Source organism: Nannobrachium achirus (assembly GCF_963921795.1).
Source record: "Nannobrachium achirus genome assembly, chromosome: 12".
Classification (NCBI taxonomy): Eukaryota; Metazoa; Chordata; class Actinopteri; order Myctophiformes; family Myctophidae; genus Nannobrachium; species Nannobrachium achirus.
The window spans coordinates 8,381,868-8,526,046 of NC_137832.1; the positions used below are offsets into that span (position 1 = coordinate 8,381,868).

General features: G+C 40.7%; 4 protein-coding genes and 1 long non-coding RNA gene across 5 annotated transcripts; 2 read left to right on the forward strand and 3 right to left on the reverse strand.

The window, feature by feature from the left end:
- Positions 1-592: 592 nt before the first annotated feature.
- Positions 593-27,242, reverse strand: LOC308295239 (major facilitator superfamily domain-containing protein 6-A-like). The gene is made up of 14 exons (XM_080738250.1): positions 27,029-27,242; positions 24,402-24,721; positions 23,693-23,798; positions 22,877-23,261; positions 20,617-20,828; positions 18,906-19,219; positions 17,768-17,981; positions 16,126-16,240; positions 12,661-12,758; positions 7,057-7,218; positions 5,879-5,977; positions 5,244-5,386; positions 4,418-4,561; positions 593-2,885 (listed from the first exon to the last, which is right to left on the reverse strand). The coding sequence occupies exons 2-14, from the start codon at positions 24,717-24,719 to the stop codon at positions 2,775-2,777; spliced, it is 2,421 nt and encodes an 806-aa protein (XP_080594376.1). The 5' UTR covers positions 24,720-24,721; positions 27,029-27,242; the 3' UTR covers positions 593-2,774.
- A 6,485-nt stretch (positions 27,243-33,727) lies between these two features.
- On the reverse strand, positions 33,728-46,095 carry LOC308295382 (uncharacterized protein; the record flags this gene model as incomplete). The annotated part of the gene is made up of 3 exons (XM_080738437.1): positions 33,728-35,386; positions 36,714-36,891; positions 45,877-46,095. The coding sequence occupies 3 exons, from the start codon at positions 46,093-46,095 to the stop codon at positions 33,981-33,983; spliced, it is 1,803 nt and encodes a 600-aa protein (XP_080594563.1). The 3' UTR covers positions 33,728-33,980.
- Positions 38,447-38,950, reverse strand: LOC308294926 (mid1-interacting protein 1-B-like; the record flags this gene model as incomplete). Its single annotated transcript, XM_080737865.1, has 1 exon — positions 38,447-38,950. The coding sequence occupies one exon, from the start codon at positions 38,948-38,950 to the stop codon at positions 38,447-38,449; it is 504 nt and encodes a 167-aa protein (XP_080593991.1).
- Positions 46,096-50,321: 4,226 nt separating the features above from the next.
- LOC308295309 lies at positions 50,322-57,115 on the forward strand. The gene is made up of 8 exons (XR_013962573.1): positions 50,322-50,733; positions 51,353-51,427; positions 51,553-51,648; positions 53,399-53,474; positions 54,072-54,148; positions 54,436-54,486; positions 56,121-56,196; positions 56,480-57,115. It is a non-coding gene; the product is annotated as an uncharacterized lncRNA (long non-coding RNA).
- Positions 57,116-111,930: 54,815 nt separating this feature from the next.
- LOC308295384 (glucose-6-phosphate isomerase-like) lies at positions 111,931-117,348 on the forward strand (the record flags this gene model as incomplete). The annotated part of the gene is made up of 9 exons (XM_080738439.1): positions 111,931-112,472; positions 113,421-113,556; positions 113,994-114,064; positions 114,287-114,363; positions 115,345-115,425; positions 115,610-115,759; positions 116,530-116,659; positions 116,764-116,834; positions 117,199-117,348. The coding sequence occupies exons 4-9, from the start codon at positions 114,295-114,297 to the stop codon at positions 117,346-117,348; spliced, it is 651 nt and encodes a 216-aa protein (XP_080594565.1). The 5' UTR covers positions 111,931-112,472; positions 113,421-113,556; positions 113,994-114,064; positions 114,287-114,294.
- Between the last annotated feature and the right edge of the window lie 26,831 nt (positions 117,349-144,179).

Below are 144,179 nucleotides of genomic sequence, written 5' to 3' on the forward strand. Positions count from 1 at the left end.
TTTGAGAGCACAGTCACACCGCACTTTTATTCTACCCATGTTGGAGGAAATCTGCAAATTGCAACAAACCACTCTTTTCTCATTGAAAAGCATTGGCATCTGCCCTCATAGGTAGACTTAAAATCGGCAGATCGTGCCCTAACACAAGCTTTCTGATATGGATATGAAAAATATCACTTGAGCCTGTTTAGACTAAAGTACAGCTAAATCGCTGGTTTTCAACATGGGATCGAGGGACCCTCAGAGTGACAGTTCTGTGACCGGTTCCAAATGGTCAACGCAGGTTTGTAATTCAGTAGTACAAGGAGTTTGCTTATTGAAAAATCAGGATTTTTCCACTACACTGCCTTACAAACTAAGCCAAAGTGCAGTAACTGAACAAGAATGACTGAAATGGGTTTGTTTAGGGCAGTAGACACCCGTGCTGAGAGCTTGTAGATCTGTATTTTTGAAATGTATATATGTCACATTTGTTTTGCTGACAATACCTGATCTACAACATTTGTTGTTTTCAGTTACCGAACCCCAGGGCTCAAGTGTTTAAAAGGAAATAATGAACGGGTATGATGCAAAAGGGTTTATTTTGTGTAAAAAGGTTGAGAACCACTGCTATAGGGCAGGGGTCTTCAACGTTTTCAGGTCAAGGACCCCTTAGTTGAGAAAGATGTGTAGCAGGGACCCCCACAACCTTTTTATAGATTCCATATAGTTTCATTGTTTGACAGCATGATCATCAGTGTACACTGAATTGATGCCAATTTGTGTTTTCAGATATTTAACCACTTGAACCGTCAATACTTAATAAACTTGAACTTTCACTCTGTACTTAGCCTGCTCTTTTTCCCCTCTACACCAAACGTCTTTGCCGAAAACAGCCGATCTACAATCTCACGCCTCACACTGTGAGGCATTGTAAGCTTGTAGATCTGCTAAGTTCTCTGAATATGGACACTATGGGTTCAAGCGGTTAATATAAAAAAGCAGAAAAAAAGTTTCTATCACACAACGATCTGGAGGACCCCCTGTAGTAACCGAGGACCCGCTAGGTGTCCCGTGCCCCGTTTTGAAGACCCTTAGCAGTGGCATAGCGGAGGTGGCCACTTTGTGGTGCCACAGATAGAAAATCCATGATTCTTCCCATAGAGATAGACTGCTATGCACTATAGAGCACATTATAGCATCAATATACAATCAATGTAACCTTTTACAGAAGAGAAGCGTCCAGACCATTGAAAATAATTAGTGATATTATTTAAATGCTAGACATTCACAATGTTCAATTTAAGGCAAATATTATCACAATACAGTGTGTTCAGAACATCCCATTTTAAATAATTCCCATATAATTATATGGAATAAAAGAAACTGGTATTTTTGTTTAGATATAGACAAGTGTGTAATTATAAAAAGTTGTCCTTTATCTGCTGCCTTACCTTTAATAACAATAATTTAATAATAAATTAATGTGAGTAAGACAACAAGCGACCTCGTCCTAAAGCGTGAGGTCGTGCCATGACTTGGCCATCTGGCCAGAGATGTATATCGACCAGTTACCCATATATGGAGACCCAGTTTATTGTATATGGAGATATAGACCCCAAACATGCTTATTCTATTTGTGAAAGTCCTATGACATCATACATACAATCCCTTTTATGCCCATATATGGAGATCCATGTCTGTAGAACCAGCCACACAGATACGGGCTGTCTTGGCCATATATGGATTATTTTGTGGTATGTGGCCGAGGTGGCTTCCATATATGGTCATTCCCATATGAAGTCCTTTTAGATATGGGCTTAATATTGATGACATCAGGGATCTCCATATAATAGAATAAAAGTGATTCTGTTAGCGTGGTTCCCCTGACATCTCAGTGATGTCAGAGCGTCAAACCGAGCGTTACACAGAGATGTTACACGGATACAAGATGTGACCGTTTTCATACTAAACTGCGACCTACGGTCCCAACAATAAATGATATTGTTGTTACCGTATTTTCCGGACTATAAGGCGCACTTAAAAGCCTTTAATTTTCTCAAAAAACGACAGTGCGCATTATAGTCCAGTGCGCCTTATATATGGATCATTCATTGACATTCTCTTTATCACAGCTCCATCTGTTGGATGCATAACGCAACATTAGTGTCTATTATGTAGTCCGGTGCGCCTTATATATGAAAACAGTTCGAAAATAGACCATTCATTGACAGTGCGCCTTATAGTCCGTCAGTTCCGTAATATCTCTGAACAATCTTCACGGGTCCAGTTGAGGCTTGTGTCAGTCGTAAAAAACAAAAAACAAAAAAACAAACAAGAAAACCATGAACCCAATCGCATATCAGAACACATTTCTTGGTCCATTAAAGACCAGGTGTGTCATTTTGGACTCGCTAAGAGCTCTACCATAAATGACATGATAACGACTTCTACCGAAGCCAAAAGGTCCCCCGCTGTGTCCTCGAGCAAGACCAACGAACCTCACCCGGTCCGCCCAGGAGTACTCTAGACCACCGTTTCTCAACGTCCGTCCCGTGGGCCTCAAATGAGAACCTTACAGGTCTGTAACTCTGAGAGTGTACAAATGGACCCGCGGGTGGGTCCCATTTGTACACTCTCAGAGTTACATTAACTCTTTAGAATTGTACAGTGTGGATTGGGGTCCCATAGATACAAAAACATGTCTACGCTCTCAGAGTTCACGGACCCATAAGGGTCCATTTTGGATCCCTGGGTTGGCCTTCAGAGGTCAAAGGTCAGCCAGTGTCTTGTCGTTAGCTGGGCGGCGGTTCCGATTGGCCGCCGGCAGACGACTGGTTCTGGGGCGGGTCTTGGGGTTGTCCGTCATCAGGGTAGCCGCCGCTGACATGCCTGCCGTTAGACACCTAGAACCAGAGACAACACACACACATTACACTTTAATACCTTCATACATGAATTATTACTCTCTTAGAAAAGTTGTAACAATGCTCGTCAGACTACTTCTGTGTACTTTAAAGATAACACAGATGTCACAGAGAGAGGGTACCTTCAGATATTTGTCTCAAAAGGCGGCGTATCGATCCTGCCTATAGCAGAATTACTCCATTACCTTTGAACCTTCCCACTTAAGTAGTTAATGTGAGTGTCAACAAAGTGATGTTCCAGTGTTTAGGTCTGTCTGTCTGTCTGTTTATTTCTGTCCCATTGGTCAGTGTTTAGTTCTGTCCCATCGGTTAGTGTTTATTTCTGTCCCATTGGTCAGTGTTTAGGTCTGTCCCATTGGTCAGTGTTTGGGTCTGTCCCATTGGTTAGTGTTTAGGTCTGTCCCATTGGTCAGTGTTTGGGTCTGTCCCATTGGTTAGTGTTTAGGTCTGTCCCATTGGTTAGTGTTTGGGTCTGTCCCATTGGTTAGTGTTTGGGTCTGTCCCATTGGTCAGTGTTTAGGTCTGTCCCATTGGTCAGTGTTTGGGTCTGTCCCATTGGTTAGTGTTTAGGTCTGTCCCATTGGTTAGTGTTTGGGTCTGTCCCATTGGTCAGTGTTTAGGTCTGTCCCATTGGTCAGTGTCTGGCTCTGTCCCATTGGTCAGTGTTTAGCTTTGTCCCATTGGTTAGTGTTTAGGTCTGTCCCATTGGTCAGTGTTTAGGTCTATCCCATTGGTCAGTGAGTGTCTCTACAGGGTGAGAGTACAGCAGTGCTGAACCAACGGCATAACACCTCTTTGATCACAGACCTAACTCCTCTTCCAGGTCATTCCCTTAACATGGGAGTGGATGTGGGTCAATGCATCTTCCTATCGCCAAAAAATAAAAGCCTGGGTTTCCGAGGCTAATGCATCTGTCTCTGCCTGTCTGAACGTACCCAGAGAGAGACAGAAAGAGCAGAGGCAGACTCTCTCTCTCTCTCTCTCTCTCTCTTTCACACACACGCACGCACGCACGCACGCACACACAGTGAAGCGTCTCACCTTTCTTCACGATGTTGAGAAGCAGTGAGACAGACACAGTGCGAGACAGTTAGTCAGGGACATGCTCACACTGACAGCATGTTGACAGTTCATTACCTTATCCATAACCACATCTCACATTCATTGAACAATTAGTGCAAATAAGTGAGTAATTCAAATGTATAATTATTTCCATAACACACACCATGCGTTGTGAGTTTGTAGATCTTTTATATGTAAACATATGGCAGTGAAAGCTTGTGTCATGGCTATTCAAAAAAATAGCAGCTATCTGCTAGTTTTAAACATCTTGAAACAGTAAGAACTACGCGATTTAGAACATATTTTTAGAATAGGCATCCTAATGGGTCAAGTGGTCACTTTTTACATTTTTATGGAATGAGGCCTCTGAGAGACACACGCACGGTCGCACGCACATGCACACACAGACACACAGATACGCACGCACTCACTCACGCACACACACATACCTGCAGGGGTTGTGCTTCAGCGGGCGGCGGGTTTTTCTTGCTCATGACGACGGTCTCTCGGAGCTTGAGCAGCGTGTACGTTAGCGTGACCCAGGGGGCGCCACTGAGCCCCCACGCCGGCCGGCTCCACTCCTCCTGCTCCTCCTAGTGGTGGGGAGGTCAATCAGCATGGCAACGTTACCAGTGGTGGAAAAATGTAGGCCTACTCACATTTCTTACTTAAATAAAAGTATCTATACTGCAATTTAGAAATACTCTGTTACAAGTAAAAGTCCGGAATTCAAAATGTACTTGAGTAAAAGTACCAAAGTATTGGCATCAAAATGTACTTAAAGTACCAAACGTAAAAGTACTCATTATATAGAAATCTTTAACCTTTAAGCGTTTAAATGAAATATCCGAGATTATTAAGATTTAATGAAAGATGCTTCTAAACATAATTCAACCACTTCAAATGCTCTAATTTTACAATAATAACCAGAAATGGCCCATCTACAAGCTCTCAGTGCGTCACAGATGCATTGAGAGAGTTAGATTACGAGATGAATCCACTTTTGTGAATCTCATAATGCTGGCCCCTATGCGCTGGCCTGTATGGAAAACCAGATTTCCTGATCATGTTATCTCCAGTTGCATTCTGGGAATTGGAGTCTTTCTCTCTGCCCCAGACAGTAAATTACAGTTTAATGTTTAATGTTATATGAACAGGTTGGGAATCGCTGGATTAGACAATGATGTAATACTTGTGACGGGCGGGCCATATTTTAAGTACCTGGTAGTGTCATATTACATACAGTACTTGGTAGTATCATATTATATACAGTACCTGGTGTTTGGTTTTCACCGCCGGGACCAGAGGCCCCGCCCCTCCGCCCGCCCGCGCCCCCAAGGGGTTCTGGACCAGGTCAATGGTTGCTATGGGAACCGGACTGGACGGGACCGGAATGTTCTCTGCTAACATCTTGTCCTCTGTGTGTGTGAGAGAGAGAGAGAGAGAGCGCGAGCGCGTTCATATGTGTGCGTGAGTGTGTGTGTGTGTGTGTGTGTGTGTGTGTGTGTGTGTGTGTGTGTGTGTGTGTGTGTGTGTGTGTGCTAGGGCTGTCATAATGACATTTTATATGACGATTAATTGTCACTCAAATAATTGATATTAACTTTTTAATTGTGTTTTTGTTGTTGACACTTACCTAAATATACAAAGAAACTACTGACATATTTGACAACGTTATACTTCAAAAAGAACATTGATAGTGGAAATAGCCGATGAAGATCTGCTATGTCCACTACTTTTGAAAATGTTTGAAAATATATGAACATTTTTCAACATGACAACGATTGAATGAATGACGATTATGACAAAAGAATTGCGATTAGACGATTATGTAATAATTGTGACAGGACTAGCGTGTGTGTGTGTGTGTGTGTGTGTGTGTGTGTGTGTGTGTGTGTGTGCGTGTGTACCTTTGTCCTGGTTCTCTCCAGTCAGACACTGGATCAAGGCAAAGACCAGCAGGATGAGCAGTGAGGTCATCCCAATGCCTCTGAACGTCTCTGCAGCGCCTAGAGGTCACACAGGGGTCACAGGGGTTGTTTGTTTGATTTATGGAAGAATGTATTAGAAGGTTGCATAGGAAAAGGTGCAGTTTCATAACAGTACAAATCATTGGTACAAGGTCAACTTAAAACGAGATCCTAGTAAGCTTTACGGCTTATTTACACTTTATGTATCTCATATAACATTGAAAGACAGACGTATAGAACGCAGTACTTTGCAAAGGATATCATCATTAACAAAAGGGGAAAAAGCATTCAAAAAGAAGAAGAAAAGGACAATAAAATAAAAAATAAAGGGAAGATATTTACAGTGGAAACGGGGAGGTAAGTATGGGCTTAGTCTATTACACGTTTCGAGTAGCAGCCGTCTGTAGGTGACTTTTCAGACCGATTTTTTATTTATAGAGCACCTTTCGTACAACAAGGCAATTCAAAGTGCTTTACAGAATAAAAAAAGAAAAGAGTATATAATTAATAAATCATGGGGTAGAGTAAGCAATATTCAATAAATAGGTTTTTAAATTGGACTTAAAAACAGCTATGGTAGGGGATTGTCTAATGTATGAATGCCCTCATAATGCATCATAAATGTGGGCTTCAAAAAAGGTTTGCCAAGGTAGGCTAACAAGGTAAAGTGATCATGGTTAATAATGTGTGTGTACTGTAGAGAAAGTGCAATACTGGCAAAAGGTCAACAATATCCTCCACTAGATGTCACCGTTGTGTTAGATTTAAGTCTACAAGCTCACAAGCTTGTAGAAAAACATCAAATCTTTGCCCCAGAGTCCTGCATTCAAAACATTATTTTGTCAAAGTTATTGGTATTGGCATCAAAATATGATTATAAGAATGTTTCATTTCACTTTTTTTTCTTCTTCAGAATATTAAAACATTTGGTCATACATAGACAAAGTATACATTGTTGGCTTGTAGATGGGCTATTTCTTCAATAGCCAAAGAATAAAAGCAACTCTGAGATGCAAGGAGTATTAAGTAAGAGTGTCTGCTATTAAGTATTGCAGAATGGATGAGAGTGTCTGCCATTAAATACCTAAATTGTAAAAACGTCATTTGTGAATCCATACCAAAGTAGTTGACGAAGACCCCTCCGACCATGGCTCCACAGCCTCGCCCCAGACCCAGGTGTAATCCCTGCAGAATCCCCTGGGCTGAGGTCCTCAATGCCGGGGGAACCGCCGCGCTGAGGTAGGATATACAGGCTGCCCACACAGACGCATGAGTTATACCTGCAGGACACAGACACATAATGGCTCCTTAATGGATCTTTGACCACTTAAACCCATTAAGAACGGGAACGTGTTATAATGCATTATTACTTTAAAGGTATATTCAGTGATTGTATTTCATCCATCCATCCATCCATCTTCAACCGCTTATCCGGAATCGGGTCGCGGGGGCAACAGTTCCAACTGAGACCTCCAGATTTCCTTATCCCGAGCAACTTCCTCAACTCCCTCAGGGAGTATACCGAGGCGTTCCCAAGCCAGTTTGGAGATATAATCCCTCCATCTGGTCTTTGGTCTGCCACGGGGTCTCCTCCTAGTGGGACGTGCATCGAGGACCTTCCTAGGAAGGCGCTCGGGAGGCATCCGTACTAGATGCTCGAACCACCTAAGCTGACTCCTTTCCAAGTGTAGGAGCAGCAGTTCTACTCCAAGTCTCTCTCGGGTGACTGAGCTTCTCACCCTATTTCTAAGGGAGATACCAGCCACCCGTCTGAGGAAACCCATTTCGGCCGCTTGCACCCGCGACCTTATACTTTCGGTCATGACCCACACTTCATGACCATAGGTGAGAGTAGGAACGAAGATTGCTCGGTAGACAGAGAGCTTTGCCTTCCGGCTCAACTCTTTTTTCTTCACCACAGTGCGATTTAGTGACTGCAAAACCGCTCCTGCTGCTCCGATTCTCCGGCTGATCTCCTTCTCCGTCTTCCCCTTTCTCTCATTCGTGAACAAGACCCCGAGATACTTAAACTCCTTCACCTGGAGTAAAGCCTCATTCCCTACTTGGACTGCACAATCCATCGGTTTCCTGCTGAGAACCATGGCCTCAGATTTAGAGATGCTGATCCTCATTCCGGCCGCTGTACACTCGGCTGCGAACCGATCCAGTGAGAGCTGAAGGTCTCGGACCGATGGTGCCATCAGGACCACGTCATCCGCAAAAAGCAATTGGTACATTTTCCATTCATTCTCCTCACTAGAATATGTGCTGACCATATAAGGACTTCCACCATGGCCCGTATTACGAGCATAACTAGATTCGGTTTTCAGAGGTGGCCAGCCAGTCCTCGACCAATCAGAGTAGAGTATGGCCATAGTTATGTTATGATGTTTAGTTATGATGGTCAAAATAAAAGTTTTGAGAACTACAGTCGCTCTGAATTAAGAACGTCTGCTAAATGCCTAGATTGTAAACTACTGAACTCATAAAATGCCACAGTCTCGTAGTAAATCAGTATCATACATATCCTGGAGCTGGAGACGTAGGCCTACCGATATTCAGTGATTGGGTCTAATGATCAAAACGAGAACATTACTGTATAATGGTGTAAAAATCAAACCTCGGTTCGAATTGAAGCGGTGGACAGATAAAACTTCTATTCTGAATGTATTTGGAGAGCTGGTATGACAGTTGGTATAATAGGTTTAAAAAATAAAATAGATTAAAACACATACATTAAAATAAGAATGTATAATTAAATAAATACATAAATAAATATAAAGTGTTTAAATAAGACAGATAAACCCTGAAGGCCAAATTATCATGTGAAGCTTGACCAATCCTCAAAGTATCCATTCATCTGACCGGGAGGGACACCGCACACATATTCTAGATGTACAGGACGTATAAAGCCTATTCATTCTGAACTGAAATGACCATATATGGACATGGGACACACATTTTGCTTTTTGAAAAAGCCTATTCATTCTGGACTGATATTTTACACGTACGGGACAGGAAAAACCTGTTCATTCAGTCCAGAATGAACAGGCTTTTTCAAAAACAGAATGTCCGTTTAATTACCATATATGGTGATCTCAGTCCAGAATGAACAGGGTTTTTCAAAAACAGAATGTCCGTTACCTTATGTCCATATATGGGCGTGATACACACAAAGCCATTCATTGGAAGCGGTTTCCACCGCTTCAAAAAATCTATAAAAAACTAAACATGGCCAGTAAGGGACAAGATGACCCCCGGCCACTTTCATTATCACTGAATACACCTTTAACCATTAATTTATGCTTTAAAGGTGATACACCATGAAATTTCACTTTTCCTATTTTAAAACCTTTTTTTGGGAAAGTCCCATTTCTGACCGTTGTGTCTTTCTCTGGTTTTGAGAAGGCGAAGGTTAAAAGTATCCCACGGGTTCTCAAAACAGGCTATCCAGATTTGCTGCCGATGATGACGTCATCATCGGACGTTTTTTTTTAAAAATGTTTTTTTTTTTTTTCAAAAATATTTTTTTTGGGGGGGGTGGCGCAGTTCAGGCCAAAGGTGGTACTGCAGCTGAAAATGCTCTGAGAGCCATTCAAAAATGAGAGAGGCTCTCTATTCAGGAGTGGTAATTTAGCCTCAAACCTTTTGAAAAACGTTTTTGGGACATAAACAATATGACATAAATACTTTTTAAATGCATGGTGTATCACCTTTAACTATTAAAAGAATAGCAGATATACAAGCTCACAGCGCAGCACCAAGTGCCGCGAAGAGGTTAATGTACGTTTTGTAATAATAATCAACATCTAAAGTAACTTGTAACTAAAGTTCTCAAATACTTGTCTTGTAGTGGAGTAAAGCCTCTATCATAGTCCAAGGTGAAGCGCTATCACCTCACCGTGGTGTAGTTTTCTAGCTATAAAAAACTACACCGTGGTGAGGTGATAGCTCTTCACCTTGGCCTACGATAGAGGCTTAAAAGCACAATATTTGGATCCGAGATGTAGTGGGGTAGAGGTAAAAGAACAAATAATTCAAAATTGTACTTAAGTACTGTATTTAAGTAAATGTACTTCAATCAATGGATTGTGTTCCAGCTTAGATCAATAAACTCAACTCAACATAATATGCTTCAAGTTCCTATTATAGCACTTACTCCTATGCGCAATGCCCAAAGACAGGTAGTGTATGCCAGTGGTTCTCAACATTTTCAGGCTGTGACCCCCGAAATAATCATATTTTGAACTGGGGACCCCGGCACCATGACGAGCACTAAGAGTTGAGGAATTTTGTATAACAGGGTTTTATTGTGACAATAGCCGATCTACGTTGTGAGCATGTAGATCTGCTATTTTCACAATTTCTGCCTCTAATATTTGACAATTTGGCCAATGTTTAATTTGTCATTTCAGAGGCATTAACAAAATCAATAACCAAAGACAATGCATAGCTATTTTTTCCAGTACCTTCCAGGACCCTTGATCAATTCCAAAACCTTTCCAGTACTGGAAAAATATTATATTTTTCTAATTTCAAAATATTTCCAGGAATTTCATGACCGTGGGAACCCTGATCTATATGCAATTTACAGCAGCATCACTCATGGGCCACTTGCATTATGCGAGAACCACTGATCTGTACATCATCATGTTAATCATTAACAGAACAAAGAGATATTAAACCAACATCCTGTTCTGCATCACAGAGAGAGGAAAAGGAGCGTTTGGTTGGGCGATAAGAGAGTTTCTAAACAAACACACCCATTCTCCTACGTCCTCAGCTGCCCTTTATACCGGCTCAAAGCCAACACACACACGCAGGTGCCATACACGCACGAATGTGCGCCCACACACACACACCCTAAGCACACACGCTGGGCTTAGGGTGTGTTATGATGATTGTGTCCCGCAAATAGCAGATCTACAAGCCAGATCTGCTATTTTTTGGATTCAGAATTAAGTTTGATGGCAAATCACCATCGTAGAATGTACAGTAAGTAAGTATAGTAATATACAAGTGTGTGTGTGTGTGTGTGTGTGTGTGTGTGTGTGTGTGTGTGTGTGTGTGTGTGTGTGTGTGTGTGTGTGTGTGTGTGTGTGTGTGTGTGTGTGTGTGTGTGTGTGTGTGCGTGCATCCATCCATCCATCCATCCATCTTCAATCACTTATACAGGATCGGGTCGTGGGGGTAACAGTTCCAACTGATATTTCCAGTGTTCCCTTCCAGTGGAGATATAATCCTTCCATCTGGTCTTTGGTCTGCCACGGGGTCTCCTCCCAGTGGGACGCGCATCGAGGACCTTCCTAGGAAGGCGCTCGGGGGGCATCCGTACTAGATGCCCGAACCACCTAAGCTGACTCCTTTCCAAGTGTAGGAGCAGCGGTCTCTCTCGGGTGACTGAACTTTTACCATATACCAGCAAGAGATACCAGCAACGCGTCTGAGAAAACTAATTCAGAAAACTCTGTTTTCGCCTTTCCCGCGCATAGCGGGAGTGCGTGTTATAAAACATATTTACAGCCGAGAGAGAAAGAAAATATTAAATATAATAGTCAAAAACATTTAACAGTCTGCTTGATTTATTTATCTTTCACAAAGCTGCAACTCAAATAAAAAAAAGTGCACAAATTGATATGGTCCATTGTGTTTTGAGCTTGTGAATCGGCTATTTTTAACTGTAATGAGTAATGGCCGGACTACACCACAAAATGTGCACGCACACATGCTGGCTACACCAAGGAGGGAGTATTTGTGCTGGTCTCCTGAGTGTCTGTGTCCAAAACACATACGCGCGTACAAAATAGAACCAATCCTATTTTTACAGCATGCATATCCGGGGCTTGCACTATCCATGAGTCATCAATAGTCAATTATACACACAGACGCGCGTGAAAAGCTTTGGTGTAGTCTGGCCGTACTGCCATGCCCAAAACAGGTTTGCCAGGTTGCCAGTGGTTAAGTGTATGTGTGGGGGGTTTATAAATATTGATCCAATGAAAGGTATCTACAGGAAAGAAGAAAGAAAATCGACAAGCTCGACATGTCGTGAGAATGTAGAGCTGCTACTTATACTACTGTATATATATATTATCTTTTTTAAGTGAAAGTGGTGTCTGTGGATTTTATGAATTGAACCAATGAAAAGGATTAATAAAAGCTTGTGACCAGTGGTGTCAGTTCAGCAAAAGCTAAGGTATGGCAACATGACTGGTGCCTTGCCATACCTTAGCAACAGGCATGATGATGATTATTATCAGTGGATATTATTATTTTAATAAGTAAACAACTGAATGCCACACTTGCAGCTGCTGCTGCTAATTAAGAATAATACCTGTACATTAACCTGTGCTGAGCTACTGAACTGGGCAATATACCGTTTGTCAAGGTAGGGGGATACAAGTGTTGCGGAGAATATAATACCTGGGGAAAGCAACAATTTTGTTATAATTTGCATTGTAATTAGTTTAAAGTTATTCTCTGCTTGTGACTCAATAACTACATTGGTTCCATCGGAACACAGGTTCTTCAGCCAACAGGGACGAGAGAGAGAGAGAGAGAGAGAGAGAGAGAGAGAGAGAGAGAGAGAGAGAGAGAGAGAGAGAGAGAGAAACTAACCTTCTAAATTGTCATAGTAGGCCCTGCTAAGGCCTACTCTCACAAGTATAGAGATATACAAAAGTGTGTGTGCGCGTGCATGCATGCGTGCGTGCGTGCATTACCTTGCAGTATTTCCATGGGCAGGACAATCCATGCGTTGGTCAGATAGGAGATGTACAGATATCGAGCCGTGTTACACGCCAGGCCAATATACAGCACCCTACACACACACACAGACACGCACACACGCACACACACACACACACACACACACACACACACACACACACACACACACACACACACACACACACACACACACACACACACACACACACACACACACACACACACACAATACATCAATACATCAATGTATTAGAGTAAAAATATGTGATATTCTACATAATGCATTTTTCGGTTTGTGACAACTAAGTATAAAGGGAAAACTCCAAACCCTAACCCTAATCTCTAAATGCTAACCCTAACCTGGATCATTTCCTATTTGTGAACCCAAATCTAAACATACATTTTCACCATAAAAAAGCCATTTTCTTCCGAGGACAAGGTTTAATCGTCCTTACAAAATACTACACTTTTGGGACACGTGGACACACACAAAATCTGATAACTGGATGGACTTTAACCTGCTGCTTCAACGACACTGTGTAGGGACATTCACAGTGAGCACTATTCCAAAGATAAATGGTAAATGGTGCATTTGTAGAGCGCTTTTATCCAAGGCGCTTTACATAGATTGTGGAATACGTTCAGCCATTCACGCACACATTCATACACCGATGGCAGAGGAAACCATGCAAGGCACCAACCTGCTCACCGGGAGCAACTAGGGGTTCATAGTTTTGCACAAGGACTCTTCCACACTAACTCTGGGGGAGCCCGGGATCGAACTGGGAACCTTTCAGGAACCCTCTGTGTTCTAATGACGGTTTCTCTACCCCTGAGCCACTGCAGCCCCAGGATAAATAAATAAAATGCTGTCGGGAGACACCTTATGTCCATATTTCTACTTTTAATGATTTTTTCTCATAGCCAAAGTATGTGTGTATTTGCTTAAAACAAAAAACAAAAAACATTTTTTGTTAAAAGGTCAAAGTTGGTTTGTTCTCAAAGTGAGCCTTTGTGTGCTTTTAGATCACAAATTATATTATTTGACAATTTGGCCAATGTTTGACCAGTTTTTATAGTATATTTAGATTGTTGATTACTTTTGATGGAGTAATGGTCTTTTTCTCATCTTTATTTGTTCATTATTTTTTGATAATAAAAAGGTCCTTGAATTTACAATTTAAGTCTTTAGATAAATTATCACTTCACAGTCCTCTGGGGACCCCCCCAAAATCATGTGGGGACCCCCCTGTGGACTCCCGACCCACAGGTTGAGAACCACAGCACTAGAGTACACACAGCGAGCTGCTGGGTTTGTCCTGCAGTCTGCTGAAAGAGCTGCTTTGTTTTCACTGCACGTTAGACAGCCCAGCCCGTAAGCTGACACTGTGTGTGTGTGTGTGTTTGTGTGTGTGTGTGTGTGTGTGTGTGTGTGTGTGTGTGTGTGTGTGTGTGTGTGTGTGTGTGTGTGTGTGTGTGTGTGTGTGCGTGCGCACACTTGTATTACTACACTTGCGAGAGACAAATGTCCCCGCAAGTATAGTATAATTTGAGAAATAGACACAATGGTTATACATTTGCATTATTGATACTTAGTTGTGTGGCAATGTCACACACAGAGAAATTGCAGATCTACAAGATCACAACGCATCACGACAAGTTGTGAGCTTGTAGATCTTGGCTTCGTTTCAGCTATTTTCGATTTTTTTTATATTTTTCATCCCACGACTTTTATAACCCATTTCTTTTCACCCAATTGCTAATTATCTAATTTAATCCTGGGCGCTATACTCCCTCTGCCAACCTGGGGAGACAACAGACTGACCTCATGCTTCCTTCTATGCATGAGGAGTCCATGTTGCTTCTTATCACCTGACAAGTGGGGGAGTTTCCCCAGCTAGACGTAGCACGTGGAAGGATCACGTTATTCCAACCATCAGGCGCCCCGGCTGGCCAGGGGAAGGCAGTATAGAGACCAGGATTACTGCATTACTTTGTTTTAGGCTACCTACCCTAGGAGACACGGGGAGAACGTGCAAACTCCACACAGAAAGGCACTTTTGCCAACCCCACCTAGGGTGTTGGCACTGATGACGCGGAGGGGGGAACACGCCCACAGCGTCCACAGTGGGAATCAAACCGAGGGAATGGGCCACCGTGCCCCCACTTGTTTTTTTTTCCAGCTACGGTATTGTCAACATTTTATTCTTATGCTTATTAATTCGATGTTGCCCTAAAACGTTGATGTCCTCACTAGTACAGTCATACACGTGTGTGTGTGTGTGTGTGTGTGTGTGTGTGTGTGTGTGTGTGTGTGTGTGTGTGTGTGTGTGTGTGTGTGTGTAAGCCAACACTGTGGTGTCAGATATCACTGCTCCCTGCCACAGCCCACAAGAAGCCCTCTGTTCCCTCAACAGAATACACTGCATTGGATAGAAAGCATTGGAAACAGCAGAAGCAGAGTCCTGAGGGGTTGTGGATATTGTAGTCTATCTGTGTCTTGTATATAATAAGCAGATGTCAACCTTGTGTAAAAGGAGATTCTTGTTTTCTTTAAGAAAATAAAGGTATGTTTCCACAGCAGTGGTTCTCAAACTATTTCATGACAAGGACCCCCAAAATGATATGTATTTGGCCACCAACCCCATCTTAAAATGTGTTGTTCCAGCAGGGACCCCCAAGAAAATGTTTGCTTTAAAAGATATACACATATATAATTTAACAAAATAGTAGATCTACAAACTCATAGCGTGGCACAAAGTGATGCGCTATGGGCTTGTATATCTGCTATCTTTTTTTTTATAGCCAACCAATGTGCTATTAGTGCTATATACTGTATACCGGTAGCTAAAATCGAAAATAATATGAGATACATACATAGAATACACAAATACATTAAAAACAACATAAACTGCATCCCATAACATAGCAGCAGTGATCAAGGGCTGTAGGGAACTATTTAAACATTTTCTTATTTAAAATGTCTACTGCAGTTGGCACAAAATATCGTTGTCTTGTTGTAACCCTTCTTTTTTGCCAGAGGTACTTTAAACCTCCTGCCTGTTGGTAACAGCTCAAATGAGGGGCGAAGAGGGTTAGAGTCATTGTAAATCTGAATTGCCCTTTTGGTTATGGTGCTACACATCCTGAAGTCGCAACTGAGAGGTTCCCATACCAGGAAACGATATTAAAAGTAATAACGCTCTCAGTAAGTGACCTATAGACCATGGTCAGGGTGTGTTTGCTAGCATTAAAACTTCTCAGTTGCCTAAGAAGATACAGCGGCTGCCTTGCCTCGAGATGCTATAGATGCTTTCCCGGATTGAATGGGTTGTAATGTAAATTTACTATACATAAAAAAAGCATAGTTTTTAGGCGGCCACTTGCAGTATCCTCACGGCCCCACCAGCGTGTGCACACCAGGTTGAGAATGGCTGCAGTAAACATGGCTCTCCTACCTGATGTGTCCGACCAGCTCGATGAACTTGTGGCTGGTGAAGTAGGCGGCCAGCTCTGAGGCGTGACTGAGCACTGAACACACGCCAAACAGCGTGGTGGTCCCCTTCAGGTCCTCTGATCAAACACAAGAGAAGATTTACAATAAACAGTGGGCCATGGACCCATTTTTGTGGGTTGCGAATTTTCCTTTTTACCTGTTTCCCATATTTAATGTATATCTCTTATTTCAAAATAATAATAATATTTTTTAGTATGATAAAATAAAATAATTTCCATCCCACTAAGCACGCCGTCTAAAAGTGGTCCAATAGTGGTATAGATTTGAACGTTTTTTTGTCGTCTAAACTTAGACTAGACGACTAATAGACATCTAATAGTCGTCTAAATATAGACGGTCTGCATTTAGACGACTATTAGACGTCTATTAGTCGTCTAGTTTAAGTTTAGACAACAAAAAAACTTTCAAATCTATACCACTATTAGACCACTTTTAGACGGCGTGCTTAGTGGGATAAACATTAAAAAAAAAAAAAAAAAAACGTTTAAGAAGTAGTGAAAATAGCAGATCTACAAGCTCACAAAGCAGCATATTTTGAGGTTGTTTGGCGGCGGAACTCCATCTGAAAATATTTTGTGCCAAGATTCGTTCAAACATTTTCCTTTTTAAATAGCTGATCTACAAGCTAGCAACATGTCACATTACGCCACGCTGTGAGCTTGTAGTCCATAGGGTTAAAGTGGTTAAAAAGGTGGATCTGCGGCTCCCCATTGAAGAGTCCTTGAACCCTTAACTGCTCCTGATGAGCAGGTAATTGCATGTGCTTGAATATGTGTGCGGCTATTTTCAGAGTAAAGATTTTCTGAGATAGTCGGGGGCGTTAAGGAGATAACATGGCCTTTTCACGCTATATTAGTCTAAAAGCGTCAAAGTTGGGCTCCCATCGACTTTCTATAAAGGAGGAAAATACCATTTTTTCTGGGTATTTAAGTAGGATGTGAGGGGTCTAACTAGGGGTTTGTCATGATGCTGAATCCATTGCAAGCATTTGTTTTGCACAAAAATATTCCTCGGGCTATAAATGGCCCCAGAAAACGATGGTTTAGTGATGAAAAGTGATGAGTCATCACTTTTCACCGTTTTGTGGGCGTTTTCTTGGGCCATTTTTAGCCCAAGGAATGTTTTTTTGTGCAAAACAAATGCTTACAATGGATTCAGCATCATGACAAACCCCTAGTTAGACCTCTCAAATCCTACTTAAAGCAGATTTTCTCCTGTATAGAAAGTCGATGGGAGCCCAACTTCATTTGGCCGCTGTGACGACCCTGAAGGTCGCAAACTCGGGCGCCCAAGCTAAATCATTAGAGCATGTCCTGGGCTACATCTGTGAAACATTTGGCGCTTTTAGTCTAACATAGCACGAAATATCCCTAACGCCCCCGACTAAGAGTTAAATATTGAGGGTTTGAAAGGTTAACGGTCTGAAAATACACATTTGTGCAAATATAGGTATGAAAAAGTTTAATCTGCAACAATATGTAGTGGGGGGTTCTGCTTCATCTCTCTCTCTCCCAGTAAATGGATCGGAAAAACTTTAAAGACCCCTGCATTAAATGTATAAATATGTATATTTCTTTTCTTACCAAGATGCCAGTACAGGAAGGTGAACACGTATCCGTATCCAAAGCCCATGAACCAGGCCACGCACAGCACAGAGCTGTAGCGCACGCTGCACAGCAGCCTGAGGAGGTCACTGTAGTGGAACTCCTGCTCCGACGCGTCCGCAGAGAAAGAAGCGCCCGATTCTGGAGACCCCTCCCCTTCCTCCTCCCTGGCTCCGCCCTCCTGTAGCTCCTCCTGCAGACAGGGATGTTAACCGTTAAGGCAACTAAATTAACTTGGTTCAACTCATTGCCACCATTAATCCTCGACTTTGGTAGTTCCTTGCCACGGTCATTTATGTTTTTCTTACCTTTTAACGGTGTAATTGCAATAGCGCCTAGTTCGGGATATTGGTTTATATTACACAACACTAGCGTACGGTCAATGGGACTCGCTGGTGAAAGAAAACTCACTGTGCAGTGATCCATTGGGCGATGACGTAATCAGGAAGCGTGTAATCTCCATAGGCGGTGCCGAATTTTAATTTCTGTGTGACAGTAAACATCTACTGTAGATCCACGTCACAAGACAGTGAATTTCCACAACATGGACACCATTGTGGCTCTTCAAAATAAAGCGCAGTGAATGGTGGCACACTGTGTTTGGATGATTACAAAAATAAAGGCACTATAAGTGTTAAAGTGGTCGTGGTTCGTGGGCGATGACAAAAGACGGCACTCAAATCCATCATACTGTACAAGCTAACTAGTTAGCATTGTTTACAATGGAGACGGCAGGCAGGACCAGGAAACGTTTTCCAGGTCAAAACAAGATGCGCTACTTTTTGAGCAGATAAACTCCAGCGTAATGTTGGATTAAAAAATACATCAGGAATACCTCTGGAATCTCGGGTTGTGGCAGTAAATGAGTTAAGTGAAAAGGACCTTTTCTTTGACGATGGCTGGCCAAATTGCTGACACAGAAACATAGGTTTTTCAAAAAACCTTAGAAGGACTCGGTGCCGCGCTGTGAGCTTGTATATCTGCTATTTTTCAATAGTTAAGGTATAAAATAATGATACACAATAATGTGTACCCGTTCTAAATGGGTTTTAACTTCACAAAAAAAATGTGTAAGTAATTGACAGAACAATCAATATATTTGCGAGGCCATACAAACCTGCCGGTATTCCCCGTCCCCTTTGTCGAAGTAGAACTGCGTGGCCACCACCAGGGCGACGCCCATCAGCACCCCGAACGCGATGAAGGCGATCTGGTAGTTGTGCAGGCGGTACTCGGGCAGCACGCAGCCCACGCCGTCGATGGTGACCGTGACGTGGGTGTGGTCGATCCAGATGCCCACCAGCAGCATGGCCACGCCCCATCCCAGCGAGCCCCACATGCGCTGCAGGCCGTAGCGGTCGCGGTGCGCGCCCAGGTTCTGCAGCGTCACCGTGTCCACGATGGTGACCGCCGGCGCGCTGAAGAACTCCCCTGTTGGTTTAGAGAGAAATTGACCCATTCAGAACGGGTACACAGTACTGTGTATTATTATTTTATGCTTTAACTATTGAAAAATAGCAGATGTACAAGCTCGCTGCGAGCTTGTAGATCTGCTATTTTTTGAAAAGTCATGAAAATTTGAATTTTGACCCGATTCTATAAGTGTCTTTTGAATCCTATGTTTGAAGGACCCCCAAAATGACATGTATTTGGCCACGGACCCCCCATCTCAAAATATTTAGTTCCAGGGACCCCCCAGAAGCAAAATTTTAGTTACAAACGTTCGCTTAAAAAATACATATATTCAAAGATTTTCACACATTTTCACAACTTTTCAAAAATAGCAGATCTACAAGCTCGCAGCAAGCTTGTATATCTGCTATGTTTCAATAGTTAAAGCATAAAATAAAAATTTAGGAACACCCTGAACAGTTTTTAATTTGCTTGATTCAATATTTAGATATTGGATGTAAATGTTATCAGTCCTCCTCCTCCAGGAGGAGGGCCCCATACACACCCATTGTAACCCATCTGGAGACTCATACTACCCTCCTAATATGTCAGCAGGCTGTGGTTTTTCTTTTTTTTTCATAACTTTTTCATTTATTTTTAATAATTCTTTGGGAAAATAATAAATAAAATAAAGATAAATACAATAAGAAAGGTTCTTTTGAAAGTGAAAGAGACAGGCATAATGACAGAGAATTATATATTCTGTCATTATGAAGAAACGTGTGTCTACAGTACAGCATCTTGCAATGGACCTGGTGTACAAGATACACTACACCTCCAAGATACCCATGTACCAAACTACTTTCTAAAGGTCAAGGGTGTCCACTATGACAACGCCAGAGGCTCCACTAATCATGTTCAACGTAGAATTAACACTAAACTGCTATACCATCAACATGTGGAACGCCCTCCCGCAGGCCTTAAAGGAGTGCAAATCCCTAGCCTCCTTCAAGATTGGTATAAAAAGTCACCTTCAGACGGCTGCTACTAGTGACTTGTAAATAGACTAAGGCCCCATCTGTTGTTTTTATCTGCTTGTTTTTTTTATTATTTTTCTTTTCTGCTTTTGTAATTGATATGTTATTGTTATCCTATGCAAAGTACCGTACTCTATTCTATCCGTCTGTCTTTCAATGTTATATGAGATACATAAAGTGGTTCCTGTGTAAATAAGCCGAAAAGCTTAATATAATCTCCTTTTTAGTTGACCTTCTACCAGTGGTTTGTGCTGTCATGAAACTGTACTTTTTTTTTCTATTGCAAACTGCTAATAAACTCTTCAATCAATCAAAAAGTCCGACAGACCACCAGACAGACCATCAGCATTCACCCATAAGGATGCTGGGGTTCAGGTGGTTGTTAATGCGCCTCCTCACCTACGATGATGACCAGCAGAATGAGCAGGAAGATGTTCTCCACCTGGCTCTGGTTGTAGATGATCTGGGGATCCTTGGGTCTGGTTGGAGCAGGAGAGGTGGTGCTGAGGGTGGTGCTGCTGGGCGGAGGCCCGTGGGTGGTGCTGTTGATGGAGGAGGAGTTGGTGGAGTTGGAGCTGAACATCTCTGCAGGGTGGGTGCTGTTGGATGGTCTAGAGATAGATAGATAGATAGATACCTTTATTATCCCAAGGGGGAAAAACAGTTGTCCAGTTGTAGCACAGCAGTATACAGTTATTTACAAAGTTACAGAGAAGTAAGAAAAAAGATAGATAAGAGGAAAAAACAAGAGCAGTACAGTACCAATAAAGAGAAGGTGCATCAATAGAGGGGGCGAATAATATATAAGTATACTATATATACATAAAGTGTCTTACAAAAAGAGACCATAGCAGTCAATGCTAGTTAGTGCAACAAGTATCTCACTGTCATTGTTAAACAAAGCAAAATACTCAGAAACTACAACACAACCTAATAGTGTAATGTCAAAAATCAGTGCAAAAAAACAGCTCAGAGAGCTTAGAGACAGACAGACAGACTGAGTATACATTGCATGTAGGGCAGGCGATTATGACATTTTACATGACGATTAATTGTCACTCAAATAATTGCGATTTACAATTTAATTGGGATTTTATCGTTGACAATTACATTTCTGTTTGGCTTTTAGGCTTTGAAGTTGCACATGGCAGATATGACACATAACCTAAATGTACAAAGAAATTACTGAATTATTTGACTTTATACTTAAAAAATAACATTGATATTGGAAATAGCCGATCTACAAGCTCACAAAGTGTCACACGTGTCTACTGTCTGACAATGACACATTGTGAGCTTGTAGATCTGCTATTTCCACTATTTTTGAAAATGTTATTATGTGAACATTTTTCAACATGGAAACGATTATGACAAAATAATTGAGATTAGGTCAAATAATTGCGATTAGACGATTATGTAATAATTGTGACAAGCCTAGTTGCATGAACAAAATACAAGTACACACTTGAAGCTCAAAAGGCGCTTTTCTATCATGGTCATTTTACATAAAAAAGGGGAGGGGGTTGTAGCTCGGCAATCATCCACTAGAAAAACAAACAATGAAAAAAAGACACGTTAAAATAAGAAAACCAAACCCATGAAATAAGTGTTTTCTTGCAAAAACATGAGGAGTACCTAACACTTGTTGAAGCCATAATCATTTGTTCTAAATATCTGTTTCAATATGTTTTCTTGTGTGCCCTGCCCAGGGCAATGTTAATGACAGAATGTGACATACTGTAACCAAAGGCCGATTTTCAGAAAGTTGAGCATGAACAAACAGAGAATGAACCGCTGAGCGGGAAGCTCCATGCAGCCTGAAAACAAAGTTTAATTTCTCAGTAGGTCTGTATTGTAGGGATGGGACGATAATCGTTATTATCGTTTATTGTGATAAAAAAGAAGCTCACAATAATCTTAAGTACTGTACTTAAAACTTTTAGGTATTTGTACTTTACTTGACTATTTCCAATTTCCAATACTTTAAAAACATATCTTGGAGGGAAAAGAGACAATGAGAGAGATTTAAAACAGAAAGCCAACTATTAGGAGGATATTAGCCTCGGAAACCCAGGCTTATTTTGGCGATCGGAAGAAAAATAAGCCTGGGCGATCGCGTTAAAATCACTGTTGGAGGAAGTGTAGAATTTCGCTAACCAATCAGAGTGCAGAGGGTCGTCGCACCGAATGTGTTGACGTCATGACGCAGCAGTGTGCTCTGAGCCCTGTGCTGTGTCCGCTCCTCAAAATGTGTCCGAACGGCAACTACAACCAGGTTGTTTTTTGGAAGGCTAACTAGCAAGAATTACAACTATTTGGAGACATGGCTGAACCCACCACTCCATCAAAATCCATGTGGGGAGACGTTTAGTGACCCCAGAAGCAAAGACAATTTATTCATTCATGACAAGCAGGACTATGTTTTCAGTCGGCGACAAAAACCCTCTGGACAAGCCGTTGAGGGAGGGGGAGGAGGAGAGGAGCAGAGCTGGGTGGGGGGAGGAAAACACATGCTATTGGCCGGAGACTCCTGGAGAGCAACTAGGTTGCTCATGGTTGCAACATTTCACTGCCATTGATGTATGAATGTGTGTGTGTGAATGTAAAGCGCTTTGGATAAAGTCGCTATATAAATGCACCAAAATGACCATTTACTAACCTTGGAAAAGCTGTTGAATAAACGCTACTGTTGGATGTTGTGATGGTGGCGTTTGCCGCCTCGGTGTCGTTAACGCTCCTCGCCATCCTCCGGCGATCGCGCTTCCAATCCCAGAACCCCGCCGCCAGGACCAGAGGCGGGTGCCGAAGAAAACCCTCCGCGCTGCGTACGCGTCGGCTGTGGTTGGTGGAGCTGTCGCTAGGCAACGTGTCGTTGCCGGGGGGACGCGGGGTGGCGGTGGTGGTGGGCGGGGGCGGGGCGGCCGTGGTGAGAGAAGAAGCTCCGCCTCCTTTCTCCATGCAGCTCATCTCGGCCGGTTTGACGAATCCGATGCCGCAGTTGAACACCAGCCAGCACAGCACGGAGAAGAGCAGGACCGCCTTGCCTTGAGGGGTGGAACACTCCATTTAAGCCATTATAGCAAACCATAGATTTTGATTAGTCGACTAGTCGTGAAACAGTTCATCTAAACCAGTGGTTCTCAACCAGTGGGCCAGGGAGCCACAAGGGTATTGCAAGTGGGCCCCCAAATAATTGGCAAAAAGCAGTAATATTTTAGACACAATATAATGCTGTACATTATATAGGCTACCCTGAAGGCGGCTGTTGGTTATCCCATTTGTAATTAATTATTCAAACATGAATTAGCCCTCACCAAATAAAGGCTTTTTAATTTTTAAGTAAGAATGCCATGGTTTCTTTTTTCTTTAATATAATGCTTCTCCTGTTATAAATATATATATATATATATATTAAAATAATGTAAAATAATGTACATACTGTAATAATGTAAAAATCCTTGAAACATATACTTGCCTTTCTTGAAGCGGTCGGCCACCACTCCCCAGAAGGGGGCGCTACAGAACTCGATGAAGTATCGGATCCCTACCAGGAGCCCGCTGCGGCTGGGAGACATGCCCAGCTGTTTGGAAGGCAAGGAACATTATTTAGTGAAGCACATCTCAACCAGGTTTACATAAAACAACAAACATCAAAGACATCAAAGAGTTTGGCGTGTGCACGCGTCGTCAGCACCCAGTGTGTTAATGTGTTAACTCTTTTACTGCTTCGGACGTTCCCATTCGCCCCAATTTTGACCCAAGCGAGCTGCCAATACGGCTCGTTCTTTTTACCTTGTCTGATGTAAGCTGATGAGGGGTCGCGCCGCCGTGTACAGTAAAAACATCTCCCGTAACGCTGCTCTCAAGAATCCACCGCACGTAAGCAATAATGGAGTCCCAAATCACTTCCTGGCTGTTTTCTGTGGATCTGTTCTAGAAAATGCATTTCTATGCTCTGAATGGATGGCAAGCAGAGCGGCCCAATTCACATTCATTCTTTGCATAAGGCTGCCCGCTGCCGCCAGCTCGGCTAAAGTACAAATATAATACATCCAATGAAAAAAAAATGTTTGGAAATAATTAATAGATCATTTTCATCACAAAGGTAAGCTGCTTTTTGCTGGCACCAGCCCCAATAAATGAATAATAAATCTGGCAGTAGAACTGTTAATTGTAAATTATACCTGTTTGTAGTAAACGGCCAGCAGGGGGTGCAGTGAGCCGTACGCCGCGTAGAAGAACAGGTAGAACACCTTGGACACCAGCAGGCGACTGTTGACGCGCAAACACACCCGCTCACAGCAGCCCATATCTGGGGAGGACGGGCTAGAGGTGGGGGGAGGGGCATCATCTGGAGGGGGCGTGGCCGAAGGGGGCGGCGGCTCTGACGTGTGTGGGCGGAGCTCCAGGGACAGGCTGTTGAAGGGCTCAGACAGGATGTACTTCCTCTTCACTTCCTCCTCGTCATCGGTCAGGATGCACACCTTGTCGTCAGACGTCATGTCTGGAAGGAGTCAAAATAATACCATTTAGTCGAATATGAAAAGAAAATCGATGATATTGAGAGAGATCTTTTGAAATGTTGATTAGTTATCATTACTAGTCCTGTGCCCTGGGGTCTGCACAGTTAGGGACTGAATGTTGTAGGAGTCTCAGAAGTAATGTTGGAGAACCCAGACCGGTGCCCCTTGGGCCCGTTGTATCACTCTGTGATGTCAATACTATGACGTCAGAGTATGACGTCAGCAGCATGCAGACAGACAGCCAAGGTGGCAACACTGTATATTATCAGTGATGTCAGCATGCTCATCTCCAAATTTGAGCATTGTTTCAGCATGTGGCTCTTACCATGGTGGCGACACTGTTTAGTATCAGTGATGTCAGCATGCAGACAGGCGGTCAGACAGCGGATGGAGAGACATTTGCTAAATAAATAGTTAGATTTATTATTATTATTATTTCATTTATTGATTCAAAATGTAGCAAACCCCTGGAAAAGATTCCTACATTTACACACAACTCCTAACAACAACAAAAAGACCTACAAGCTCAAAAGACCTACGTCTGCTAGTTTTGAATAGCTAAAGTATAGGGTTAAAGTGGTTAAACTGATTCTGAGGCTACAGTATTAACCAACTTTTGTTGGGGACCCCCTGAAATCCCCCCCAATTACAATTACCCCACTTAATTGAGAACCAATGTTTTCAGGACCTGCACAACTCGCCACGAGGTTGTGCTTGTAGATCAGAGCTTGTAGACTGTCTGGGTTATATTTTCAAATGTGTGAATATTTTCAAAACGCCTATAACCTACTTAAATATATGTTCTGAAAACAGCAGAACTGCTATTTTCTGCAAATGTTTCCCCCAGAATATGGATGCTGGGTTGCTTTTAAGTTCAATTTGGGAACTCCCTGGTCCTGGATTGGAACCTCCTCGAGGGGGTTTCACTTTGTCAGACCCACTTTGAGAGCCAGTGTGCTAAAAGCAGACTTTTATCAGCATGAGGAATCTAAATGACCTACATTACATATTTACTCTACAACCTTTGTAGGCCTACGAATGACAGAAACTATGCATGAAAAGATAGTATAGTCCTAAACCAGATACATGATTTAAATATGTAAATGACCTATAGTCATTACAAAGGGCACTTTCTCCTGTGAAGGCAACCTGACAGAGGTGTGTGTGTGTGTGTGTGTGTGTGTGTGTGTGTGTGTGTGTGTGTGTGTGTGTGTGTGTGTGTGTGTGTGTGCTATGTCAAAATGTGACATAGCTCTGTTTACACAATGCTGTACCCCCTCCAACTGTATGTAGCCTATACGTTCCTCATTTTCAACAGTTTTTATTATGTTTTGACACTTGCTTTGGCAATGTAAATGTATGTTTTCTCATGCCAATGAAGCTGCTTTGAATTGAATTGAAGTGTGTGTGTGTGTGTGTGTGTGTGTGTGAGTGTGTGTGTGTGTGTGTGTGTGTGTGTGTGTGTGTGTGTGTGTGTGTGTGTGTGTGTGTGTGTGTGTGTGTGTGTGTGTGTGACTGTGTGCGTGTGTGTGTGTGTGTGTGTGTGTGTGTGTGTGTGTGTGTGTGTGTGTGTGTGTTCAGACAGACAGACAGACAGACAGACAGACAGACAGACATACAAAGACAAACCGGTTCTTCAAGCTTTCCAATGAAACAGACACGTTTCACTCATAGATTCGGCCTGTGGCTAAAACTAAATAAATAATCAACTAGTCAATGAATCAACAATCAAATAAAGAACTAGATTATGCTGTTCTTCGGCATGCAGACAACAACGGCACATCAGGGATCATCATGTCACGTCATCACGAGATGAATCCAGACTTAAACTTCATAAAGACATCTATCCCATAGAGATCCACATGACAGAACTCATCTGACACACCATGGTTGACATTTACATTGTTCTGATATGCGGAAGTATAACGTTGTAACGCTGGGAGCCATGGCAGCCCCAAGCAGGGCGAAAACAACACGAAACTATGAATTAAAAACTCACATAACTTATTTATTAATTATGTAAATCTAAATAAACTAATATGGAACTAAAACGCAGGCACGTTACGTATACTCCTTCATAGCGAATAAACAAAGCCGCTTTGAATTCTTCTTGCCACAGACAACGATGCTTTGACGCGACGCACGCGCTCACACGCACACGCGCTGCCTAGAATAAACACCATAATGGAAAGCACCAACACAGGAATAACAAACACACACACACACACACACATCCCAAAGGAACAACAGAACAGACAGCGTGCAATGTGGTCGCATTATGTTCTCACCTGCTCAGTTTTCTCCACTCCTTTTCTTTTTCAAATTACATTAAACGCAGTGACGTCGCACTTATAAATCATCCCATAATGTCATCGATAACGTTCCCATCAATACGTGTCCAATAAACAGGAATCAGATCGATAGATCCATGATCAATGTGTGGACGTGTTTGCGGTTCAGCAGCACAGTGTGAAACAGGACATTCCACCTGCGTGCTGTCTGTGCTGCCTGCCTGCATATGGAAATGAAGGATGAGACAGACACGTAACAAGGAGGATCTAGCCTAGGAAACAAAAAATATAACGAAGGATGAGACAGTGACGTAACGACGATAGCACGGAACCCAAACGTCACGTGACACCCACTTGGTTTGGTGTTTCCCAAACAATGGTTTGGGGGAGTGAGTGGACCATTCAATACAAGTTGCTGGCTAGTACAGTATGTGTCTGCATTGATTCACTTAATGATCTCCTTTCAGGTACAGTGTTCTTCTAGTATGATGACAGATGACAGATGTGTTGTGTTTGCTATGTTGTGGTGAGAACTGCATGGCTTTCTTTTCATGAATACTAGTAGCTGTGAGAGTATATAAACATTGAACTGCACTGTGGTATGCTGCTGGGATAATGAGTTCTAACTAGAACTAGATGCTTAACGTCAGTGGTGAAAACTAAGAACACGCGTATGCCAATGGAAGCAAATGGACCACTATGCTGAAGCTAGTTTGAGTCAGTTGAAGGAAGATGGTGCGAGGAGAGGTGATCTGTTGATGCTGTATTGCTGTTGCATTTGAATTGAGCTTTTAATAGGTGTTTGCTGTTGACTACAAGAATGTGGCAAATTCATGTTGGGCAAATTATATATTAGCCTAGCAGGTATATTTGCAACTTTCTGGGTTTTTGGTTGTGTTATTTTTGTATTGTATTTATTGTATTATTATTTGTTAAAGCCCAATCTGCAAAGTTATACTCAGTGTTAATTTAATTCTAATAGTGTACAACTAATAGTGTACAACCATAACCCTTTAGGGTTGAATTGGTTAAAGGACCACTTCACCTCTGGGACAACCAGATCTTATTGTATTGTTGTTTGGGACACGACAGGATTGTGTTGATCGTGTCCCAAACAACAATAAAATAAGATCTGGTTGTCCCGGAGGTAAAGTGGTCCTTTAAGGTTGTACCATCTCAGACTTAGATTAACACTGATTATGGCTGTAAAAGTCTTAACTCCAATACTGTGCAATATTAACCTAATGGTCGACTTGGTAAAAAATTTACACAATTAAATTTGGCACATCTACAAACTACATCTGTCTGCTACGATGTGTTTTCATGGGGTGTCGCTCTCCTTTCCGACATGTCGCCACTCCGAAATTGACTTCTTATTGTCGGAGTGACGACACTTAGGGTTAGAGATGGGGTTAGTGTTGGAATGGAGACATGTCGGAAAGGAGACATGTCGGAGTGGCGGGGTGTAACCGTTTTCATGTAGTACTGTTCTACTGTTGTTTCAGATCATGGATAAAGACAAGAGAAAAAAGGACGGCCAGCCAAAAAAACATGGTCCAAAGAAGGACGGGCCGAGTGAGGAGATGCCAAAAAAAAAGAAGCCATTAACACCGGTTCCGTGTTGCATGCCCGACTGCAACGCTGTCATCTCCCTTGTGCCGCGACACATGGAGAAAATGCACTCCATTAAAAACGATAAAGAAAAACTCCTTTTCACAAAACTAACAAGGAGGCGAATATTCGTAGAGAGGAGTCCTTGCCCGGTCAGGAACTGCCGCTTCGAGTCCGTGGCGGGGAAGAAACTGAAACGCCACATCATCGGTGTCCATTCGAAGGACGTGAAACCCCCTGTAAAGAAGAGGCAACTAGTTAACGGCCTGCTGCTCGTGGCCCAGTGGAGGGAGGTCAAAGATCAACTGGCACGGTTGCGTGCGTCGCGGCCCAGTGTCCCTCTTGTAACCACCTTTGACCTTCCGGACCCAAACGACCCAGATGAGGGGCTCGCACCGCTTCCGCACCCAATGGATGAGGACCCGGATGACGGTAGGGGTGGGCAATATGGTGATAAATATCGTTGAGACGATACAATGTCTCCACGATATGCCTTTTCAGAGATATCGTATACACCGTGATACACTGAGGGAGCCTTATACAAAATCCAGTTGAATTGTTAATACAGCGATTCATTGCATAATTCATTTAAACCTGCACTTTTGTCTAAATCAGTAGCTCTGAAACTTTAAAATGCCAAGATCTCCCCTTAACTTGACAGTATACAAATGAAACCAATGAAACCAAATGGTTTCATTTGTATACTGTCAGTTACATACTTGTAAGGATCAATTTAGACCTCCCAAATGGAACCCAGAGAGTCCCTGGACCCCACATTGAGGACCACTAGTTTAACTCTTTGAGCGCCAGCGCCCTCTAGGGGCCAAAGAATGCCAGCGCATCTCTCATAGGCGAGCGCTTTAGCTTCCAGGACTTCAGCTTCCAGGACCTGACGTGCTCACGTTCGAGCACGGCATGGAAATGTCCCGGATGAAGATGCTAACAGAATGGCTATTCCCATTTTGTCATCTAAAAGATCATTTTTGGGCGATTTCGCCGTAAATAAACCTCGCGCCGCTTTCCTAAAACACAAAAAAGAGATATTAGCCTTTAAAGATGCGGTCATTCATTGGATTAGGCGGAGATTGGCGATTGCGTTCGCAAATTACGGCCGGCCGGGACGTTGTTAGCTTTCGGCTAGTAGCTACAAAAATCAAGCCAGGCTTCAGAAGGCCTCTTATCATTTTATTCATTTAATTAAATAAAGCCGAACTACTTCGGGATCGGCACACTCGTGTACTCATCGGAAGCGGCGCCGAACATCGGGTGAACATTGGGGAGCTCAAAAATGTATTTTAAACCATTTTTAATGGAATATATCGTCGGACAGAGTAGAACGGCTAGCTGGCTAGCGGCTAGCGAGCCAGGACCACCCACGACTCTACAAGCAGCTCGGGGTAAGTGAATTAATAAAAAAAAGATTGTATTGGATTGAAATAAAGCCGAACTAGTTCGGGATCGGCACCAGATGAGTTAAATGGTCTGTTACTCCTTTTTCTTTTAGTTTGTGTTGAACTGTACTGTAGGTGGCGACTTGAAAAATAATCTTGATAAGATTGTTTATCTTGATACAGCTTGGGAAAATATTGTGATGTTGTATTTTTCCATATCGTCCACGCCTAGATGACGGGCCGGCACTGCTTCTGGACCCAATAGATGAGGACTCGAATGACGGGCCAGCAAAGGATGAGGATCAGGATGAGGGGCTGGCACTACTTCTGCACCCAATGGATGAGGACCTGAATGACTGGCCAGCAGCACTGCTAACAGTCCCAATGGACGAGGACCCGGATGTGGCACTGCTTCCGCACCCAAAGGAAGAGGACCTGGATGTGGGGCTCACACTGCTTCCGCATCCAAAGGAGGAGGACCTGGATGTGGGGCTGGCACTGATTCCGCGCCCAAAGGACGAGGACCCGGATATGGGGCTGGCACTACTTCCCTGCCCAAAGGAAGAGGACCCAGATGAGGGTCTGGCACTGCTTCCTCGCCCAAAGGACGAGGACCCGGATGTGGGGCTGGCAGCGCCAATTCCGGAGCAGGAGTCCACGGAGGAGGGCACGGCAACCCAACCTTCCCACAGGTAGGCCTGGCACAGTCTTGCAGTCAATCCCTGGTAATGTCCGCATCTCAATACTGAGGGACAAAGTCGCGTTCATATTTCCATATCTTTCGGGTCATGTACTGTACACTCCAAATAAACACGATATGCCACGTTATAGGCTTGAAATGACTATTTAAAGGGGAGCACACACCGGCTGCGCAGCGTCGCAGTATTGGCGTGCGTGAAGTGCCGCAAACGTAAACACCAACTGGATGTAGCGTGCTCCCATGCGGTCGCATCCATTTGTTTTTTTTATGAAGCCTAAAATGCTAACAAAATAAAAATTATATTCATATGTTCCAATGTTCAATGCCAAAATGACAATAAAATCGTTAATCACAATTATTGGTATGACAATTAATCTGCAACTTAAATGTTGTAATTGTGACAGCCCTTCCCACAGGCTGAGTGCCCCTGCCTGTCCACAGTGTCCAGGATGCCAGAAATGGAAGAAAATGTATCGGGATATCAAAAACAAGCTCCTGTCTCTCGTGGAGGGCTTGTGTGAAGAGGTCAGTATGTCTTATTGCCTGTCTGTCTGAATTAAATTTAGGAGAACAATCCCAGATATGACATGGTACCAGATAAGACGGCAACAATATGATATTGACTTTTCTGGGTCTTGTCCATGTCTGCTGTGTGTCTTGTATCAGTCTACAGATAATGAGGAGGAGCAGGCTGAGAGTGAACTCAGGATTCAGAAGGTGGAGGGGGCTGCAGGGATGCATTGGAAGGCCAGGAGGCCTTCACAGGAGGAGGAGTAAGATATTGGCTCCCCCCAGGGACATGCTGGGCCCCTGATTCAGCCCGGGAAAAAGAGTTGGAGAGGCCCTCATTGCGCGCTATAGAGAGAGATCTCTCTCTATAACGCTGCTGCTACTCAAAGATTTGCCATTTCAGATCATGACAAGTGACAAGCCAGTGGGCCAATTACTGCACATGACTTATATTTCGTCGTTGTCGGGTGGAAACCTTGTATGTCCAAAACCGTTTGTTTTGTATTTATCATTTTAAAAATGATTTAAACTAGTGAAAACAGCCGATCTACAAGCACACAACGCCGTTGTGTGCTTGTAGATCGGCTGTTTTCACTACTTTTGTGCAACGGCCTTGTATGATGAAGCAGGGCTTTGCTTTGCGAAAAGATTTATAAATTTGAAACTTGGAGATACAAGGTTTCTGCCCGATTTACTTTGTTGGCCGCTCAGCCCCCAAAATGTAACGAAGGCCGACATTTTATTTTAAATTTTTTCGTAATGGCCGGCCTGCACCAGGCCGGGAATGAACCGGCCGTTCGGGAGCTGTCCCGCTTTTCCCAATGGCCAGCACGTCCCTGGCTCCCCCCCCCCACCCCACCGGAGGAGTAAGACTCCTGCTCCTGCTCCCACAGTGACAGTAAAGTGGCTGCTCATAGAGACACACGTGAGGAGTGGAATTAGGGCTGTCACGATATGACATTTTACATGACGATTAATTGTCACTCAAATAATTGGCGGTTAACGATTTAATTGTGTTTTTGTTGTTGATAATTACATTTCTGTTTGGCTTTTAGGCTTTGAAGTTGCACATGGTAGATATGACACATAACCTAAATATACAAAGAAATTACTGACATATTTGACAACTTTACTACTTAAAAAATAACTTTGATAGTGGAAATAGCCGATCTACAAGCTCACAACGCGTCGCATAATTTTTCAACATTCACGATTATGACAAAAATAATTGCGATAATGTCAAATAATCACGATTAGACGATTATGTAATAATTGTGACAGCCCTAAGTGGAATGCCTGCGACCAAAGTTGGCACCCCCCCCCCAGTCACTACGTTAGACCCAGGCTAGGCTCGTGATGCAGAAGGGAGGCGAAGGGAGACCTCTCGTGTCAAGCGCATCTCTGCAGACAGCACAGTAGTAGCGGGCGACGTGTAAATAAAAGAATAACAAACACAAATAACAAAGCTTATCCTTACCAAATATCATTATTTTTGTAGTTGAAAATGTCAGGATCTTTGAAGTCTGTGCTTAAATACATAGCAGTAAAGACAGTATTGTCACTGAAAAGTGTCAGGTGTTCTGCTTAACACAGTGTTGCATTGGTGATTCAATGTTTGGGGGGGACAGGGTTTTAATGACGTCACATGCATTCCGCTTAACACCTACATTACAGGAGTTAACAGGTTCAGACAATGGTCTATTGATTTGCATATGTGCATGTAATTTGGCTCTGTTATAGCTAGATAGAAAGCCACACACGTATGTGTCAGTTTGAGATATTTTGTGTTGCTCGAATTGATATAAATGAAGAACCAGAAAGACACGTTGGCTCTCCAACTCAAAACTCTCTTTTCTTTTTTATAATGCTTTCATGTAGACGGCATATTGTACAGTAATACAATGCGGCTCAAAAGACAACACAAAAAAAATCCCAGTAACAATAAATCAACAAAGCAAAAAGTAAACACAATAGTACATGGCATCAACAAATAACACAATTATGTATCTATTTTAATTTGCAATTATCTACTATATCGTTTGCAAAAGCAAAATGTCGTACCTTTTTGGCTTTGTATCGTATCGTTTTAAAATGCGGTAATCGGTATCGAATCGTTTTGCAATGAAAATAATTGATTGTATGGAAAGTAAGTATTTGTGCCTTGTATTTAGCCATTTTAAAGGAGTAGTTCACCCTCAAAATGACTTTTTCTATTGATTATTCATGCCATGGAGACTTGAGTTCAATGATATTTCTTTGTATTTGTCACATTCCTAAGACACAAATTGGATTTTAGTAAATGTATCCACATTGATTCCGGATAGGGACCCAAATGCATTCGGGTCCCCATCCGCAATCAATGGGCGTACATTTATTGTAATCAAATTATTGTCTTAGGAATGTGACAAAAAACCTAAAAATATTATTGAACTCAAGTCTCCATGGGGTGAGTAATCAATAGAAAAAAAGCCATTTTAGGGGTGAACTACTCCTTTAAGAGGGGAAATGAAAAAGAGGGGTCTAATTACCTTTCCATTCCATATAGCTATACGCTTGGTCTATCGATAAATTAGTGTAATCTCTGTCTTTTACACAGATTTAATTTCTTTGCAAAATAGTTACAATATCGATTTTAAATCGTTGAATCGAATCGTATCGCCATGAATGAACCAATATCGTCCACGTATCGTGATGCGTATCGTATCGCAGTTAAAATGTATCGTTACACCACTAGTTTTTACCCTGTATGTATCCTCAGGTGTCTTTTCAGATGGCTGTTCAGAGTGAATTGTTTGCTACAAACTGTACAAACAAAGGGCTTCTCCCCCGAATGAATCCTCATGTGTATTCTCAGGTCTCCGTTAAGAGTAAAGCCTTTGTTGCAAACCGTACAAGTAAACGGCTTTTCCCCCGTATGAATATTCAGGTGTCTTTTCAGATGTTGACTCTGGTAGAAGCTTTTGCTACAAAATGAACAGCTAAAGGGGTGTTCCCCTTCATGGATCCGCATGTGCTTTTTCAAATGATGAGTGTGTTTAAAGCTTTTGCTGCAAATTGAACAGTCGAAGGGTTTCTCCTCTGAATGAATGATCATGTGATATTTCAGATGTCCTTTGAGACTGAAGCTTTTGCCACACACCGTACAACTAAAGGGTTTTTCTCCAGTGTGAATGCTCAAGTGTTTTTTCAGAACTTCGTTACGGGTAAATTCTTTGCTACAAACCGTACAAGCAAAAGGCGTTTCCCCTGTATGAATCCTCATGTGTATTTTCAGATGGTAATTAAGGGTAAAGTTTTTCCCACAAACTGTACAAGCAAAGGGCTTTTCTCCTGTATGAATGGCCATGTGTTTTTTCAGATCTTCATTACGAGTAAATCTTTTGCTACAAACCTTACAAGTGAAGGGCTTTTCTCCTGTGTGAATCGCCATGTGATGTTGAAGCCCTGCTTTGCGAGTAAAGCTTTTGCCACAAACTGTACACACAAAGTGTTTTTCCCCTCTATGACTCATCATGTGTCTTCTCAAAACACTCTTGTGACCGCAGTCTTTTCCACACTCTGTACACGTAAAGCTTTCCTTTTCTGTTTGACTACTACTCATGGATGGCTTTTGTTTTGATGATTTAAGGCTGGGTAACAGCTTAGTGCTCAACGACAAACTTTGTCCTTCCACGTGTTGTGTCGTATGTGATTTCAGTGTGTTTAAAACTGACTCGTCATCATTTCTGGTCTCCCACTCATCACTGTCTTCAGTGTAAGATTCAGAACCTTGTGAGGAAAGGAGCTGGTCATCACTAGTTGGTTGTGATGGAACCCAGTACTCTATGTAAGCTTCCGTTTTCACATGTTCAGTTGAGGTGCCGGCAGGAGGCTCTTTATCTCGGTTTTCATCACCCTCTTCTTCACTTTTCACTGCTCGTAATGTCAGCGTTGACCCACCAGCCTCCTCTGGTCTTAGAGGCATTTCCTCCTGTTCCTCTTTGATCTCTGGAGGTTCTGGTTTCACCAGGACCAGACTGGAACTCATCTCCTCCGGTTCTTCTTTAATTTGTGGAGGTTCTGGTTTCATCTGGACCAGACTGGGACTCCTCTCCTGTTGTTCAGGGGAAAACTCCTCTTTACATGCAGGAAGGAATTGGAGAGCTAGAAGGAGAGAGAAGGTAACTTCAGAGAGAGCAACTCAATGTGTTTTCTGGATGGATAAAATAGATTCTCAAACTTAATGATTTACTTTGTAATGATATTTTTATAATCATTTCCTTTTTAATTCTCAAACATTTTAATTTCAAGGACCCCAGTTTGGTATGCAGTATGCCATGTAAACCCATAACTCAGAGTGTACCAATGGAACCAAAAGTCAGAGTTACATACCTAAAGTAGCTGGGGACCGCCTAGAACACACATAATGACCCGTGTGTTCAATGCCAAATTCAATGTCAAATAGTGACTTCATTGTTAATCATTATTTTCATTCATCTGAGTTCAGTTGTCAAGAGTTTCCAAAGACCCCAAGGGCCAATTGTGTAACCCACATCCACACATATACTCCAGGTCATAACATGTATTATAAATCACAAAACAAAAAGAGCAAACCAAATGTTAAATCTCAATGCACTATTTTGACCCCATACCACCCCATATACGGTACCCTCACCTGAACTGCGACGTAATCACATACTTTTGACTCTCTTCCTACATCAGTTCCATAAAGACATGTATGATGAAATACAAATTAGTCTACCCAAATTCATGGTTCAAGTTCAGAGCTCTTTGCCGATCAAACTGTATGCGAAACAGAGAGATAGCAGCAGTGCCACAATGTACGGTCTCCTCCGTACAGTGTCAGGCCGCAGGAGCCGCCACACAGAAGAGCATTTCTGTTTAGAAATGGGCAGCATGTTTCCCTGCCTACTAGTTATTTTGGAAACTACATTATATATGCTTGGCCTTCGATTATCCACCATTTGTTAATAAAATAAACACTTTTGCATACCCTCCGTGTGGTTTCCCCCTTTTTGTTATGGGCTTGGAGCCAGACCATAACAGTGTTACCCACAGCCTGAGTGCGTGTGCGTGGGGCGAGTTTAGAGACTCTAGGCTTGCTAAGGGAAACCACGCCCCGCACTCATTTTTGAAGCTTGTGATTGGCTGAACCGGAGGTTGGGAGCGCTCCGTTGTAGTCACTTGGACCGCGCGAGGTGCACCAAAACCCAATTATCATTGCGTTTATCGTGCGCTTGCCCAGGCCTTACGGCCTGGGCATAAATAGAACGATTGCATTCACCACGGCTTCGTAACTCGCGCGGCCGGCCCTGGCCCGCTCTTCGCGGGCGCTCGGGCGCGAAGAGCAGGACCAAGGTCCACTGGCCTTCGCGCCGCTTGCAATGTCGTGGACAATAACTGAAAACGAGCGCTCCTTCCCTTAGCAAGCCTAGAGTTTCTAAACTCGCGTGCGTGGGTGGTTACTCACAGCCTGTCTCAGTGTCAGTGCAGTAGTTGTTGTCCTCAAGTTTGGAGATGGGTGAAGTGCAGGCAGCAGTCCTCCAGGGGGCAGCAGAGCTCAGGTCTGCTGAGTCATAGGAATGCATGTGGTGCTGAGGACACATGCTGAGACTGGCTAGACCACCATCACTGGTAGACGTCTGATTCTGATTAAAACAACACACACACACACACACACACACACACACACACACACACACACACACACACACACACACACACACACACACACACACACACACACACACACACACACACACACACACACACACACACACACACACACACGTTATGATTACATTCAAACCAGAGCTATAAAATCTCACAACTGAAACATGTTGTTCTAATGTGTGATTTGTGACTTTCGAATGCTCCAATCTTAAAATAATAAAAGAGCTCTCAATGTTTCGCAGACACATTGAGAGCAAATGTGTAGGCTATTTTTGTTGTCAGTTGGCAAGCTGCGGCTGTCTGGATTTTATATATATATATATATTATATACACTAAGGCCTGTATCTGATCCAGTGCATATTTCTGTATCTCTATGCTGATATCAGGCAAGCAGCATACATTTTATCTTTTTTATAACTTATTTTGTAGTCTGGACTGGAATGTTAGGCTTGATCAAGTGGTAGGCCTATTACTCAAACTTACCCAGAATCAGAATTCTGGTAAAAAAAATAAAAATAATAATAATAATTGGAAGGCATTGTGTATCAGCACAAGACATCTTTGACATTTCTGTAGTGATCAACAATAACATGAACTAGAAAAGATGTGGTTGCTTATGTATTGTAGCCAAGAATGTTTTTGCAACTTGACTAATCCTGGAATTACTACCACTCCCCAGTGAACTCAATAAAGATGCAAGATGGACTGAAATCACACAATCAACTCACTATCTATAGTGTAGCACAGCTCCTTCAATGAAATTAACAAGAAATGCATAACAAAGATGAAGTTTGTTTAAAAACGTATTTAATATATTTACAACATTTCAGTAAAAAAAAAGAAAATCTGAAACCATATACAGTACAAAAAAGGTTAGACATCTAAAGTAATGCCTTGTAAAAAAGAGAAAACACCAGAACATCTCACATCTCATGCAAACCTCCATTGTTCTCCTTAATGAAATATCAGTTGACTCCAGTTCATTGGCCATACAGAAAAGGGAGGTCATAAGCTTTGAGAAAGCATCTGCCTCCCTCCATGCAAACATCATTATAGAACATTGTCATCATTAGCATCACCTGCAGGGCTAATGGTTGAAGTTAGGGCAACCTACTTTAAAAATAAAAATACATTTTGCAAGGTAATAAGTTAGGCATCTTTAAAATAAACGTATAAATAAGTTATGCATCTTTAAATAAATGTATAAATAGGTGTATCGTACAGGCTAAAAGCACAGTGTTTGACAGGCTGCGTAAATACATTAGAGTACAAAAAATATTGCAAGAAATTAAATGGATGGGGAACCCAGAAAAATCTCTACTAGAGCCTTGTATTCAGAGAGAGTCGCGTCACTCCCGTTCATTTCATGAGGGCCGGGTCTTCTACATGTGACAAAGCGCGAACCGGAAGTTTACAGAATGCATTGGAGTCTATGAGGGTAAAGTGACATTTCAAGTGTACATGAACCAGGTGACCGGCGCTGTTTCTGACCCCGCATTGGCAGAACTCTCTATCCAAGGCTCTGATCACTACCAGTTCGGCGTCGTCTTGCCCCATTCTCCGATACCAAGCTCCTGTTTGTAGCGGTTGGTTAGACAGTTGGCCTGTTGTGTCAGCTTGGAGAGGACGCCCTGGAGTCCTGTCAGGTGGTACCGGAACTGCTTCTCCAAGTCTTCGTCCTCCTCGTCCGACTCTTCGGACGTCAGCGACGATGCAGATGACAAGGACGACAAGGACGCTGATGAATTGTAACGAGTGATCATCCTTACGCTCTCCTTGGGCCTCCCCTCGGCTGCGGTGCGCCCGACGCCCCATTCCATGTCTTGGCGGATGGACTTCAGCAGTTGGTAGTAGCTGTACATGTCCCCGTCGTCCATGTTGGATTTGGGAGCGCCCGTTTCGCTGTCCTCGTCCATAGGCAGGTCCCTCAGCATGCTGGGCAGCATGACGGTCTGGTCCATGTTGTTGACGGCGCCCATGAAGCGGTCCATGGCATTGAAGAGGTTGTTCTTGTGGACGCGGTTCTTTGCCATTTGCATCATAGTGAGGCTGCTGACAGAAACCAAGTATTTTTTAGAAGTGAATGAAAGAGATACGACTTGCTTTTCAAATGTGCTCTTCACAGTTTGTTTCCCGCTCTAATTCTCGTCTCATAATCGCCTAGCAGGTTTGTTTATTTTGTGAAGCTGCAGCAGGGATTCCTTGCTTGTCAATTTGTAAGCTAGAAGGCGAACTGAGTTGACCGTTCAGCAGTTATTTAGTTGTCAATGTCCCTTGAGCAGTCCTTCTTGCCTTTCTGTTTGTGTTCTGAATGAGGTTCTTATAGAGCAGGTGGTTTCTACTGAAGGGCGGACCCACCTGAGCCCAAAACAGGTTTCAGCTCATGTCAACAAGAAACTTGCTCACTTAATGCATACTCCCCCCCGGAGTATCTCTCTCCTTCCAGGTGTGGCCCCATGCGCATAGTGTTCTTTATACATACTACAGTAGCCTAAGTACTCAACCCCAATACTTGAGGCTAACAGGTCAGGTGGGCACTAGGGAAATCTGGACATCTCGATGTAAAATTGTATATTTTGTCTAAAATGTAAAACCTTCATTATATATATATATATATATATATATATATATATATATATATATATATATATATATATAAATAGTCTAACGTAAAGTAAATTATGCATGATTAGAACATGCTTAAACATTCGACAATCAAGGTGCAAAACCTGTATAGGCTATATTTGGGGCATAAGCTAGAAGTTGAAATTAAGTCTGATAATGATGTACCGTGCATGTTCACATCATGTATACTTTACAACTTAAGTTATTTTTCACATCATGTATACTTTACGTTAGTTTATGTTTTTTTCTTTTTTTTACATTTTGAACCAAAAAAGCCTTTTTTACATTGAGGTAAAAGATGTCCCTATAGCAGAGTTTCCCTAAGTGGGTGCCGGGGCACCCTAGGGTGCCGTGATGCCAGTCCAGGGGTGCCGCAGAATGATTTGATAATATTTGGAATTCATCAACATCACTACATCAATATCACTTCACTATGCTTAGTAAAACAGACCTGATTTGAAATGTACTTGAAGTTATTTTTTTCTATCTACAGCCAACTCTCTTCACCAAAAATAGACGATCTACAAGCTCACACCGTGTCACAACGTGACACGGTGTGAGCTTGTAGATCGGCTATTTTTGGTGAACCTTCCCCCCAGAATAGGGATGCTGGGGTTCAAGTGGTTAAACATCAAACCAAAGTTATTTTCAGTCAGTTCTGATGGAAATGGATATTTCTCCATGACATAGCCCTCTACTGTATCTCAGGTGGAAAGAAAGATGTGCATGTTTACGTCGCATAATATGATATAAGATTCTAAAAATGAACAGTGCAATTCAGGGGTGCCGTTGATGAACAACTTATTTACGGAGGTGCCCTGAGTCAAAAACGTTTGAAAACCCCTGCCCATCCGAGTCAAAGTATAGATACACCTGGTTAAATATTACTCAACTACAAGTGAAAGTTGCTCAGTCAAATTTATACTTGTGTTAAAGTTGCTTTTAAAAAATACTTATGTGTTCAAAAGAACATGCTTTTAAAAGTATTTAACTGCTTAAACCTCTAGTCTTATTAGAGAAGGTGTCTATAAAAGGCCCCTACACCATTTCCCACTATACCAAATGTTTCTGCTGAAAAAAGACGATCTACAGGGCGTTGTGTGGGCTTGTACATCAGCTATACTGAATATTTGCCCCAAAGTAAGTATCGTGTTCAAGTGGTTTACATTTGGTTTACTGTATCTGCATGTGCGTGTGTGTGTGTGTGCGTGCGTGCGTGCGTGTGTGTGTGTGTGTGTGTGTGTGTGTGTGTGTGTGTGTGTGTGTGTGTGTGTGTGTGTGTGTGTGTGTGTGTGTGTGTGTGTGTGTGCGTGCGTGCGTGTGTGTGTATGGAAGTGAGAGTCAGTGGAGGAAAAAAGTATTCACACTTTTTACATAGTAAAAGTATCAATACTGCAATATAGAAATAATCTGTTTAGTAAATGTCTGGAAATCAAGAGTGAAAGTACGAAAAATATACTTATAGCCCCAAAAGTTAAAGTACAAAATGAAATGTTTGAAAATAGCCAATCTACAGATTTGGAGATTGGCTATTTTCAAATGGCCTAGGTATAAAATCTGGCTAAAGTGGTTAATGTATGTTTTATAATATTACAATTTATATCTGCAAAGTAAATAGTAACTAAAGTTTTCAAATAATTGTAGTGGAGTAAAAGTACAATATTTGGAAATACTCAAGTCAGGTAAAATTGTACTTAAGTACAGTACTTGAGTAAATGACTCATGGTGAGAGTGACATGACATGGTCTAACTCAATTCGATTGATTGATTGATTGATTGATTGATTGATTGATTGATTGAAGAGTTTATTAGCAGTTTGCAATAGAAAAAAGTACAGTTTCATGACAAAACAAATCACTGATACAAGGCCAACTAAAAGGAGATCCTAGAAAGCCTGACAGCTTATTTACACAGGAACCACACTTCATTGTTGTGGGTGACAACTGTGATACCGAAAGCAATGGGTACAGCTGTTATGTTAACTAGAAAAAAGACCCCTTTGGGGGTTGTATCACCTACCCTCCTGTACCCCCAGACGGATACAGGTGGGCAAAGAGTGAAAACAAAGGTAAATGTGGGGAATTACCGGTATGTGAGCATGCATGGTACAATATTAGTGTCCAGCGTGTCTTGTGTATTAGTGTCTTGCCTTCTCAAATGCACGGCCGCGGGATCTGCGTTTAAACAGTCTGTTGCAACGGTTGTTAAATATCAAAAGCCGTTCCACAAACCACTGTTGACTCATTTAGTCCAACTCCATGTGTCATTGTGTCTGTGTCTATCCATTGAGTGATACTGCTTACCCCAGGGCTCCACAGGCGGCGTCGCGCTGCTCTGCGTCTTGGCGGCGTCATTGACGCCGTCACTTTGACGTCCGACCGGCTCCACCGCAGCGCAGCGGCTGTGACTGTGAGGTATTCATTCTATGGCCAATATAGCCCATTTCCAAAACAACATGAAAATCACTTTCAAACAGGAATATAACTATTTGTGACCTGAATGTGAACGTATAGAGCACACTATGTTCACAGCAGAGAGCAGCAATGCACCACTGACCACTTTGTTTTGTCATGATTATAGCCTGTTGTGTTTATACATAATTGTATCAAAGTAGACCGCTGTAATTACATAATTACATTTGTGACATCTAGTCACCCTTGTGAATGGATAGTCAACAGCAGAAACGCACGTATATAGCCTACATGTAATACACAAAGCATTTATTCATATTTTATACATGACTGGACGTTGTGGACGCCGTCAAAAAATTGAACCGGGGCGATTTTTGAGTTTGGACGCCGTCAAGGGAGCGTCCGACGCGGACGTCGACGTCAGCAGTGGAGCCACCCTTCATTGATTAAAACGGGAGCATTCCCAACGTTGACGTTGACGCGACGCTCGACGCGCCCGGTGGAGCCGGGGGGTTAACTGGTAGTTGTACCTACTGCACGAGCATAATTAATAGTTAAAAAAAGATAAGTCTATAGGCTACTGGAATTTTCTCCGCCACCTAAATAATAACGACACAACCTCCTCAAGTCCCATGCGATGCGTGCCCGCGTGGAATGGAGAAGCTAAGTTACCGCGGCCCCTCCTCCCCGCCCGGTCTGGACTGTCTGACAGTGAGTTAGTCTTCTTTAACACCAATATAATAGGACAAATCAAATGGCGAAAGTAGTTGTTAATATTTGGGTTTTTTGATGTTGGAACATACATAAATGCCTCGCTCCCCATTGCAGTAGCGTCCCTCCGTCCCACCATACAATGTTACATGCGTAGGCTATTTACACCATAGGATTTACACGCTCGCGATTGTGTCACCGTGTGCGTTCGGCGTGCGTGCTCTATTAACGCATTAACACTGTCTGATAAGTGATGAACAGGGTTGTAAAATCACACGCACACGCACACGCACACACACACACACACACACACACACACACACACACACACACACGGTCTCTCTCTCTCTCTCTCTCTCACAGTAGCCTATGTGAGCCACGACGCACAGACACACACACACTCTCCATCTCTCTCACTCTCTCTCTGAGTTTATTCTCCTCCAATCATTAAGGACGATGATACACGAAAGAAGAAGAAAGAAATGACAGACAGTACAAAGGCAGGGCCCTTAGCCAATGAGGAGCAGCGTTCTGAGTGACATCACCACCAACAGGTGCGATCCGATATAAATAACAACAACGCGTGGGCTCGAGACCAGTATGTTATATCAGTATGTTATACCAAAACTTTATAGACCAAGGTTATTTACCTCAAATAAATTACCAACAGTACAAAGGCTGGGCCCTTAACCAATGAGGAGCAGCCAAAGGGTGGATCATACATGGTGTTCCTTGCAAGCCCACCCTGTTTCATAGGAACAGTATTTCTAGTTTTGACTGACAATACAGCCATATTTTATAGTAGTATGTGTGCTGGATTATTACCTCAGTAATACAATGCAACATGTGCTTGGTCTTTCGGATAACAGTACTTCACTGGGGAACTCCATATTTGGGTAAGAGTGATGTCATATGTTTGATGAGGTGAGAGCAGGAGAGCGTCTTAAAAGCTGATTCTACAGAGTGCGAGGGGCATTATTTACAGTTGTTTGAGGAATCGGCTTTAGAGAAAAGACACACTCAGCCAAGAGATGGAGAAGCTGTGCGATGCCGAGTTGAGGAGGATGCAGCAATATGAGGTGGATGTGACTCTGGACCCTGACACAGCACATGCCAGGCTCGTCCTGTCAGAGGATGGAAAACAAGTGAGTCATGGAAACGTAAGGAAGAATCTCCCAGAGAACAAAGAGAGATTCTCTCTACGTGTCAGTGTCTTAGGAAAACAAAGCTTCTCCTCAGGAAGGTTTTACTATGAGGTTCAGGTTAAAGGGAAGACTGCCTGGAGTTTAGGAGTGGCCAGAGAGTCCATCAACAGGAAGGGATCTATCCATCTGAGTCCCAACAATGGTCACTGGTCTATATGGTTGAGGAATGGAAATGAGTACATGGCTCTTGCTGACCCATGTGTCCTCCTCTGTGTAAGAGAGGAGGTTCAGAAAGTGGGAGTGTATGTGGATTATGAGGAGGGTCTGGTCTCCTTTTATGATGTGGAGGCCAGAGTCTGTCTCTACTCTTTCACTGGCTGCACTTTCACTGACAAACTCTATCCATACTTCTGTCCATATCTTTATAACCATGGTGTAAACTCTGCTCCGCTGATCATCTCTCCTGTCAATCACACTGATGGCATTTAGACAGGGATAAAAACATTCCACGCCTCATGGCCGTTCCGGCCAGGCGGAGCTAAAGATTAACCGGTTCAGTCAAAGGTCTGACAGAGATCCCACAAGATTGCCATGAAGTGGATCTGGCAGTGTAGTAGGGGGATTAAAGAAAATTGCCAAATCATTACGCAGCGTATAAGATAATGACATTTTATACAGATGTCCCTTGGGTCATCCTAAAACATCCTTGAAGGGGTGCCCACATAAAGCTTAAAGGTGATACACCATGCATTTAAAAAGTATTTATGTCATATTGTTTATGTCCCAAAAACGTTTTTCAAAAGGTTTGAGGCTAAATTACCACTCCTGAATAGAGAGCCTCTCTCATTTTGAATGGCTCTCAGAGCATTTTCAGCTGCAGTACCACCTTTGGCCTGAACTGAAAATAATAATAATAATAATAATCTTCAAAAACGGCCGTCGATGACGTCAGCGACGGCAGCAAATCTAGACAGCCTGTTTTGATAACCAGTGGGATGCTTTTAACCTCCGCCTTCCCAAAACCAGAGAAAGACACAACGGTCAGAAATGGGACTTTGTGAGGATAGAAGGTGCTAGTGGGACCCCAAAAAAAGGTTTTAAAATAGGAAAAGTGAAATTTCATGGTGTATCACCTTTAAACAGGAAGGGAGTTATGGACAAAATCCAAAATGTCCGCCTAAACTGTTGACAGTCAACTCAAAAGACAACAAAAGAATCTCCTAAAAGCATCAAATTTGGCACATGTCCCGACCCTTGGGTCATCCTAAGACATCCTAGAAGGGGTGCCCCCAAAAAAATCTTAAACAGGTAGTGAGTTATTGAGTTATTTAAAATGGCCACGATTGACGAAAAGAACAATTAAAGAATCATCAAGACATCCTAGAAGGATTGCCAAAAAAACAAAAAAAAACAGGAAGTGAGTTGGCTAAATTTAAAATGACCGTCTAAGCAGTTGATACAAAAGAAAACACAAAGGGAAGACATAGAAGCGTATAATCTGATACATTGAGTGCTCCCTTTTACTGTATATCCTAGAAGGGGTCATTTATTTGTTTGTTTGTTTGTTTGTTTGCTTGTGACTTAAACATTTTAGAAAGGACCATGTTGAAGAAACAATAAATGATCTTATTTTGCAGTCTGCCTTCTGTTAACATTTACACTCTACATCATCTTATTTATTTTACTTTCTACATTCAAAGCTTCCCGCAAGTTATCTGAGTTCCTAAAAAAAGAAGAGAAAAAAAGGATAGGCCTATGCGACTAAAGGTAAGACATGTGCTTTCATCAAGTGTTCTATAGCCACAATGCCAGTGGGCAGCAGTAGCTCAGGGGTAGAGTTGCTGTCTTAGAACACAGAGGGTTCTCGAAGGGTTCCCAGTTCGATCCCGGGCTCCCCCAGAGTGTCGAAGAGTCCTTGCGCAAGACTCTGAACCCCTAGTTGCTCCCGATGAGCAGTTTGGTGCCTTGCATGGTTTCCTCCACCATCAGTGTATGAATGTGGGTGCGTAGCACTTGTAGGTGAATCATTTACAGATGTAAGTAGATAACATTGAATCCTCCACTAACCTCTGTTTCACTGGCATGAGCAGCCTCTATATGGTCACTGTGATCCTCCAGGCCACAGGGGGAGGCGGTATCTTCTCCTCCTCCTGTGAAGGCCTCCCGGTCAGTCTCTCTGCTCTCCACAGCCCCACAATGCATCCCTGCAGCCCCCTCCACCTGAACAATCAGGAGTTCACTCTCACCCTGGTCCTCTGCCTCTGCGGACTGACAAGAGAGAGACATTAGACGTGGAAATGGACCCAGAACATTCAATATCATACTGTTGCCGTGTTACCTGCATGGACACTGTCTATTAACAAATTTAGGCCTAGAATTATTGAATGCTTTAACCAGTGAAAAATAGCAGATATACAAGCTCACAGCGCGGCACCGAGTGCCGCGCTGCGAGCTTGTAGATCTGCTATTTTTGAAAAAGTCATGAAAATGTGCGCAAGTCTTTGAATATATGTATTTTCAAAGCGAACGTTTGTAACTCAAATTTTGCTTCTGGGTGGTGCCTGGAACTAAATATTTTGAGATGGGGGTCTGTGGCCAAATAAATATCAGTTTGGGGGTCCTTCACATGAAAAGGTTTGAGAACCACTGACATAGTAGTCTCTCAGGAACAGACTAACTGAGCTCCAGTTAAGTGAAAAGGACCTTTTCTTTGACGATGGCAAGCCAGATTGCTGACATAGAAACACAGGTTTTTCAAAAAACCTTAGAAGGATTCAAAAGACACTTATAGAATCGGGTCAAAATTCTAATGTTCACGATTTTTCAAAAATAGCAGATCTACAAGCTCGCATATATCTGCTATTTTTCAATAGTTAAAGCATAAAATGATGATACACAATAATGTGTACCCGTTATATAAAGGCCTAATTCTACTAATAAAGGCTCATTCCCCCAGATTTGGCACAAATGTGGTCATGACTCATGGATGAATTCATTCTACAATTATGCCTCCAAAATGTGGAATTTTGGTAGCATAATGCCCTACCACCACCAGCCATCAAAAAGTGAGTCCCTTCCCTCCTTCAAAACCGCCATAAAGAAAGCACCTGTCTGCAATTTGCAGCTGGACCTAGAAAGGTCTTCTAGCTTTTTGCAAACTGTTAAAAGTATTCAATCAATGATCAAACTGGTCCATTCTTTTTCTTCTGTGTGCTCCACTTGCCGGGTTTCCGGAGGGGAAATCCATTAATTCAAACTATGCTTCTTTTTGTTTCTTCCCCCCAAATAGTCTTAAATATGGTAGTTTCTGAGTATGTGTCTTGTTTAACAATGACAGTGAGATACTTGTTGCACTAACTAGCATTGACTGCTTTGGTCTCTTTTTGTAAGACACTTTATGTATATATACTTATATTTAATTCGCCCCCTCTATTTGATGCACCTTCTCTTTTTTGGTACTGTACTGCTCTTGTTTTTACTCTTATCTATTTTTTCCTACTTCTCTGTAACTTTGTAAATAACTGTATACTGCTGTGCTACAACTGGACAACTAAATTTCCCCCTTGGGATAATAAAGGTATCTATCTATCTATCTAAATAATGTTTTGTTGTGTGAAAATAAGCATGGTGCCAAGTTCTGCCAACATTGGCACAGGGGAGGGTGATCATTGGCACACTGGCAGAAGTGTGTGAGAGAGGATTTATATTTTAAAATCAAATATTGTTTTAAATGTGGTCAATTAAATTAAGTCACCTAATTTGCATCAAAGTACATCCTGCACATAATTCTACATTCATTCCTATTACAATTCTGAACTCTGACTGAGGGAGTCGGGGAGATAGGTGGGTTATTGTTCTAATGATTAGTCTAAGGATTGTTGTAAAAAAAAATCTTAATATTTCAGAATTTTGACGGGGTGTCATTACATTTTATGTTGACATAGCACACAGACTAGCCTATCTAGAAACTAAAAACATGGCACTTCATTTCAAAAATGTGGGATCCGGGGACTATAGGGATTCAAAAATCAAAAGTAAACACAATTAGAGCTCTGCAACTGTAAGAGTACACATGGAACCAAATGGACCAGTAAGGGTACGTTTGGTTCAATTTCTCCGCTCCCTGAGCTAAAATAATACCGAGGATTTTACATTGCATGGTCCATCGTGCATCCGTGGTCCATAGCGTTAGTGGAGTTATGGACCAGAGATAGGTCCATCGGGGTATCATCAAGTTTATCAATGTAGAGAATATAGATGAGTAAATAGCAATTTAGCATTGAATACGACAGCTTCCTTTTGAGACGCAGGACATATAAGTATTTAAAAAGCAAGAAAGCCCATGGCTTGTTTCCTTTTTGGTCGGTTGTACTCAATTCATAGAAGATTGTACACAATACTGTACCTGAAAGGAGGGAATAAAGTGAATCAATGCAGACAGCAGATGTAAACCATGATGTAAACACAGAGCTATCATTACCCACCATGCAATACAACCAAGACCTCACCAATCAACGGATCGCTAGACTCAACCAAACGAGAACAGATCACTGGTTCCCAAACAGTGGGTCGGGACCATGGTCGGGACCCATTTGTGGGTCGCAGACACATTTTTATGGGTCCCTTAATTGTTGGTATCCTACATTTCTTTTGATAAAACATTTAAAATTGTCATTAATAAATAAAGGAAAAACATAATAAATTCCATAAATTAAAAACAAATATCTGAGAAGTAGTGATATCCCAGCAAACAATCGACGTACTGGTGACGTCACATGAAAGTCTAGATCGGGTCGGTCAGTCATCTCCCATATTTCGACGTACATGTTACGTCTAAATATAGTGAGGAATTGTGACGTCATACTCCGACCCCGATATCGACCGATATCGACGTCAATATCAGTCGATATCAAGTCATTTTTTTGACGGTCTAGATTGGTCATTTTTTTCTACGTCGACTGCACGTCTTAAACAGGTCCAGAAAAGACGTGATTACATATTTGTCATTTGTGATTTGAAAAATAATTAACATCATATTATATTTTTTATATTTGTATTAAATATTTGTATTCAATAATTAACATATGTGGCGCAAGAGAGTGTAATAACATCAGCCATTAAATTAGGATATACTATTTTCTCATTTTCCATTAGAAAAATAATGAGCAACACATTCTATAAAGTTTATATTTTTTAAATAATATATTTATTTGTGTGGCACTAAGATCAGTCACTAACCAGTGAAGACCAGTCTGATTGGCTGACAAAATAATGAACACCACTTGTCATTGGCTGAGGGCGGCTTTACCCATGATTCCACGCGGGCAGCCCGGGAAGAACCAAGAGCACACCAAAAGCTGTGTGCTACGCTCGGCTCGGAGAGTTATATTATATTATCATTATATTTCATGCTGGAAAGTGCCTTTGTACACTACACTGTGGATTACATCTCTGCCTCCGGTTCCTGCATCATCACGATATTGTCTGATTAATTCATGTGGCAACGGAACGCAGAGTTCCGCCTAGCGCGTGCATTTTTAAATTGTAATCGATGAGGAAGACCCTATGGGAAGACCCCGCCCCTCTCTCTCTCACGTCGTTCACTACAGTACAGTACACAGCAGCACAACGTCCAGCAGATCGGAGCCTTTGAAGTGTATGCAGGAGGCAGACACGCAGTAAGTGTAAAATATAGAAGTTATTGCTATTGTTTTGTAATGCTGATACTGAATAGCTTGGTTAACGTCCTGCGAGTTCATTTGGACTGGGTTAGCTGACTGGGTTTGGCTAGTGCGTTAGCATTTAGCATAACAACAGGCTGGCTGGCTAGCTAGCAGCTGGCTAGCCGTGCTCGACAGAACAAACTGGCGTTGTTGTTATATGTAGAAATACAGCCTTAGCACAGCTACGTGCTAGAACTGCATACATTCATTTGTATTAACTGTAAGTGGATATGTATTATACCCATGGCCAGCTCAGGTCTATTTTGTCCCAACAAAAACACAGGCTGGTGGTTTTGACTGTGGCTACAGCTTTCAAAGCGGGGTCCGTGAGGGAGTTCCAGGGGGTCCACAGCTAAATGATAGATAGTTAGGAACCAAGGGGACCTTTTTCATGTCTGAAATGGAACCAAATGGACCCTAACTGGTCCATTTGATTCCATTTCTACATTCTCTGAGTTGATTTTACATGGAGTCCCAGCTAGAAAGAAATGCCATTAACAGCTGGGGTCTGTAGCCTAATGCATGTGCCAAACTGGGGGCCACAACACAAGCTTGTAGATTGGCTATTTTATTTTCCAGTTGCTAAATAGGGACAAGTACAATGCATGCTGTAAAAAAAATCAAAGCTCACAAGCGTGCGTGCGTGTGTGTGTGTGTGCTCATTTGTAATGTATTTTGTAGTCTTTAAACTTTTGTTTTTCTTCTGTCAACAGAACATTCCAACGTCGAAAAGAAAACCAGTCTATGCAATATGGTAAATTAAGTCTCCTCTTACCACCCTTAGCAAAATCCTTTTTAATCCAGGAAATCCGGTAGTAATCCACAATAGGAAAATAAAAGGTAGCTTCGTCCTGTGGTATAATATCCAAGATCCAATATAGAATTACAGCAAAACATGAGACTTCTCCTTCTCTTCTTACCCTGCACTGCCAAAGCTGCACTTCACAGGTGTTACAAACACGTCTGAATGCCAATCTACTGCAGCCAATCACTGCAGGAACTAGTCAAGTACTAAATAGCCAATATACTGTACATGCTCATATTATGCAATGTGTTCTTGTAGATAATTTTGTGTCTAATGCAACATTGTTTGATGGAGTATGATAAAATCTAACCTATTCATTTCCTTTTTCTCTCTCTCTCTGTTACATGAGGTGTCTCTGTGGTGGTATGAGGTGATCCTGGGAGCTAAGCCAACCCGGTAATTTACTTAATTAATAATGATTTATTTGAACTGAGAATCCATTCTACAGCCTCAAATTGTGTGTGCTTGTAGATCAGCTGTTTTTGTGTCAAACACCTCTGAAAGGAAACTTGACTTCGGTCCATTATATCTCCCCTTTAATGATTGAATGATTGCACTCTCCCACAGTAATAAGGAAAAGAAAAAAACAACACATGTTAACTATTTTAACACTTTGTTAATTTTAAGCTCAGTGTCAGGGAATCCCATAAATGAGAGTAAATGCCAATGGAACATTATTGCAAGGCAAGCCATTTTGGCAAAACCTTGATCGGCGCTACCCACACTTTAGGTTGTGTTGCTCATGCCTCAAATGCCCGATGCTTACAAACTGTACTTTGTTGTAAAGGTGACGAATCAATAAAAGAATACAAATAGGTATTATTAAAGGGGAGATATAATGGACCGAAGTCAAGTTTCCTTTGTTTTTGTGCCGTCTCTCAGGTGCCGTTCGTTGGGTGGCTGCTTGTTCTTGTGACGCAGTGTCCAGTCCTGTCTTATGTGGAAGCAAACATGTATGAACTAGTCACTAGTCTGTTTTCACTTCTCCCTCTCTCTCTCTCTCTCTCTCTCTCAGGTGTCTGCTGTGCTTTGTCCTGCCTTTCCTTTGGGATAGACATGGTGGTTTCTACTCTTGGGAGATACCAACCAGGTAGTCTGATCATTGTTTTGTACTAAATAGCCAATCTACAAACTGTTGTGCGATGGAAAATTATAACGCTTCGATTGGGTGTCTAACCTATTTATTTATATATTTTTATTTTCTTTCTCTCTCAGGTGGCGTGACGTGTCTGATAGTCCTTTCGGACCTGGTGCCAGTCGTAGCGGATAGAGAGAGGAGAATGGAGAGATGACCAAGCTTTTAAGACCTTGGTAGGCTTTACATGAGTCACAGTATAAAGTGCATGTTTCAACATGGAAGAAGGAGGTTCGCACACTGTTCCAGAGTTCCAGTAAATAGTTTATTAGGACACATTATTGTATCCTAATAAACTATTTACTGGAGCTCTGGAACAGTGTGCGAACCTCCTTCTTCCATGGTGTGTATATTATATATTCTTTGGTTCGGAACCTGTAAATCTTTGGAGATGTGCGTGCTTTCCTCTCTGCATGTTTCAACATACAATATGAATTAACCCTTGTGTGATGTGGTTTTCAGTGTATGCATAATTATTTGTTTAATTATTCTAGGCCAGGGCTACTCAACTTGAGATGGCTCAGGGGCCACTCAGCAAAATACCAAAAGTCCAAAGGGCCGCAAGCTAAAAATGACGGTCCTATTTTGGACGTTTACATTGATTTTGTACAGTACACAGTCTAATAATTAAGGAAACGCACAGAAAACAGCCACATTTCCATAAGCCAGGCCAAACCTCATTGAACCAAAAGATTGTCATGGATGGAATGATGAAATTGATGACATTTGAATTTTTTATCAAATTAGGCTTTATTCACAAAATGTGAAGTGAAAATGAACAGTTCTGGTTCAACCTTTTTGTAACCTCCCCTGTGTCTGGGTATGCAAAGCTAGTGAACTTTGGCAATGTAAAGGTATGTTTTCTCATGCCACTAACACTCCTTTTCATTAATAGGACAGATTTAAAATAAATAAACGTTTATACTTATTATTCAATCACTCAAACCCCAGCATCCCTATTCTTGGGGGACATAGCCGATCTACAAGCTCACCACAAGATGCATTGTGAGCTTGTAGATCGGCTATTTTTGGTGAAGAGAGTTATTGTATGGAAAAATAACTCAAGTACAGTTCAACTCCCCCTCAGATGCACTGTACTTGTAAAACAGTTTGATGCTTTGAGCTTTGTAAAACACAACAGCTCGTTGGAGGAGATTTGTGTTAATAAGCATAGTTCCTTGGCTGCAGCACGATCTGTTGGAATGCTTGCACTGTCGGTGCCATAGAGTTATAGTCGGAGCTGACTGGCGGAGTCGCGGAGGGAGAGACAAGCAGCGGAGACAAGGGCTAGGTCTTCATTAGACTGAAACATGACGATCGCGGGATTCGCGGCCGTTCATATCGCACGACCGTCATGCGTCTCCGCTCCAGTGAGCCCGACTGTGGTTGTCTGCTGCAAAATCTCCGCATATTTGTCTGTCTGACTGTCTCGTTGTACTGTAGCTCTAGTGTAGTCGCCTGCATCTCTGCACTGCTACTGCATTCGCTTCCTGACTCTTATCCCTAACTACGGAGTGCACCGAGGGTCAAACATCACCGCGTTTTGCGTTTCGCGTTAACTTTGACAGGCTTAGAAAAATCATATTTTTTTTGGCATGATCATGACGGGCCGCACAGACATGCGGAAAGGGCCGCATGCGGCCCGCGGGCCGCGGGTTGAGTAGCACTGTTCTAGGCGATGGCCTGTTTGAATGTTCTCATTTTTTCGCAGCTTAACCACCAGAACCCCCTCTTATGTCAATGTCATGATATGTGAACATTATGTGAAAATAAATAATAAAAGTTTGCATGAATGTAGCTTGTGGACCTGCTGTTGCTGAGCAGATTTGGCGTAGAGGATTTAAAAAAGCAGACTGGGCCACCTGATCAACAAGGGATCAAGAGATTACTATATTGCTCACAAAAATGTAATATGTTTTTCTTCAGGCTCTTCAGTAACCACATGAAGGGGGAAAAGGAAGGTGGCTTTGGAGAAGACTGATGTATTTTAGAGCAATACAAGGTAACTTCATGTTGACCAAGGACAGACAATTGGCACACACCAATCTGTAAATAATGTAATTGGGCAAAACATGTCCTTCCCTTTGATACAATGGCAAGTGTCTTTGATTGGGTGTCTAACCCAGGGGGTTTCAAACATTTTTGACTCGGGTCACCCCTGTAAATAACATTTTAATCCACGGCACCCTTGAAGTACACTGTAAATGTTTTGAATCTTGCATCATTGGAGAAATATCAGTTTCCATTAGAACTGACTGAAAATAACTTTATAATTGATGTTTAACCACCCCAGCATCCCTATTTCTGAGGAAGGTTCACCAAAAATAGCCGATCTACAAGCTCACAACGCGTCGTGACGTGTTGTAGCTTGTAGATCTGCTATTTTTGCAGAAGAGATTTGGCCGTAGATGGAAAAATAATTCCTCACAATTAAGGTCGGTTTTACTTAGTGAACTGATATTGATGTAGTGATAATGATGATCAGATTATTCTGAGGCACCCCTGGACTGGCATGAAGGCAACCTAGGGTGCCAGAGCACCCAGTTTGGGAAACCCTGGTCTAACCTATTTCCTTCCTTCTTCTCTCTCTCTCTCTCAGCTGGCGTGATGTGTCTGCTTGGGTCCAGTCGTTGAGAGGATGGAGAGAAGAAGCACCTCTGTGACCAAGCTTTTTAAGTAAGTAAAAAGTAATGCACAGCATAACACAGTATAAGGTTTGTGTGATGTTTGGGTGTTCTGTGGTCTTCAGTGTCTTACAATTTAATTCTTCTAGGTGAGGGCCTGCTTAACCAACTGAACTCTTGTTATGTTAAGGTTATGAGGGTGAACATGATGTGAAGTTTACAAGTTTGTATGCATTGTGACCTTGTAGACACACCTGTAAATAATTTAATTGGCAAAACATGACAATTTGGTGGTGTAAGGTTATGACAGCATGTTACTTTTATTCCCTTTTTCTACAGATGCCGTCATGACGTTCAACCCAGAAGCAGAGTCTTTTAGAGCAATACAAGGTAACTTCATGTTGACCAAGGACAGACAATTTGGCACACACCGATCTGTAAATAATGTAACTGGGCAAAACATGTCCTTCCCTTTGATACAATGGCAAGTGTCTTTGATTGGGTGTCTAACCCAGGGGGTTTCAAACATTTTTGACTCGGGTCGCCCCTGTAAATAACATTTGAATCCACGGCACCCTTGAAGTACACTGTAAATGTTTTGAATCTTGCATCATTGGAAAAATATCAGTTTCCATTAGAACTGACTGAAAATAACTTATACTTGATGCTTAACCACTTGAACCCCAGCATCTCTATTCTGGGAGGAAGGTTCACCAAAAATAGCTGATCTACAAGCTCACAACACGTTGTGACTAGGGGTGTCTTCTAAAAATCGACGAATCGACGCGTCGTTTTAAGCCCCGGGAATCGACGCCAATTGTTTGAGTCGAAGCGAAAATATATATTTTTTTATATCACCAGTTATAGCCTACTACTGCCAGTACTGCGGTGCACTGCTGGGCTGGTGTGGTGTCATGTACTTCCAATGAGAAGTAGCAATTGGCGAACAGTTATTTATTGTCTCGCACCAGCGTCGGGTTGAAAGTGAGACGGAACGGCCAGAACGGTTCAGAACCGCCGCTTCGTTAAAACATTCAGAGCCGGGACAGTGTTCCGTTAAGAGGAGGAAGCACGCTGTCAAAATCACATATTAAATAACCTGCCACAGCACAAACGCGCGCCCACGAAGTAGTAAACAATCTTCTAAAGTCAAATTAACATACACAAGTGTAGGCTACAAGTTACATTTTCTAATTAAAGTGCTTCTGAATTGTTCCAGTGTTGTAATCCATGATGAATGATTGTGTTTCGCTGTGTTTGCGTCCATGACATGTCCTCACTGCTGGCTCAAGCGGGAGCTGCGCCTCCACCTGTTTATGATCAGTTTCTGAAATGAATCCGTTCTCGACACTGACTCATTACTCTGTCAGCGCTCTGTGTCCCGTGACTGCGGACTGGATCCCATCGTTCATTTAAAAGAGCCGTTCAAGAGAGCGCAATCGTTCGCGAATGTCTCATCTCTACTGCACGCTGCAGACAGTGCAGAGAGACGGGGCAGAGTTGAAACAGCGGAGATGTTTTATTTGTTTTAACGGTGTGTTATAACTCTATGGTTGTACACTGCTATGCAGATAACATTTGTGCTTGCGCACCGATATCACCGAAAACACTGTGTATTCAATTCATCTCTTAATGTATTATTCTATTATGTTGACGTGGTTTAAAGCAACACTTTTTTTTCTTTTTTTTACACAAAGTAGACTATAAAACGATTCGTCGACGCGTCGGATTAACCCCCGCGACTCGAATCGACTTCATAAATCCTGTGTCGAAGACAGCCCTAGTTGTGACGTGTTGTGAGCTTGTAGATCTGCTATTTTTGCAGAAGAGATTTGGCCGTAGATGGAAAAATAACACAAATCAGGTCAGTTCTACTTAGTGAACTGATATTGATGTAGTGATATTGATGATCAGATTATTCTGAGACACCCCTGGACTGGCATCAAGGCACCCTAGGGTGCCACAGCACCCACTTTGGGAAACCCTGGTCTAACCTATTTCCTTCTTTCTTCTCTCTCTCTCAGCTGGCGTGATGTGTCTGCTTGGGTCCAGTCGTTGAGAGGATGGAGAGAAGAAGCACCTCTGTGACCAAGCTTTTAAGTAAGTAATGCACAGCATAACACAGTATAGGTTTGTGTGATGTTTGGGTGTTCTGTAGTTTTCAGTGTCTTACAATTTAATTCTTCTAGGTGAGGGCCTGCTTAACCAACTGAACTCTTGTTATGTTAAGGTTATGAGGGTGAACATGATGTGAAATCTACAAGTTTGTATGCCTTGTGACCTTGTAGACACACCTGTAAATAATTTAATTTGCAAAACATGACAATGTGGTGGTGTAAGGTTATGACAGCATGTTACATATTTTTATTCTCTTTTTCTACAGATGCCGTCATGACGTTCAACCCATGAGCAGAGGACATCCTAAAGCAGTAGATGTGGGAGACACATCGGAACTGTCCATTTCAAGAGAGACACTATGGACTGATATAACTTGAATTAGTTCTGGTTGGACCTAAAACCTGGTAGCTCACTGGACATGCAGGCAAAAGGAGGCAGCGGGGGACACAAATGTGTGCACTCAGAACTGATTGAACTGCCACTGTGAATTCTGGGGGATCTTGGTAGTTCTGTTTGGACCTACAGTATAACCTGGCAACTCACCGGAATACTTTTTTTTAATTACTTTTTTGTTGTGAACTCACCGGAATATTTTATTTATTAAATTTTGTTGTTGTGGGACATAAGCAAGCAAAAAGGAAAGTTCTCTCTAAGGTAGGCTGTGCTATTATTTCATGTATTTCTTTATTTGTCCAGTGTTTAGGTAAAAAAATGTGAACCGTTATGTTCGTTTCTGGATTTCTGAAGCTTAATCAGAGCTAGTGGCTGCTGTGTGAGCTACCCTCTATTCACTATTCAATACTTGACACAATTTGGTGTCATACTGTCATATGTCTGACACAGAAGTAATGAAAACAATTCCAAGTTGTCTTGCTGATAATGCTTTTAGTTTTGAATTTTGGTGGAGGAAAAAATGTGTTTCTATTGTGGTCCTAAGCAGACCATTGCCTTTAAAATATGTAATGTTTGTCTGACAGAACAGGAAAATAAAGAGATGGAAATGAGTGTGTATTGAATTGTGATTTTATTTGTAATGTGTGCATAATTGTACTCATTTTCAGACAGCAGCCCATTTCCTAATTATTTAAATATCCTTTAGCTTTGTTTTAATCACTCAGCACAGCAGCATGTTAACTAATGTGTTTCTGTTGAGCCTATAAAACAAAGCTATGTGAATATGAAAACAAAATGGGCTACTTGTCTGAAAATGAGGAATACAGTTTATGCACAGAGCCTGGAAACGGTATTAAACATGTCTAGAATTGGTTTAAATTGCACGTCTTTTAGACGTCCACAATGACCACATTTAGACTAGATTTAGACCTTATTTAGCGGTCCTAGAAACGTCATTTCCGGACGTCATCTGGACGTCCGAAAAATGACGTCATCTGCACTCACGTTTTCGACCTTCCACGGACCAATATTAGACTTAGAAAAATGACTTGGATATGACGTCGATTAGACGTCTCGATGCGCAGTGGGATGTAGCCTATGAATAATTGATGAATCCTAATAAATGGCCAGGGAGCAAAAGAGAAGTCTAAACTGAGCCATGTGTTCTGTTTTCTGTGTTTTCTCCTGGGTGTCAGGCATAATCGCCTATAACATTTTCGCCAGGTCTTTTCGCGGGGCACTTTTGCCGTGGAGGAGAGTCTTTTCACCTACCTGTCTGAGCCATTTCGCCTACCCTCAATTCTGCTGTCAGACTGTCCATGTTTTCATATTATCTCTTTGTCATTTAAATATTATAGTGACTGTGACAGTGGTGTAATGTCAAACCTACACACGGCTATCCTATGCACTCCATAGTAGGCCTAATCACATAAATACAGAGCTATTGGAATCAGGTGCGCCGAAATAATTAATTAATCCATGTCCCGATACTATACATTCTTTCTTTGGTGCAGTATTGAACAGTATTGTAAAATGAACAGTATTGTAGGCCTATATTGTTTTAACATTAGGCTATACAAAATATATGTAGGCTATTAGCCTATATAGGTCTAGGCCTATATAAGATATGCTACACCTAAATAGCCTATAGAATCAACCTTGCCTGTCAACAGGCATAAAAAAACTATTTTGCAATTTTTTAGGAATAAAATGTGATGTAAATAATAAATGTCAAGTAAACTGTTAGATTCACTTGACACCACTGTCACAGTCACTATAATATTTAAATGACAAAGAGATAATTTGCAAACATGGACAGTCTGACAGCAGAATTGACTGAGGGTAGGCGAAATGGCTCAGACAGGTAGGTGAAAAGACTCTCCTCCAAGGCGAAAATGCCAGGCGAAAGGACCAAATGCGTGTAGGCGAATATGTTATAGGCGAAAGTGCTGGTGACCTTCTCCTGTATGATGGTGCCTCCTAGTGGGCTGTTTTCATTCCTGCATAGATGATCATCCATCCATACCTCAATGCTTTAGTGAAACTCTCTTCACTGCAGGTGTTTATTACACACACACACACACACACACACACACACACACACACACACACACACACACACACACACAGAGAGAGAGAGAGAGAGAGCGCGCGCGAGAGAGGGGGGGGGGTGACAATGTAAAGGCAGCTACACACTGTAAAACCTCAACATTGTACTTATATTACTGTAAGTAAATTACTGCATCCACGAAAGAAGTGTGGGAAGTAGCACCAACCAAGTCCAGCGAAAATACACTACATGATAGGTCTACATGACTATTGTTCCAAAACTTTATTAAAAGAATACTGCATTGTGCCACGACAGGTAGGCTATAGGCCTATGCATTTTAATATGTTGTATGAGTATTGTTGTGTTTATATAGCTTTCTATGTGTTGATGGATTATTGGAACTCTATGACAGGGGTCTTCAACAGGGGGTCAGGTATAATAACTCAGTATAGTCAAGCCTGTATCATAAGCCGACATCATAGTCGCCTGGGCGGTGGAAGGCTTTACACCGCGGTGTAGTCTTTTCGAGTCTTTTTGAGTCATGAAACTACAACGTTACGTCATTCCTCGCGGTGGAGAGCTTTACACCGCGAGTCCCAACACTCTCTGTTTTTACTATCAGACAGACAGGCTCTACACCTCGTTCACTGATTGGTCGACCTGAACGGAGTTTGCGTCTGAACCAGAGGGAGGCGGGGGAGGACTTCACCGTGGGCCCCGTGACTATGATGTCCTGCACTTATTTTCTGACTTGCGGTGGAAAGCTCTCCACCGGTGGATAGCTCCCTGCTGAAAAAAACAGCTAAAACCAGCTTATGATGGTAGCTGGTTTTAGCTGGTTATAAACTGGTATTAACTGGTCTTAGGATGGTCTGAGGCTGGTTTAGATGGTGTACCAGGGTGGACAAGCTGGTCAGGCTGGTCCAGCTGGTTTGCCAGTGTAGTTGGTTATAGCTGTTCTAAGCTGGATTCAGCTGGTCTTTGATTCAGTCACTACTGAATTACTATACTGCAGTGACTTTCGGGGGTTTTGGGGGTAAACAAAGGAAGTGGGGCTGTGTGCGTGTTGTGTGTTGTGAGTATGATTGAAGATTGTGCAATAAAGACATGTCATTGTGCACGTTAAATGAAAAATAGCAATTTGTCATTCTTTGCTTTGCTATTTCCTACAATACATTAATTCTGGTTTGACATTATGACAAACATGTCAGATTTGTGTTTAGATTTGTAAGCTTAAAAAATATAATTTCTGTGCTTAGTATAAGAATAATGTGTAATGTATAACTTAAATGTGCCTGCAGTGCAATTCGATTTTGACCAATAAAATGTACAATCTTTGACTCGATTGAGCTACCTCTAAATATGCTTGAAATTCAACCAAATTTTAACCAAAGCAGTTTTTTGTACATTGGAACTCAAGAAAATCTAAAAAAGGTAATTTAAGATCCACCCTATGCAGCAGCCATACCCTGGGTATGCCAGGGGGGAAAATAAAAGTTACTTTTAAATATAAATCCATGAATGTCTCTTTTTCTATCTGTGCTGGTTATTAAATTACAGTGAAACAAATGCAAAATTAAAGGTATTTAACAAAAAGTGTACAGAAAGAGTTAAAATTAGGTTTTTATGTGGCCACACTGATGGAATGATTATTATTATATTCCATATAGACAGTTTCCCCCAAAATGATTGAATTCACTCCCACACAATAAATGAGACCACACAGTGTAAGTCCGGTTTTTCTCTTACTGTATATTAAATCAATGAGCATACAAAATAGATGTCCAGTACAGTACAATAAACATGTGTCTCTTTTCGTTCTCAATCTGAATCTGAATACAATGTAACATCAGTTCACAAATATACTTCAGTAGGTACAGGGAAAATAGATTTGTCAAGCATTCATTGGACAGTTAAACATAACAAGATATCAGATGTTTTCCTTGTCCTGGGCCCAGTAGCAGAAGGACAAGGCCAGATATGGCATTATCCAATTCGTTATCCTGTCCTGGGCAATATGACCTGATTGACATCCTGCAGTGGAGACATTCTCATCTCGTGCATTATTATCAGATCACAACAAAATAACCTTGTCACTTGTAACACTGAAGTTGGTGTTTTAAATATAATAGATATTAAAATGTTTTTAACCCAACAATTCCCCCCTAAAACAACAGCTGAAGGAGTTAAAGTGTCGACCCTAGAACACCAAACAAATGCTGCCAAAGGGACAGAGAACTTATGGTTCACTATCAGCCAAATATTGAATTAAACTCTTTTCGATAGCAGAGTCAAAGAACTGTATATTTCCAAAGGTATTTAAATCAGAACATCTAATAATTGAATCACAATAGGTACAAATATTTCCATAACTTTTAAAAGTAGAGCTAAAAGAAAAATATAGCTGTATTTTCTTAATTATTAATTATTATTATTACCCCTATCGTTAAATCGGTCCACGAAGCCGAGGTCCTAGGGCTGGTGTACACGACAAATTTCCAAACCCCGCTGTGTGTTCCCTGGGGGCGTGAAAAATAAGGGGGTGGGCTCTACATGTCCTCTGGGACCCCATCTACGTATGGACACCACTTGTTCGCCCATCCGTCTTACGGATGCTTTTTTATTCCATTTTATTTGTTTTAGGGTCCTATCTTGCAGTTCAAGCCTATTTCCACAGGGTGGCAGGCTACTTTCCCAACCTACTGGAGGTGAACATGCAGGGGCGTCAATTGGGTATGGCAAGCTATGGCAGCTGCCATACCTTGGCTACAGGGGGGAAATAATTAAATGTACTTTTCATCGTGCCTGTTGCTAAGGTATGGCAACATGATTGGTGTCTTGCAAGACACCAGTCATGTTGCCATACCTTAGCCTTTCCTGAACTGACGCCGCTGTGAACATGTGTACACAGCCAGCATATTACTCAATGCCAAACTTTGCACACACACTCCTTGCCTGCCAATCCACAACCTCCACCCCTCCAGGGACCCCCAGGGCTTATCTCCCGATTAGGACACTTTCCAGCATAGTGACATGCAGAACAAACTGTCCATATAGTATGGTTTACATAAAAGTCAGTTGTCTTTCACACACACACACACACACACACACACACACACACACACACACACACACATATATATATATATATATACACATATATATATATATATATATATATATATATATATATATATATTTCATTTATTTATTTCATAAATATTTTTCATCACAATTGGGTTTGTGGGGAGCCATCCCTGCTTCAAGCTGTCACAGCACGGCACCAACACTTCAAACTAGTTAAAAAACCCAATACAGCAGATCTACAAGCACCTCACAGATCTACAAGCACCTCGCACATGCCAGGGACAGAGTAGGTTGGCCTGCATAAGCCTTGCTGTCAACACACTATACTACACCACTCAGGCCACCAAGCCAGGTGTGGTCAATTAGTGCCTTCTTCTGATCAGTGGCTTCTGCTTGATGAGTGGCACCAGTCTGTCTTTGTTCCCTGGTCAGTCAAGTTCACTGGGAGAGAATGTTTCAGATCAGTGCAAGTGTATTTGTTTTCCATTTGGACTTACTGTGTTTTGTTGGTACAGTATGCGTGCGACTAACTAATATTTCTGATAATTCCAATTTGTTTGTTGTTTAATTAGCCGGATTGTGAATGCCCTGCATTTTTCTTTCATCTTTAGAACCACACGTGTGTAACAAAACAGAGTGGTGATCATTTGGTGTGGGTGAAGAGAAGAAAAACATTTCATTAAAGGAGTAGTTCACCCCCAAAGTGACTTTTTTTCTATTGAACTCAAGTCTCCATGGCGTGAGTAATACATTGAAAAAATAAGTCATTTTGGGGGTGAACTACTCCTTGAATGTCAGTTTTGTGGTGTTTTGACTGGACACCCTGAACATATTGCCAGATAGACAGACAGACAGACAGACAGACAGACAGAGAATTGTAGGCCTTGCATTTATTTGACTTGGTTCCAACAGATGGCGAAAATAGCTAATCTTCAAGCTCACAATGCCTCACTGTTTGGACAAAGAGTTGAGGCGTTACATTTTGTAAAACACGGCCTTGTGAAAATAGCAGATCTACATGCTCACAACACCTCACAACGCAGGGCGGCGTGAGCATGTAGATCTGATATTTTCACAATTTCTGCCCCTAATATTTAATTTATCATTTTAAAAGTATTAAAAAGTCCTTAAATTGTCTCTTTAGAAATGTGCAGATAGCCTCTGTATACTGTTGAGTGGAAAAACAATGTTTCACATTAAGCTAAACATTTGGGACCACCCAAGATCATTTGGAGACCCCTCTAGGGGTCCCATAGTTGAACCACTGACTTATAAGGGGAGTATGGAGACCCCTCTAGGGGTCCCATAGTTGAACCACTGACTTATAAGGGGAGTATATGAGGCTGGATCCGTCTGGAACACTGCACTAGGCTCTCGCCAGCTCTGTAGCTCTCCACACTTGAACAGTTGTGTCCTTAAATTCAATTATAATAATTAACCCCTGTATATACGGGCAATAGTTTTACATGACTTTGTGTACACAGCCAATAGTTTTACATGAACATGTCTAGGCTTTAGTACTGTACTGCCTCGTATAGCCCAACAGAGCCCAGCACAGAACAGCACAGCCCACCAGAGCCCAATACAGCCCCCCAGAGCCCAACAGAGTCCAGCAAACCTAAGTCCAGCCCAGCCGAGTAGGAGTATAGACCGGGGAAAGGGGGTAGTTAGATGACTCCACCAGGCCATTACTGTCCAGATCTGGCTTGAATAGGCCAGACTAGGGTAGACAGGACTGCACCAGACAACACCAGGCTGCTCCAGCCTGGTGGGACACTCAGAGACTTTGTAAACGCCTGTGTACATTTCCCATAGATTCTATGGGACTTGAACACTTGCTCCTGCCCTTCGTGTACACAATCTGTGCCGTGTCCCCTCAGAGGGACATTGTGGGCCCCCCGACCTCACTTTGAGAACTGGCCATGGACCACTTGATAAGCCCACAGTGTCCCTCTGAGGGTCCCCCGACCTCACTTTGAGAACCGACCATGGACCACTTGATAAGCCCACAGTGTCCCTCTGAGGGTTCATGTAAAACTACTGGTGACTTTGTACACGCCTGTGTACATTTCCCATAGATTCTATGGGACTTGAACACTTGCTCCTGCCCTATGTGTACACGGTCTGTGCCGTGTCCCCTCAGAGGGACACTGTGGGCCCCCGACCTCACTTTGAGAACCGACCATGGACAACTTGATAAGCCCACAGTGTCCCTCTGAGGGTCCCCCGACCTCACTTTGAGGACCGACCATGGACCACTTGATAAGCCCACAGTGTCCCTCTGAGGGGACACGCATACAGTGTCCCTCTGAGGGTCCCCGACCTCACTTTGAGAACCGACCATGGACCACTTGATAAGCCCACAGTGTCCCTCTGAGGGTTCATGTAAAACTACTGGTGACTTTGTACATGCCTGTGTACATTTCCCATACATTCTATGGGACTTGAACACTTGCTCCTGCCCTTCGTGTACACGGTCTGTGCCGTGTCCCCTCAGAGGGACACTGTGGGCCCCCCGACCTCACTTTGAGAACCGGCCATGGACCACTTGATAAGCCCACAGTGTCCCTCTGAGGGTTCATGTAAAACTTAAAACTAATGCCCGTGTACACAGTGGTTAATCGCATGTGCAAGGATCTACAGAGCTGGCTGGAGCAGCCTGGTGGAGTCTGGTGCAGTCCTGTCTACCCTGGTCTGGCCTATTCAAGCCAGATCTGGACAGTAATGGCCTGGTGGAGTCATCTAACTACCCCCTTTCCCCGGTCTATACTCCTACTCGGCAGGACTGGGCTGGACTTAGGTTTGCTGGACTCTGTTGGGCTCTGGGGGGCTGTATTGGGCTCTGGTGGGCTGTGCTGTTCTGTGCTGGGCTCTGTTGGGCTATACGAGGCAGTACAGTACTAAAGCCTAGACATGTTCATGTAAAACTATTGGCCGTGTACACAAAGTCATGTAAAACTATTGCCTGTGTACACAGTGGCTTTTTCCTTGACCTTTCGAGTTAGGAGTGTCGTAGAGACACGAGACCGGGTTTGTTGGATTCAGCGTCAAAAAGTAAGTCAGAATAAGTGTCTTTTATCCGAAAGAATGTGTAATCGTGTTGGTGGCGTGCAAATTTCGTGTCTTTTTCGCAATCATAAAGGGTTCAAAGTGTCGGAGAGACACGAAACCCATTCCATCGGATCAGGCATCCTTCAAATATGAAAAGTGTTTCCTGCGTAAAACAAACAGATTTTTTTAGATTTTTGTATTGATTTTAAGGACAAAAATCCGGGTTTCGGTGTCTTTTTCGCAATCGTAAAGGGTCATGAGAACCTAAGTCCAGCCCAGCCGAGTAGGAGTATAGACCGGGGAAAGGGGGTAGTTAGATGACTCCACCAGGCCATTACTGTCCAGATCTGGCTTGAATAGGCCAGACTAGGGTAGACAGGACTGCACCAGACAACACCAGGCTGCTCCAGCCTGGTGGGACACTCAGAGACTTTGTAAACGCCTGAGCTACAGAGCTGGCGAGAGCCTAGTGCAGTGTTCCAGACGGATCCAGCCTCATATACTCCCCTTATAAGTCAGTGGTTCAACTATGGGACCCCTAGAGGGGTCTCCATACTCCCCTTATAAGTCAGTGGTTCAACTATGGGACCCCTAGAGGGGTCTCCAAATGATCTTGGGTGGTCCCAAATGTTTAGCTTAATGTGAAACATTGTTTTTCCACTCAACAGTATACAGAGGCTATCTGCACATTTCTAAAGAGACAATTTAAGGACTTTTTAATACTTTTAAAATGATAAATTAAATATTAGGGGCAGAAATTGTGAAAATATCAGATCTACATGCTCACGCCGCCCTGCGTTGTGAGGTGTTGTGAGCATGTAGATCTGCTATTTTCACAAGGCCGTGTTTTACAAAATGTAACGCCTCAACTCTTTGTCCAAACAGTGAGGCATTGTGAGCTTGAAGATTAGCTATTTTCGCCATCTGTTGGAACCAAGTCAAATAAATGCAAGGCCTACAATTCTCTGTCTGTCTGTCTGTCTGTCTGTCTGTCTGTCTGTCTGTCTGTCTATCTGGCAATATCCTCAGGGTGTCCAGTCAAAACACCACAAAACTGACATTCAAGGAGTAGTTCACCCCCAAAATGACTTATTTTTTCAATGTATTTACTCACGCCATGGAGACTTGAGTTCAATAGAAAAAAAGTCACTTTGGGGGTGAACTACTCCTTTAATGAAATGTTTTTCTTCTCTTCACCCACACCAAATGATCACCACTCTGTTTTGTTACACACGTGTGGTTCTAAAGATGAAAGAAAAATGCAGGGCATTCACAATCCGGCTAATTAAACAACAAACAAATTGGAATTATCAGAAATATTAGTTAGTCGCACGCATACTGTACCAACAAAACACAGTAAGTCCAAATGGAAAACAAATACACTTGCACTGATCTGAAACATTCTCTCCCAGTGAACTTGACTGACCAGGGAACAAAGACAGACTGGTGCCACTCATCAAGCAGAAGCCACTGATCAAAAGAAGGCACTAATTGACCACACCTGGCTTGGTGGCCTGAGTGGTGTAGTATAGTGTGTTGACAGCAAGGCTTATACAGGCCAACCTACTCTGTCCCTGGCATGTGCGAGGTGCTTGTAGATCTGTGAGGTGCTTGTAGATCTGCTGTATTGGGTTTTTTAACTAGTTTGAAGTGTTGGTGCCATGCTGTGACAGCTTGAAGCAGGGATGGCTCCCCACAAACCCAATTGTGATGAAAAATATTTATGAAATAAATAAATGAAATATATATATATATATATATATGTATATATATATATATATATGTGTGTGTGTGTGTGTGTGTGTGTGTGTGTGTGTGTGTGTGTGTGTGTGTGTGTGTGTGTGTGTGTGTGAAAGACAACTGACTTTTATGTAAACCATACTATATGGACAGTTTGTTCTGCATGTCACTATGCTGGAAAGTGTCCTAATCGGGAGATAAGCCCTGGGGGTCCCTGGAGGGGTGGAGGTTGTGGATTGGCAGGCAAGGAGTGTGTGTGCAAAGTTTGGCATTGAGTAATATGCTGGCTGTGTACACATGTTCACAGCTGCGTCAGTTCAGGAAAGGCTAAGGTATGGCAACATGACTGGTGTCTTGCAAGACACCAATCATGTTGCCATACCTTAGCAACAGGCACGATGAAAAGTACATTTAATTATTTCCCCCCTGTAGCCAAGGTATGGATAAGCCCACAGTGTCCCTCTGAGGGTCCCCCGACCTCACTTTGAGAACCGACCACGGACCACTTGATAAGCCCACAGTGTCCCTCTGAGGGTCCCCCGACCTCACTTTGAGAACCGACCATGGACCACTCACTTGATAAGCCCACAGTGTCCCTCTGAGGGTCCCCCGACCTCACTTTGAGAACCACCACGGACCACTTGTTAAGCCCACAGTGTCCCTCTGAGGGTTCATGTAAAACTACTGGTCGTGGACACCACCTAGGGCCTGTGTACATATGGCTCTCTGCTGCCCCCCATTAAGAAACTATAGACGGCACAGACCGTGTACACGAAGGGCAGGAGCAAGTGGTCAAGTCCCATAGAATCTATGGGAAATGTACGAAGTCGTGTACAAAGTCACCGGTTGGTCCACGAGCCATAGTTTTTTCCATTGTAGCTCCCTACAGTGTACACGAATATGATTATTACCCATTATTATTATTATTGTTTTTTTTTTTTTACAAAGGTTCAATGTCCCAAGGTTTGTTGAAAAATTCCCCATGCCATCAGGCGAGTCAAAACACATCAACACGTTCCCAAGTCATAATTATAATTTAGGGCCGATTACAGTCAAAACAAGACGAACTTGACTCTTCATCATTTGTTTACTTTAACAAGACAAAAGAATTTGGGTTAAAGGAGACAGCACCCTGTTTCACCCAGGGCCAGCTGTGGGGGCCATAATTCCCATCCATCCCCGATTACCTTATGTAAGGTGTACGTACCGGTAGGTTGTCCCTCTAGACATTTTGGGGGTGTCAGAAACCGGAACCTCCTTAAGCCAAGTGTTCCTTCCTTTTTACCCTTAAGGTCAGTTATTGGCTGCTTTTGTCCGAGTCAATTTCTGTAAGAAAACACTTTACAGCGGGAAAAACGTGTGTAATGTCTTTTGATACTCACGAAATACCATATAGAATTTCAACCTCCTTTTGACATTTCTCCTTTGGACAGACAATGGCGGGTGTCTGTCAAATCATTCTCAATTATCATCAAAATCTGTAAGACAAAGGAAAAGAAAAGACAGGAAACAATCAATCAATACTGTAAGTAGTAGGTTGTGGGTAATATATATATATATTTTTTAAATGTTTAACATCATAATGATTCCCAGAACAGAAATTAAACAAAATACTTTACAAAATACTTTAGACCGTATCAAACATTAAACAAGGGAATGTTGTTATTAACTGGAAGAGAGCAGGTCTAAATAATCTCTCACACACAGACCATCTGTCCTTGAAGGCTACAAATGTCTTCTAGCCACACATACGCACACGTACGCACACACCTCAACAGGCATGAATCAGTCACACGCACGTTCACGCAAGCAGAGACAAGAGTGGGAGAGAAAGTGAAAAGTTGATAAGGTAGTTAAAATCAATTAATGTTATAGAAAATCAAGTTAAATTCAAAATCAATGTGAAATCACGTTAAAATCAGACAAACAGATAATAGGCAATCAGATAAACTCCCCCCTTGAACACACAATGTCCATTGTGTGTGAAAACATTAAAGCATAAATGAACTTTTAAATGAAATGATTTTTTTTTTCTTTTTAATAATCAATAATCATACAATGAATTAATAATCTTTAATAATGATTTTTTTTTTTTTTTTTTTTAATAATGAATCCAACTACTGTACTGTATAATCCTAACATGGCCTAAGATGGGCTGGCTAAAACAATCAAAAGTGGGCTGTCTACTATAGCGGGGCAGGTAAATGCATTTTTGCACTAAAATACTTCACAAGTGGAAAGAAACCTAAAACTTTTCACAAGTACTCCTTAGGGGTTGTTCCTATGATAAAACACGTTAGACACTGAAAAATCAAAATGGCTGCCATGTTTCCAAGATGGCTGCCTCTGAACAGTACGCCAGCCAGTTAATGTCCGATTTTCATAATATTAGAGTTGTTTTGTAGGTTTTAAAACATCGTGAGTTCATTTATTACTCTTTTAAAGCAGCCAGAATAACTTTTCTGACTTTTGGTTGGGGTCTTTCCTCACCTGGGACCCCCCAAACAGACCCCTGAGCTTATCTGAGTAGTCGCTTTGCTCCTGCTCCAGAGCAATGTTAAATTAGATCATAACTGAAGCATTAAAGTTGTTGTAACTGGGCTCTGAAAGCAAAAATGAGTAGTAGCAAATACCCAGGGGTCTTCCACAGGGGTCCCGGACCCCTAGGGGGTCCTCAGAGTTACTACAGGAGGCCTGCCGAATCTTGATGGGGAAGTTCCTTTTTTTTATATGTATATATATTTTTACATTTGAAACTGTTTTTATTAGTATTCTCAGTATTATTTATAACATGTGTGTGTTAGACAGACAGGTTCACAGGTATTGCAAGAATTAAGGTATTGCAACTTCTCACTTTGGGCGCACAGTCTAACATGTCCATTTATTGCATTGCACTAACACTGACAACACAACACACACACCTCTTTGTTATCGTCACCCCAAAACCCGCACCCTATCCTCTTAAAGAGCTCACGGTCAATTGTACCCAAATAAATTAACTACTATACATGTCCTCCCTAATAATGTTGACAGTTTCCACTATATCATTTGCAGGGAGGAGAGTGCAAGGCAGGTTATTGTTTGAGCAGCTGCACCGTCCCTTGTAACCTGCTTTGCAAACACATTTGATGAGCTTTGCCTTTGCAGCAGGGATGGCAAGAAACCTGACTGGAACATACCCTCCACTCTCTGAATTCCATCTATTTTTTCAATTGATGGAAGCTCAGGGCAATTTGTCAGGTATGACGAAGTAGGCATCATAATACGATACCTTCATCAAGGGACATGATTTTGAGGAAGTGCAAACACATGAAGAGGCTGATACCCCGATTCCTTATCAAGTCCTTGCCTCCGGTACAAAAAAAGGAAATTGATATATTCGAGTGAGTTCAAGTTGATGTTACAAATGTCAAGGGTTCCTTTGCGTTTTTCAGGTGTTGACTGGGGAAGAACATTTGTTGGAATCACCAAAAAGACATGGGTCAATGCCTACTTGATGATGATGATGATGATGATGATGATGACCAAGCCACTAACCGCTTCAAGGACCTTGGCAAGGTCATTGGCCATTCCTCCTGAGCTTATAAATTGTGAGCTTCCATCAACATTGCAGTCCGAACATTTTGCATGCCATGTTTACAGTTCAAAAGGTCCAACAACCCTGGGATTACTCAGATGGGAACTATTTCTGTCAAATAACTTGGAGGGTGAGATGCTACCTCCAACTCGTGCTGCACTGCTACACCATTACCTCCGTGCCAACTCCGTCACAATGCAGGATAAATCATACCTGACAAATTTCCCTGTGCTTCCACCAATCGAAGAAAATAGATGGAATTCAGAGAGTGGAGGGTATATTCCAGGTTTCAGTTTTCTTGCTCTCCCTGCTCCAAAGGCAGTACTTGAGCCCATCAAATGTGTCTGCAAAGCAGGTTGTAAGGGACGGTGCAGCTGCTCAAATAACCTGCCTTTCACTCTATGCTATGGTGGAGACTGTGTCAACACTATTAGGTTGGACATTGAAGATGATGATGATGAAGACGAATATATCCTGCATGTCTGAAATTACTGTAGTGTAGTGAATCTCTTTGGGCGTAATTAACCATGGGCTCTATAAGAGGATAAGGTGAGGGTTTTGGGGTGACAATAACAAAGAGGTGTGTGTGTGTGTGTGTGTGTGTGTGTGTGTGTGTGTGTGTGTGTGTGTGTGTGTGTGTGTGTGTGTGTGTGTACAAACATTCCCGTGTCATTCCATCCATGTTTCATCTCTGTGATAACTTGGAAATGTTTGCATCTTTGACAGCTAATACACCAGATGTTGTTGTGGTTGATGAAGAGTCCAGGGAAGTGTCTGTATTGGAGATGGCCTGCACCTTTGACCCTAGCCTAGAGGAAGCTTTCATGACCAAGGTCATTAAATACCAACCTCTCCTAAATACGATCTCAGAGCTGGGGTACAGGTGCAGACTATTTGTTTTCATATTTGGCAGCCTAGGACATACCCACAGGCTGGTTGTTAGAGGGTTTCAACAACTTGGAGTGCCTAAAAAAGAGGCAAAAAGGCTGGCAAAGTATTGTTCCGTCTCCGCTATAATCGGCAGCCGCCACATATGGCGGAGACGCTGTTACTTATACCCGTAGAGTACCAAGTGCCTTGCTATTGTATCATGAAGACATAATGCCATGATTTTGTAAATGTTACTCTACTGCACCTATACTATTTGTGTCCTTGTATGCATCTCCTTTGTGTGGACATAAATAAATGGTTAAAATGTGTGTGTGTGTGTGTGTGTGTGTGTGTGTGTGTGTGTGTGTGTGTGTGTGTGTGTGTGTGTGTGTGTGTGTGTGTGTGTGTATGTGTTGTCAGTGTGAGTGCAGTGCAATAAATGGAAATGTTGTTCTGCACCCAAAGTGAAAAGTTGCAATACCTTCATTATTGCAATCCCTGCAGTAACAGCTGTCAACCATAACTGTTTTAACACAAAAAACATTATAAATAATACTGAGAATACTAATAAACCATCAAAGTACAATACATAAAACCAGGATACATAAAAACATTCAAAGTTTCAAATGTAAAAAAAAAAAGAAAAAAAAAAAGATCTCATCGAGATTTGGCAGGCCCCCTGTAATAGCTCTGAGGACCCCCCCAGGGGTCCCGGACCCCCCGTGGAAGACCTCTGTTATTTGCTACTAGTCATTTTTTATTTCAGAGCATATTTCAGATCTAATTTAACATTGTTCTGAGCAGAGCGATTACTGAAATAGGCTCAGGGGTCTGTCTGGGGGGTCCCAGGTGAGGAAAGAACCCAACCAAAAGTCAGAAAGGTTATTCTGGCTGCTTTAAAAGTGTAATAAATGAACTCAGGATGTTTTAAAACCTACAAAACAACTCTAATATTATGAAAATTCGATATTAACTGGCTGGCGTACTGTAAAACATATCCGAAAAGGCGGCCATCTTTAAAACTGGCGGACATTTTGAAAATTAAGTGTCTAATGTGATTTTTCTAAAGAATGACCCAAGAGGTACACTCTGTAAAATTGTGGTGCTTCTTTCCAGAACTGAAGTATTGTTCTCCTTAACAGCCCCGCTACTAGGGCCAAACACTATGTGCCCGTCGTCCCTACAGACAGCATACCCTACCAAAATAAATCAAAGAAGGTAAACTGACAAATTAAACGCCAAAACTATACTAAACCAGCCCATTTATTTTTATTTTATTAACAATAATTAATACTATTCAAAGAGAGTAGTCAATATAATACTATTAGAATGAAGGTTACCGCCCTTAGAAACTTTGTGGCTGCGGCGATGTGGTCTGGTTGCAGCAGGCGTGTCACACCATAGAGTTCATCAGGGTCAGAAAGGCCAGGGAAAGGCAGCCATGGTTCTGCTCCGCCCTGGACTCCAACAACTGCAGGCTCTATGAGTGGAGAACTGACAACAATACTAAATTAGGCACGAAATACAACTACTAGGGTTGGCACCGTGATCAGCCGATCAATGGGGTGCCACACATCTGAAGTGTAGAGTAGTCATTATCATAATCATCAACAATAGCCAAGTCTAGCATGGGTGGCATACGTGGGTGGCCCAATGGGCCTTTATCTAGTCATGATTGTACTTGTACCTGACCTGACTCAGTTGGGGGACCCTGTGTAGCAGGGTTCTGCTGCTGTTGGGCCTGCCACTTCTTTCCACAGCTGAAACAGGTGATTGTGTGTGTATTGTTCTGGGCCCTGTTAGTGTTTGTGTTGATGTTGTTACCTTGACTCTGTCCTTCAGGTCCATTCCCGGCTGGGGGATCCCGCTGATCACCACTGGGACCCCTCTTCGGGTTATGTGTTCGGTGGAGTGTCACTTGTCCATCATCCAACATTACGGCTCGCAACTTAACTAGTGGCTTGGGCTCTGGAACGATGTCGTTGTAATACCTGGCTAGTATTGTGATCTCATCTGTCGTTCTCACTCTCCATAGCGGGTCATGCATAATGATCGCTTGTCTCAAATGGGGGCGTAAAGCGTCAATCAAAAGCTGATTACGCACACTAGCATATCCTGGCAGCCCTTTTGTGAAACCCGAGTGGCGGTCAAACTGAGTGGTGAAGTGATGGACGAAATCAGAGACGTCCTCACCCTGCCTCATCTTAATGTTAGTGATTAAGGAAAAGTCCACGTTACCCCTAACAAGGTCCTTAGCCTGATTAATCATAACCTGTACTGCGGCTTCATGTGGGGCGTTCCTGACCTCACCTGCAGGGTTACTACCTTGGGCCGGCACGGGCCGCATACACTGGTATGGGTGACCGTCTGCCTGTAGCCAATCTAATCCCACAGAAATCTGATAAGGAAAAGCGTTAGGTGTGCAACACATAGTAATTAGTTTTCTAACTTCCCAGGTGTCTAGTCTTAGCTCCACAATTTCTGCCTTTACAGATTTTTCCCACTCATCAGGGTTGCTGTGGATATCGGGTAAACGTTCAGCCGTGTCTCGAGCATCCACTGGGTACCAATTACGGTACACAAATGTAATTTTGCCATCCTCTGGGTACGCCAAAAGAGAATCGTTAATTTGACTAGGTGTGGGTGTGTGAACCTGTTCCCGACGCTCACCTGTGTAAACCTTTTCCTTAGTGAGTGTATGGCCATTCTTAGTGGGTGTTGGTTTTGGTGGTTTGCGTGGAACGCCGGGGAGGGGCGGATTCGTGTGGTCAGCGGGATCTCCCAGCTCGACCTGATTACAAGGAGGAGAAAAAACAACTGAGTTATTTAAATCATTGTCACATCTTTCTCCTTCATGTTGCCTCCCCCCTCTCTCTACCCCCTTCCTATCAGATAGAAGTGTAGGTAATGAGGTTTGCATGTCAATGTGATGTAGTGTATTGATACCCCCCTGGCGTGGAGGCCCGTGAGTCACAGCCACAGGTGGGGGAGGTTGTGGTGATGGTGTTCGTCCAGCCGGGCCGAGCTCACTGTTGTCCTTCACCTCTGGTGTGGCACGGTGTCGTCCAGCCGGGCCGACCTCACTGTTGTCCTTCACCTCTGGTGTGGCATGGTGTGAGGAAGGCAGAGGCTGGCTGTCCGATTCTGAAGGCCTCTCCTTTTCTTTTCTCTCCCTCGCTGCCTCTCTTTCTGCAGCCGCCCAGCGCAGCTGCGCCAGAGCGAGAATCCCAAGCCTGGCGACCTCATTTTCGGCTTTCTTCAGACTTTTCCGTTGTGAGATTTTATCGATATGTTGATACAGTCACTTAAGTCCTTCGGACCTCCCATAAGGCGCAGTCCCGGGCAGACCCCTTTCCACTCGAGGTCTGCGCCCAGGCGACCCTGGACAGAGAGTTCAAGTTCTCCTGCTTCCCAGTGTCTTCTTTTCAAAGCCCACCGATCACAGGAGACACAGCTCGCCTACTGACGCATTCGCTTTTGGCTTACTGTGGCTAGACTCTACATTAAGCCCCACACGACGGCCGCTAGGGTCTTACTGTCATCTGTGATGGGACCGACCGGTGACCGAGTCGTTAGCGACCCCTGACCCCGTAATGATGATTGGTCACCCAGGGAGGAAGCCGACGGTCTGATCCCGACCCCACTTGGCTATGGGAATCGGAACTTTAACCGTTTTCACCAGTCTTGCCTGTTCACAGAGGTCGTCCCAAAAACCGCACCCTCTGCTAGGTGTGGACTGTCGTCCACGTACCACGTGTTGCCTGCCACACTGCCAAGGGTCTTACGCTGTGCGACAATCACGCCGACTAGACGGTACCACGGCAGGATGTTAACTCACCCTTCACTAGACACGGGGGCCTTCAGTCACTCCCCAGCACTATAGAAAGTATTTATCGTGCCCTCGGAACCTTGCGATTCCGCCGCCGCCTGTTTGGAGCTAGGTTCGGGGTGCCCAATCCCCTCCCTAACTCCAGAAAATCTCGTCAAGTCCTCAGTCGTGAGAGAGTCATCATATCCGAATTCCTTTCTCCATATGGGCAAAAATGGTGCAATTGTGGGGCACCTAGAAACAACCTGTTTCATTTCCTCATTGTCTATCTTAGCCGTTAAAGCTGTTATCAGTTCATTCTCCAAGCTTTGGAGAGAGGCTTCAAACTCAAAGGTGTTGTTCAGTTTGTAAAAAGGTTGTTTAGATTTCGGCAGGTGTTCTCTGCCTCCCTGTGCATTTCCCATTTTTGAAGCTGGTCGGGTAGGAGGAGGATGAAATAAAAGCTAGTTTGCTTGTCACCTCAGCTGGCGGAATAGACGGAATAAAAAAAATAATAAGACTAAAAAAACGAAACACACCAGATAAGACACGACATGTAGACTAAGCGTAAAGCAATTATTTATAAAAATAACCACCGAAAATCTCCTAACATTGCAAATTCATGCAAACTTCAGTTATCCCAGGGGATCAACCGGGAGAATTGTTGCGTTATATCACTTGACCAAAAATCTCCTACCATAACATTGCAAATTCCCCAAAATCTCCTAACATTGCAAATTCATGCAAACTGCTAACTTACGGTTATCCCAGGGGATCAACCGGGAGGGATTTGTGGTGCAAACTGTTTTTACGGTTACCCCTGCATGTGGGTCAATCGGGAGGGATTTGTGCATATAACGCCAACTAGTTACGTTTCAGCGCCTAGGCATCAGTCCAACACGAGGACTGAGAGGATGAATCTTATTGCGCAATGAAACGTCAACAGGGAACGCAGTTATCCGTGGCCAAACGGCTGCTAATTCCAAACGTGTAACAAAAAGCGACAAAACAATAGACTAAAAAAAACATTAAACATTAAACAATCAAAACGCAGCTTGGGCTAGAGGTAGCAATTCTCTAACTTAGCCGGTACAAATCTTTAAGTACTTGACCCATCTGTGATTTACAGTCCAAAAAGGCATGAATAAAATCAAAACTTACACTGTGTGCTTTATACACACTTCTCAAGTCCCATGGTAATTTCTCCGCGCGCAGGAGGAAAAACGAGTGGGAGAGAATCCTTTCAGTGATAATCCGTGGGAGTCAGGGGAAACGTCTGATAATATCCTCGGCTGGTTGTTGTTAACTAGCAGAGATGAACGAAGTGGGATTCCAAAACAAACTGTCCAGCAGCTGTATCGAATCCATAAACGTCAACTCAGTAGAAATCCGCAAGAAGTGACCAATTGATGGAATGATTATTATTATATTCCATATAGACAGTTTCCCCCAAAATGATTGAATTCACTCCCACACAATAAATGAGACCACACAGTGTAAGTCCGGTTTTTCTCTTACTGTATATTAAATCAATGAGCATACAAAATAGATGTCCAGTACAGTACAATAAACATGTGTCTCTTTTCGTTCTCAATCTGAATCTGAATACAATGTAACATCAGTTCACAAATATACTTCAGTAGGTACAGGGAAAATAGATTTGTCAAGCATTCATTGGACAGTTAAACATAACAAGATATCAGATGTTTTCCTTGTCCTGGGCCCAGTAGCAGAAGGACAAGGCCAGATATGGCATTATCCAATTCGTTATCCTGCCCTGGGCAATATGACCTGATTGACATCCTGCAGTGGAGACATTCTCATCTCGTGCATTATTATCAGATCACAACAAAATAACCTTGTCACTTGTAACACTGAAGTTGGTGTTTTAAATATAATAGATATTAAAATGTTTTTAACCCAACACACACCCCCCAGTTCATTAAGTATGCATGTTGTCATGGTGGGTGGTGACCCAGCTGAAGTTAGCCACACCCACAGTGTTGGTTGCATGGTAAAAGGGGAGTGGATGATTATATGATGTCATTTAATCTGTTTTTCGACTGGACTGGACTAAGAGGCTTAAACTATGGCACCACCTCTTTAACATAGACGCTCTTAAAGGGATATTTCACTTAAAAAATAAAAAATAAAATCATCTAATTGTCTAATCAGGCTTTTGTGAACACCCTGGACAGACTTTACTTTGCTTGATTCAATATTTAGATATTTGATATTTATTCTTATCAAACCAGGTCCCCTTCCTATAAAAACTTCAAACTCCTTTTTAACCATGATAGATTCATCAAACACACCCGTCTTTTTTTACTGGTGACTCATCCTAATACATGTTTTTTCGATAACTTTTTACATTTATTTTGTATTTATTTTTTTATTTTATTTTTTTATTGTATTAATTTCTTTACAATTTATCCAATTTCCCACTGGGATTTCTTAGGACTTTTGATATGTTGTTCCAAACATATTTATGAAACAAAAATAAAAGTTGAAAGAGCCTCTGTTGCAATTTGTCCTATCCACGAGTTTCCAACGCCCCATAGTGCATTGCGCAGACGCTGTACCGAGCTTCCGGCGCCGCAGCCGAGTGTGATTTACAAGCTCACAACAGGCTGCATCTGCGACGCGACGTGAGCTTGTATGTCTGCTGTTAAACCGGAAGTGTGGTCCAAATAATCTCCAGTCGCAAACTCCCGCGGAAAGAGGTGGATAGGTTTTACCTTAGAATGCCTGCACTACAGTGGCGACAACAGTGCTATGGTATGGCAACATGACTGGTGTCTTGCACGTGAGCGAAGGCGCGCGTGCAAGACACCAGTCATGTTGTACATTTCCTTTTTTTTCCCCGTTTCTAAGCTTTCTTGGGCTGGATATGGCAGCCTGGAACGGTTGTTCAAGTGCAGCTAAACTTGGCATGTTAGTAAACGTGCCACAATTCTGCAATTGTGCAAGCACAAACTGGCCATGCATGATCGCATCACCTTGTGAATGTAGGACGTCAATCAACGTAAAAACAAAAAGAAGCTTTCTATCACAACTTCACGAGTTCAGAATGGTAATTCCTTAACTATCTGACGAACATTAAACTGCAAACTGAATGTTGTTGTTTGGCACTGTATGTCTACTTATCTAAAGTATGGCAATAATAATAATCAAATATCCTATTTTATACTTTAGTGTTGTGATTATTACATGTAAAAATATTAGTGCTGTCCAAGGATTAAATATTTTAATCACGATTAATCACCTGATTTATCTGATAAATCGCAAATAAGTCACCAGTTTTTATCTCTTCACCATGTACCTATACCCCATTAACAAAAAAATATTTTAGAGGTATTAATACAATAATTAAAAGTCAATAAATTGTCACTTTAGAAACGTGCAGATATCCTGTATAGGCCTATACTTAGCCTATATATAGGCCTATGTTGGTTTGTTTACTGTTGAGTGATCATCTGGGGACCTCCCACAATAATTGTTGAAATAAAAATTATGTTGAGAACCACTGTCCTAAACCACGGGTAGGCCAAATGGCTAAAATAAATAATGATGTGATTAGCATGTCGTGAGTTAATTTGCGATTAAATGAGTTAACTCGGACAGCCCTAAAAAATATCAATCTACAAGTCCTTGTATTTTTTCTAAAACCAGGGCACCAGGGTTAAAGTGTTATGCGTGTTTCCCCACATGCATGGCTTAAAGTACATTTATAACAATCTGTAGGCAATCTAGCCATCACAATATTATTGTTTCAGTCAAAGGGTTATTGTTTACTGAACTCTCAAGATGTTCACAGGGTCATACGTAGTTATTAAAAACACTGAATGACTTTGCTGTTACAGTAAAAACAACCTAACGACCTATTTGCATACACACATTACAGCCTTCACTATGTACAGTATATACCATACATGGGCAACTGGTGGCCCCGGGGCCACGTGCGGCCCCCACCTTCACTTAAAGGTGATACACCATGCATTTAAAAAGTATTTATGTCATATTGTTTATGTCCCAAAAACGTTTTTCAAAAGGTTTGAGGCTAAATTACCACTCCTGAATAGAGAGCCTCTCTCATTTTTGAATGGCTCTCAGAGCATTTCAGCTGCAGTACCACCTTTGGCCTGAACTGATTTTTTTTGAAAAAAGATTTTTTTTTTTTAAACATTTTTCTTTTTATATATTTTTTTTATGATGACGTCACAATCGGCAGATGACGTCACAATCGGTAGCAAATCTGGATAGCCTGTTTTGAGAACCCGTGGGATACTTTTAACCTTCGCCTTCTCAAAACCAGAGAAAGACACAACGGTCAGAAATGGGACTTTGTGAGGATAGAAGGTGCTGCTAGTGGGACCCCAAAAAAAGGTTTTAAAATAGGAAAAGTGACATTTCATGGTGTATCACCTTTAATGCGGCCCGCAGGTTAATATCAGAATACTGATATGTATTATTGATTTTAGCTGTTATAATTCAAAACATGCAAACATGACCCGCTTTAATTACTTCAGTCTATATATTAGTAGCTTAATGACTAGTACTAGTCTTTTTTTTATGTCCAGTGCATTTGTATTTAAGTTAACTGAAGAACATATATTTTTGAACATATACATTTGAAATTATTATTATTTTTTTACTTTTCAGGATTCCAATTTATATATATAAAAAAAAATCAGGATTCCAATAAAAAAATCTGATCTACAAGCTCAAAACGTGTTGCAGCGCGTCTCAGAGACAGTGCAGCTCGACGTGTTTTGAGCTTGTAGATCGGCTATTTTTGACTGTATATGTATTGTGGCCCTCTGGAGTGAGTGTGAAAATATAGTGGCTCTCTCCATCATCAAAGTTGCCCATCCCTGGTCTATACGTTAAGAATGTCCTGTTATGCCATCCTCATACAGCCCATACCCATAGATCTAGCCTATAACCAGTGCTGTGTTCTACCTGTAACGCACGTATACGGCGTCTGCTGTCGGAAATAAAAATATGAATAGCGTCTGCCCTCGGGAACCTTTCAAAGCAGCGTATTTGATAGGCATTGTGCACTGGCGTCTGCCCTGGACACACAAGCCGCGGAGCGTATGCCCTCAAAATAAATCTAGAATACACCACTGCCTAAAACATACAGTATACAGTAAAGGCTCTGATGAAGGCTCTGAAAGGTGTAAGTGTTCTTTGTTGGTGTGTGCCAATAGAAGAAAAGTGGATTTGAGTACTTGACATTTTGGATGCGCAACCTTTTTTTTAAATTCCTACTTTTTATGTAAACTAGACATAAAAATGATGTTAAGTTGGGTGTCTTTAACTAGGCAACGATGACACAGTGCAGCGCACTGGCTGGGCTGCCACGTTGTGGGCAGACAGACAGACAGACAGACAGACAGACAGAATTTGGCACAGAGCAAAGTTTATGCTCGCGGGAGGATCTGCGTGCCTCTCCCACCAGAACAATTTAGCTGTCTTTAATATATTTCCTGACTCCTGAGTTTATATTTTGTTCATTATTGTTAAATTCAGTGTTCATGTGTGTGAGGCAGATGTGTATGGGGCACTGAGGACACCCTCGAAAACAAGTTGTTGCAACTCAATGGTTGATCCTCTACTGAAATTTCAAATAAAATAAATACATTTAGAAAAATACGGGATGACATTTAAATGACAAAGGGATAATATGCAAACATGGACAGTCTGACAGCACAATTGAGGGTAGGCGAAATGTCTCTTCCACGGCCAGGCGTCGTAGGTGAATCGAACAGATACTGTAGGCGAAAAGACTCTTCACTACGGCAAAAGTGCCGGGCAAAAGGACCAAATGCATTTTGGCGAATATGTTTTCGGCGAGTCTGCCTGACACCGTCTATACTTTAGCAAACTATAGCCAAAGCTCTGATTGCAAGCAAACTCATCGTATTTTCATGTAATCATTTATAATTGTCCTATGCTTCTTTTTTTAAATTTCCTATTCTAATAAATATTCCATGTACATTAAGCTTAACTCCTCTTGCACATTGGACTGAGCACTGCTGCTATTGATTAGTGATTGTATATTCTGCACATTACCTGCAGGTTTTTGAAGCTGCTACGAAATTATGAGCTATTGTACCTGTCTTGAAACCTAACTCTTCTTTTCATTACCGTACAGTATTGTATCATTTGTATTGTATATTTCTATTATAAATAAAAAGTAAAAGTATACTATTATAAATTTTAAAAAATATACCACTCATTAGTTAGTATTTAGGAGTTCGCCGCACATCCGGAGGAAAAAATAAAATCTTCCACTTCCATGAATATATAATAATATGTAATGTTTGTGTAATAACACGTTTCATCTCTCTTTATTTGTCTCACCTGTCTTCTTCATGCTCTCCACCACCTCAGCCAACATGGTGCTTTTGTTCAGAACAGGTCTTGGGGTGAAGGTTTGTCTGCACTGTGGACAGCTGAACCTCCCTCTCTGATCATCCTGCTCCCAGAAGCCCTCGATACACCTCCTGCAGTAGCTGTGTCCACAGGGAACAGTCACTGGATCCTTCAGGAGATCCAGACAGATAGAACAACACAACTGTTCCTGATCCACTTCTACTCCCTGCTGAGCCATTTTAGTACGACTATCAGTCAGTCAGGCAGCAGGCAGGCAGGCAGGCAGGCAGGCAGGCAGGCAGGCAGCCTGTACTCCACGGAGATACAGTGAAGTTTCCTGCACGGCCTGGTAGGCAGTGGGTAGAGAATGAGGCTGAGATTTGGCAAACAAAGAAGGGTTTTGATGCTGTTGTACAGCACAACGTTTCAAATGGATTACAAAGGGTTTTTTATAGACATAACATTCATATCACTGGTTCATTCAGGCATCCAATCAGATCACTCTGCGTCTCAAGAGGAGTAGGAGATAGCATCAAACACGGGCCACTGCTGACAAAAAAAATTATAATACACTTTTATACCGAGGTAAATTACTTCAAGGGTTATAACAATGTTACACAAATCAAAAGTTCACACACAAAACAAAGTAAAATAATGAAAGGCTATGGTACCACCAGTGGTACTTGTACCACAGGTTGATAACCACTGATATAGACAGATGGCTTTTCAGATGACAGGGTTACTTGAGGACACGAGGAGATTCACTTCTACCAGCTAAACTAGTTTGTCAACTTTAATAGTTGTGGTTTCCAAGGTGAACACGTGCTGTAGTCTGTTGTCTGTTGATGAGAACGGTGTGCCAACAAATGCTGGTGTCAAAACAGATAATTATCTCCATGATGAGTGATTGATGATCGAAGGGCATGGCAGGATTGAAAGAAGAATGCAGTGTGACGAGTTCTCGCGTGGCATGCTATGTACCTACGAACAGATTGCAAGATATCTTGATGAGAATAATTTGATTTACGAGTTCCAATCTGGAACACACACACACACACACACACACACACACACACACACACACACACACACACACACACACACACACACACACACACACACACACACACACACACAGAGAGAGAGAGAGAGAGAGAGAGAGAGAGAGAGAGAGAGAGAGAGAGAGAGAGAGAGAGAGAGAGAGAGAGAGAGGGAGAGAGAGGGTGACAATGTAAAGGCAGCTACACACACACTGTAAAACCTCAACATTCAACATTGCACTTAGGCCTACTGTAAGTAAAGTACTGCATCCAAACGCTATGAAAGAAGTGTGGGAAGTAGCACCAACCAAGTCCAGCGAAAATACACTACATGATAGGTCTACATGACTATTGTTCCAAAACCTTATTAAAAGAATACTGCATTGTGCCACGACAGGTAGGCTATAATGCATTTTAACGTGTTGTATGAGTATTGTTGTGTTTATATAGCTTTCTATGTGTTGATGGATTATTGGAACTATATGAGAGGGGTCTTCAACAGGGGGTCAGGTATAGCAACTCAGTAGGCCTAAGAGTTAATAATTTGCATAAAACTGCAATATTCATTGAATTATTAAAAAAGAATGTTTCAATAAATAAAAAATCCGATCAGACAGATCTTTAGATATCGGTCCAAAGTTCATGTAAAAGAAATTCTGTGCACGTTACGCGAAAATTCCAGAATAAGAGCATTTTAGAAACTGCACAAAATGGCGGAAAATCTAAGGGCGGAGTGTACATAACACAGATGGCTTCCGCTTGAGTCAAGGCACGTGTGTAAACAACTTGCATGTCTTTAAACGAAACGAGGCATGACTTATGCCCGTTTAAAGTTTGAATTTTCAAATGCTTCGTATAGCGCCCCCCTTAGGCCAATTGAAATAAGATTGGTTTCAGTGATATTTGGACTAACCCTCTACATCTTTGCCAAATGCCATGAACGTATCACTTTGCATGTATGATTTAGAGGCAGAAGAATAATTTGCATAAAACCGCAATATTCATTGAATTATTAAAAAATAATTATTTAACGTACAAACTTCTCACCACATAGCATGAGCTATACCTGTTCAAAGTTTGCACTTTCGAAGGCTTCCTACAGCCTTTAAAAAGTAATAGCACACGTCGCCACAGTAAGCTGAACACATTGATGTTTTTATTTTAATTTTCTGTCCAAGTATGTAGGAGTAGGAAAGGTGCCAAAGTTTTGAGGAGAACTGTCTGACTGATAGATAAATAAATATTGACCATATCTGTGCCCACAATAATACCCACATGTCATTATTCAATTTATGTATTGGATTCTATTAAAATCTGATAGGAAGTCTGAGCCAATTCCATGCTGAGAAAATGCTGAGAAACCTCCTGTCTATACAGCATTGATACAGCACTGCCCCCTAGTGGGCATGTCGAGACAAGAAGAACTTCTGGGACTCAGATTATGGAGGCATGTAGAACAGGTTTTCCCAAAGTGGGTGCTGTGATCTAAGTCCAGGGGTGCCACAGAATAATATTATAATATTTTTAATTCATCAATATCACTTCAATATCACTTCAGTAAGTGATAGGTCGCTTAGACCCTCATATGCCTCAGGGGTAGAGAAACCGTTATTAGAGCACGAAGGGTTCCCGAAGGGTTCCCAGTTCGAATCTGGGCTCCCCCTGAGTTCATGTCGAAGGGTCCTTGGGCAAGACTCTGAACCCCTAATTGCTCCCGGTGAGTATAGGTTGGTGCCTTGCATGGTTTCCTCCGCCACCGGTGGAGGAAACCACCATAGGAGAGATATAAGAGGTGAACATTTAAAACAATTCTTCTACACATTCTCTAAGTGTGTTGACATCTTGTAAATTAATTAATGCAGATGTTTAACAATAATTTGGACCCATATATGGGTCCATTTGGTTTCAATTTACACTCAAGAATTAAAGATCTACATGGGTCCATTTGGTCACCAACTCCCCACCATTTAGCTGGGGACCACCTGGAACCCCCTCAAGGACCATTGGTTGAGAACCACTGGAATAGATGATGCCATGAGGAACATACAGTATTATCCTCTTCAATGAATGACAGACCAGAGGTTTGGGGTCACATCCAGGGGTCAACAGGTTTACAACAGAAGTGGGGTTTTGACCTGACTGTCACTGTCAGCCAGAAACCTCTGTCTTCTATAGTATGTTGTATACAGTCAACATCTATGATAACACCATAAAGAAACCATACACAATGTGTGTTTGGCAGGTGTATTCACTCAGTTGTTTATTTGTCTGTCATTCAATGTTATATGAGATACTTTAATGGTTTCCAGTGGAAATAAGCTTAGTCTTTTCATGGATCTCCTTTTAGTAGACCGTGTACCAGTGAACTGTGCTGTCATGAAACTGTACCTTTTCCTATGCAATCTTCTAATAAAGTCTTCAATCAATCAATATACAGGGGAAACCTGGGAAAAACCTAGGCTTGCATCTTGCATCGCCCTCTAGTGTCTTAATACAAACTAGCTCAGACAAAAGATTTGACACCTGTATTTTAACTTTTTAACTTAAAGGAGTAGTTCACCCCCAAAATGACCTTTTTCTATTGATTAGTCACACATGCATGGAGACTTGAGACCTTATATACAGGCTTATTTATATATGTCTGATCAAATGACATCTCTAAATATTGAATTTAGAAGTAACTGGGGTGAAAAGAGAGCAGAGGGAGAGGGGGAGAGTCGAGAGAGACAAACAAATGAGTTGTTTTGTATATGATAAACACATTGTTGTGAAGGGTGAATATACGGTATGCATGCAGCCTCCAAGTTTACTTTTTTATAATTAGTCAATATTTCTTGTTTTAAAAAGTAATAAATGTGTTGGATGAACTTCCTAGTTCATGTTGGGGTCACAGGCAGGGGTCGCACCAAATTCTGGGCCCTGGGTACAAGGGGGGGGGGAATGCTACATTGGGAATGCATTATTACGCATTATTTTGTGCTTTAACTATTGAAAAATAGCAGATATACTCACTGCAAGCTTGTAGATTCTATAAATGTCTTCTAAATCTAAAAGGTTTTTTGAAAGCTTGCAGCGCGGCACTCTGTGCCACGCTGTGAGCTTATATGTCTGCTATTTTTCAATAGCTAAAGTATAAAATAATTAAGGACCCTCCACCTTGGGCCCTAGTAACTCAGTCCCACTTTACTTTCCCCCCCTTGTGACGCCCATGGTCACAGGTCAAAGAGGTTGAGCATAATGCACACACAGATATATACATTCTCATTTTTAAAATAAAGACTAGATTTTCTATACTATGATTTTCTATACTATGAATCAACAAACTGTAAGCTTATGATCCAGCTTACAATAAATCATTTGCACATCAAAGGAATCTATCATGTTCCGTTCACACAGTATAGGAACAGTTTTGGTAGAGAAGGCAGCAGCGCCATCATGTGATGAAAACGTGCACTTCAAAGACGTTGAGAAATGTGTGCTGTTGCTGATCAAGTAAAATAATACTGCAATGTAGTAATACTCTGTTACAAGTAAATTGACTAGAGTAAAAGTACAAAAGTATTGGCATGGAAATATACTTCAAGAGCCAAAAGTAAAAGTACTTTGATTGATTGAATACTTTATTAAAAAGAAATGCAAACAACACAAGTACAGTCAAAGGACTGTACTTGTGACGATGAACTGCTGGGGGGGGGGGGGGGGGGGATCTGGACCACAGGCTGTTGATATATCGCACACTGGGGTGTCATGATGGGTGCGGGATGAATTTTAGGTGTAGGCCCTACATGTATGTATGTAGTTATGTTGGTATGTATGCATGTCTTAAGTATGTGTTTTTTGTACCTTTTTGTATTTTTGTACGCTGTACCTCCATTGCCCAAGACAAATTTCTCCTCGGAGACAATAAAGGCTAATTCAATTCAATATAGGCCTACTCCAGGGGTCATCAATATGTCTGTACGCGGACAAATGTGTCCATAGTAAGAATTGGGCCGGTCCGTGGCAAAGTTCAGATGTAATGTTCATATTGTTTGATCATACGACCCAATTACTGAAAGTCAAGTCTCTAGGTTTTCTTCAGAATATGTATGACACTAATTTACTATGTCACTATGGCACTTTATGAATTCACTAGTAGGCCTATCTAGTGGTTCTCAAATTTTTTATTTGCAAGTAACTGAGAGTGTTCAAATGGACCTACAAGGGTTCATTTGGTTTCTCAGTGTTACATACCTTATGGTCATTCAGGTCTTTCTCTTTAAATGTGTTTCTGGTAATATTATTGTGGGCTCGCCTATAAGGCGAGCACACTCTAGATATTGTCATTATTGTGGGCTCGCCTATAAGGCGAGCACACTTTAGATATTGTCATTATTTACTAGGCAGGCAGTCAGTGCAAGTATCAAAAAACTTCGGTTCCTTTCTACTCCTACATACTTAGTGAGAAAATGAAAATAGAAACATCAATGTGTTCAGCTTACAGTGGCGAAGTGTGCTATTATTTTATACAGCAATCGGCCAAATGGTGGCGCTGTAGGAAGCCTTCGAAAGTGCGAACTTTGAACAGGTATAGCTCATGCTGTGTTTTAGGTACAGCCATGAAACCTGTATACACGTATGCGTCTCCTCATGCCGAACAACTTTTACGCTCTGACTTTTGACCTCTGACCTTTAGATCCCCCAGAATTTTGAATTATATGAAAAACAGTAAAAATCTATCTCCTCCTGGGATTTTTGCATAACGCGTACAAAACTTTTTTCACATGAACTTTGGACCAATACGGTCAAACTAGTCTCGGCGGATTTCTTTTAAAGTGAAATATAATTTTTTAATAATTCAATCAATATTGCGGTTTTATGCAAATTATTCTTCGACCTCTAAATCATATATGCAAAGTTACACGTTCATGGCATTTGGCAAAGATGTGGAGGGTTAGTCAAAGTATCACTGAAACCAATTTTATTCCAATCGGCCAAAGGGGGGCGCTATACGAAGCGTTTGAAAATTCAAACTTCAAACGGGCATAAGTCATGACTCGTTTTGTTTGAAGACATGCAACTTGTTACACGCGTGCTTTGACTCAAGCGGAAGACATCTGTGTCGTTGTTAAGTAAGCTCCGCCCTTCGATTTTCCGCCATTTTGAGCAGTTTGTAAAACGCGTAAACCCGCTTTTATTCTAGAATTTTCGCTCCACGTGCACAAAACTTTTTTTACGTGAACTTTGGACCGATATCTAAAGATCTGTCAGATCGGATTTCTTTAAAATTGAAACATGCTTTTTTAAATAAATTCAATGAATATTGCAGTTTTATGCAAATTATTCTTCTGCCTCTAAATCATACATGCAAAGTAACATGTTCATGGCATTTGGCAAAGATGTAGAGTGTTAGTCCAAATATCACTAAAACCAATCTTATCCCAATTGGCCAAAGGGGGGCGCTATATCATTTTGAGCAGTTTGTGAAACGCTTAAACCCGTTAGGATTTTTTTTTTTGCAATTTGCATGAAACATTCTACACACAATCTAAGGACCTTTATCTAATATGCCTATGAAGTGCACACACACACACACACAAAAAAAAATAATGAATATAGCTGCAAGCAGCGATAAAGTGGCCAAAGCCAAAAACACCTCAAATCATGAACACAGCCTGCAATGTGCGTGAAATCTTGCAAGCACATTCCCAATAGGTCAAGGAACAGATACCACCCTTCTTACATTGGCCTGTTATAGCGCCACCAGCGGGTCAACTTTTGCACAACACATTTTTGGAACAAAATGGACCAATCTTTGACGTCAGTAACGTCAAAGAGAGCACTGCCTGCGATCTTGACATTTTGTACTTAGCCATTGTTTTCCGGCTTGAAGCGAGCCCACAATTGTTTCGAAGGAACAATATTTTTCTAGTTGTGGGCTCGCCTATAAGGCGAGCACACTTTAGATATTGTCATTATTTATCTATCAGTCAGTCAGTCAGTCAGACAGTAGACGGGAACTTCGGTTCCTTTCTACTCCTACATACTTAGTGAGAAAATGAAAATAAAAACATCAATGTGTTCAGTTTACAGTGGCGAAGTGCGCTATTATTTTTTATAGCAATCGGCCAAATGGTGGCGCTGCACGAAGCCTTCGAAAGTGCGAACTTTGAGCAGGTATAGCTCATGCTGTGTTTGAGGTACAGGCATGAAACCTGTATACAAGTATGCGTCTCCTCATGCCGAACAACTTTTACCCTCTAACTTTTGACCTCTGACCTTTAGGTCTCCCACAATTCGGAATTATATGAAAAACAGTAAAAATCTATCTCCTCCTGGGATTTTCGCGTCAAGTGCACAAAACTTTTTTCACATGAACTTTGGACCAATACGGTCAGATTGATCAACCAGATTTTTTTTAAAGTGAAATATAATTTTTTAATAATTCCCCCAATATTGCGGTTTTATGCAAATTATTCTTCGGCCTCTAAATCATACATGCAAAGTTACACGTTCATGGCATTTGGCAAAGATGTGGAGGGTTAGTCAAAGTATCACTGAAACCAATTTTATTCCAATCGGCCAAAGGGGGGCGCTATACAAAGCGTCTGAAAATTCAAACTTCAAACGGGCATAAGTCATGACTCGTTTCGTTTGAAGACATGCAACTTGTTACACGCGTGCTTTGACTCAAGCGGAAGACATCTGTGTCGTTGTTAAGTAAGCTCCGCCCTTCAATTTTCCGCCATTTTGAGCAGTTTGTAAAACGCGTAAACCCGCTTTTATTCTGGAATTTTCGCGTCACGTGCACAAAACTTTTTTTACGTGAACTTTGGACCGATATCTAAAGATCTGTCAGATCGGATTTCTTTAACATTGAAACATGCTTTTTTAAATAATTCAAACAATATTGCATTTTTATGCAAATTATTCTTCTGCCTCTAAAACATACATGCAAAGTCACATTTTCATGACAAAATAGTGTAGAGGGTTAGTTCAAATATCACTGAAACCAATCTTACCCCAAATGGCCAAAGGGGGGCGCTATATAATTTTGAGCAGTTTGTAAAACGCTTAAACCCGTTTTTATTCTAGGATTTCTTTTGCAATTTGCATGAAACATTCTACACGCAATCTAAGGACCTTTATCTAACATGCCTATGAAGTGCACACAAAAAAATTATAAAATAATAATAATAAATATAGCTGCAAGCAGCGATTAAGTGGCCAAAGCCAAAAACACCTCAAATCATGAACACAGCCTGGGATGTGCGTGAAATCTTGCAAGCACATTCCCAATAGGTCAAGGAACAGATACCAACCTTCTCACATTGGCCTGTTATAGCGCCACCAGCGGGTCAACTTTTGCATAACAATTTTTTGGAACAAAATGGACCAATCTTTGACGTCAGTAACGTCAAAGTGAGCACTGCCTGCGATCTTGACATTTTGTACTTTTATAGCCATTGTTTTCTGGCTTGAAGCGAGCCCACAATTGTTTCGAAGGAACAATATTTTTCTAGTGACAATATCTAACCGTCATATCAAGTTCTCCTCAAAACTTCGGTTCCTTTCTACTCCTACATACTTAGACAGAAAATGAAAATAAAAACATCAATGTGTTCAGCTTACAGTGGCGAAGTGTGCTATTATTTTTTACAGCAATCGGCCAAATGGTGGCGCTGTAGGAAGCCTTCGAAAGTGCGAACTTTGAACAGATAGAGCTCATGCTCTGTTATACGTACAGTCATGAAACCTGTATACACGTATGCGTCTCCTCATGCTGAACAACTTTTACGCTCTGACTTTTGACCTCTGACCTTTAGATCCCCCAGAATTTTGAATTATATAAAAAACAGTAAAAATCGATCTCCTCCTGGGATTTTTGCGTTACGTGCACAAAACTTTTTTCACATGAACTTTGGACCAATACGGTCAAACTAGTCTGGTCGGATTTCTTTTAAAGTGAAATATAATTTTTTAATGATTCAATCAATATTGCGGTTTTATGCAAATTATTCTTCGGCCTCTAAATCATACATGCAAAGCTACACTTTCATGGCATTTGGCAAAGATGTGGAGGGTTAGTCAAAGTATCACTGAAACCAATTTTATTCCAATCGGCCAAAGGGGGGCGCTATACAAAGCGTCTGAAAATGCAAACTTCAAACGGCCATAAGTCATGACTCGTTTCGTTTGAAGACATGCAACTTGTTACACGCGTGCTTTGACTCAAGCGGAAGACATCTGTGTCGTTGTTAAGTAAGCTCCGCCCTTCAATTTTCCGCCATTTTGAGCAGTTTGTAAAACGCGTAAACCCGCTTTTATTCTGGAATTTTCGCGTCACGTGCACAAAACTTTTTTTACGTGAACTTTGGACCGATATCTAAAGATCTGTCAGATCGGATTTCTTTAACATTGAAACATGCTTTTTTAAATAATTCAAACAATATTGCATTTTTATGCAAATTATTCTTCTGCCTCTAAAACATACATGCAAAGTCACATTTTCATGACAAAATAGTGTAGAGGGTTAGTTCAAATATCACTGAAACCAATCTTACCCCAAATGGCCAAAGGGGGGCGCTATATAATTTTGAGCAGTTTGTAAAACGCTTAAACCCGTTTTTATTCTAGGATTTTTTTTGCAATTTGCATGAAACATTCTACACGCAATCTAAGGACCTTTATCTAACATGCCTATGAAGTGCACACAAAAAAATTATAAAATAATAATAATAAATATAGCTGCAAGCAGCGATAAAGTGTCCAAAGCCAAAAACACCTCAAATCATGAACACAGCCTGGGATGTGCGTGAAATCTTGCAAGCACATTCCCAATAGGTCAAGGAACAGATACCAACCTTCTCACATTGGCCTGTTATAGCGCCACCAGCGGGTCAACTTTTGCACAACACATTTTTGGAACAAAATGGACCAATCTTTGACGTCAGTAACGTCAAAGAGAGCACTGCTTGCGATCTTGACATTTTGTGCTTTTATAGCCATTGCTTTCTGCCTTGAAGCGAGCCCACAATTGTTTCGAAGGAACAATATTTTTCTAGTTGTGGGCTCGCCTATAAGGCGAGCACACTTTAGATATTGTCATTATTTATCTATCAGTCAGTCAGTCAGTCAGACAGTAGACGGGAACTTCGGTTCCTTTCTACTCCTACATACTTAGTGAGAAAATGAAAATAAAAACATCAATGTGTTCAGTTTACAGTGGCGAAGTGCGCTATTATTTTTTATAGCAATCGGCCAAATGGTGGCGCTGTAGGAAGCCTTCGAAAGTGCGAACTTTGAACAGGTATAGCTCATGCTGTGTTTTAGGTACAGCCATGAAACCTGTATACACGTATGCGTCTCCTCATGCCGAACAACTTTTACCCTCTAACTTTTGACCTCTGACCTTTAGGTCTCCCACAATTCGGAATTATATGAAAAACAGTAAAAATCTATCTCCTCCTGGGATTTTCGCGTCAAGTGCACAAAACTTTTTTCACATGAACTTTGGACCAATACGGTCAGATTGATCAACCAGATTTTTTTTAAAGTGAAATATAATTTTTTAATAATTTTATCAATATTGCGGTTTTATGCAAATTATTCTTCGGCCTCTAAATCATACATGCAAAGTTACACGTTCATGGCATTTGGCAAAGATGTGGAGGGTTAGTCAAAGTATCACTGAAACCAATTTTATTCCAATTGGCCAAAGGGGGGCGCTATACGAAGCGTCTGAAAATTCAAACTTCAAACGGGCATAAGTCATGACTTGTTTCGTTTGAAGACATGCAACTTGTTACACGCGTGCTTTGACTCAAGCGGAAGACATCTGTGTTGTTGTTAAGTAAGCTCCGCCCTTCAATTTTCCGCCATTTTGAGCAGTTTGTAAAACGCGTAAACCCGCTTTTATTCTGGAATTTTCGCGTCACGTGCACAAAACTTTTTTTACGTGAACTTTGGACCGATATCTAAAGATCTGTCAGATCGGATTTCTTTAACATTGAAACATGCTTTTTTAAATAATTCAAACAATATTGCATTTTTATGCAAATTATTCTTCTGCCTCTAAAACATACATGCAAAGTCACATTTTCATGACAAAATAGTGTAGAGGGTTAGTTCAAATATCACTGAAACCAATCTTACCCCAAATGGCCAAAGGGGGGCGCTATATAATTTTGAGCAGTTTGTAAAACGCTTAAACCCGTTTTTATTCTAGGATTTTTTTTGCAATTTGCATGAAACATTCTACACGCAATCTAAGGACCTTTATCTAACATGCCTATGAAGTGCACACAAAAAAATTATAAAATTATAATAATAAATATAGCTGCAAGCAGCGATAAAGTGGCCAAAGCCAAAAACACCTCAAATCATGAACACAGCCTGGGATGTGCGTGAAATCTTGCAAGCACATTCCCAATAGGTCAAGGAACAGATACCAACCTTCTCACATTGGCCTGTTATAGCGCCACCAGCGGGTCAACTTTTGCACAACACATTTTTGGAACAAAATGGACCAATCTTTGACGTCAGTAACGTCAAAGAGAGCACTGCCTGCGATCTTGACATTTTGTGCTTTTATAGCCATTGTTTTCTGGCTTGAAGCGAGCCCACAATTGTTTCGAAGGAACAATATTTTTCTAGTTGTGGGCTCGCCTATAAGGCGAGCACACTTTAGATATTGTCATTATTTATCTATCAGTCAGTCAGACAGTAGACGGGAACTTCGGTTCCTTTCTACTCCTACATACTTAGTGAGAAAATGAAAATAAAAACATCAATGTGTTCAGTTTACAGTGGCGAAGTGCGCTATTATTTTTTATAGCAATCGGCCAAATGGTGGCGCTGTAGGAAGCCTTCGAAAGTGCGAACTTTGAACAGGTATAGCTCATGCTGTGTTTTAGGTACAGCCATGAAACCTGTATACACGTATGCGTCTCCTCATGCCGAACAACTTTTACCCTCTAACTTTTGACCTCTGACCTTTAGGTCTCCCACAATTCGGAATTATATGAAAAACAGTAAAAATCTATCTCCTCCTGGGATTTTCGCGTCAAGTGCACAAAACTTTTTTCACATGAACTTTGGACCAATACGGTCAAACTAATCTCGGCGGATTTCTTTTAAAGTGAAATATAATTTTTTAATAATTCTATCAATATTGCGGTTTTATGCAAATTATTCTTCTGCCTCTAAATCATACATGCAAAGTTACACGTTCATGGCATTTGGCAAAGATGTGGAGGGTTAGTCAAAGTATCACTGAAACCAATTTTATTCCAATCGGCCAAAGGGGGGCGCTATACGAAGCGTTTGAAAATTCAAACTTCAAACGGGCATAAGTCATGACTCGTTTCGTTTGAAGACATGCAACTTGTTACACGCGTGCTTTGACTCAAGCGGAAGACATCTCTGTCGTTGTTAAGTAAGCTCCGCCCTTCGATTTTCCGCCACTTTGAGCAGTTTGTAAAACGCGTAAACCCGCTTTTATTCTGGAATTTTCGCGTCATGTGCACAAAACTTTTTTTACGTGAACTTTGGACCGATATCTAAAGATCTGTCAGATCGGATTTCTTTAACATTGAAACATGCTTTTTTAAATAATTCAAACAATATTGCATTTTTATGCAAATTATTCTTCTGCCTCTAAAACATACATGCAAAGTCACATTTTCATGACAAAATAGTGTAGAGGGTTAGTTCAAATATCACTGAAACCAATCTTACCCCAAATGGCCAAAGGGGGGCGCTATATAATTTTGAGCAGTTTGTAAAACGCTTAAACCCGTTTTTATTCTAGGATTTTTTTTGCAATTTGCATGAAACATTCTACACGCAATCTAAGGACCTTTGTCTAACATGCCTATGAAGTGCACACAAAAAAATTATAAAATAATAATAATAAATATAGCTGCAAGCAGCGATAAAGTGTCCAAAGCCAAAAACACCTCAAATCATGAACACAGCCTGGGATGTGCGTGAAATCTTGCAAGCACATTCCCAATAGGTCAAGGAACAGATACCAACCTTCTCACATTGGCCTGTTATAGCGCCACCAGCGGGTCAACTTTTGCACAACACATTTTTGGAACAAAATGGACCAATCTTTGACGTCAGTAACGTCAAAGAGAGCACTGCCTGCGATCTTGACATTTTGTGCTTTTATAGCCATTGTTTTCTGGCTTGAAGCGAGCCCACAATTGTTTCGAAGGAACAATATTTTTCTAGTTGTGGGCTCGCCTATAAGGCGAGCACACTTTAGATATTGTCATTATTTATTTATTTATTTATTTATAAGTAGACGGGATCTTCGGTTCCTTTCTACTCCTACATACTTAGTGAGAAAATGAAAATAAAAACATCAATGTGTTCAGCTTACTGTGGCGAAGTGTGCTATTACTTTTTACAGCAATCGGCCAAATGGTGGCGCTGTAGGAAGCCTTCGAAAGTGCGATCTTTGAACAGGTATAGCTCATGCTGTGTTATACATACAGCCATGAAACCTGTATACACGTATGCGTCTCCTCATGCCGAACAACTTTTACCCTCTAACTTTTGACCTCTGACCTTTAGGTCTCCCACAATTCGGAATTATATGAAAAACAGTAAAAATCTATCTCCTCCTGGGTTTTTTTTGTTACGCGTACAAAACTTTTTTCACATGAACTTTGGACCAATACGGTCAGATTTATCTCGGTGGATTTCTTTTAAAGTGAAATATCATTTTTTAATAATTCAATCAATATTGCGGTTTTATGCAAATTATTCTTCGGCCTCTAAATCATACATGCAAAGTTACACGTTCATGGCATTTGGCAAAGATGTGGAGGGTTAGTCAAAGTATCACTGAAACCAATTTTATTCCAATCGGCCAAAGGGGGGCGCTATACGAAGCGTTTGAAAATTCAAACTTCAAACGGGCATAAGTCATGACTCGTTTCATTTGAAGACATGCAACTTGTTACACGCGTGCTTTGACTCAAGCGGAAGACATCTGTGTTGTTGTTAAGTAAGCTCCGCCCTTCGATTTTCCGCCATTTTGAGCAGTTTGTAAAACACGTAAACCCGCTTTTATTCTGGAATTTTCGCTCCACGTGCACAAAACTTTTTTTACGTGAACTTTGGACCGATATCTAAAGATCTGTCAGATCGGATTTCTTTAAAATTGAAACATGCTTTTTTAAATAAATTCAATGAATATTGCAGTTTTATGCAAATTATTCTTCTGCCTCTAAAACATACATGCAAAGTCAAATTTTCATGATGAAATACTGTAGAGGGTTAGTCCAAGTTTCACTAAAACCAATCTTACCCCAATTGGCCAAAGGGGGCACTATATCATTTTGAGCAGTTTGTGATATGCTTAAACCCGCTTTGATTCTGGAATTTTCGCATCACATTGTAAGCGCTTTGAGTTCGCAACTTGCTTAGAAAAGCGCTATAAAAATGCTTTTTTGAGAGTAGTTATTATGTATGGCATAATTTGTTGTGAATAAAGCCAATAAACAATCTCCCAAGTTTTCTGATAGCAATGCGTTGAGACCAAACTCTCTATTTCTGCTAGTTTGGGCCCCACTAGATATTGGTATCTCAAATCTATGTTGTTTAACATGCAAAAGGACGTGCATGGATTGTGTGGGGGGAGGATGTAATGTAAATGTAATGAAGTCACACCAATCAGTCACATGGGGTGGGGGTCTGGGGTTGAATAAAAAGTCTATTGTATACAGCCATTTCCTACATGTCTTTCTAAACATATGGCAGGAGTGTTTTCATCTTACCTGTACTTGTATACTTGAGTCTGCATAGAATGTTTTATATTTTAATAAACATCACTCTGATTAAAGAGATATGGCCACCATAGTGTACTAGTGGTTATAGCAAATACCTTTCATGCTGAAGGTTAGGAGTTATGAAAATAGCAGATCTACAAGCTCACAATGCCTTGCGTTGTGAGCTTGCAATTTGAAAGAGTGAGGTCACACAGGACGGAATTCATTTGCAAGTGTGATTCGAGTTGCGGTTTAAGTTGGACAAAATATTTCCCCAAATATGAATATGACTGACGTCTGACATCATAGATTTCTTATGTTATAGACCACATGAGACTCACACAATATGTCCATATATGGGCATTCCAAGCTACAGGCTTAATATTGATGATATCGAGGATCTCCAAGGACAGAATTAATTTGCAAGTGTGACTTGTGTCGTTGCAGCTACACTGCTTCGACTGACACAATATGTATATACTGTATATATATATATATATATTGGAATTCCCAGATATGGGCTTAATATTGATGACATAAGGGATCTCCATATATGGGGATTAAAGGGATTCTGTTCATGTGAGTGTCGTTCCCCTAACAGGACGTCATCTGGGAATGACCATATATGGACAGGTGATGTCACAACAGGAGTACATGGGCTATTACATGGGCTATTGATCACAATGTGAGCATTGTCAGTTTTAGATATCGATGGCCAAAGCGCAAAACCTCCTATCTGCTAAAATCACTTTATTGGGAAAAACCTATCAACTATTTCTAGTCACATGACATTTTTGGCAAAATGAGGGGCAGAACGATCTTGCAGACAGACTGACCATGTGCAGCATAGCCAATAGTACCCATTTCAAGTGAAATTCAAAAATCATAAAATTTGCAGATAGGAGGTTTTGCGCTTTGGCCCTCGATATGCTATTTTAAAATACATTCTTGAAAAAAAAAATCAAATGTTGAATATTTTGGAAACATTTTCAAAACACAAATCTGGTATGGGGGTCCATAGGTCCATGGTACAAACTAGATAGGGGTCCTTGGACAAATACAATTTGGATGGTCCTTGCAACAAAAATGGTCGAAATACTGGTTTAAACAACATTAGGTTGCCAAATAAGCAACTATACTTTAGAAACAGGCCTAAAAAAACACAACCTGCTACTACAGTACCAATATTTACTAATTGTAATCTACTTTACAGAAAAACAAGACCAAAGTCGCTTATAATAAAAGAACATGGCAACCCTGGTTGTGCTCCAACTTCTATTCAGGCTTTGCTAATGGCAGCCAAATTGCGTTGCATTGTGGGTCATCTGGGTCCTTCACCATTGTTTCATCAAACAAATATAGCCATTTTCAATGTTTACACCATTGGAAGAGCATTGAAGCATTAAGGTGAGTTTGTTCAAGTATGAAGCATTTCCTGTTTCTTGTTTAATCATGATCCTGAACTATTTCATTGTTTGTTCTGCTGATTTTGTTCTTGATTTAAATACTGGAGTAATTGCTTTTAAAATTACTTAAATATTCAATAGTAGGCCTACTTGCTTTAAAAAAAACTTGGAAGCAATAATATCAGTAGTGAAATTTGCACATATACAAGCTCACAACAACATAAACGTCCAAGGTATATATAATGTGAAAAGTTAATTGTTAATTAATCAGTCAGGACAGTAATCATGATTACACCTATTGGTTTATAGACTCATGTTTTGAAAGCCATGGTGGATTTGGCCATCTTTTTGATTAAAGGGTGGTTCAAACTTGGTCAGAACAAAGTGTCATGTACAAAGTTGTTTAAGTTGCAAAAATGCTATATTAGTTGGTTCAATTATATTTTTATTCCCCTCTATTTTCTTTAACAGTAGGCTACTATTTTCTTTTATATAACCTATATATTTTTAAAAGGTAGCTCTCGACCAAACAAACTACTTCCAACTGCTTGAAACATGTTAGTCTGTTGTCTGCTGGCATTAGTTGGACAGCGTTGCCAGTTTTGCTTATTATAGGCGTATTTGGTTTTGATGCCCAGGTGCCCACATGTCTCCAGAACCCAGATGGTTTTGGTTCCCTGACATCTGTAGTGCCCAGTTGGTTTGGTGCACACCAGATCTGTTACAGTATACTGTAGATCAGTGTTGTAAAAAGTACTCACATTTTATACTTAAGTAAAAGTATCAATACAGAAATGTAGAAATACTCCGTTAGGGTGCCCTCAGACCAAAATACCTATGAGAGTGGAATCCGCGTTCCACCAATGCATTTCAATGAGAGTGAAGCGGTTTCATGCCAGCAGAGGATTTCTGCAAAAAACGCTCCCTTCTCATTGAAATGCATTGGCGGAACGCGGATTCCACTCTCATAGGTATTTTGGTGTGTGGGCACCCTGAGAGGCATGAAACCGCTTCACTCTCATTGAAATGCATTGGTGGAACATGGATTCCACTCTCATAGGTATTTTGGTCTGAGGGCACCCTTACAAGTAAAAGTCCAAAATTCAAAATGTACTTGAGTAAAAGTATTGGCATCAAAATATACTTAACTCTCAAATACCTGGAACGTGCCTGAGTCGCATTAGATTTTAACCACTTTAACCATTATTTTATGCTTTAACTTTAGAAAAATAGCAGATATACAAGCTCACAGCACGGCACCGAGTGCCGCGCTGCGAGCTTGTAGATCTGCTATTTTTGAAAAATCTTGAAAATGAGTGCAAATCTTTGAATATCTTTGACTCGATCTTTGACCCGACTTCTAAATCCCTCCTCTAAATCAGTGGTTCTCAAACTTTTCCATGTCAAGGACCCACACAATTACAGGTATTTGGCCACGGACCCCCATCTCAAAATATGTTGTTCCAGGGACCCCCCGGAAGCAAATATTTGAGTTACAAATGTTCGCTTTTAAATAGATATATTCAAAGACTTGCCAAGAAAAATCATGATTTAAAAAAAATAGCAGATCTACAAGCTCGCAGCACGGCACTCGGTGCTGCGCTGTGAGCTTGTATATCTGCTATTTTTCAATAGTTAAAGCAGTCAATAATTGTAGGCCTAAATGGGTTAAAGTACGAAAAGTAAAAGTACTTTGCAGTTATACAGTAATGGTAACATCACAGGTTGTTGATCTCAAGCTGTTAACATTAAAGTGGTATGACTCATCTGTTACTAGTTGCATTGTATGTACAGTAGGTAGGTAAGTTCATGGTCAAGGCAGAAACAAAACAAGCATAACAGCATCTTTTAAAACAACAAGGTACCACTACTCAACAACCACAATGCCATTACCATGGCATTTGCACAGGCAAACATAGACACATTTCAACATCAACATGTTAATATGTAACATTATTGTTGTCCTTTGGCTTTTGCATTTAACATCTTTATTGGAATGGTATTGCCTTTTAACTAATGTATTTTCATGTCTCATATTCCGCCTTAATGTTTCTATTCTGCCTTCATTGTGACTTTAAATATCAGGTAAGAACATACAGTACACTTATGTGATGAATTACTTTTTGTGTGTATCAAGTAGACGGTGAAATCGATACTGCTATTTAAACTTCAATAAACCAATTGAGTTTGTGCTTGATTACTAATGTTTTGATATAGTAGTTATTTTATTTAGTAAATGTTAGGTATTTTATTGATGATAAATATACATGAAGGCTTTTTTATTGATGATGAATATACATGAAGGCTTCATTAAAATATATTACATTTTGTTGAAGAATAATGGTATATCCATAAGTGTTTATTACATTGACCTTGCTTGACAGTGTGTAACTTTATTTTTGTCCTGTGGCTTTTGTATTTATAATTGTTATTGTAATGGTAACGAATGTAATTGTATTCCTTTCCCCCCATGTTTCTATTCTGCCTTCATGTTTCTATTCTTCCTTCATTGTGACTTTAAATATCAGGTAAGAACATATAGTGCACTAAGTGATGAATTACTTTCTTTATTTTACTTATCAGTCAAGTAGAGTGTGAAATGGATACTACCTTTGAAACCTTTGGAATCATTAAATAGCGTCAATAAGCAAATTCATCCATTTATGCTTGATTAAAAATATTTTGCTTTTGTTGTAAAAAAAAAAGTAAAGTAATATCAGTCATCAGAACCAGTGTGTTTTAATGGAGTTAAACTTGATTTAGGAAGGGTTCATGCCTGACACAATTTGTATCAAATATTTATATATAGAATCAATTAACTTGATTTTTTTTTCAGATGCCTCGTCCGAAAGGATCGCAAAAGCGAGAAACAATGAAGAGGAATAGGGTCAGCCTCCCTCTTCCTCTTCCACCTGAAGAGGAAGAGGGCGAGTCCTCTGCCAACATGGTAAGTAAAGCTTCTGGAGAGGAGCTGGAATTTCTTTGTGGAGAGGAGCTGGAATTTCCTCATGGAGAGAGTGTTACTTTCAGCGCTCTAAGTACCAGAAATACTCGAAGTGAAATAGAGAAGAACTTGACACAGAGACATCAGCTTCCTGCTGGAACTCAGTCACACACATAACTGAGGCTTGGTTTATTCACACCCATTATATACAAAACCGGCAGTGATGTTTTAACAAGCATTTCCTGTTTCCTGTTAGTAGTCCTTTCAGGCTTTCAGAGTAAGAGTTCAACAAAATTGAGATCATATCTTAACACCTCCACTTGATCTCACATTGATTTGATTCATATATACATTTTTTTTCTCCACTTTTTTCTTTTTACAATTTAATAAAACTTAGACAGTTTCTCCAACAGAGTATCTTTCAAAAAAAAAAACACCAACACCACATTCACATTTCGGCTGCAATAAGCACACTTAAATACACATTGCTTTCAATCAGATCATCTCAAATCACATGAACGCCCTTTTTTTCTTTTCTTCTTTTGTTTAGCTAGGTTTAGCATGGACAGATTCTCAGGCACATAATTGTTCATCATATCCCCCACTGCTTTCTTTCCCCCAGCAGTCTGTAGCAGTAGTTTACATTCATCTGAACTTTATCACACACAGTTACATCATTCGATGAGGCTGGTTTCATCCTCATACTAGGTGAACGTTTAGTATGACTTTTAGCCTCTGACTGATGCCTTCTCTGAGATGTTACTACTACAGCCTCGGGAACCTGTGGTAGGAGTGAATGCTTTCGCCTAGACCTAGTCTGCCTCGGCAGCTCAAAACTGGCAACTGGTCTGGATCTGTTGGTCCACACACTTAACCTTGTGCTTCTGCATCTGTCTGTAGACATTACACTGATCAACATCAATAGTGTTCACTGTGTTCAAGTAATACATTCAGATGTTGAACATTGTACCATCTCTACATTTGAGAACATTTTTACCTTTCGTGAAAACAACAGTAGCACCTCTGGTAGTTGCGGTTTGCACGGAAAAAACGTCCTGTGGGTATGTAGGGAAGTAAAATCCTTGCACTAGTAGATGGGCCAAAAACATACCCTCCCAAAGTTCATACCTCTGCTTGTCTCCATCAAAACATAGCCTTGACACCAAGTATGGTGGCGGTCCTCCTTCTCTGTGTGCAATATGTTCATTTTGATGTTTCCCCCAGTATGTGTAGGCCTCCAACATTGGGCTTCAATTGATAGCTTCAGTTTAATTCTGACTGGCGTCTACGCCGCCGTGGACAGTGCAACTGTGTGCGCTGTCCAAGTAAAAGCAATAGGTTGTGCATCTCTCTGTTCCTATTTCTGTGAACTGTAATATTGTATAATTTATATGCTAAAACACGGCCACTTGTTGTCTTGCATTTCAGGGCCATGGCAAATACTGTTTTGCTGACCTGTCACTCATTGTGAATTATTCTACAACTCCTATAGTCTATAGGTGGAGGGATACTTGCTAATAACCAGTAAGGGATTAGCAACGAGCTTCAGTGTGCCAAAATAACTTGTGCAAAATAAATGTCAATTATTTGACAATTCAACTGTTTTCACATTTGAAATGTTGTCTTATATAATGGAGTACAAGTTGTATATTGTTGTATAACTTTTTGTATATTTTTTTATATTCAAAATTGAAAGATGAAATAGTGAACAAACTTTAGCACATTGAAGCAAGTTGTCAGTCACTTGTCTGGGGTGCAGACAAAGACAAACATTTATTATACAATGGCCTATTATGTCAGGTGTTCAAACCTATTTTTCTTTAGTATACTTGTGTAATAAAAATGTATAAACATGTTAATGTTTGTTTTTCAGATGCCCTGTCAACGCGAGTTGACAAAAAGGAAGAGGGATGGTTGCCCTCATCTTGATGAGGGTCCACCCTCAGCCAACATGGTTGGCAATCCCTCTGCAGAGGAAGGAAAATACTCTGCAGAGGAGGGGGAATTCCCTCTCGGATTCTCCTTTGTTGGAGAGAGGGAATTCCAGGGCCTTAATATGCCAACAGCAGATGGCGGCAAATCCTCTGCTGTGGAGGGGGAATTCCCTCTCGGATTCTCCTTTGTTGGAGAGAGGGAATTTCAGAGCTTTAATATGCCAACAGCAGATGGTGGCAAATCCTCTGCTGTGGAGGGGGAATTCCCTCTCGGATTCTCCTTTGTTGGAGAGAGGGAATTTCAGAGCTATAAAAACCATGAAAACCTTGTTGAAAACTATGCTATAAACTATGCTGAAACCTATGCTGAAACCTATGCTGAAACCTATGCTGAAAAAAACTCTGGCAAAAACTCTGACTCTGGCAAAAACTCTGGCAAAAACTCTGGCTATACTTCTGATCATGAGTCTTTGGATTCAACTTTGATACAAGGCATTACTACTGATTGCCCTCAAGTATCTTTTGTTCATGGTTCATTCCATCAAGGTCATGAACAATTTGGTTCATATGCTGGAAAGCAATGTGTCCCAAATAGTCTGACGGCAATAATCATGAGTGCAGTTAGAAATGTCTTTACCTGGGGGTCAAAGGACCTAGATGAGATCCTACACCATGGGAATGTGTTGTATGCTTCTTTGAGTCAAGCAGGTAAAATTGGTCATAGAAGTGGATATGTTGAAGTTAATGAATTGCCCAGCAGACATGTACTGTGTAATATTCCTGTATCAGTGATATATGGGGAGACCTTTTGTGGTGAAGTTGGTGTTTTTGAATATGATGAAGGATTGCAGGACATGGCATTGCCATTGGATGAGGCGATACAAAGGGTTTTTGTAGACTTTGATGCATGTTTGTTCACCTTGAAAGGAACTACCTGTGCAGTTGTTAGAGAGAACGACTGGTATGCTGTAATTGATTCCCATGCACGTAATTGTGAAGGGCTTGTTGATGGAAATGGAAAAAGTGTTTTGGTATATCATGCTGGCATTGCAGAATTATACACAAATATCTGTAATCTTGCACAGTCTTTGCGTGCAGTTGGTGAGCAATTTGATGTGACTGGAGTCAAAGTAACTGTGATAAATGACACAGAGCAACGATACTATGCACATAAGCCATCTATGATGAGTACAACTTCATATACTAGTCGATCACTCTACAGTGATGTGTTGAAAAGTACACATTCAACAGTTCATGCCCCAAAGCCTTGTTTGATGGTTGACTCATCTACTACAGTAAATGATATTGAAATACAAGATGTCATCATTACTGATGTTATAACACCAAAATTGTCTTTCAAGCCACTTAGATCTGTGGATCAGGACATCTTGTGTTCTCAATTAAATGTTAGTAATGAAAGTGCCCAAACTGTAGAGCAAAGCAAAGACTTTGCACCAATGGGTGATCCTTGTGAGCATAAACTAATCAAAGGTGATGGCAACTGCTTCTTCAGAGCATTGGCTTTTGCAATCTGTGGTAATGAGAATAACCATTTAAAAATCCGTCGTGCTATATTTAAACATCTTAGTCAAAATACATCAGCATTTCAACAGTATTTGAGAGGAGGCTATGAATCTATGCAGCAATACTTGACTAAATCCCAAATGTATTATTCAGGAACATGGGCTACTGAGGTTGAAATCTTTGCAGCTGCTGACTTGTTGCAAACAACTATTATGACATTTAATAATGGTATATGGATTGGATGGAATGGTATTTTCTCTAGTTGTCGTGTAACTACAGGTATACAGAGATGTCAAGCAATATATTTAAATAACACTAATGGAAATCATTATGATGTTGTAACATGTGTTAAGAGAAAGGATGACCCACTTTGTTGTGCAGGGATGTGTAAAAATACAGCAGGAGAAAAAATGACAACGCAATCAAGAAAAATACAGAAAAATGAAATATTCAAGGATTGTCAAATGACACAAAATGACAAAGAATGTGACGGATATAAAATGGATCAAGTATTTCATCAGGATCACTTGGATAATTACCGATACCACAATGATGAATCAATCAATCAATCTGGTGTGATAAGTGTTACCGCATCATACAGTCAAAATGCAGTGAAATACCATACACGTTCCAGGAATAAGCAATGTCTCTGTAATTCTTTAATTTTCCTGGCATTTCTTCATGAGAAAGGAGACCTCACAAGTGCAGACCTTAATCGTGTATTGGATAGAGGCGATGCAATGTATAATGACATCTATAATGAGAGCCTGAGAAAGTTTGCTGAAAAGGATTGGGAAGGAAAGAAAGTTGAGAAACCACCTGCTCCTAGTCATTTGGCAACTGATGAGCTCCCCGACAGAGTTTGTGCAGATAAACATCAATACCACATGACCAAGAATTCAAGGTATGGCACATTAGGAGAACCTGAATCTGGTGCCATAAATGAATACCTGGATCTACAATCAGGACTCAGCTGTTTGTTATCAGAGGTGAAATATGCTTTGCTGGTAATGAGCGGTTTAGCGATTGCCATTTTCAAGAACAGATCAGGTAAATTTGGTTTATTTGACCCGCACTCAAGACAACCTAATGGACTACCCCATTTCATAGGTGGACATGGAACAGCTGTAATGCGTATTTTCCCACAGTTGTCTGATATGTATAATCATATCATTGAAATTCACAGACTCTTTGAAACACCACAGTCATGCCATTATGAGCTGATGCCTGTAGAATTTCACAGTGAGGACATACCTTACCTGGAGGACATAGTAATGCCACAACAACATAATGTTGACATTGATGTTGAACCAATGTGTGAGCAGGAGGTTGCCATCAAAGCTAAAACCGATGTACCCAGTTTGTCAAACATAATCTTGTTATCCACACATGACACTACTTGCAATGGATCAAACATGAACATGATGGAAACAAATGCACAATTGGATACGTCAGAGATGCAAAACCTCAACAAAGAAATGTTGAACACATCTAGATATTCCAAAGAGCAAAGGAGAAAACTAAAGAGAAGAGCAATGTTTTCTGAAAATGAAGCTATGAAATCACACAATGACATCAAACGAAAAGCTAAATCACAAATGGAAGCAGACAAAAGACAAGAACAGAAAAGGTCCTACATAACCAGGAGGCGCAGACAAGATGCTGACTTCAAAGAAACAGAAAAGTCCTACCTGAAGACTTATATTGCTAGGCGTTTGGCAAATTACCCTGTATTCAGACTGAAACATAATCAAAACATGAAGACTTATGTTGCTAGGCATTTGGCAAATGACCCTGTATTCAGACTGAAACACAATCAAAACATGAAGACTTATTTTGCTAGGCGTTTGGCAAATGACCCTGTATTCAGACTGAAACACAATCAAAACATGAAGACTTATTTTGCTAGGCGTTTGGCAAATGACCCTGTATTCAGACTGAAACACAATCAAAACATGAAGACTTATGTTGCTAGGCGTTTGGCAAATGACCCTGTATTCAGACTGAAACACAATCGAATCATGGCAAGACTCATGAAAAACAACTACAGACATGACCGTGCATTTAGAATGATTCATAAAATTAGGTGTGCAATGAAAATCAAAATTGGATACAGAAGGAACAATATACAACGTAAACAAACTATTCAGCCAGAAGAGCCTTCAACAGAACCATTGACTCAACAGACAGAAACAGAAGAGAGAAATTCAGAAATTAAAAAAGCTATAGATTACTTTCGATTACAGATAAAAAAGGGCCCCACTCATGTTTGCACTGTCTGCCTTAGAGCACTGTTTCCAAATCAAGTACGAAAATGCATTAGGACAAAATACGTAAAAAATCCACATGTAGTGTCTGCTTGCTTGACAGGAAAGTATGTTCATGTTTGTAATGATAAATGCAGAGATCCACAACAGTGCAAAGTACCTAATGAGAGGAGGAAGGAATGGATTTGTCCCACATGCCATCGATATCTTGAAAGAGGAAGTATGCCCCCACTTGCTGAGGCTAATAATTTGGAGCTAGCACCAATTCCTCCTGAATTGTTTGATCTTAACATATTGGAGCGGCACCTCATATCAAAGCACATAGCGTTTGCTAAAATCATTGCGCTTCCCAAAGGCCAACAGAGAGCAATATGTGGTAATGTAGTTTGTGTGCCATCTGAAGTAGAAGCAACAGTAAATATCTTACCCAGACTTAGAAGTGAATCTCAAGTCCTGAGAGTCAAGTTGAAGAGACGATTGTGTTTCAAAGGACATCAACTGTTCCAGACTGTCAGTTGGACAAAACTCGTGCGGGCCTTACGCACTCTTAAAAACATAAATCCCATATATGAGGTCGTCACTATCAGAGATGAGGCTGAATTATGCGACCCAACAATTAATGAGGAAGAAGACAACCAAGTTGATGAAATCATGGAAGATGACTATGATGAAGATGACTGGATGGACATTGACCAGTGTGAGCTCAATGCACTGAATCAGACACAAAATGGCCTTGCAGATGAGGAACGACTTATTCTGACACGTGATGACAACCACAAACAGGACCAGTCAGAAGATGCAGAACAAGGCGGTGATCAGCCAACTGGTGGCATTGTCCTAGAATCATGTCTACAACCATCTGACATTGCAGATGAGTTATTAACTTATAGTGAAGGAATTTATAGTGTTGCACCTGCTGAAGGTAATAAACCAGTCAGCTTTTTCAAAACACCTAAGCTCGAATGTTCTGCATTCCCTGTTCAATTCCCCACTGGTCAAAACGCATTTGACGATGAAAGACCCAAAAGGTTATCACCCAGCAGTTATTTCAAGTCAAGACTTATGAATGTAGATGCACGTTTTGCCAGAGACACAAATTACTTGTTCTTTGCACAAATGGTAACGGAAATACACTTAGCCACTTCCAGTATGACAATACAACTGCGTAAAGGAAAACCTGTCACACGAGATGGACGCAAAATAACCTCCAGAATGCTGCGAGACAAACTTGAGGTTCAGAGACTAGTGCGGTACAAAGACGCTATCAGATTCATGCAGCCACTGAGAGGGACCCCAGCATATTGGGAGAAAACTACCAAAGATCTGTTTGCTATGATCAGACAATTAGGGAAGCCAACCTTTTTTGGTACATTTTCTGCTGCTGAGATGCGATGGCCTGAGGTGATTAAAGCAATTAAGAGACAAGAAGGTGAAGAGGTTAATTTTGAAGAACTTGATTGGACTACAAAGTGTGCAATATTAAGAAGCAATCCGGTCACAACAATGCGCATGTTTGATAAACGTGTTGATGAATTATACAGACTGATGCATTGTGATGCACAGCCAATTGGCCCTGTTGTTGATCACTTTTATAGATTAGAATATCAAAATCGTGGTTCACCTCACATACACTCTATATTATGGATAGATGGAGCACCTGTGTATGATGAGGACTCTTATGAGAAGGTCTGTGAGTTTATTGACAAGTACATAACGGCTCAATTGCCTGACCCAAATACCGAACCAGAACTGTACAGAAAGGTTACACAGCTTCAGACCCACAGCAGAAATCACTCCAAGTCGTGTCGCAAAAACAACAAACCCGGCTGCCGATTTGGATTTCCTAAACCCCCTGCCAGTAAAACCACGATAACGAGACCTTCACTGACTGATAATCTGGAAATATTGAATACTGCTAAGAAGAAGCTTAAACCGATGATCGAGTTGCTTAACGACCCTCAAATTGCATCTATGGATTTATCACAGATACTGGATAAATGCAATTTAAGCTGGCAAGAGTATACAGAATCCCTTGAGGTACTGAGCAACTCCAACCAGGTTATACTGAAACGTGATCCAAAGGACTGCATGATAAACGCATACAATCGTGATCTACTTGATGCTTGGGATGCCAATATGGATCTTCAGTACATTCTTAACGGTTACTCTGTGGTTATGTACATCACAGCCTACATCACCAAGGCTGAGCATGGAATGAGCGAATATCTCAAAGCAATGATTGAAAACTCACACCAAGATGACATCAACATGAGCGAACTTGGAGAAATGAGACAAGTCATGCAGGCCTATACAAAAAAGAGAGAAGTTAGTGCACAGGAGTGTGTAACCCGTGTATGCGGCATAAAAATGAAAAATTGTTCACGCAAAGTCTTATTCATACCAACTGATGACAATAGACTGAAAATGAGTTATCCTCTTTCACGCTTGGAGAGCAAAACACCAGACTCAGAAGATGTGTGGATGACTGGGTTGACAGAAAAATACTATGCTAGACCTGAAAGACCAGACTTTGAGGAGATGTGCTTGGCTGATTTTGCTTCTACTTGCAGGGTTGTCTATGGTTCTCAGAAAAAGGGTGAAGGTGTTCTACCCCTACTTAATAAGATGGGATTCATTCAGAAGAGATCAAAAGGAAAACCTGCAATCATTAGATATTACAGTGTCTCACAGAAAAAGAATCCTGAGGAATTTTGTGGCACACTACTTAAACTGTATCTCCCACACCGTGGAAAGTCACAATTGAAAAGTCAACACTTCCCAACATACCAGTCCTTCTTGACTAGTGCCAGTGTTCAGCTACCAGGTTCAGACTGTGTCCAGTTTGTGTCTGAGATTGTCAGTCAAAACAAATCCAAATATGAGAAGTACAGTCAAGAGATTGAGAGTGCCATTGAGGAATTTGAGAAGAACGGGCCCATGAGAGATGAATGGTGTAATCTGGCTCCTGAATCTGAACTGGTTAGGTTGGAATGCATTGCAGAACGTGAAGCCGAACATTTGGATGACGGACATGAACAAGATGATATCCCAGAGTATAGTAATCAAACTGTAACAGGAACCGCACCAATGGAGGCACTTCAGATAGATCCTGTAGTGTTACGCCAAATGTATCAAAGTCTGAACCAAAAGCAGGTGTCCATATTCTACACCATTAGAGACTGGTGCATAAAGCGTGTTTGTGGCCTAGAAGCAAAGCAGTTTCTTTTGTATATAAACGGTGGTGCTGGAACAGGGAAGTCACATCTCATCAAGTGTATCTACTCGGAGGCATCCAAGATACTACGCAAACTCCCGAGAAATTTTGAGGAAACTGATATATCGAAGCCTACTGTGCTGTTAACCGCTTTTACTGGTACTGCAGCTTTCAATATTTCAGGAAAAACTCTGCATTCCATCCTTAAGCTACCGAGAATTCTAGTGATTCCATACATTGGCCTTGGCAACAAACTGGATGAAGTGAGAGCAGAGCTCTCAAATGCTGAAATTATTGTCATCGATGAAATATCCATGATTTCAAAGAATCTTTTTGCCTACGTAGATGAAAGACTAAGACAAGTCAAAGGAATTCGAAAGCCTTTTGGAGGAATGTCAGTACTTGCTGTTGGAGATTTTTATCAGCTACCACCAGTTAGACAAAAACTTCTCTGTGTATACGAACCATGTGAGATTGACCGTTGGCGCGACCATTTTAGGATGATCACATTGACAGAGATAATGCGTCAAAAGGATGATCTCGCTTATGCAGAGACATTGAACAGGATCCGTGTCAAACAAAAGTCAGAAGCCTTGACTGAAGCAGACCATGCTTTGCTTTCACAGGCCATCACTGAACCAGCACTTTGCCCAAAGGATGTACTTCACATTTTTGGTACCAATCCGGAGGTAGAAAAGCACAACAAAGATATTTTAAAGCTGATTCATTCTGACATCACAAACATTGATGCAGATGACTATAAAAAGCAACAAGGAAGAATGGTCAGACAAGCTAAACCATGTGAAGGAAAAAGACCAGACCTACCAGACACACTACAAGTTGCTCTAGGTGCTCCTGCTATGCTCACCAGAAACATTGATGTGGAAGATGGACTCGTGAATGGTGCATTTGGTAAAATTGCCAGAATTGTAACTTGTGAAAAAGATGGTGCTATGTATACACAAATGATTGGTCTTCAGTTGGACAACAAAAACGCAGGACAGAGGCACCGTGGTAAAGCTTCTGGAGGACTCGATGATATTGTGTACATAGAGAGAGTAGAAGATCATTTGAAGCAAGGAGTGATACGCAGACAGTTTCCCATGAGGCTTGCATTTGCATGTACAATACACAAGGTTCAGGGCAGGACAACCCCAACTGCTGTAGTGTCACTAAAAAAGATTTTTGAAGCTGGTATGGCTTACGTAGCCCTCAGTAGAGTAAACTCTCTCAGTGGATTGCACATAATTGATATGGATGAGAGTAAAATCTACTCCAAACCTGAAATCACTGCAGCCCTCGAGAGCATGACACAAGTCAGCTTTGATGACATAATGCCACTTGCTCACAGCACACAAACTCTGAACAGGCCTGACACACTCAGCATCATCCATCACAACACCGAAGGACTTGCACCTCATATCAATGATATAAAGTGTCATCATGAGCTGTGTCTAGCAGACGTGTTATGTCTTACAGAAACTCACCTGCAAGGATCATTTGTTGCTGACAGTCTCCATTTAGAAGGATACAGTATGTTCAAACGTAACCGACACGTTTCCTACACCAACAATTCTTGCATGGCCAATCTAAACGGTGGTGGAGTTGCTATTTATGTAAAAACACACATTCAAGCCTGTGAAAAGCAGTACATACATAACGTAACTGACTTGGAGTTCATGGTTGTCAAAGTTGAAGCCCCACTCAATGCACTGATTGCGGCTGTGTACAGACCTCCAACCTACAATGTTGACTCATTCATCTCAAATCTGAAAAACCTTTTGGGGTCTTTAGAAATCATGGATCATCACTCAATCATTGTGTGTGGAGACTTTAATGAAAACCTTTTGTCCAGCACACCACATCCAATATTTGATGTTTTTGAATCCAAAGGATATGTACAAGTAATCACAAGTGCAACCACTGAAAAGAACACACTGTTGGACCACATTTTCATCTCTCAACCACAGAATTGTATCCAGTCAGGAATATTACAAACATACTATAGTTACCACAATCCTGTGTACTGTGTAATAACTTCTAATGTGTCTGTTGAAAGCACCCTGGTTCAACATCATGAAGCAAATAAGACCAAGAGAAAGCCACTAGGATCCGACACCAAAACTCCTCAAACTGCCACTATCAAGACAACTGCTCACATATGTCCCCATTGTAACAAAACATGTAAATCAAAGGCCGGCCTCATCAGCCACCTTAGGACACACAAATGACCAAACCCACAGACAAACAATCATACTAGTTTGAAGTTGAAGATTGACAAAAATGATGACATATGGAACATCACTGTGTAAAATTGCTGTAGAGTAACAGGGAAAAAAGAAGCTCTAACAGTATTTCTGTCACCTAAAAAAGAAAAATGATGAAGCCCTGAAGAATATCGATGAATAACCAGGAATGCCACACACTAACAGTCAAACAAGCCCAACAATACATCAAAGAAACTTTCAATATACCACTCACCCAAACTATTTTAATGTATTTTAATGTATTTTAAACCATGTTTGTAAGCACCTAATTTCAGGCACTGCTTGACCGAGCAACTTGAAAAACCTTCCAATGTCAAGTTATCCAGTCAGGAATATTACAAACATACTATAGTTACCACAATCCTGTGTACTGTGTAATAACTTCTAAAGTGTCTGTTGAAAGCACCCTGGTTCAACATCATGAAGCAAATAAGACCAAGAGAAGGCCACTAGGATCCGACACCAAAACTCCTCAAACTGCCACTATCAGGACACCAAAACTCCTCAAACTGCCACTATCAGGACAACTGCTCACATATGTCCCCATTGCAACAAAACATGTAAATCAAGGGCCGGCCTCACCAGCCACCTGAGGACACACAAATGACCAAACCCACAGACAGACAATCATACTAGTTTCAAGTTGAAGATAGGCAACAATGATGACATGTGGAACATCACTGTGGAACATCACTGTGGAACATCGCTGTAAGTTAACAGGAAAAAAGGACCTTACGAATAACCAGGAATGCCACACACTAACAGTCAAATGAGCCCAAAAATACATCAAAGAAACTTTCAATGTAACAAATATACCAATGATACGACTCACCCAAACCATTTTAATGTATTTTAATGTATTTTAAACCTAATTTCAGGCACTGCTTGACTGAGCAACCTGAAAGACCTTCCTGTGCAAAGTTCGCCTGCAACTCTTGAACTGTAAGTATCCTTCTGGATTCACTAAATCATGAAGCATCTGACCATATAGGCCCTACCCAATTGTGATTGTGTTTTTATAATTGTAGTTGATTTCACTGAGTGTGTGTTGCATTAAAGGACAACTTTGGTTTTTTACAACAAGGGTTCATATTTTAGATTGTAATTAGAGAAAAGAAAAAGTTAATGTTAAAATGTTTTCATTTGCTTTGTTCTATTGTTTTATCACGTTTACCGGGCTGAAATGTGGGGCATGCGTACGCATGGGGGCATGCGTACAAGTGGCTAAATATGTATTTTTAGACACAATAAGCCAGCAGTATCTTTATTGCTATTTACAGTAACACTTCTAGCCCCCATAAGTCACATCCAACCATGAAAGGTTGTGTTGTATCTTGGGAATGGGCTTATTCTGTGTAAAATGACATATTTACTCCAACACGTCCATGCCCCAAACACTGAAATAAGAATCTCTAAAACAATAGAACGAAGCAAATGAAAACATTTTAACATTCACTTTTTCTTTTCTCTAATTACAATCTAAAATATGAACCCTTGTTGTAAAAAAACAAAGTTGTCCTTTAACAACTGGTGAAGTCAACTCGACTCTGTAAAAAGTTGAGTTGATGTCGATTTTATCGTTTGATGACATCATCACATCACACACGACCCCCCATTATTTGGGGGGGGGTCACATAGATTCATAAAAAAATCTTATGAATCTATGTGAAACATTGTTTTCCCACTCAACATTTCTAAACTGCAAATTGAAGGACTTTTTAATACCTCTAAAATGACAAATTTAACATTGTCCAAATTGTCAAATATATAGAGGCAGAAATTGTGAAAATTGCCAATCTTACATGCTCACAACGCCTCATGTGTGTGTGTGTGTGTGTGTGTGTGTGTGTGTGTGTGTGTGTGTGTGTGTGTGTGTGTGTGTGTGTGTAGTATGTATGTTCGTCTTTTATAGGCTCAATCCTGTTGAAGTGGGCCTTTTCAATAAATATATTGCCATAATGAAGTCTGTTGCCATGGCCGTTCCGAGATAAATCATCAGTGTATGGACTGCCTGCTGCCAACACTGGTAAATATACTTGAACTGTATCAGTTCAAATGTGAACCAATAGACATGTTATATTGTAAAACTATGTAATGTTCTAAAGTCAGCATTTTAACAGTCTATACAGTAGAAAATTAAGAACAATATGCAAACCTAATTATTGTGAAAACAATGCACTTTGCCATATGCCTACAATCCCTACATACATCAAAAGTATAAATGATCTGGTCTTGGATGATGATGCCAGTCTGACAAAGAAGTTGTGTTGACATGCACATATAGTAAACGGCTTATGGGTGGTAAATGGTAAATTTATATAGCACTTTAATCCAAGGCACTTTACATAGATTGCATTACATTCACCCATTCACACACACATTCATACACCGGAGGTGGAGGAAACCATGCAAGGCACCAACCTACTCACCGGGCATTAATATCAGTTTATCAACCTTTTTTAGACATCATCACCCAAGAGACCATCATCAACGCTGAGTCTGCGTGGGATTGGTTCCTCCAGGTGGCTAAAGACGTGAGTCAATTGTTGTAGCAATATAGTTGTATATAAGATGGTTTGTTCTAGTTCCTAAATTAGCCATTGATTGTGTGCCATCTAATTAATGGCTTAGAAAATAATTGGCCTGAGGTGAGATTTACTAGCTGACCTCTGTTGTTAATTCCTGAGGACCTTCATGAATGTCACTTTTCCTTTGTGTTATCTTTGACCAATTCAACTTCTGTGTTACCCAACCAGACACCAGAATGATTCCTGCCGACTTCCTCATTCCTGCCCAGTCACAGAACCCCATCAGGGACAACCTTCATCACAAGGTACTCTCCCCAGTGACCCAATAACGGTTCTCATAGTTTTTAATCATTATTTGCAGAAGATATCTGATCATTTTGAATGTGAAAACATGTACTGTACTTCAGTCTGCTTTATTCATCTGTTGTAATCCAGTGCCTGTGGGCAACTGAACAAACTGTAAGCGTCTCTTTCTAAATGGTTCAAATTAATAGTCTCTCCTGACATTTTAGTTGTTTTGAAAGTAAAATATCCCTTTAAGCTTGCCAGACTCAACTCTTAAATTTTACAGAGGTTAATATCCCAATGGACATTAACTTGTCTGCTTATTTAAACCTCACTGTAGATTGCTGTTTTGTTCAATACCAATTTTGAATTATGTTATGTTCTTTTCATCCCTGTCCAACATTAGGTCTTCCAAGGGAACAAACCAAGCAACTCAATTATTTTCAAGAAACTGAGTCCCTTTATGCTTGGAGTTCTGGTTGGTAAGTAGTGGATCTTTTAACAGATTGTTCCCTTGCCCTGTTGGCATATTTGGTCTGGAGGAAGAACTTTGAGCAGATAGTTTATGATGTTTCTGCAGTAGAAAAGAACTGGCCTGAGGTCAGATTTACTTGCTGGCCACTGCTGTAAATTCCTGAGGACCTTTGTAAATGTCACTTTTCCTATCTTTGACCAGTTCAACTCATGTGTTATCCAACTAGGCACCAGAATGATTCCTGCCAACTTCCTCATTCCTGCCCAGTCACAGAACCCAATCAGGGGCAACCTTCATCACAATTAAGGTACCCTCCCCAGTGACCCAATAACGGTTCTCATAGTTTTTAATCATTATTTGCAGAAGATATCTGACCATTTTGAATGTGAGAACATGTACTGTACCTCTGTCTCCTTTATTCATCTGTTGTAATCCAGTGCCCGTGGGCAACTAAACAAACTGTAAGCATCTCTTTCTAAATGGTTCAAATTAATAGTCTGTCCTGACTCTTTCTTTGGTTGTTCAGATCCTGGTGGCCAACTTTCTGGCCCAGACAGAATCGCTGATGAAGGGGAAGACCTCAGACAAGGCCCGCAAAGAGCTGGAGGTTAGTGTTTCTGCTGTTGGGAAGTCATTCCTAACAGGGTCCTATTTGCATTAGAGTAGGGTTAGGGTGGGCCTTGGGAACATAGATATGCTCTGTGTCATCTCCTCACTCTGTACCTTCTGCCCATTGTGTCACCACTGTAAAAATAAGTTGTATGTTTTTTCTTTCCCTAATTCCACCTCAGGATCATTTCCGTAACACGCCTCTGGAAAAGAATCTTCCGGTGCTTCTGGCTGTGCTGGGAGTCTGGTACATCAACTTCTTCCAGGCTGAGACCCACACCATGCTGCCCTACGACCAGTATATGCACCGCTTTGCTGCCGACTTCCAGCAGGTCAGTCACACAGAGACTGAAACGCTGAACAAAAGGGTTGAGAGGCAGAGGGACTGAAAGATGGAAGACAGGAGCTGGGGAATAACATCTGTTGGTACAACAGGTTATATGTACTGAGTTGTAAGTACAGGCCAGTCTATGACAACAGTACTATGACATCATATTGATGATCATGGGAAGACAGGAGCTGGGGAATAACATCTGTTGGTACAACAGGTTATATGTACTGAGTTGTAAGTACAGGCCAGTCTATGACAACAGTACTATGACATCATATTGATGATCATGTTATTCCATAGGGATTTGAGGCTTTCTTTTTGTCTGCTGATCCGACTGACTTTCTTGGTTCCATATAGGCTAACTCATTTTCTGCCAGTCAACTGCCTGATCAACAATTCAACTTTTTTTATAAAAAGTAATTTTTTAGATATTCTTTGCTGAAAAAACATGTTTCGCATGAAACACCTGTTTATTAAGGTAACTCCACTAAACAGACTTCTTCAGAGTCTTTCAGACAGGCAGTATGGCTTATAGTTGCATCATGTGCACATACTGTATACATGCAATATACTGTACACAGTGTGTTTTGTGTGAGTGAACAAGTAGCATCTGTATCTAAAGTTCAGAGTCAGACACAAAGTTTTACTGTAAGTGTTAGGCCCCCTGCAGCGTTGACCTGGTTGAAATCAGGAAAGCCTGGTTGCTGTCAGGATGGCAGAGATAGAGAAGCTGCATTGGGTCTGATTGTGATCGTTGCTTGTGGTCCACAGGGTGACATGGAATTTAACAGGAAGAATATCAGCAAAAGTGGAACCCATGTCCCATACCACACTGGACCGATCGTCTGGGGAGAGCCAAGGACCAATGGACAGCATGCCTTCTATCAGCTCATTCATCAAGGTACTGTGATATTAACACACCCTGTCTTCTACTCTGATGCATTATATTAAAAAAATATTTTTGTTCAACATTTGAAATGTGTTTTTTTGGGTTGGTTGACTAAGTTGTTGTCTTCCCTTCCCATAGGGTCGAGCTGACCAAGCAGATCAAACCTGAGCTCAAAGATAACTCTGAGGTCACGTCCCATGATTCCTCCTCCAACAGGCTTATCAACTTCCTGAAGAAAAACTTTGCCTGAATAACCTCCCTCAGATCTGAGCTTCAGTTTGTGATCCAACACAACCCAATCAGGGACAACCTTCATCACAAGGTACTCTCCCCAGTGACACAATAACGGTTCTCATAGTTTTTAATCATTATTTGCAGAAGATATCTAACCATTTTGAATATGAAGTATGTACATATTGTACATACTTCACTCTGCTTTATTCATCTGTTGTAATCCAGTGCCCGTGGGCAACTGAACAAACTGTATGCATCTCTTTCTAAATGGTTCAAAAAATGCCCATTCTCTCCTGACTCTTTCTTTGGTTGTTCAGATCCTGGTGGCCAACTTTCTGGCCCAGACAGAAGCCCTGATGAAGGAGAAGACCTCAGACGAGGCCCACAAAGAGCTGAAGGGCACCAGCCTGGGAGGACCGGCCCTGGAGAACCTGATACCTCACAAAGTAGGTGCACACAGATCATAGATCTGTTACAACAAACCTCTTTGCCAAGAATAGCAGATCTACAAGCTCACAACATCTCACACTGGGAGGTGTTGTGACCTTGTACATTGTCTATATTCTTGACTAATGTTCCACACAATAGTGATATTACTGTAAGATTCAAATGGTTAGTAGCCTATATAAAAAATAAAGTTCTCGTCACTACTCTATTACTACTCTAATCCATCTTTTGTGATGCCCACTAAAGTGTGGTCACAATTAGTTTGATCGTTTTCTGTGCCAAAGTGTTTTGAGACTAACTGTATTGTTTTTGTCCTTTTAAGATGACCTAGTTTGTATGTTTTATTCCATCTCACCCCCCCAAAAAATAGTACCTTTGGTCAATAGGTGGCAGCATTGGCCCAGGTTGACACTCCACTTGATAAACTGAAGTCACACATTTGCTGATCTCCACTTATTTACACTATTTTCACCTGTTTTCCAGGTATGTAGAACCATAAAAAGCACACCAGAAAGAATGTTGTAGTAATGTACTCTGTTAACATAATTTACTTTGACAGTATTTGAGCATTTGAAAAATGAAAAGTTTGTCATTTGAAGTGCACATAGCCACATTTTGGCTGTTGTGTTGAGTGTTTGAACATCACCTCCATTATTTCTATGGGTTATGTTTGATTTTGGACTGGATTCATTTTATTATTTTTATGTACTGTATATATGGTAAAAATATGAAAACAATTTTGGGGAAATGGTTCAAAACCATGCTAGTTTAAGCTGTAAATATGTTCAAGAATGTTCCTGTTCCTGTTACTGCTACTGTTTGGTACAAGTCCTATTGATGCTTTTAGCATCTGAACAGTAAAATGCATCTTAGATGCAACTGAAATAAAAACCAAAGCGAATTTGGGAGTAATAATCGAATACAAGTGTCACATGTCATTGTCATCAGCTTTATGCCTGTTTCTCTTGCCCCTCTTTTTTTTTTTTTTTTTTTTTTTAAATCTGCAGTTGCCAAGCATTTTGTAGCGCTGTCCACCAACGCAGTAAGTAGTAGCCATTTCCAATGTCACTGATTCCCCCATATCCCCATGCCAGCCACACTGGATAATGGATTTAACCTTTCAGTGACATTTTACTTTGATCTCCTCTCTTCTAGCCCAAAGTGAAGGACTTTGACATCGACACAGAGAACATGTTTGAGTTCTAGGATGTAAGTGTTTACTATTACAGTATGCTTTATATAACATACAAATCAACAGACTTTCTATAACAGTAAAAAGACTATGCACATAATATGATGATGCCATTAGACAAATATTAACAGAAATGTGCAAGCAAGGGACTAGTTGCAAAAAGTTGAGAATGACAAATGCCTATATGAAAATGATTTGTATTTATTAAAAAAAAAATGCATTGGTAAGGCTCTGAAGACTATAGTAGCATGTGTAGCATCAGATCCAAGCCAGGTCAAGTTATGTTACTTTTTATACAGTTTGCAATAGGTTTCCTAAACTGTTTTGTGCTCATGGTCATAAAAATGTATGCCATTGACTGAAGAAAATTTTGATGAATTGTGGCCTTGTCTAAGAAAGTTGACCAAGTCTGTTGTGTGTTGCTCTGATTGGTTTGGTGACTGTTATATCATGTTTGCATATTCCAGTGGGTTGGAGGCCACTACTCACTGTGGTCAACTATTGGGCTTTCCATTGCATTGCACATAGATATGTCTGCTGTAATTGCTCACAATCTACTGTATGGCATTGTCTTAAAGCAAGAGGTTTAGATAATTCCTGGGTAACACAACTTAACTATGGTGTTACTCCAGTGTAATTCATTATGGAAAGGTTTGCAGAGTACACAACACAGTGATAGCATTTAAAAAAGATTTATTGACTGATTGGGCCATTAGCAACATAGTTGTACTGGGCTAGCACTGTGACTGTGTACTTGCAATCAAATTAAAGGATAATATGCTGGAATAAAACCATTATAAAGTTAGTTGTTAACCATGTTATAATTGTATTTATATATGCAAATATACTTTCAGTAATGTGTAATTGTATCAAATTTTCCTGCTATTTGAAGTAATTTAATTGTTTTTGTATTGTCAAAATGTGTTCTCTTCCTGTCCTGTAGTATTTGATAACTTTGAGCAGCTTCTTTCTGCTGCACACTGGATAGTAGGCACACTTTTCTGCCCTTCTTTCCTTTCCATAGACATTATTCAGTATTGTTCTGGCAACTGAGGGCAAGTTTTCAGATTCATCACACGTCAGTCAATAACAACAGGAGTAGTGACTCCTATGTTCTTGCACTACATCAGCAAGTCTAATCACATTAGCAGTACATGACCCCTCATGTGTCATGGGGTCATTCCTAACAGAGTCCTATTCGGGTTAGAGTAGGGTTAGGGTGGGCCTTGGGAACATGGATATGCTCTGTGTCATCTCCTCACTCTGTACCTTCTGCCCATTGTGTCACCACTGTAACAATAAATTGTATGTTTTTTCTTTCCCTAATTCCACCTCAGAACAATCATTTCCGTAACACGCCTCTGGAAAAGAATCTTCCGATGCTTCTAGCTATGCTGGAAATCTGGTACATCAACTTCATCCAGGCCGAGACCCACATCATGCTGCCCTACAACCAGTATATGCAAAACCTGGCTGCCGACTTCGAACAGGTCAGTCACACAGAGACAGAAACACTGAACAAAAGGGTTGACAAGCAGAGGGACTGAAAGAAGGAAGACAGGAGGTGGGGACTAACATCTGCTGGTACAACAGGTTATATGTACTGAGTGCTATGATAACAGTACTATGACATCATATTGATGATCATGTTATTCCATATATAGTGATTTGAGACTTTCCGGTTGTCTGCTGATCCGACTAACTTTCTTTCGCACAAAACACCTGTTTATTAAGGTAACTCCACTAAATAGACTTCTTCTTCTTCTGTCTTTCAGACAGGCAGTATGGCTTATAGTTGACATCTCAGTTAATCTAACTAATTATTAATTAGTGTGTGTGTGTGTGTGTGTGTGTGTGTGTGTGTGCGCGCGTATACTGTATATATGCAATATACTGTACAATATACTGTATTTTGTGTGAGTGCATAAGTAGCATTTGTATCTAAAGTTCAGAGTCAGACACAAAGTTTTACTGTAAATATTAGACCTGTCAGGATACCAGAGATAGAGAAGCTGCATTGCATCTGATTGTAATCGTTGCTTGTGGTCCACAGGGTGACATGGAATCTAACAAGAAGTACATCAGCAAAAGTGAAACCCATGTCCCATACCACACTGGACCAATCGTCTGGGGAGAGCCAGGGACCAATGGACAGCATGCCTCCCTCTGTTCTGAACTTCAGTTTGTGATCCAACACAATTGGCTGAAGTGCTGTACTCCCATTGGCTAAATTAATTCACTATGTAGTCCTTAGCCACTATAGATGTTTGACCCTGCTATCAGGAGGAGCACTTTGTGTTTGCGATCGCTGTTACGGGTGTGAGTATGAAGTGAGTTGTCTGTCAGTTCGTGTGTGTGTGTGTGTGTGTGTTTAGTTCAGTGTATTTGTGGGAGTGTGCTTGTGGGTGTGAAACTCATTGCTGGCCGCCAATCACCCTTGCCTTCATGATTGACTGAAGAAAATTCACTGACGACTATTTAAGAGCTTTGCACACCTGTGTTCTCTGGCAGCATTTGCAGCAATGCTGTCCACCCACACATGCACTTTGTTTGGTACTTTGCAGTAATTATGTTTTAAGTCTACATAGTCTTTTTGTAATGTTAAAGTTTTACACACAGTCTAAGGACATTAATGAGAACTTAAGTTAACATGGCCACGGAAGCCTGCTTTTTGTATTTGCCCTATTTTGGTAGTTTATAGTAGAGCAGGTAAGAATTAGGGTTCTGTTGTAACTTTTATTTTGTGTTTAGATTAGTGGTTTAAAACTCAAATTTAGTATTAGTATGTTTTGATTGTTTCCCTGATTTGCTCCGTGTGTCTTTATGATTTTGTAGTATTTTCCAATTTCAAAAAATGAAAATATCTTAAGTTATGAATAAAAATGGGGTTCACTTCCAATTCATCCTCTTTTTGTACATTGTGAGACATGACTGTATATGTTGATGTGTATAACCTTTTAAAGGAAATCATATTGTTGCTTTTTGAAGGGAAGAAATACAATCTCCGATTAATAATGTGCAGATATTACTGTAGGTGAAAATATGCCCCACACTCCTTAGTCGGCATTGAGTTGCAAAATAAATGTTCCATTTGTCACTTTATGCACTTGTATTGTCATGCTTTAGTTACATAACATGTGCCATGTGGTGGACAATTATTCATATCCCTCAAAGATTAAAACAAAGGTTCAATAACAAACCCGTCTATACAGCTCTCTTGCATTTTTCAGCCAATCGACAGAGCATATCCATTTATCAGCTTAAATGTTAGTGTTCCAAGTTTGTCTGCTCACTTCTTTGATAACCACTTTCAAATTCACATGTTTATCCTGTATACTGCAAGTTCTTTCCTGACTGGATAAAAGTCCTATCCCAAAATGCATCTTCTGTTTACTAAGACCATGAAAAGTGCACACTTCTACTTCACAAAACATTGGACTGGCACTCGAGTAGAGATAGAATTAAGGAAAAGGTCCTCTCTTGTCTTACAAATCATGATGACACTCTTTTTAGCATTATATTTCACATCACATTTTACACCATAATCTCAACATACAGTATTATATTCAGTACCTCAGAGGCTCAGAGCACTAATAGCTGTGACTCTGTCCATGGTGCTGAACTCATGCTATGGCCCTGAGACTAGCTGTGACTCTGTCCATGGTGCTGAACTCATATAGCATAGACTTTGGACATGGACTTTTGCGTTCTTGTATTCATAATTATCACTCCCAACACCTTATATTCATGGCATACTATTACCTAGTTAGTTTAAACTAGGTTTAAATATTGAATTAAGAAAACTAAAAACTGTTCAGGGTGTTCATAAAAGCCTGATTAGACAATAGAACTACCAAAGTTGTTTTGAAAGTGAAACACCCCTTTAAAGAAGAGATGTCATTGATAAAGATGTCTTACTTTACTTCTATCATCAATTTTGTACACCTATATTTAGAACCCAGGTGGGGAGACAGTCCAAGTTCTGATGGTTCTTTAACCTACTAATAAAACTAGTAAAACCGCAATCTTGCCAGACAATATAAATCCGTATTAGTCTACTAGTGGGAAAAAGTGGTTATCATCCTCATGGCCTCAAATAACTTTTACATTATCTTTCAATTGACGACAAATTGTCAAGAGAGCTTCTCAATACATACAGCTATATACTATAACTTCTCCATCATCGGCAATAATCAGTGGTGTGTTCCCATAGAGTTATAAAAATGCGCTTTATAATGTATGTTCCCCACGCCAACTTTTTTGACTTCCCCGTTCCCCACACTTCCACGCCCCCACCGGTGCGCTTAGATACACCGGGAAAACCGCGGTCGCGCTCGGCTGTGTTCACTGTGATCGTGCGGAGAACCTGTAGGAAGCGACAAAGTCGGAAGGACAAAGATTTATTAACCTACAATTCTGCCCCTGCCCTGGTTTAGCTAAACGGCACTGAATTGGCTCAAACATACTTTGCAAGGCTTGACATGGCGACTCGCTTGTACTATATTCAAAGAAGCTCCAACAGTTGTACTTAAACGCCCTCCCAATTTAAGGAACCAGTTGGTAAGATCGTATAAACCTGAACAAAAGAAAAAAGGCACTTTCTTAGATAATATCCCTGATAGGAATTACAAGTGTGGTAGATGTGCCCAGTGTGTTTTCACCAGTAAAATAAAGTCGTACACACACCCCTACAGTAAACGAAACAAATTAAAATCCGTGATATGATTAGCTGTAGCACCACTAATGTGGTCTATTTGATTAAATGCCCGTGCGACTTTGATTATGTTGGTAAAACGAACAGACCCCTCCGAACTCGCATGAGCGAGCACCGTTCCCTTTTAATATCAGATGTGGGGATGAAAGAAATGAAGTGTAATGCCTTACATTTTAAACTGGCAGGGCATAGCATCTCTAGCTTTGACTACATGGGCATTGAAAAGGTTGAGCCCCCCCCCCCCTAGAGGCGACAACCTGGAACGCCATCTGATCTGACTTTGTCTACACTGTTTATTGTTACTATCCTTGTATATAACTGTAATCGATTTGGTACACTGTTACCTCTTGTTTGTAAATATGCTGACTTATTCTTTAAATACCCTATACCTCCTGATGTCCTGCTATAATGTGGCTGTCTCTCACTGCTAGAAACAACAGCCTCTGGCTTATTTGACAATCAGTCAATGGGCGAAAGGAGGTTGGTCAATATCATTGGGGCGGAGGCTAATTTCATTCATGATCTGTATGAACTCTACCCATGCAGCATGCACAAGGCTACTTAAACTTACACTGTGACTCATTTGTTCAGTTTACACCTGAAGGCGGCCATGTAGGCCGAGTTGTGATTTTTTTTATTCAGCGCTATTAATACATTCATTTTGGGGAACTTCTAGACAGTGCACGGACCGTTTCTATTCTAGACTAGTAATATTGTATTGGTCCAGCACCCGTCGCAGTGCTTTTGTCCACTGACAGCTATTCATTTGTAAACCTACCACATGAATAGATATCATAGGTCTGTTGGTCCATTTTTTTAAATAAGAATTTCAAAACTAAACTTAAGTTCTATATATATATATATATATATATCACTGTGCAATCTGACTTCACATTGGAAGACAGAACAAACAACAAAGACAACCATTTGGGTCAAGGTTAAACAGGGGGAAATTGAGGGGAAATATACACATTTCGTAGCCTAATATGTCTTACTGAATACTTGGACGACTTTAGCAAATGCTTTCATGGCAATTCAGAGTTTGAGTAAGCTAGAACCCACATGAACCCACATTTACATGTTAAAGAATGAAAATACAAAATATGCATGTTAAAGAAAATTTATTAAGTAATCAAACAAAAAAGAAAATGAAAAAACATTCAATGCTCATTCAATGAAAAGACCATGCTCAAAATCATCATTTGTTTCTTCCTGATCGTTCTCTGGCTCCTTCTGTGGCTCATTGGATGATGGTGCTGCTGATGATGGTGTTGGAAGGATTAGTGCTGTCAAGGTAAGTGTGGATGGTTTATATGTGAAAATGAATGAATCCTGTTCAATGAGATGTTCTTCTATGGCTGTTGGGTTGTCATGAATGTGTAGCAGATTGTATTGAGTGAGATATGTCGATATGGTGGAAGATGGAGTTGAAAGTTTAAGTATGGTGTCACTATTGTCCAGGTTGATTATGATGGTGCCAGATATGATTTTATTGAAACAAGTGGTTTTTTGTAACATTTTGCAATTTTGGCAGCGGTTGGTTTTGAGGTTATTGTTGAAATTGTCCGGTTGAAACCTTTTGCACTGGTTGCACTGGGAATGACAAGTGATGTGGGTGCCTTGAATACTGCCAGGTGAGGTTTTTGAATGGATCAATACTGACGGCAATGACAGGATGGCTGATGGAATGTTGATATTATCTTTTCGGGTTATTGTAGATGCCATTGTGCAGTTGAGGGAGTGATGGGGGTAGTGGCGGATCTTCAAGTTTGTGATATTGTATGTTTGTCCTTGTTGCAAGTTTTTAATTTGATCTCCCCAGGCTGTCAGATGAAATTTGAGTGTTTCGTCAGCTATTTCCAGGTATTGTCTATTGCATGAATGTCGATCGAAGGTTTGTGTTAGTTCAGGTGGCTCCTTGTCCAAAATCTTTACGGTGATGTCTCCAATCTGATGGGGAAAGACAAAATAAAATATAGTTTAAAATAAAATATAGTGTGTGTGTGTGTATATATATATATATATATATATATATATATATATATATATATACACACATATACATATACATATATATATATACTACACACACACATCTGTAATTGAACTTGTAGATCACTTAGGTAGGCTATAAAATAGGGCTAAAGTGATTTATGCATTACAATGTTATAAAGTAATAGTTAGACTACTACAGTTTTCCAAAAAATGTAGTGGACTAAAATTACTGTACAATCATTGGACCCTATATAGCCACAAATCAATTGCAACACTAGATTCACTTTGATTGCAAATCCCATAAATATTCAATTGATCAAAAATGTTTTTTGTTTCCATCTGATTGCATTAAACAACGTCAAACTATCAATATGGCAGCTCTATGGAAAGCTTAAATTATCCCCCTTCAAAAAAGTATTTATTCCACCATAGACACGTTTTCAGCTAGTTTATGACCCCAAAAAGAACCTCACCTTTAGCAAATGCTTTCATGGCAATTCAGAGTTTGAGTAGGCAAAAACATGCATTTACATGTTATGGAATGAAAATGCAAAATGTGCTTTTTAAAGAAAATGTATTCAAATTGAAAGAACCTCACCCGTCGCTGCATACTGTTGTGCTCCGAGATGAGGTCCTATAAAAATGGTGTAACAATCGCTGGATTGCCGCAACAACGAGTTGCAAAAAACTCGAAACGAAATTTTATCCAAAAGGTAAAGATAAGTATGACCTTCCAGACTGTGGTGGATAAATAAAACATCAATCACAGCGTTGGAAAAACTGTTTAAATCGCTTATTTAGTCACATTAAACTCAGAAAAGACCCGGCGGCAAGTGGAAGTAGGCCTATAGGCCTACTGCATCTTTCCCATTGTAGCATATACAGGCAACTGCCTCGAGGGAGTTCCAGTTGAATGGGAAATCATTACAAAACTAGCGATTTAAGGGGTTGTTTCATGCCGTAGTTCATGTTTTATGTATCGATGTTAGGTAACCACAGTCTGGGAGATCGGAACTACCTTTACCTTTTGGATAACATTTCATTTCGAGTGTTTTCCAACTCGTTGTTGCGGCAATCCAGCGATCCCTATACGCCATCTTTTTAGAGCCTCATCTCGGAGCACAACAGTATGCAGCTTAGTGATTTCCCAAGAAGCGCTTCCAAACTTTAGCACTAGCCTATACAAAAATACCAACCAAATCTCTTGACAGAAAGTAGCTCATAACATGTAGTCTATATAGACTTTTCAGACCCAAACAGTTTGCAGATGTAAGGAGGATAACTCAAGCTTTCCATAGAGCCACAATAAAATAAATATAGAAATAGAATAGAAGGACCAAGCCCCAAGCGTCATGTTCCCTATTTGCAAGGGTTCGAGCACAGCGATTATTTAACCCCATATGATTACACCATCATTCAAATTTCACTAACAAACCGCTTAATAAATTCTCACACCCGTCTAAATACGATACGGCATTCTATATTTAATTATACTTCGTTAATAATAAGCCTTTTTAGCAGATATACTGATACCTCCTGTCTGTTTGTCTCAATTAATGGAGTTGCGCATGGTGAACGCAAAGATACATGGAAAAACAGAAAGCAATCGGATAGAAAGGCTTCTTATTCAAGAACACAGGGAATACTGATGGTTATAAACATACCATTAGACAGAAATGAGACTCTATTTTGAATGATGTTGTCATAGTTGTAAGGGGGTTAAATAAGTCGCTCTGCCCTGTCCAAATTCATGAAGACACGATTTTGGGGCCTGATCTATCAACCATGCTTGCATGGAAAAACCAGGCCCCAAACTGCATGTTGCCATTTCATTGTATTAAAGAACTCAAATAACCAACTTTGCGACCACATGGAAAGTTTAAATGACAGTCTTTCCTCTGCAAAGCTTTTCTTTCAAAAACTCAAGTCTAAGATGTTTTTATTTATTGTTTAACTATGTGTGGCCATCATGTAGATTTGTATGAAATAAACACATTGCAAAATAGAAAAAGGACAATTAACGCTTTCCCTACACTTTCCAATGGTTGATGTTGTCAATTATTCAACATTCCTAGTCGTACTTAATTAAAACATCAGTGGTCATATAATCTTGAAAATAGTTTATATTCGAAATTACAATAGGGCCTATATAGGCCTATTTTCCAGAACAATGGAAAAGTACAAACATTGAAAGACTAGCAAATTACTAAAGACACAGATATGTTTTAAATGAAACGAATGTTTGTACCTTTCCAAATGTTATTGTTTATTATTCTAAACGTTATAAGCTTATATTGAAAATCATCAGTTGAATTTCAGTATGATTGTGATTTCCCTGAAAAGACAGAGTACATGAAGATTACCATGTTAGGCCTACTTACTGTGTCAAGGTTGTTCAAGTTTCCAATTTTGTCCAGCTTGAATGATTGTAGGTCCGGGGGTGATTTGCGGGTGAAGGTGGCTGTGGTGGTGTGTTGGACGGTGGTTTTGTGGTTAACTTGCACTTCATAACTATTGCCGGCTGTAATAGATATAAAAGAAAAAGTTAGTTCTCAAGGTAGATTTCATATCTTTTTGCATTAATGAAGATACATAAGTTGATGTAAGTTAGCTTACCTTTGATAGTTTTGATGATGTATGTTAGTTTCAGAGGTGTGCCATTGTGTTCAGCTTGTGAGAATATGATGTGTTTTGGTGATGAAAAGGAAACTCCGCGGTGATACTCTGATTCAGCAGTTTGGATAATGAAGTTGAAATATTTATTGTTGTTTTGACTGATTCTGAGATCGGAGACTTTGAATATGAACCCTGTGACTGTCTGGTCGGGTTCGGGTTGCTCAAATTTTCCACGCTTCTCTGGCGTCGCCATTTTTCCTCGCCGTTTTTCAGATCTTTTGTGTGTTATTTATAGGGGAACATATTAAAATCCGTTGATTTTTTTAAATGGAAGTCAGGTGTTTGTGATGTGATATATGCAGGGTGTAATTAAAAGTAAGACCTTGAAGTCTATTCTGTGAGAGACAGGAAGCCAATGTAGGGTGTATGACTGATGTGATGTGTTCTATTTTCTTTGCTTTTGTTGGAATTCTAACAGAACATTTTGAATAAGTTGTAATCTGTCTATGGTTTGTTTGGGTAGTCTTTTGAATAAAACATTACGATAATCTAGGCTGCTGCTGCTGGTGATAACATAGCCTAGATAATCTTTTTTTACATCTTTGTGACAGGAATGATCGTAATTTAAACACATAGTATTTGTTTATTTAGCACTGTGAAATATCATATTTGATACTATTGTAGCCTACTCTGAATTAGTTTTATATTGTTTTATCAGAAAGCTAACATTAGGCTACTGCCAGCTGATACACAAGACCACCCAAACAGAATAGTTTGATAGAAAGTAGCTCATAACATGCAGTGGAACTTTATGAAACAAACAGTTAAAATACCATACTAAACATTGTTTTAGGTTGACCTTTCCTGTATCCAAAGACACAAACACTCAAGCTGAATCGACTTGGTTTACTGGACTAATGCAACCATATCAAACTGTAGCAGATCAACAAGCTCAAAACACATTTCAAGCTTGTAGATCTGCTGCTTTTGTGCTGTTGCTACACTGCAGTATGATCAAGGAGAGGTCCTTCCTATGTTCCGCAGGTTTATGCTCCCTCCATCACCCCCAAAAAAGGTTATATGTTCCCCACTCAAGCAAAACAAATATCTATATTCCCCGCCCAAATATGTTCAACCCAAAATGCAGAAAATGGTGGAACATCTGGCCACTAGTACAAGGATCTTTAACATTTTCAGGCCAAGGAACCCTTAACTAAGAGAGATAAAGCAGGGACCCCCACTACATATTGGATAAAACTGTGTTGCAGATAAAACATTTTCATAGCTATCATCAGTAAATTGTTGATTTAATGTCTATTTTTCAACATTGAACGACTTGAACCATCAATACTTGGTCTGCTTTAATTTTCACTTTTACAACAAACCTCTTTGCCAAGAATAACAGATCTACAAGCTCACAACACCTCACACTAAAAGGTGTTGTGACCTTGTACATTGTCTATATTCTTGGCTAATGTTCCACACAATAGGGATATTAATGTAAGGTTCAAATGGTTAGTATATAAAAAAATGAAAATCTTGTCACACAAAGATTTGAAAGACCCACTATAGTAACTCTGAGGACCCCATAGGTGTCTCGGACCCCCTGTTGAAGACCCCTGCACTGTAAGTTTGGACTTGTTGTTAATAATTAGAAATACATGTTTCCTACATTTTTGGATGAGCAGAGAACATAGAACCTTTTTGTGGGGAACATAGAACACAGGGAACATGGGTACAATCCCTGATCAAAGACAAATCTAATATTGAGATGAGAAGTTTATGTCAAATAATAACAAAACGTGTTTGTTTGTTTGGTTGGTTGGTTGGTTGTTTATTTATTTTACATTGAAGATGGAACATGGTAAAAAGAATTAAGAACTACTGTTTGTGATACATTGTTACATTGTCAAATCTTTGAATATATGTCTTTTTTAACCAAACATTTGTAACTCAAATCTTGCTTCTGGGAGGTCCCTGGAGACAATGGTCCATGCCCAAATACATATCATTTTGGGGGTCCTCCACATGAAAAAGTCTGACCACCACTGACAAGAAACATTAGAAGGATTTGAAATATTCAAAAACTTGCACACATTTTTAAGATTTCTTTCAAAAATAGCAGATCTACAAGCTTGCAGCACTGTGAGCTTGTATATCTGCTGTGTTTCAATAGTTAAAGGACAACATTAATGGCAGGAGCACAGTGAATCATTATACCCAGGGCCCAGAATTTGGTGTGACATCCCTGAGTAGAATAACTGTAGAATGTACAATAGAGTGAGGACAGGAGCTGGCCATGGTGCTGAAATGAAAAATCACTTCTTTTGAGCAAAAAAAGGCTCTGTTTAAACTCCAAAGCTGTGAGCTTGTATATCTGCTATTTTTCAATAGTTAAAGCATAACATAATGATACACAATAATGTGTACCCATTCTGAATGGGTTAAATACTTCTGCCTCTTAAACTGCCATCAGATCGCATTATCTCCCAAATCCACCACCCCTGGCTTTCTGGCACAGTTTCAGCAAGTGATGGATGACCTTGCTTTGACAGTCATCATATTGATGTGGGTTGGTAAGGGATATTTTGGGGAGGTTTTATCAAAAGCTTTGTTTAAAAACCCATTTAGCCCTAGAATTAGAATGCTTTTAATACTATTGAAAAATAGCAGATATACAAGCTCACAGCACAGCTGTCAGCTTGTAGATCTGCTATTTTTTTATCTTGATTTTCTTGCAAGTCTTTGAATATATCTTTGTGTGTGTGTGTGTGTGTGTGTGTGTGTGTGTGTGTGTGTGTGTGTGTGTGTGTGTGTGTGTGTGTGTGTGTGTGTGTGTGTGTGTGTGTGTGTGTGTGTGTGTACATACTGTATACATGCAATACAATACTGTACACAGTGTGTTTTGTGTGAGTGCACAAGTAGCATCTGTATCTAAAGTTCAGAGTCAAACACAAAGTTTTACTGTAAGTGTTAGGCCCCATGCAGCATTGACCTGGTTGAAATCAGGAAATCCTGGTTGCTGTCAGGATGGCAGAGATAGAGAAGCTGCATTGCATCTGATTGTGATCGTTGCTTGTGGTCCACAGGGTGACATGGAATCTAACAAAAAGTACATCAGCAAAAGTGGAACCCATGTCCCATACCACACTGGACCAATCATATGGGGAGAGCCAAGGACCAATGGACAGCCTGCAGCTCATTCATCAAGGTACTGTGATATTAACACACACTGGGCCCTATTTTGAACCAGGTCTTATGCCTTATGCCTTAACTTCTTTACCTTTTTTCACTATTTTGAAAAACATTTTTAAATACTTCAAATGCTGATCTACATCTGCACGTTGTGAACGTGCAGATCAGCCATTTGAAATATTTAAAAAACAAAAACAAAATAGTAAAAAAAGGCAAAGAAGTTAAGGCATAAGACCTGGTTCAAAATAGGGACTGTCTCCTACACTGATGCAGTCAGCAACAAGCAACAGACCATCCTGCCAGCGATAATATCTGGCCTGGTAAATAAGTTAAAATATCTGACTGAAAAAAAGAAGGAAAAAGGTTTAAAGATTGTCAGTGATAGTATTGACATTGATTCTCAGTTAATAAGGTATGTTTATAAATGGCAGTGGTACAGCCAACACAAAAAATAAAAGCATGAATATATTTTAATAGCATAGTATTGAATGCACATCATCTAGAGACCTTGAACCATGAAAGGGGTCATCTGTAAAAAGATGTTATCATAGTCTGTCAAAAATGGTCCTAATAGTGCAACACTTGAAGATGGTGCCTGAACAAAATGATTACACAAGAATTTTCTATCCTCAACTATAACATTTTGATTACACACATTTATTAGTTTTACCACCACACACACTTTTATAAACCTTTTTATAGCAATATAGTTGTTGTGTATATAAGATGGTTTATAGCATGTTCCACTTCCTAAATTAGCCATTGATTATATACCATCTAATGGCTTAGAAAAGAATTGGCCTGATGTCAGATTTACTTGCTGACCACCGCTGTAAATTCCTGAGAACCTTCATGAATGTCACTTTTCCTATGCATTATCTTTGACCAGTTCAACTTATGTGTTACCCAACCAGACACCAGAATTATTCCTGCCGACTTCTTCATTCCTAAACACAGAACACAATCAGAGACAACCTTCATCACAAGGTACTTTTTAATAATTATTTACAGAAAATATCTAACCATTTTGAATGTGAAAAGATATACTGTACTTCAGTCTGCTTTATTCATCTGTGCCCGTGGGTGACTGAACAAACTCTAAGCATCTCTTTCTAAATGGTTCAAATTAATAGTCTTTTCTGATTCTTTCTTTGGTTGTTCAACTTTCTTTCCCAGACAGAAACACTGATGAAGGAGAAGACCTCAAATGAGGCCTGCAAAGAGCTGGAGGCCAGCAGACTGGGAGGACCTCTGATCTGATGTTCTGTGTTTTACAGCCATGTAAGAGCACAAACTCTTTGTGCAAGTTGTCATGTGGGACATCAACTGCTATGACCAGTGGGGGTAAGTCAAAAACCCAGTCACAAATTATATACAAACCACATACAGTACTTAATGAATCTTGGGTAAACCTGTAATATTTCTTAGGACATATATTAAAAAATGACCACAAAACGCATAAAATAATGATAAAATAATCATTTTGGCCATTGTCAGACAAACACTTTGTATACTATAGACTACATTCTAGTCTATAGACTAGGATGTAAACAAAGTGTTGGCCCTACAATGAAAACGTTGACTATAGCTCCTTTAATTTAAGTGTTGATGTGCATTGTGAGACATGACTGTATATGTTGATGTGTATAACCTTTTTAACACATCCTCTGCCTAACTCGTTCAGGGACGAGTTAAGAAAAAGAAGAGCACCTAAGCCAACATTATCTAACTCGTCCATAAGCTTTCCACTGGAATCCACCAGATGGCACTCCTGTGCAACTTATGAGTGAGGAGCCATGTGCTTGTAACATAATGTACACACTAAACCACACTATCTAAATTATTATGTTCCTGGTGGTGAGTCCTTTCTATAGGATCAGTAAGGAAAACACACACACTTGGCTGTGTTCTATAGTTCACTTCATGTAAACAGAAATCACACTTGAGTTAGTATCAATGTTTTTTTTTTGGGGGGGGGGGGGGAGGCATGCCATCTGTTCAGAAGAAGCATAGCCAGGGTTGGCTGCCAAGCAAGGGACTGCAAAGCCAACACTGCAAGTGTTGAAACACCATATTGACAAAATGTCACAGAAGAGGAAGTAGAACCTGAGCCCATTCCATTTCTCAGTCAAGTTGGGCACCGTAGTGGCAGGACGGCAAGCGTAAACCCCAACGTGGATACTGATGATGATGATGATTATGAAGGACCCCAACCCAGCGCCAAGCAGGCTCTCTGCATGCACAACATTGGTAAAAATTGAAACGTGAAATGACATTGTGTTTTATTAGGCATAAATGCAAACAGTCAAATAAATCAAGGAAGCACAGAAAATGTCTTTGCTGCCTACACACATAGACATCAAAGGGGGCTGTATCTATGTAAAAAAAAAAGTGCCCTCTCCAGACCATGAATTTTGCAGTCACTTTCAGTTTTCACTATGGTGAAAGAAATAAAAATGCCCTCTTTCCATGCCAAACATGAAAGCAGCATTCAAGAGAATTGCCTTCTCCAAACTCTCCTGAACTTGAATGTATTATTTTATGTTGAAAGAATTGCCCTCTCTGTGTAGAAACTTAATTTCTTGGTACCATCCATCCTCAATCTATGTTTATTTACATGGTGACACAGCAAGGCCTTAGTCAAGGTCAAAACTAAGACAACACTTTTATTTTTACAAAATAAAAGACAACAAATAGGTTGCAGACCCAGTAGTGAGATGACGGCTAGATGTCTAAATAGTAAGTTGATTTGATGTGCTTGATTTTTACAGACACACACTGATGGAGGAAAAGACAAGTTTTACTATTTCACTGGGACACTGATGGGATGAGGGACACCAAGATGGAGGGAGAGCCATGATTTTATTTCACTGGGGTTTCAGACACACTGACAGAGGACCAGCCGGGACCACCACCTTCTGCTGCTGCTGGCCCATCCGTTCACCGCAAGTCTAAGAAGAAAAGTGGTGAGAACCGTTTCTGCTCATCACCCTGGATCTCACTGCTACATAATTTCTGGCTTTACTTGCAGCATGGCAAGGCCATAGAGATCAAAAATCATTTTGATATCTGTCAATGTAACTTCAGTTGAATCACTTACAGTTGAAGTCTACAGTGTACCACATCTGTTCACAAACAATAGCCGATCTACAAGCTCACAACATGTCACAATATGATGTGATGTGGTGTGAACTTGTAGATCGGATATTGTATGTGAATGTTCTCTATCAGAATAGGGATACAGAATAGAAACAGTCCAGTCTAATGACATTCACAAGTGTTGCTCATGACATAGACTGTATCTTAGAGGGAAATGTTTACATATGTACGTACAGTAATGAAATACAGTTCTAAAAGAAAATAACAAAATTCAGGGGTGCCATGGATGATTAGGATATTTACAGGGCTCCCCTGAGCCAAACTGTTGGAGAACCACACACTATATACATAACATATACCACATGAATGAAAACAATATATATTATATATATATTTTATGGTAAATATATTTCTATGATTTACAGTTGATGATCTTGACATTTTGTACATTTATAGCCATTGTTTTCTGGCTTGAAGCGAGCCCACAATTGTTTCGAAGGAACAATATTTTTCTAGTGACAATATCTAACCGTCATATCAAGTTCTCCTCAAAACTTCGGTTCCTTTCTACTCCTACATACTTAGTGAGAAAATGAAAATAAAAACATCAATGTGTTCAGCTTACTGTGGCGAAGTGTGCTATTACTTTTTACAGCAATCGGCCAAATGGTGGCGCTGTAGGAAGCCTTCGAAAGTGCGATCTTTGAACAGGTATAGCTCATGCTGTGTTATACATACAGCCATGAAACCTGTATACACTTATGCGTCTCCTCATGCCGAACAACTTTTACCCTCTAACTTTTGACCTCTGACCTTTAGGTCTCCCACAATTCGGAATTATATGAAAAACAGTAAAAATCTATCTCCTCCTGGGATTTTCGCGTCAAGTGCACAAAACTTTTTTCACATGAACTTTGGACCAATACGGTCAGATTGATCAACCAGATTTTTTTTAAAGTGAAATATAATTTTTTAATAATTCAATCAATATTGCGGTTTTATGCAAATTATTCTTCGGCCTCTAAATCATACATGCAAAGTTACAAGTTCATGGCATTTGGCAAAGATGTGGAGGGTTAGTCAAAGTATCACTGAAACCAATTTTATTCCAATCGGCCAAAGGGGGGCGCTATACGAAGCGTCTGAAAATTCAAACTTCAAACGGGCATAAGTCATGACTCGTTTCGTTTGAAGACATGCAACTTGTTACACGCATGCTTTGACTCAAGCGGAAGACATCTGTGTCGTTGTTAAGTAAGCTCCGCCCTAAGATTCTCCGCCATTTTGAGCAGTTTGTAAAACGCGTAAACCCGCTTTTATTCTGGAATTTTCGCGTCACGTGCACAAAACTTTTTTTACGTGAACTTTGGACCGATATCTAAAGATCTGTCAGATCGGATTTCTTTAACATTGAAACATGCTTTTTTAAATAATTCAAACAATATTGCATTTTTATGCAAATTATTCTTCTGCCTCTAAAACATACATGCAAAGTCACATTTTCATGACAAAATAGTGTAGAGGGTTAGTTCAAATATCACTGAAACCAATCTTACCCCAAATGGCCAAAGGGGGGCGCTATATAATTTTGAGCAGTTTGTAAAACGCTTAAACCCGTTTTTATTCTAGGATTTTTTTTTGCAATTTGCATGAAACATTCTACACGCAATCTAAGGACCTTTATCTAACATGCCTATGAAGTGCACACAAAAAAATTATAAAATAATAATAATAAATATAGCTGCAAGCAGCGATAAAGTGTCCAAAGCCAAAAACACCTCAAATCATGAACACAGCGTGGGATGTGCGTGAAATCTTGCAAGCACATTCCCAATAGGTCAAGGAACAGATACCAACCTTCTCACATTGGCCTGTTATAGCGCCACCAGCGGGTCAACTTTTGCACAACACATTTTTGGAACAAAATGGACCAATCTTTGACGTCAGTAACGTCAAAGAGACAATCTTACCCCAAATGGCCAAAGGGGGGCGCTATATAATTTTGAGCAGTTTGTAAAACGCTTAAACCCGTTTTTATTCTAGGATTTTTTTTGCAATTTGCATGAAACATTCTACACGCAATCTAAGGACCTTTATCTAACATGCCTATGAAGTGCACACAAAAAAATTATAAAATAATAATAATAACTAGAAAAATATTGTTCCTTCGAAACAATTGTGGGCTCGCTTCAAGCCAGAAAACAATGGCTATAAAAGCACAAAATGTCAAGATCGCAGGCAGTGCTCTCTTTGACGTTACCTCTTAGCCAGCCAAATCGCCTTCCATCGCCATTTTGAGGAGGGTGAGGCAGCCAGCTCGCCAAACGTCGCCTTGGGGATCATTTTCTGATCATTTTGGTATTTTTTTGACATTTTTTGAGCTATAAATGACCTTTCTAGCTTAATTTTAGTCTAAAGTTACATATTCGAAGGAAGTGACATCATCGATGACGTAACCCGGAAGTCGTTCGGCCATAACATAGAATGGGCCTTTTTACAGCATTGAATGTTGACGTTTTTCTTATCAAACTTTACCATATTTAGACCGATTTTCATTCGGAAAAAAATGGCTGGACTGACAGATTGGTCACTCAAGAGCAAAAACGAGTGTAAATGGCGTGCGCACGACGTTCGGATCGTGTTTTATAGCTCCCGTTCGGCGGACCGGGAGACATAATGGCCGCCAATGGGCGCCGCCATTATGGGTCTACTGCTGTCCACTCGCTAGTCCAGACTCTAGGAGATTATCGTTGGGCACACTCTAGTGGATAGTACTAGTACTACATTCTACAACAATATGATCCCTGTTGGGTTAGATTAAAGCTAACTTGGAAATTAATAAAATTCCTGGCAGTATAGGCGCACAAGCCTATTGTAAATGGCTAAGAATGAGTTACTGACGTCAAAGATTGGTCCATTTTGTTCCAAAAATGTGTTGTGCAAAAGTTGACCCGCTGGTGGCGCTATAACAGGCCAATGTGAGAAGGTTGATATGATATGATATGATATGATATGATATGATATAGTGATATGATATAGTACTTTATTGTCAGTTCACACTGAAATTTGTCTTGCGACACAGCACGTCATGTATGCGACACATAACATATAAACAAACATTTTAACACATGTAACAAAGAAAAACAAGACAGGTTTACATACATAAGGACAATATAGACAAGAGCAGTGTCCACCGCCAAGCCTACCTATGGCCAAGCTCCTGATTAAGCCTTAAAGTCGACTGATGGACAAAGGACCTTTTTAGTCTGACCTTATTGTATTCTGGAACACCATATCTCCTTCCTGAAGGCAGCAACCTATATTCTCTACGCAACACATGGCTACTATTAGAGGTAATATTTCTTGCCAACCTTAGAATGCTGTTATCATACGTAGTCGTATATAGCCTCTGAAGTGGTTGGTATCTGTTCCTTGACCTATTGGGAATGTGCTTGCAAGATTTCACGCACATCCCAGGCTGTGTTCATGATTTGAGGTGTTTTTGGCTTTGGACACTTTATCGCTGCTTGCAGCTATATTTATTATTATTATTTTATAATTTTTTTGTGTGCACTTCATAGGCATGTTAGATAAAGGTCCTTAGATTGCGTGTAGAATGTTTCATGCAAATTGCAAAAAAAATCCTAGAATAAAAACGGGTTTAAGCGTTTTACAAACTGCTCAAAATTATATAGCGCCCCCCTTTGGCCATTTGGGGTAAGATTGGTTTCAGTGATATTTGAACTAACCCTCTACACTATTTTGTCATGAAAATGTGACTTTGCTTGTATGTTTTAGAGGCAGAAGAATAATTTGCATAAAAATGCAATATTGTTTGAATTATTTAAAAAAGCATGTTTCAATGTTAAAGAAATCCGAATCTGACAGATCTTTAGATATCGGTCCAAAGTTCACGTAAAAAAAGTTTTGTGCACGTGACGCGAAAATTCCAGAATAAAAGCGGGTTTACGCGTTTTACAAACTGCTCAAAGTGGCGGAAAATCGAAGGGCGGAGCTTACTTAACAACGACACAGATGTCTTCCGCTTGAGTCAAAGCACGCGTGTAACAAGTTGCATGTCTTCAAACGAAACGAGTCATGACTTATGCCCGTTTGAAGTTTGAATTTTCAGACGCTTCGTATAGCGCCCCCCTTTGGCCGATTGGAATAAAATTGGTTTCAGTGATACTTTGACTAACCCTCCACATCTTTGCCAAATGCCATGAACGTGTAACTTTGCATGTATGATTTAGAGGCCGAAGAATAATTTGCATAAAACCGCAATATATATTGAATTATTAAAAAATTATATTTCACTTTAAAAGAAATCCGTGAAGACAGTTTGACCGTATTGGTCCAAAGTTCATGTGAAAAAAGTTTCATGCGCGTATCGCAAAAATCCCAGGAGGAGATAGATTTTTACTGTTTTTCATATTATTCCGAATTGTGGGAGACCTAAAGGTCAGAGGTCAAAAGTTAGAGGGTAAAAGTTGTTCGGCATGAGGAGACGCATACGTGTATACAGGTTTCATGGCTGTACCTCAAACACAGCATGAGCTATACCTGTTCAAAGATCGCACTTTCGAAGGCTTCCTACAGCGCCACCATTTGGCCGATTGCTATAGAAAATAATAGCACACTTCGCCACTGTAAACTGAACACATTGATGTTTTTATTTTCATTTTCTCACTAAGTATGTAGGAGTAGAACGGAACCGAAGTTTTTGGTCTACTTGATCTAGTATAGAAATAAATAAATAACTAGAAAAATATTGTTCCTTCGAAACAATTGTGGGCTCGCTTCAAGCCAGAAAACAATGGCTATAAAAGCACAAAATGTCAAGATCGCAGGCAGTGCTCTCTTTGACGTTACTGACGTCAAAGATTGGTCCATTTTGTTCCAAAAATGTGTTGTGCAAAAGTTGACCCGCTGGTGGCGCTATAACAGGCCAATGTGAGAAGGTTGGTATCTGTTCCTTGACCTATTGGGAATGTGCTTGCAAGATTTCACGCACATCCCAGGCTGTGTTCATGATTTGAGGTGTTTTTGGCTTTGGACACTTTATCGCTGCTTGCAGCTATATTTATTATTATTATTTTATAATTTTTTTGTGTGCACTTCATAGGCATGTTAGATAAAGGTCCTTAGATTGCGTGTAGAATGTTTCATGCAAATTGCAAAAAAAATCCTAGAATAAAAACGGGTTTAAGCGTTTTACAAACTGCTCAAAATTATATAGCGCCCCCCTTTGGCCATTTGGGGTAAGATTGGTTTCAGTGATATTTGAACTAACCCTCTACACTATTTTGTCATGAAAATGTGACTTTGCTTGTATGTTTTAGAGGCAGAAGAATAATTTGCATAAAAATGCAATATTGTTTGAATTATTTAAAAAAGCATGTTTCAATGTTAAAGAAATCCGATCTGACAGATCTTTAGATATCGGTCCAAAGTTCACGTAAAAAAAGTTTTGTGCACGTGACGCGAAAATTCCAGAATAAAAGCGGGTTTACGCGTTTTACAAACTGCTCAAAGTGGCGGAAAATCGAAGGGCGGAGCTTACTTAACAACGACACAGATGTCTTCCGCTTGAGTCAAAGCACGCGTGTAACAAGTTGCATGTCTTCAAACGAAACGAGTCATGACTTATGCCCGTTTGAAGTTTGAATTTTCAGACGCTTCGTATAGCGCCCCCCTTTGGCCGATTGGAATAAAATTGGTTTCAGTGATACCTTGACTAACCCTCTACATCTTTGCCAAATGCCATGAACGTGTAACTTTGCATGTATGATTTAGAGGCCGAAGAATAATTTGCATAAAACTGCAATATTTATTGAATTATTAAAAAATTATATTTCACTTTAAAAGAAATCCGCCGAGATTAGTTTGACCGTATTGGTCCAAAGTTCATGTGAAAAAAGTTTTGTGCGCGTATCGAAAAAAACCCAGGAGGAGATAGATTTTTACTGTTTTTCATATAATTCCGAATTGTGGGAGATCTAAAGGTCAGAGGTCAAAAGTCAGAGGCTAAAAGTTGTTCGGCATGAGGAGACGCATACGTGTATACAGGTTTCATGCCTGTACCTCAAACACAGCATGAGCTATACCTGTTCAAAGTTCGCACTTTCGAAGGCTTCCTACAGCGCCACCATTTGGCCGATTGCTGTAAAAAGTAATAGCACACTTCGCCACTGTAAACTGAACACATTGATGTTTTTATTTTCATTTTCTCACTAAGTATGTAGGAGTAGAAAGGAACCGAAGTTTTTTGATACTTGATATGACTGCCTGCCTGATAGATAAACTAGAAAAATATTGTTCCTTCGAAACAATTGTGGGCTCGCTTCAAGCCAGAAAACAATGGCTATAAAAGCACAAAATGTCAAGATCGCAGGCAGTGCTCTCTTTGACGTTACTGACGTCAAAGATTGGTCCATTTTGTTCCAAAAATGTGTTGTGCAAAAGTTGACCCGCTGGTGGAGCTATAACAGGCCAATGTAAGAAGGGTGGTATCTGCTCCTTGACCTATTGGGAATGTGCTTGCAAGATTTCACACACATTGCAGGCTGTGTTCATGATTTGAGGTGTTTTTGGCTTTGGCCACTTTATCGCTGCTTGCAGCTATATTCATTATTATTATTTGTTTTGTGTGTGTGCACTTCATAGGCATATTAGATAAAGGTCCTTAGATTGTGTGTAGAATGTTTCATGCAAATTGCAAAAATAAATCCTAACGGGTTTAAGCGTTTCACAAACTGCTCAAAATGATATAGCGCCCCCCTTTGGCCAATTGGGGTAAGATTGGTTTTAGTGATATTTGGACTAACACTCTACATCTTTGCCAAATGCCATGAACATGTTACTTTGCATGTATGATTTAGAGGCAGAAGAATAATTTGCATAAAACTGCAATATTCATTGAATTTATTTTAAAAAGCATGTTTCAATTTTAAAGAAATCCGATCTGACAGATCTTTAGATATCGGTCCAAAGTTCACGTAAAAAAAGTTTTGTGCACGTGGAGCGAAAATTCCAGAATAAAAGCGGGTTTACGCGTTTTACAAACTGCTCAATATGGCGGAAAATCGGGGGGCGGAGCTTACTTAACAACAACACAGATGTCTTCCGCTCGAGTCAAAGCACGCGTGTAACAAGTTGCATGTCTTCAAACGAAACGAGTCATGACTTATGCCCGTTTGAAGTTTGAATTTTCAAACGCTTCGTATAGAGCCCCCCTTTGGCCGATTGGAATAAAATTGGTTTCAGTGATACTTTGACTAACCCTCCACATCTTTGCCAAATGCCATGAACGTGTAACTTTGCATGTATGATTTAGAGGCCGAAGAATAATTTGCATAAAACCGCAACATTGATTGAATTATTAATAAAATATATTTCACTTTAAAAGAAATCCGCCGAGACTAGTTTGACCGTATTGGTCCAAAGTTCATGTGAAAAAAGTTTCATGCGCGTATCGCAAAGATCCCAGGAGGAGATAGATTTTTACTGTTTTTCATATAATTCCAAATTCTGAGGGATCTAAAGGTCAGAGGTCAAAAGTCAGAGCGTAAAAGTTGTTCGGCATGAGGAGACGCATACGTGTATACAGGTTTCATGGCTGTACGTATAACAGAGCATGAGCTATACCTGTTCAAAGTTCGCACTTTCGAAGGCTTCCTACAGCGCCACCATTTGGCCGATTGCTGTAAAAAGTAATAGCACACGTCGCCACAGTAAGCTGAACACATTGATGTTTTTATTTTCATTTTCTCACTAAGTATGTAGGAGTAGAAAGGAACCGAAGTTTTGAGGAGAACTTGATATGACGGTTAGATATTGTCACTAGAAAAATATTGTTCCTTCGAAACAATTGTGGGCTCGCTTCAAGCCAGAAAACAATGGCTATAAAAGCACAAAATGTCAAGATCGCAGGCAGTGCTCTCTTTGACGTTACTGACGTCAAAGATTGGTCCATTTTGTTCCAAAAATGTGTTGTGCAAAAGTTGACCCGCTGGTGGCGCTATAACAGGCCAATGTGAGAAGGTTGGTATCTGTTCCTTGACCTATTGGGAATGTGCTTGCAAGATTTCACGCACATCCCAGGCTGTGTTCATGATTTGAGGTGTTTTTGGCTTTGGCCACTTTATCGCTGCTTGCAGCTATATTTATTATTATTATTTTATAATTTTTTTGTGTGCACTTCATAGGCATGTTAGATAAAGGTCCTTAGATTGCGTGTAGAATGTTTCATGCAAATTGCAAAAAAAAATCCTAGAATAAAAACGTTTAAGCGTTTTACAAACTGCTCAAAATTATATAGCGCCCCCCTTTGGCCATTTGGGGTAAGATTGGTTTCAGTGATATTTGAACTAACCCTCTACACTATTTTGTCATGAAAATGTGACTTTGCATGTATGTTTTAGAGGCAGAAGAATAATTTGCATAAAAATGCTATATTGTTTGAATTATTTTAAAAAGCATGTTTCAATGTTAAAGAAATCCGATCTGACAGATCTTTAGATATCGGTCCAAAGTTCACGTAAAAAAAGTTTTGTGCACGTGACGCGAAAATTCCAGAATAAAAGCGGGTTTACGCGTTTTACAAACTGCTCAAAATGGCGGAAAATTGAAGGGCGGAGCTTACTTAACAACGACACATATGTCTTCCGCTTGAGTCAAAGCACGCGTGTAACAAGTTGCATGTCTTCAAACGAAACGAGTCATGACTTATGCCCGTTTGAAGTTTGAATTTTCAGACGCTTCGTATAGCGCCCCCCTTTGGCCGATTGGAATAAAATTGGTTTCAGTGATACTTTGACTAACCCTCCACATCTTTGCCAAATGCCATGAACGTGTAACTTTGCATGTATGATTTAGAGGCCGAAGAATAATTTGCATAAAACCGCAATATTGATTAAATTATTAAAAAATTATATTTCACTTTAAAAAAAATCTGGTTGATCAATCTGACCGTATTGGTCCAAAGTTCATGTGAAAAAAGTTTTGTGCGCGTAACGAAAAAATCCCAGGAGGAGATAGATTTTTACTGTTTTTCATATCATTCCGAATTGTGGGAGACCTAAAGGTCAGAGGTCAAAAGTTAGAGGGTAAAAGTTGTTCGGCATGAGGAGACGCATAAGTGTATACAGGTTTCATGGCTGTATGTATAACACAGCATGAGCTATACCTGTTCAAAGTTCGCACTTTCGAAGGCTTCCTGCAGCGCCACCATTTGGCCGATTGCTGTAAAAAGTAATAGCACGCGTCGCCACAGTAAGCTGAACACATTGATGTTTTTATTTTCATTTTCTCACTAAGTATGTAGGAGTAGAAAGGAACCGAAGATCCCGTCTACTTACTAGATAAATAAATAAATAAATAAATAATGACAATATCTAAAGTGTGCTCGCCAGGTACTGGCGAGCCCACAAATATAGCTGCAAGCAGCGATAAAGTGGCCAAAGCCAAAAACACCTCAAATCATGAACACAGCCTGGGATGTGCGTGAAATCTTGCAAGCACATTCCCAATAGGTCAAGGAACAGATATCAACCTTCTCACATTGGCCTGTTATAGCGCCACCAGCGGGTCAACTTTTGCACAACACATTTTTGGAACAAAATGGACAAACTTTGATGTCAGTAACGTCAAAGAGAGCACTGCCTGCGATCTTGACATTTTGTGCTTTTATAGCCATTGTTTTCTGGCTTGAAGCGAGCCCACAATTGTTTCGAAGGAACAATATTTTTCTAGTTATTTCTATACTATACTATACTAGTCATATCAAGTTCTCCTCAAAACTTCGGTTCCTTTCTACTCCTACATACTTAGTGAGAAAATGAAAATAAAAACATCAATGTGTTCAGTTTACAGTGGCGAAGTGTGCTATTATTTTTTATAGCAATCGGCCAAATGGTGGCGCTGTAGGAAGCCTTCGAAAGTGCGATCTTTGAACAGGTATAGCTCATGCTGTGTTATACATACAGCCATGAAACCTGTATACACTTATGCGTCTCCTCATGCCGAACAACTTTTACCCT

Bases quoted from the DNA above. Each gene is read 5' to 3' on its own strand.
- LOC308295239 (XM_080738250.1), bottom strand. From the start codon at position 24,719: ATGACGTCTGACGACAAGGTGTGCATCCTGACCGATGACGAGGAGGAA. The intron at 5,387-5,878 runs GTACACACGCAC...TCACACACACAG, and splicing joins TGGAGAGAACCAGGACAAAG to AGGACAAGATGTTAGCAGAG. The intron at 2,886-4,417 runs GTATGTGTGTGT...CTCTGGTTCTAG, and splicing joins CTGAAGCACAACCCCTGCAG to GTGTCTAACGGCAGGCATGT.